Genomic DNA, 118,497 nt, shown 5'->3' on the forward strand with positions numbered 1-118,497 from the left:
TGGGGGCTCAGAGCAATAGATTACAGGGAGGGCTTCAGCCAGTGTTCATCACTCCTCTTAAAAAAAAAACAGCTGAAGGTTAAAGTGGAGGAATTAAATGCGTAAAGTTAAATGACACGAACACTCTTTGTTCTATGAAACATGAAGTTTGACTAAAGGAGGCTGGATGACTTCAGTTATTGGAATTTGGACATTTTACAGCGTTATTATTTGATGCTGGAGCAAAACCACATTTAAAGAGACAAAGAACAATAACACAAAACTAAGAGAATAATAATAATAATAGCCCCTTCTACTTTTTATGCCTCATGTTACGTACACACCCGCCACGACAACTGGCGTTCAAGCGCCCGCTTTCAATGAAAAGCCTAAACGTCCGTAAATCTGGGTTTTGGGCTTCCGCGTTCAAACCGATCGTTTAGAACGGTAAGCCCGTTATCTGTGTACAAATCGGGCATTCGTTGAAGTTTAACTAGTTGAACTTTTGACTGCTTGAACGCCATACAGACAACTTTGACCAATCAGGGAGTCAGATTTGGTAGTGACGTGTGGTTGCGTCCTTTTCAAAACACGGAAGTGCCAAACATTTTAAAATGTATCATAAAGGAGAAATAAATAATTGCAGTTTATTCCCAGCTGGAATTCTATGACTACAAGTCTTTCATAAATCAAAATAGAGCAGTGAAACAAAAAGCTTGGATTTGCACTGCTTGGACATTTGACACCAAGACTCTTCCAACTTTAGGTGGCGGTCATGCGCTAGTAGACAGGAGAAAAATGGTATAAAAAGCCCCTCCCTGCTGCTCCCTGCTTGTCCAGCATAAATAAGGTATGGTAAAAGCATGTTAATGAAACCGCCTACACGTGTTCTTAAGCACGCAACACATGCCTGGTGTGTATGTAGCGTCAGTCACAACTGCCTTTATGTGTGGATAAGGGCTGTCTATTGGCCAAAATGGGCAAACCTGTACGGGGCACGATAAATCGAAATATCAAAAGTTGTAAACCGCTTTGTGAGCCTGCAGAGCAAACAGTTTTCATGCACATTGTTTTTATGGGGCAGACAACAGGTTGTAGTGAACACTTAAGCAACACGTAAGAGTAAAGTAATTGTGAAGTAGGCGAGACGGTACTGATGTTTTTTTTATGTCTTGCAACTCCCCAAAACCTTGCGCATTGTGTAAGGGGACTGTTAGGCCTGATCATGTGACAAGTGCGTGGTTCTTGCACGCTCCGCTGACTGTTAGGAATGAGGGAATGAGACAATCAAAGTGTCATTTGTGTCGGCATTCTACGGGCGTCGTACGGGCACCTACATCTCACCTGCACACCCATGCATGTAGCAAAATAGGGCGCCAGTACGCACACCTTGCTAATGACTAGAGAGCAGCGTAAGGGCACATAAGACAGCATCACCCATATGTCATAAGTGCTTGTAATTCACATTAACTCTATAAATACTTCACAATACAATTATCACGTACACTGCTACGTTCCATTTTCATGATATCCCTTAAGCTGACCGTATGAACCTCAAGGGAACTGCAAGACACACCTGGGTTTGGTTTAGGATGCCATCACTTCGCTCAACAATTCTCCACAGACCTGGACAACCCAAAAACCCACAACACCTGCACGGGTGCATGTGTTTAGGACTTAAACTTTGGGCATTGTGCTTTTTAAATGATTTAAGATTGGTTCAGGCCATTGCTTTTGAAGGAGAACATGTTTTTTTTTAAGAGGTAAAACACTTTCCCTTTTGTGTTTCAAATCAGAAACTAACTTCAGCCTGTTTTTTTTAACAAACTCAAGAATGGCTTGAATTGTGAAAATCTCTCAGTTTTAACTTCATGCCTTTATTCCTCTGGTAATGAAAAAAATGTTTATTTAAAATAATATTCAACATTTTAATCTAAATAAAATCTTTAGTTCCGTAAACTTGAGTTTCAGTGGGAGACATATCTGGAAGTAAAACACAGACGAGTTTGTTTGCATCCCCTCCATCCCTCAACCCTTGCTGTAAGTTTTCCAAGGTGGTCTTTAAACGCCTCGTGGAGTTTGGCTTCATCGTGTGTTGCCATAGTTAAGAAAGAAAAGGCAAATGCCAGCCACTGTTTGTTATGAACACAGCCATGAATCTTGTGCTCAGCTGAGTAAATTTCCTTCCCCTCTGGGATTCAGCCTTTTGCTTACTGTTCTTTTCTCTGCAGCAGCTCACCTTTAACTTGATTGTTGAGCAAATTTCCTTTTTATCATGAAAAAGAAAAAGCATCATCAATTTCAGCTTTTGTTTTTATTGCATTTTTCTTTTTTTTTGTAGTTTTGACTTAAAAAGCGTATTTTTCCTGACCTGGAAACCATTTTTTTTACGATTGTAGTTTGGTTGGATTTGCCTGGATAAAAGTAATGCAGCTTTTATTAACACAGCGATGGAGGAAGAGTTCACACTCGTGGAACACTGCCACTTTTCCTCAGTGTGATGTGTGAATGGAGCAGTCATTCACATTGGCAGTGGGTCACAGCCAGTCACAAACCAAGCTGTGAATCTCTGCTCCTGCTGCCATTGAAGGCATTGTCCCTTTGTTCTTAATAAAGATAAAAACAAGACATCACACAAATCCACTTTATTTAAATTATCTCTGCAGCTTTAGTAGAATTCATTTAAATTTGATAAGAAAATACATTTTTTTACATCAAATAATTATGTTGACCCAGATTTACCATTACACACATTACACACGTTCTGCTTAATTTTGATCTAAAAAAATGAAAAATATGCAATTTATGTTTATTCATACCTATTATTTCAAACAAAGTTATATTGTTTTCAAAATTTTACCCTAAACAAATGCATCATACTAACTTAAATGTGTAACAATTTGAGAAAATTCATTAAAATCTTTTTCTTAACAGTTTTTAAAGTTCAAACTATTAAATCTTAATAATTTTTCTCCCACTTCTACAACAATATTAACATTTTTTACAATTTTCTAAATTTTTTGGGTTATCATTTTATTTTGCCAGTTATTTTTACTTTTTTAGTCACAGATTTGTTTTAAAAATATTTTACTTTATTAAAAAAAAAGTAAAATTACAAAAATGTCCTTTTCTAAGCTCTGAGGCTTAGAGAACAGATTACTGAGAACTTGCAGTTACAATGAACATTTTCCTTCTTTTTACTGTAAATTTTCAACATGTGTAACCCTTGTGCTATCCTGGGCACTTTTACATTGGGAGTTGGGTCATCTAGACCCACTAGACAGTGCACTGAACCTTTTTTCTTCAATGACTTGTGATCTACACTGGTGTCCATGGATTACATGAAATCTTTCCACCTTTATCCACCTTTGTCATGGTAGGGAGAACACGTCAATGTAAGGGTGGGGTCATCTAAGGTAACACAAGTGTTATAAGCTTAACTGAGGATTTCATTCATTCATGGAAGATAAATGGAAAAGAACCTCAGTGTATTGCACATATGCACTCTGCATGTTTGAGGCACAAACATGTTTGAACTTTTGTTTTAAAATCCTGACTTTTATTGAAGGATATATTGGCAGATAACCCAGCAATTGGTGCGTAGAGGGGATTGTCGACGAGGAACGTTCATTGTATTCAGTTTAGTTAGTTAACCAAAAACCTTTAATGTAAAACTGTTCAGTTTAAAGATAAATGAACAAACTTCTGGATCTCAAACATTTTTTTTAAGAAATATATTAAAAATATAAGGGTGTACAGTGTTCCCTCGCTATTTTGCAGTTCATTTTCGCCGTCTGGCAGATTTTTTCCATGCCATAACAATAAAATAATAGTTCATAAAATAGCAGTTCATATCAGGCAGATTTGTTAAACAGCAGTACAGAACCGAAATGTACCGAACCGAGGCATATGAAATTCTGAATTGAACCAAATTGAGATTTTAGCGTATCGTTGTACCCCTACAGCACAGTGTGAATATGCTTTAACTAGGCCTGCACAATATATCGCAAATTTATCGCAACATCAATCTGTGCAATATGCATACCGCAAAAGATGACAAAAATCGCAATAAATGGTTACCTTAAATGTGCTAAAACAAACTCATGGCAGCTTGAAATACTGAACTAATGAAAGAAATCCCTTTGTGCGTTTAACCAATCGGAAGGACCCGTTTACGTTGTTGATCAATCAGATAAGCCCTTTTATGTTTGATGTTTGCCTCCTACGTCGACAAGGGTCATTTGAAGTATAATTTTTAAACTGTTGCAGTGAAATGGAAATTATGTTTTTGGTTGTTTTGCTATTTGTTTATATACCGCAAATTATATCGTTATCGCAATATTAATCACCAATATCGCATATCGCGAGTTCTCCTCATATCGTGCAGCCCTAGCTTTAACCCTTAACCACTAGAGCCTTAGCTCCAATGTTGTCATTCTTTTGACTATTGCAACTTTTCAACTGTTTACACAAATAACATACTTCCCTGGGTTCTAAAGCGGCGGTGCAGCTTAGTAATGTGTTGCATGTTGGTGCAGAGCAACTGGATTGATGCAAAATCATGATCGCAATAACAGTTAAGGAGTTATGGTTTTTCAGAGAGCGCGTTATAATAGGTGTCCAGTGACATCTCTAGTGTCAAAGGGTTAAATGTTCTTTTTGACTGTGTAGCTGGTTTGCAGGCTGGTGACATGACTTTATTTGTGCATACAGTCTCTGCAGGAACTCTGAGCTCTTACAGGACACTTTAAAACCAAAGGATTGTGGTCAAAAATGTTGATATTTGTGTGATGAAAAATGGTGAAAACATAAAAATTTTATTAATTAATGTGATGGGACTTTTCTCAAGAAAGTATTGAAGAACCACTTTACGCAGCCTCAAAAAATGTCCAAAACTGAACATACTAATATCAGGCCTCATGACAAAAACCAAAAAATCTCAAACTATTCTCATTCCAGCAATGTCAAATCAGATTTCAGGGAACCGCTCTCCTCATTGTGGTCATCTCCTTCCATAAATGACAGCTGTAGCAGCTTCGACCAAATAGGGCAAACCTAAATCAGGCCAGATCCCATGTTGCTGGGAGATTAAACCCTCCCACTCCACCAACCCAGAACCATCGCTGTAGGGAATGGCTCCTTCTTATCCATGCGTTTATGAGATGAAACACGGGAGGACGGACCAAGCTGAGCAGCGAGGTCGGCCTTGTTTGGAATCTGGGGCCTGAAAGTCTTTGCTGCCACACACAACTGTGTGTTGCGTATAAAAAATTAAAAAAGCAGGGAGGAAGAGTAGCTCAAAGATCCGTGGTTCATGGTGAGACAAAACCGCCACTGAAGATCATTCTTGGCGTTTGTGTTTTGATACACAAAGTATGAAAACAAATTTTTATTTTATATATATTTATATGTCCATTTTTGGTTCATCCTGTTTCCATGAGATTACTTGTACATATACTTGTGAAATTGTGAGAAAAAAGTCATAATTTGAAAAGGAAAAAGCCACACTTTTTCGGGAAAAAAAAGTTGGTTGTGCAAGCCTTCATCCACATTATGTCCCAACTAAAACCATTAATGCACCCATTTGTGGTGATGCCATAAGGCTTTAGTTTATCATAGAAATTTACAATATGTGCTGTAATGCATTTGAATCTCTGCAACTCTACGGCTGACGGCATATACGGCGTGCCCGCCAGAAATCTACTCCTCAAGAATCTTCATCTGAAAAGGTCAGGTTTCCTGCAAATTCTTGTCTTAAAATGTACTTAAAATAAAACAATGATGACTCACTGAAAGACTTAGTATTTCCTTATTTATGCAACCAATCCATGTTTAGTTGAGCCAGGTAAATAATCATGCATTTTGTGGTACAGGTACAAAATTGGGCATGAATGTACCATAGGATCCACTCTTACAGAAAAGCACGATAGCCACGAGACAATCCAAGATTTTGAATTATATATAAAATTAAAATTATATACAAAATACGTAAATTATTATTCTGTGGGTACCCCTCATATTCAGAGCTCATATTTTTTAGATTGGGGCAAAAACACATTGAATATTTTTGTAACAATTAAATGTATGGCCGCCACCATTGTGGACCGGCTAGGGCTCTTATAGTGAATCGCAATATTGGTTCTTTTTTGTTGTCGTCTATATTTTAAGTAAATTTGCATCTTAAATTTATGATTTTAGTATTATGAAATTTCAATTTGTAATGTATGTAAAATATTGACTTTTTTTCTCAAAATTTTACGACTTTAATTTAGTAAATGTTGACCTTTTCTCGTAGTTTTACGACGTTAATCTCTTAAAAAACCTTTTTTCCTTATAATTTTATGACTTTATATTCGTAAAGTGTTTTTTTCTAATAATTTGATTACCCTAATCTCGTAAAATGCTGACTTTTAAAATGTTGATTCCTCACCCGAGGAAATCATAATAGACAAATAAAACAACAACACTGATCGTCTTTCACTCCTGTCAACAATCAATCCCTTTTTTTTTCAGAAAATCCTAGATCAGATTTAAATTTGTGAGGAATAATCCAAAAACCCTCACATTTTTTTCCATTTTTTCCCCGGCAGACGTGTTAAACTCACTAGTCCTGCCGCAGTCTCTTGCCGTCGTTCACAATCTGAAGGCAACACACAAGCGAAATGAGAGAAAGAAATATAGGACGCACGTTGACACGCCACAGAAGATATGTGCCCTCGCCGGGTCTAATGGGACGCCACGCTCTCTACTCCGCCAATCAGCTCTCAAAGGCCTCCAGCTAAAAATGCATTGAGAGAGAGAGATACGGGCTTTTATTTACATCTGGGAGCTCAAAACTTTCCAAATCTGATAATCAGAGAGAAAGGAGCTGCTGTCATCACGTAGGGGATTGTGCTCTTTTTTTTTTTTTGGAGAGCTGTGGCCCATTTGTGCAGATTTTGCTCGCTGGCGGAGAGTTTCAAACCTTCAGCAGAGAAAGACGAGAAGGGAAAGTCCATAGCGAATGTGCGGTGTAAGGCAGTGTTTTACCTCCCTCGGGCGAGACGTGTGACAGGAAATGAGTTAAGTGGTGAAGATAACTGGCAAATGTTTCTGCGGTAAGTCCAGCTTGAGTGGAAGTCCATTTAGAAAATGTTTGTACGGGAAACTCACTGCTGGCATTGGAGAGTTTTTAAAGTTAAATCGCCTCCGAGAAGAAAAATGGAGACTAGAATTGATATGGACGTCTTCACCTCTATAAAAAAAAAAGAACTCAGAGTCGATTTTAGCAGCAACCAATCAGAGAGTCACTGCACGGATTGTAATTGTCCTTTCGCAAGTTTGATAAAGAATGAACTTGAGCCGAGATGAATGTGATGGACCGCTTTCCTGGAGGTATGGGGGGAGGGGGGTCTGTGGTTTGCTCGAATGTGTGCTGAAGACAATTCTCAGAGAGCAGACAAGTGCTAACAACACGTTCAGTGACGGTGCAGATTAGGCCTGAAGGAGTGTGAAAAACAGTGTGACAAGCACAGAGACGAAATGCAACCGGCAACCTCACTGTGCCGGGGTAACTCTGTGCCTCCAGGGATTCACAGTTAATATTATACAAATGTTAAATAATATTCTGGAACCACATTTAAATATTGTGCAACAGTTTTATCATTTCAAGTCTGTTTTTTTTTTTTCATTAGAGAAATGCTCGCCATCACCTATGTCACACCGAAGTATAGGGAGCCGGTTTAGCTCGTGCTGGTTTGCGGCGGCTTCACTCCGTGAAACCAGGGTTCGAATCTGGGCTGCTCCCTATTCCCTTCTCTGCTTCTGTGCCGGTCCCAAGCCCGGTTTGTTTGAGAGTGTTGCGTCAGGAAGGGCATCTGGCGTAAAACATCGCCAAGTTAACCATGCCACAGATCCTCGAAAGAGAGGTTATTTCGCTGTGGCGACCCCTGATGGGAAAAGCCGAAAGAAAAAGAAGATTCACGCCGAAGTATAAGTCACAGACGCAAAGAAATGCATAATAACCAAGAAAAAATTCATATGTATGTCACAATGGAATTATCAGTCACACCTTTGGGAAAAATGTATCCAACAAAATCGAGAAGAATTTTATCTTAAAAGGCAAATAATAATAACGGAATAAATAACAATAATAAACTAAATATATGCACGTTTCTGTACCATAACACACTGATGCTTATTTGACTTCATGGAACATATGGAATCTAGTATATATGATCTATTATTAAGATAAACATGGCATAAAGAACATGCTAACAATAAAGAATAATCCTGCCAAGCCCGGCGTAAGACTGAAATTCTTCTACGTTGCTTTCAGCAGCGAATACTGATTCACCTACAGTGCCTTCTAGTTGTTGCTATTTATTTTGAAAAATCACTTGTTAGTATCACTTGTGTATAGATTGCAACTTACACTCCAAAAAATGCGATAATTCTTTTTTAGCTCTGATATTTCACAATATTAAAATGGGAGCTTTAACTTAACTACCTTCATGACATTTTTTCAATTACTCATAATCTGTCATAATTATTGTTGTTTTAAATAAAACTTCTTTATTTTTGTTGTAAGCATAAAACATCAAAATCACATTTTTACAATATATTTTACTTGACCATGTAAAGCCCACTACGTCAAATTATAAAAAGAAATCCAAATTTCTTGAAATTAAAATGTTTTTTAAACCCTTTCATTGAATCCACAACAAAAAAAACTGCAATATTTTTTATAAGATATACATAGTATCAATTATAATACGTTTAGATGTTTTGGTATATTTTTTGCTCTCAACAATGTTTGTTTAGGAGGCAAAAATATTGATGAGGGTTTCAATAAAAAACAATATTTTACCCAATAAATGAAACCCGATTGACAGGTTTCATTTATTTTCTATGGTATAGTCCCATGCTTTGAGTTTCTGGAAACATTGACTGAACAGATCGTTTAGTGGTGAAACTCGACGTCATTCTACTTTATTTGTTTAAAGTCTGCCCCTTCCTGACAAATGGTGCTATCTTAGCAGAAGTGAAGAGCTTTAACCCGTTCTAAAGAGGAGCTGGTTGCAGGGAGGAGAGCTCAGGGACGTTTAGGTGTTAAGAATGTTTACGCTCCACGAGTGAAACACCATCTGGCTTCTATCTGTGTCAACACAAGTGTCACAGCATCACATCCAGCCCGTGGCAGTTCTGGCAAACACCAGAGATGCTGCACACCAATCACTTGGTGAACTGATGAATCTTCTGGTGTTGGAACGGAGCGCACGGCTCACTGACGCCCGGTGCTGGCAACCACGCGGAGGTCGTTAAATGCACTCTGTAGACGTCTGGATCTCAACCTTCGGGAGTAAAAAAAAAGTTCCAGCGGCTGGTTCCTGTCCTATTTCACTTCTTTTAAATCGACACTCGGGCTTGGACACCTCGCTGCAGAACTCTGATGCTGGCAGCTTATCAGCGTGCAGCAGGATTTATTCATAGCAGCACAGTCACCACGACAGATGCTCATCTCACTCTGTTGTGTAGAAGTTTGTATACAAAGAGATTCACTAATAACGGACATTGATGCAGAAGACACATGTCAGTTACACATTTATATCAAGAGTCATGTATATTTTAGTTCAACTCAGTTGAATAAAACAAATGAAATAGATATTTAAAATGATCTAAACTGACCAGTTTTTAAACTAAATATAAAATTATGTATTGATTAGTAATTAACTAATGTGCTTTTATTGCATATAGCCCATGAAAAAATAGCAATTAAACTCAAAGTTGGGCGAGCTTAGTCCTAACCTGTATCTTAAGTAAGGGTGAATGGACACTTTGTCAGCCATTCACCCACTTATACCATGGTCACTTACAAAAAATATTCAACCAGTTTTTAGTACTTTATTCTTGTTATTTTTTCAATTTCAATCGCTTTTTTCATAAAAAGTGTGGTGCGCTGATCCAAGATACGATCTCGACTACAGCAACAAAGGAAAGCGATAGCTATGCTGATCGTCACGATGGGTTAAACAAAGCATCAGTTCAGAGAGAAAGTTCCTTTCTTACTGGTTGTTTTTGTCCAGATGATGAAGCTAAAGTTTGTTTTAAAGAAGCCAGCGCAGTGATGTATAACATTTAGGCTATGTGACCGGAACTTATTTTTTAGGCAAGCGTTATCACTGTGTATTCTCACTTTTTAATCCACACCCTGCAGCCAATCAGAATCCATCATTCTCCTAGACCAGGGGTCGGGAACCTATGGCTCGCGAGCCATATATGGCTCTTTTGATGGTCACATGTGGCTCGCAGACAAATCTTTAATTATACTTTTTTTTTCATTAGACCAGTCCTTCTAGTAGCAGTGCTTGGAGAAAAAAATCTGCGCCAGCATTATCACTTTACTATTATCTATTATTTCACAGAGTTTGTACCACCCGGAAACCTGTGAATTGTCGTGCCTAAAACTGCGCGTTCCCGTCTCTGAGAAAGAGCGCGCAGTTGCGGGGATGGGATGTGTGAGGAAGAAAGCAGATGGTGGGGGTGAGGGTGGGGGGTTGTGGGGACAGGCAGCAGGTGAATCGCGCAGGGATTGTAAAAACTGCGGCGTGTGAGTGTATGTTTGACTCCAGGTCTGCATGTGAGCAGTCTTTCTCACATCTACAGAACATTTTGACCAACCTACGATCCCGTTTAAAGTCTCAACGCCTGAAGTTGAGAAGTTGCCTGCATGAAGCAGAAACTCACCACGTATCAACCAGACTAGACCATCAGCAAAACTACCGTGAGAAATAGTCATTATTTATTAGCAACAGCATAACAGTGTTATTAAAAAGAATCCACAGACTTATTGTACTTTAAAAATGTTGAAACTACATCAAATGCACATATTCATTTGTAGATTTAGTTTTAAACATATTGTCGCGGACTGAGTTTAACTTGGCTGTTGGGCCGCGTTAAAAGTTCTGGAGTTCGTTGAACGCATCAAGCAGAGATCTGATTGGCTCTCAGTTCTGTCGCTCAGCCTGTTGTTAGGTAATTTGGACCAATGGGGTTCAGCTATGGGCCAAATAAGGGAAATGGGAGGGCTGATGCGGGAGCAGGTGAATATAAAGTTGGGAGAAGCGCTCTCGTCTCGGCGGAATAGACTTAGGAGTTGCTGAATTAATTGTACGGCGTTTGTTGTGGTCTGCAGTAACCAGAATAAAGAACCTTAAAAGAGGTTAAGTCTCCGTGCCTCAGTGTGGGAAAGGGACACTACATTAATGTATGGCTCTTTCGAAATTACATTTAAAAATATGTGGCGTTTATGGCTCTCTCGGCAAAAAAGGTTCCCGACCCCTGTCCTAGACCATGCGAGATATGTTTACGCCACCTTCAGCAATGAGCGTCAAAGCAGCTACTTCCAAAGAAAAGTCTACTTGAACGCGCGTTTCGGACTTCCAAATTCATGCGTAGGCTTTAAGTACAAACCGCCATTAAAAGTCAAGTCTTTCATGTATCGGAATAGAGCTGAGGACGAAAAAGCCTGGAGCAACATTCACAAGATTCACACTGCTTCGACATTTTGCACCACGCCTCTTCCAATGGTAGGTGGCAGGCATGCACTAGAAAGAAAAAAAAGAAGCCCCTCCCTGCTCATCCAGTGTGAACAAACCATGAGGTAAATGTGTGTTCAAGAACCTGCGTCTACTGCTTTACTCCTTTCTCCTAAACTTAAGAAAAATAAATGGAAGTGTTGAGATACCAATCCAACTTGGATTTTTAAGAAATGCTCTGTTTTTCTCTGCCAGTAATCAAAGCTACCTACTTTTTGTAAATTCTAGTTTAAATACCATGAGCTCAATAAAATATACTTTGCACCAACATTAATATGGCATTGGTTAAATAAGCTCATAAATGTTCTAAATAAAGTTTTTGTTTTTTCCATTTTATCAGGTCTGAGGGAAGCCCTGCCCACACCAATGCCAGATCTCTGTCATTGGGATTGGGTGACTTTTCTCCCATGTTTGCTGTCACCCACTGATACAAATTGTGTTTTGGTTGATTTATTTGGCGAAATGTAAAACAATAATAGGTCAAAAATGAATCTGGACAGGTGAAAATCTAAACCGACTTCAATAAACTTAAATTTTTAATCAAAAATATTAATAGAAAGGAAATAATTTGAACTTTCAAATTCAAATTTTAGTTTCGAACTGGTTTTAAGTAAAAAGGTTTTACTTTCACTTTGTTCAAATTTGTTTTTCTAAAAAACAAAAAATCTTGTGACACAACAGGTTATTAATTTTTTTCTATTGCAAATTATACTAACATGAGTTTGATAAATGTCTATATAGATAATGTTTGTATGAAAATGTGGTGTCATTGCCAACTGTGATGTCTTTTTTTACCACTATGGGGCGCTAATTCCGATGTCAATGATTTTGAGGTGGGTTTTTTTTATGAATTGTTGCCAAGAAAACACTTTTTATATGAAATTAAACTCTTTTATTTCTTTTACTTTTGAGATTCTTTTACTTGTGCAAAAGTTTTATTTCGTTGTCACGGAGTTCACAATAAAAATCTGACAGGAAAAGTCAGGTAAACCCTCCTCGTCATTGCCCTGGATGAGGCCGCGCCTTTTCTGGTCCCTGCGCTCTTGGCTCTCTGTGCGCTTTTACGCACAGTCGCAGCATGACTCTCCGCTGGCGCTGCTGCGCCCTCGGCGCCTTGCTCGGTCTCCTTCTCCGGTTAGACTCGTGGAGCGGAGCGTCCGGCTTCGAGCTGACTCTGCTCCACACCAACGACGTCCACGCTCGCATCGAGGAGACCAGCGAGGACTCGTCCAAATGCCACGAAGCGGGCTCGTGCTTCGCGGGGGTCGCCAGGATGTTCACCAAAGTGACGGAGATCCGGAGAAAGGAGACGCACGTGCTGTTTCTGGACGCTGGAGATCAATTTCAAGGCACGGTGTGGTTCAACTACTACAAAGGCAAAGAAGCTGCGCATTTCATGAACAAACTTGGTTATGACGTCATGGTAAGATTTAATAAACTAAAAAAAACAAAAACTTTTCTACAACAAAAGTTCTTCCATGTTACATTTCGACTAAAACTTTGATGAAATTCACATTTTGTTTTGGTCATAGACCTTTGGGAACCACGAGTTTGATAATGGAGTGGACAGTCTCACGCAAAACTTCCTCCAGCGCGTAAACTTCTCCGTAGTGTGTGCCACCATCAAACCGCTCCACAGTCTGGTTGCAAACATGAGCCGCTTCTACAGACCCTTTGCTGTTTTTAACGTGGGCTCAGAGAAGGTTGCTGTTGTTGGTTACACCACCAAAGAAACCCCTGTCTTATCTGCTCCAGGTAAACTCAGAAAACTTTATATTTTTGCTTGAATTCAGCATCTCCTGCAAAGTTTTTTAGTTATAATTAAACCCCGTTTGCTTCAACACTTAGGTAATCAAGACTTATCAAATCTGCAGGACGACTGCATGAAAATGCTAAATTTCATGCTGGCAACTTGGGAAAAAAAAGTTTTAACTCAGTGGTTTGAAATTAGCAGAAAAAAACGGCATCACAACAGCATAAGAATGTCACTTTATTCTATATGTCATGTGATTATAGTTGAAAGACCCACTCCCATCATCTTTTGATCTATTAACCCTTGTGCTATCTTAGATGACCTCACCCTTACATTGATGTGTTCTCCCTACTATGACAAAGGTGGATAAAGGTGGAAAGATTTCATGTAATCCACAGACACCAGTGAAGATCCCAAATCAGTGAAGAAAAAAGGTTCAGCGCACTGTCGAGTGGGTCTAGATGACCCAACTCCCAATGGTAAAGTGCCTAGGATAGCACAAGGGATCAAAAGTGATCTTTTGGTTATGATGATGTCTTTTATAGCCAAAATGTAAAAGCCTCTGTCGTTTCTGCAGAGCGGCAGTTGTTCATTGGAAATTCGTCTCGTGGAGTAATAAGCCTGCCACCCTTCCCATCATCCATCTGTTTCTAGACTGTCCTGCTGGCTTACAGCCCTCACACCCCCAACCTATTAGCGGTGAAACAAAAATGACGAGCGGCATCGAAGCTATCCCGTCGTACAGTTTTTAGCCGGATTCCAGCTCAGACGAGGAAAACGAAGACGTACACGGATCTATTCGTCTACAAGAGGATGCATCAAAATGGAGCAGAGCAGGAAGCTTGCGGTCCGCTGATAGTAGCTTCTGCGTCACAGCTACAACCTTTTCAAAATATCTTTTTTGTCTGCTCCTGATTTACAATGATTTTGAATAAATAAATACCCAGAAATACATTTTAAGCTATATTTTCTTTACACATCGTGAGAAAAATGCCATAAGAACATGTTAAAACACAATTTTCAATAGTCTTAAATAAAGCTTTATGCATTTGATAACATTTTGCTTCTATGTGGACCTTTTTTTTGAATCTGTGTGAGTCAGGTCCTTATCTGAAGTTTGAGGATGAGGTGGAAGCCCTCCAGGATCAGGTCAACCAGCTAGAGAAGCTGGGTGTGAACAAGATCATCGCATTGGGACACTCTGGCTTTGAAGTGGACAAAGACATCGCCAAGCGTGTGAGAGGAATCGATGTAGTGATCGGAGGACACACAAACACCTTCCTGTACACAGGTACTCTCCTAGAAGCAACTTGACATCTGAAAGGCGTGCAGGTTCTGCTGCAACAGGAAATGAGCAGTACAGCACAAAACCACAGAGCTGTCTGTAACAACAGGAAAGCCTCCTTCTACCGAAGTGCCGAGAGGACCCTATCCTTTCAATGTGAGCTCCAACGACGGGAGATGGGTGCCAGTGGTCCAAGCGTTCGCCTTCGGAAAATACCTGGGATACCTGAAGGTGACGTTCGACCAAGCTGGGAAGGTCGTAAAAGCCGTTGGAAACCCCATCCTGATGAACAGCAGCATCCCTCAAGGTAAAAGCTCGGCTCTCGTATTCGTCATGGCGAATACTAACCAGAGGAGATTCTCATCGCAGATTCTTCCCTCAGATCCAGGGATCTTGTCGGATGTTGAAAAGTGGAAGAAGGGCTTGGAGCAGTATTCTTCCCAGTACATTGGACAAACTTTAGTCTACCTGAATGGAACGTTTGAAGAGTGTCGATTTAGGGAATGTAACCTGGGGAACCTCATCTGTGATGCCATGGTAGATATTATCACCGCTGACTCACTCTGCACTTCAGAAAGCCATCTAGAACCTTAAACCTTAAAGGTTGCAGACCCCTCCTCAATGGGCTCTCATAGCGGTCTATGACATTAAAACTATGTGTGGGCCATCGTGCCCCGTACAGGTTTTTCAATTTTTTTGCCCGCAGACAGCTCATAAGGGCAGCTGTGACTAAGGCATACAGTCTTCAGTCTCAGAATTTACATACAATAGATCCAGTTTTTCAGACAAATCATCACAATGTCAGGAGGGATAAACTGCTGCAGTGACTTTCTGACTTCCTTTCCTTTTGGTATTAGATATACAACTATATTAGGTATTCCAACAAGCTGCAGTGGAATCACGTGGGTGTTTGTATGCTGAACAGTGGATCCATACGAGCAACAATCGATGAACGCAGTACAAACGGTAATTTATTTTAGGTTGTTTTTCAACGTCATAACAAAAGTATTCTGTACAAATAGTTATGTTTTTCATTTTACAGGCTCCATCACGATGGAGGAGATTCTCAGCGTCTTGCCGTTTGGAGGAACTTTTGACTTAGTGCAGCTGAAAGGATCTACGCTAAAAAAGGCTTTTGAGCACTCTGTTCACAGATATGGAGGGATGTCTGGAGAATTTCTTCAAGTGTCAGGTCCGAGGCTCTCCGGCTCGTCTTTAGACATTCGATAAATCGCTTGAGTTCGTTTTGTTTATTTTTGAGATCTCTTAGGCTTCCGTTATTCGCAATAAGGTCACAACAAGCAGACATGGGGCTGCAGGATATGAGCAAAACCTGCGATATGCAATATTAGGGATCAATATTGCGATGACGATATAACTTGGGATTTATGAACAAAAAGCAAAACAACCAAAAACCTAATTTCCATTTGACTGCAACAGTATAAAAATTATACTCCAAATGACCCTCGTCTATAGAAGCTGCCATAAGATTGTTTTAGCACATTTAAGGCAACTATTTATAGCAATTTCCACCGTCTTTTGCAAAATGCAGATTGCACAGCTTGATCTCACGATAACGATAAATGAGTGATTTATTGTGCAGGCCTAGCAACCAAAGAGGAGCTTCATCCGCTAGGCCAAGAAAAAAAACGCACAAAGCGCCCCTTCCCCTCCCCCAGCAACTTCTGCACACTTTTGTGGATTCTGTTTAGGTTAGGCAGGACGAGCAGTGGGACGTGTGGCGGTTTTTAAAAGGATTCCGAAAAAACGGGAGGATAAAACTGCTGGACTCACAGCAGCAACAGAGAGTTTAATAAAAAGTGTTGATTTGGAGACGGCGCTGTTGTTACATACTAATGCCGTCATGCTATGATGCTATGCTAATGAGCTGTTCCGCGCGTCGCCAGTTTGTGACCACCAACCGGTTTAAAGTCAGGCGGTATTTTCATGAAGCAAACTTTAAGACGTGTGATAATTGATATAATGAAACAGGAAGTCAAACTAATGACCTGTACTGGACGAAACCATCCAAACATAATGTATTCAGGAAAAGCCTCACAATGGCAGCCATGAACAATAACAGAGGATTCCTGTTTGCTCTAACCCTTGTGCTATCTTAGATGACCCCACCCTTACATTGACGTGTTCTTCCTACCATGACAAAGGTGGATAAAGGTGGAAAGATTTCATGTAATCCATGGACACCAGTGAAGATCACAAATCAGTGAAGAAAAAAGGTTCAGAGCACTGTCTAGTGGGTCTAGATGACCCAACTCCCAATGTTAAAGTGCCTAGGATAGCACAAGGGATAAGGGTGTTTAGCTAAAGTTGGTCTTCCTTTTTAACCCTTGTGCTATCCTAGAAACTTTAACATTGGGAGTTGGGTTATCTAGACCCACTAGACAGTGCTCTGAACCTTTTTTCTTCAATGATTTGTGATCTTCACTGGTGTCCATGGTTTACATGAAATCTTTCCACCTTTATCCACCTTTGTCATGGTAGAGAGAACATGTCAAAGTAAGGGTGGGGTCATCTAAGATAGCACAAGGGTTAAAAATTAAACCTCGAGTTTTGACTTGGTGAACTGAAATAGGGAGTCAATTCCACAGAATACGGAAGTTGCCCAGGAATGACTAGCAATCCTGCAAATTGAAATCTGTTCTGCTTTTAATGAACTGCTTCCATTTTTAATAAAAGTCCAGCTGTAGTATTTTGGAAGTTTTTTTTTCTTTTTGAAGATTTACAACTTTCTGATATTACACTACTGTGATGAATTACATTAGTGTAATCATAAACTACTCGTATTCACATCTGTTCATCTGACAGCCAGCACGTCAAAAAAAAAATCCTTATCATCTTTCAGGTATCCGTGTGGAGTACGACCTCTCCAAACCCGTCAACCAGCGCGTTGTATCGCTGTTAATGCGTTGCACAGAATGCCGCGTTCCCAAGTTTGAACCGCTGGACCCTCAGAAGACGTACACCGTGGTCATGACCTCATTCATGGTGGGCGGAGGCGATGGCTATAGCATGATCCAAGATGAATTATTGAAGCATAACACAGGTAAGAAACAGAAAATATGCTCTTTTCCTTCAAAAGAAATTTTCTTTTTTGTTCAACTTGATATTTGACACATTACAGCCAGAAGATGTCTTTTTTTTCACATTCAAATAACACGATATCACATCATGTATACATACGTAGATTTTTGGTTAAGATATTGATTTCCTTTATATATGTCTTCACTTTCAGATCCTAAATATTCCAATAGAAGAAATAAACTCTATAACTTAAGTTTGTGGTGTGATGAATTTCAGTTATATAGGTAGTAACGAGCACACAACTTATATAAATACTAAATTACACATAAAGTTATGGAATAGCAATGAAGGTTATACTTTTATCCCTTTGATGTTGGTGTGGGTGGGGCTTCAAACAGCACTGATTGGCATTGATTGCTGCCATTTTTATTATTTAAGGTTTTTCATTTCTAAACAAAATCACTCATCTGTAGCGTCAAAATGTTAAAAAAAATTAGTTTCATCTGAAAAATCTTTGTTTTGTCCACATAGTGTTTGTTTTTTAATCTCTTAGGGATTCAAAGAAGAGGTTTAGACAGAAAACAAGTTTAGAGCAATGTTTTGTTTTGTTTGTTTTTTCTCAAATAAAAATGGGTTTCTCTTATTTCTCCAGGAAATTTGGACACTTTGGTTTTTTCCGAATACATCAAGGACATGAGGCGCGTGTACCCTGCAGTGGAAGGCCGCATCACCTTCAGGAACTCTGCAGCTTTTGCAGCTCACAGCCTGAGCCTGATGCTGCTGAGTCTGTGTCTTTTCCTGAACCTCTGCATGTGATGCAGAACTTTTCTGATCAACGGAGAAGCTCTACAGGTTCAGCAAAACCTGAACTACAGGTTTGCCATCGGACTGCTTTTAAAATAAAATAAAAATATATCAAAGAATGTGAAAAAGGAAACCTTAGCATAACGACAGGGGCGTCTCTAGGTTTTAAGAATAGGGGGGCTTAGCCCCCAAAAGATGCACACAAAACGAAAAAGACTTTTCACAAACTCAAAACAAAGAGATTGAAATTGCTTTTTAACTGTTTTGGACAAATTAAACATACTAGGCCACCAATAATTTTGTTTTTTTTTATTTCACTTTGTTTCACATTCAGGAAATGCGTTTGTTACAAACTCATAATGGCTGCATCATCATTATACGTCTGTGCTACACACTTCCTTTGGATTCACACTGGTCCGTCTGCAGCGCATGTCTGCTGTGTTGGGGAGGCCGACTCACGACCGTTAGCTAGTTTTTACAGTGTCTTCATTGCTTCTCCCATCTGTCTTCCCTGACTTCCAGACCTGTAGTTTGTCCTGCCGCTCTCCGTGTCTCTTTGCTCATCCAAAACTGTCCTCTCCTTCCTCACTGAGTCCTTGTAAAATGCATGTTTGGTGTCATGAAACATGATTTTGTACTTTCAATATTAAACTTCTGTCATCCATGGTGTGTTGTTGCATGGGCACGTCACCGTAAATATAAAATAGAATTTGATATGGTTTATTTTGATAGGATAACCTGTTTCCGGTTTTCCGGCCTTTTGCCGTGACATTGACACGTCAACGGCCTGGAAGTAGAACTTCTGCGTAAAGTTTGCGTTGGGAAGAGATGGACGTGAGCCGCAGACGTGTCAGAGGCGATGTAAACATTCCGATTTATTAATGAAGGTTCTATTACTTTTATGTTAACACAACAGAGACGCACCGTAGACGGACCAGTGGAAATCAGCCTTGAGGCTCTGCTAGACCGTTGTTTTCATTCAAATTAAGTTCCATCCAAGGAAATCCTTCACTCACTCTCCCCTCAAACTCGCTGTGCTACAGTGACTCCTATAAGTTAAGGAGTGGTTATTATTTGTGCAATAGTATTATTATTTCCGCCAATGATAACCAGATCTCAGCTCGATTTTTCTGAGCTAAAACAAAAGAAATCAACATCACGCAAACAATTTCACTTCGTGAAACAGACAGCAAAGCTCTCATACAAATCATTTAAACCCAGACGTAAAATATTTACACTCAAGGATTTTAACCCTCAAACTAATACTATCAAGTGAAAGCTTAAGTCTGTAATTTTGTTAAATCTCAACACAAGTTTTCTTATAACAGAGTTCAAAAATGTGTCGGTGTGATTAACTGTCACATGTGAACTCCCAACGGTAAAGTGCCTAGGATAGGACAAGGGTTAATGTCTCCTGTAACCCTTGTGCTATCCTAGACACTTTACCATTGCGAGTTGGGTCATCTAGACCCACTAGACAGTGCTCTGAACCTTTTTTCTTCAATGATTTGTGATCTTCACTGGTGTCCATAGATTACATGAAATCTTTCCACCTTTATCCACCTTTGTCATGGTAGGGAGAACACGTCAATGTAAGGGTGGGGTCATATAGGATAGCACAAGGGCTAGTGGGTCTAGATGACCCAACTCCCAATGTTAAAGTGCCTAGGATAGCACAAGGGTTACAAACCTTTACTGCAGTTTACAATTTAAAGTTTTCCAACTCTAAAAATTCATAAAAACAGTGTTTTCTAATTTATTAACCAATTTATTTGGGAGTCTTACTAAATTGCTGCAATTTTTATTTTATGAGAATGGACAGATGTTTTAAATTCAGTGACTGCTGCAGGCCAGACACTGAAACACATTCCTGATGTTCTGTGTCAGTCAGGGGTCCGTGTGCTGTTCAGGCTTGTTTCGAATCTCTTTGTAGATCTATATGAGGTTACAGGCTGTGAAATTACAGCTTGTGCTTAATTTGCAAACAAAAGTTGCAAGTATGTTTTAAATATTTTAATATTTACAAAAAATATTCCTAAAAAAGTAAATTTCCCTTTGTTTCAAGTTTTGAAAGTCGTAAAATTGTATGAAACGTTATGTAGAAACATTGTCAAAAACTTAAAGACATTTTGTAAATTAAGTATTTTTTTATTTCATGCTTTGCAAATCTGGGGAAAAAAAGATAAAAATGCAGGAACTTTTATTTTAATGTGATGAAAAATAAAATTATTTTTGGTTAAATTTGTCCCTTTGGGGGTAAAAAAAAAAACACAACAGGAAAATGTAAATACAGACATGAGCCGTTGATGTATAATTGTGTTAAAGCAACAAAGGTGTTAAAGGCAAAGAGGTCAGAGAAAATACAAATATTAAATTAACTGGAAACATTGAATCCAGGGTCTCGCAGGGAGTAAATCTGTACATTTCTACATCCAGTGGGGCAACAGAGAGGCCTCCTTCTGCACCTGGGGACCCAAGAAGAACATTAATATTAAATTGTTCTTTTCCACACGACATAATTAGGAACAAAATGACACAATAACTATGTTTAGTCAACATTTTGCTGTAAAATTAAAGGTTTAATCCTTCAAAAGCCTTTATTCTACATAATTATTAAACATCATTGGGCTCAGAGGATGGAAAATCCCTTTTTCCACAAACTGCACACAAGTTAACTTGAATTTTCCTGCCGTTTCTTTTTCCCCTCCTGGAATACTTTTACCTTGTTCAGCTCTGGAAAAAGCTCCTGAATGGTGATATCCAGCAGCACATAAGTCAGCTGACAGCAGAGAGAAGCCGTGAGTTACGTGAACGGACCAAAACCTGCAGGCTTTTGGGGTTTTTCCCTCCCACCTGTTTGTTGAGAACCGGCTGCTGCAGACAGTCAAAAAGAAGACGCACTCCTTCATACTTGGCGTCCTCTCCGATACATTTCCCCAGGACGTCTGTGGAGGAATTCCCATATTTGACGTGGAGATGAGACGGAGCAAAACGGCAGGAAACAGCTGGATGAATACCTGGAATATAGTTCATCATCTCCTCAAAGGTCCTCTTGGCTCTGCTCTGCTTGTCCTGGGTCGAGCGAGGAGGACTTCTCTCACAGAAAACAGTGTCTACGAAATTTTTTTTTAAATTAATTATAAACTCAAATATTCTTTTTATGCAGGAAAACAAGTCGTCTTCCAGTCAAATACCTCGAAGCAGAGTGATGAGAGAGACGAGCCGGTGCTCCTGGACCACCTGATTGAGTTTGTACTGCAGGTAGTGGTCTGTGTAGGCCTCCAGAGTGTTCTTGAACAGGATCCTGCCGCCCATCAGCAGGTGGTGTAGCCAGTCAGGGATGTGAAAGACCACTCGGCCTGTCGCCGTGAACGAGGAGAAATGGAAAAGACTCCAGAACACGCGTTTAACCCCCCGGCCGCCACTAGCGCATGCCCGCCAAATCGTGCTGATCTCTGATCTCCAGGCTTTTTCTTTAGCAGCTCTATTCTGATTTATGAAAGACTTGGTGTCGCAGAATTTACAATTTACAAACGGTTGGCATCCCATGAATTAAATGGGACGCCATCCATATGCTACTACCTAATCTGAGTCCCTGATTGGTCAAAGTTCAAGGGATTTAACTTTCAATGCGTGTTCAATAGACGTGTGTTTTATGCGTAGAGCTGGAAAAATGAAGTCAGACCAACAGAAAATCTAAACTATTGCAGCTTTTAACCCCTAACCTTGTTATGACGATTAGCTAGAAAAGCTTTAGAAGAAACCATGTCAGCTGTAAATGTAATGGGCTTTTTTTATGTTTTCTTCTCTTCAAACCCACATGCACACCTCTAATGCAAAACAGGCTTTTTATTTAGGTTTGTAAAGGTGTCTCAACAGCAGAAAATCCACTTGATCTCTTGTTTGTCTGGATCTCATCTGTCTGATGATTTGGAAGCAGCTCGGTTTGTAAAGGAAGTAGAACAATGGAGGTCAGTGAAACGGCCACTTCTGCCCCTTTGTTCTGGAGATTTCAAATTAAGAGCTGCAATGTTTGGTCTTGCTGTCCTTCAGGCCTTTCTTTTTCTTTTTTCATTCCAGTCACACAAAAAAGTTGATTTACGCATCTTCCCAAAATGATGAAGAGGAGTAGCTTCGACAGACGGCTGGGACTCACCCACATACATCAGGTAGTCATACACTCCTTCAACAGTGATCATCTCCATGAAGTAATTCTGATTGTGTCGCTTGTCTGTCGTCTCAGAGCGGTTTGCGTTGTTTTTGAAGACGTCGTTAAAAAGCTAAGATGGATTAAAAATGAAAAAAGTTTCAGATACAAACAAAAAAAACGCAGACAGAAGGAGATGCAGTTTAGTGCTGATCCATATATTTTCTGTTGAACAGCATCAGGAAGCTAAAAAACTTCTAAAATAAACTTTATTTCAGCTAAAACTAAATGAATTAATAGAAAATAACATACGGGGCACAGACTTTCAAATTAAAACAAGCAAAAATGACACTAATTTGGTTTTATTCTGAAAGGACTTGAAGAAAAACACTGACAGCTGACCTTCTTGTCATTTTCTGAAGTCGGGCTCAGGATGGTGAGTTCTGGGCGGCTGGGTTTGGGTTTGGGAGACTCACAGGAGTTGAAGTACGACTGAATGAAAGGCTCCAAATGTTGTCCTTTCTACAAAAAGAACACAGGAAAGAAACTTTTTCCTCTGTTGTGTGAAAGACTGAAGGCTGCCGTTAGGAATATAAGTCGCACCTCTTTGATCAGTTTGCTGGGAACCGCTTTAATGATTTTCCCTGGAAAACAAACCTAATTAATCCTGTGTTGTGCAGGGAAACCAAACAGGTTTAACACAACAAACAACATTTATCTGGCTCGTCGCCGTCCCGTTCTCAAGCTCAGAAAGAACTGGAACTGTACCAAGGTTCACATCTGGTAACATCTTGTCCAGAAACTGAGACTCCATGCTGTAAGGAGACAGGAAGTCCGCCAGGAGCTGACTGTTGCTGAGCTCAGGATGCTGCAGGAGTTTCTGCAAATAAATAAAAATGAATCAGATTTACTCAGAAAGGAAAACAATCTGACATTGAGAAAAACAAAACTAAGGAATAAGAACTGGTTTTGATCGCTTGAATCCATTTTTAGGTTTAGAAAAATGAGTGAGACAAAACTCTAGACAGAAAACATTTTCCTTTACAAACTTTAACCTAAAAGTTCTGTCTATGCAGCAAAATCTCCTTATAAAATTGGGTTTGGTGAACAGTTTGTCTTTCAGAGCGTAAAACTGTAGACTGCAAATGATCTGTGCAAAAGCGGCAGTCTTCAGTACCTGAAGGTACTCCTGGAACTCTTCCCGCTTGGAGGTTAAAAACTCGTAATTCTTCGGGCCAATAATTCTCTTTGAGGGCAGCTGTGCGTCTGGAAAGGAACCTGCAGGGGGCGCAACATTTAAAAAAACAACAGCACTGAGATGGCGATCAGGAAGAAGCTTTTTTTTTTTTTAAGTACACTTGTCATACACAGAGGTCATTCAAGGTGCTAAAGGAGACACAGAAGCTTACCCTGCCAAACAAAATAAATATCTTTATTAATACAAAGACTTTTAACTTTAAAATGAGAAAAATAGAAAGCAAAAAACACAGAATTTTGTAAGGTAGGAAAAAGGCAAACTATAAGAAAAGCATTCTGTGAACTGAACGCTGTTTGGGTCAAATTGAGCCAAACATCCTCTGCTCAAACAGGTGGAGGTTTTCTGTAGCAGCTTCTTCACAGAATAAATAAAATTAACAAGATTCCCGTCAGTTCATATCTTTGGTGCTCATTTAATTTTCCTTGTTTCAAGGGAAATTGGCTCAATTTGACCCAAACGTACAAACATGGGTTGAATTTGATTCTCTAAAGCAGAACTTATGTAAAACTTTTAACCTTTATCTGGAGCTGCTGAACAGCAGTGGTCCAAGGACTAAGCCCTGAGGTCCATATGAATTGGAACTGATCATCTCACCCACTTTTTGACCTATTCTTTATTTTATGTAACCCTTGTGCTATCCTAGGCACTTTAACGTTGGGAGTTGGGTCATCCAGACCCACTAGACAGTGTTCTGAACCTTTTTTCTCCAATGATTTGTGATCTTCACTGGTGTCCATGGATTACATGAAATCTTTCCACCTTTATGCACCTTTGTCATGGTAGGAATAACACGTTAATGTAAGGGTGGGGTCATCTAAGATAGCACAAGGGATTAATAAAAAACTTTAAAAAGTCCTTGGAAAACTCTAGAACTTACCGTGAAACTCTGTGAGCTTTGACTCAAGGACGTAGAACTCCAAATATCTCCTGTACACCGACCAGTGCTCGGTCTCGTGTCCGACTGCAGTAAAAAACAACACAAAGAGCTTAAGTTATCAACCATTTAGTTCCCACATGTTGCCCCAGAGTTTTGACTCAATCATTCTAGCAAAGTGTGTACAAAAAGAAAGAACAAAAGCATTCATATTTTTGAAATGGTATCTGAAAATGTTCACACTTTTGTCTCCTGTTTAAAACTTTCAAAATTCAAATTTTCATAGAAAAATAAATCCAGTATCAGAAAATGAAAAAGATCTGATCCCGATTGAAGATTTATGTAGATTTGGCAAACTGAAGGCATTCTGCTCAGTAGACATGGGGCGGAGGCGATTGATCGACAAGCTCAACAGCCAATCAGGGCGCAGAACACAGTGGCAATGCGCCATAAAAGAAATAAAATCAAATCGGTGAAACATTGAGACCATCAAAGAAGAACTGCGATACAACATATGTTCGTTGTGTTTAGCATCACATTTGTGTAAATGAGTCAGATGTTGTTTAAAAGGAGAGCCGTGTGGTCAACACGCCTCTCCATGGAGGAGGTCTGGTCACGCACCGGCCTTCCGGTCGTTGCGTTCCACATCGATGCAGAACACGGGAATCCGTTCCCTCTTCACGTCGTCGTCATAGAAGTCAACATACGGGATGGAGATGCTCCAGGCCGACAGGTTCCGGGGGGTGCTGGGGGTGGAGGCTGCCTCCATGGGGGAGTCATCCTCCATCACCATCATGGCCTCCTCTACCTGTGAAAAACCAGAAATCTGGATGATGGTTTTCCCCATTTTCTTGCTCTTCCAGAGCTTCCATCTGATCTTGGAAGCCGTGCAGCTCTCTGATAAACATCCACCTCGTCTGTCCCGTGGGACTGCCCCATGCTATCCTTATCTTCTCACTCTAGAAAAATGGATATGAAGGTGCTCCCTGGAGATGTCCCATTTATAGACCGAACCTTAATTTGTGCCCACTCAGCATTTTCCCTCTGACCTTTATGGACAGTTTCTCGTGGTGACCATGCACGCTTTACAAATGCACCTGGACTAATCCAGCGGACACTGAAGCTAGAGGTAAAGGAATCCAGAACAGATGAGTAAACTCGAGCACATTTCTGGGAAAAGAAAAAAAATGTTCTTGCAAAAAAGAAGAAATTATCCAAAAGTGGGACACAAAAAAAACATGACCTTAAATGAAAGATATCTTTTTTTTAAAAGTCATAGACATGACATTTTAATAAAAACACGATATATATATTTATATATATATATATATAAAGTATATATTTGAAACCTATAATCTATTTAACTTTTTTTAAAGTATGATTGCTTTTATTTATAAAGACACACAAACAAATTTGTTTTGTTTTAGTGACAATGACAAAACTTCAGTCCCATCTCTTTTCTACAGGCTTCTTATGCCTCTACTCACCAACGCCCCCTTGTGGCAGAGACCTTACACTATAAAAATATAAATGGATGACATACCGGTACTTATACTTATAGTTAAGTGAGATTTCACTAAAGTACGGTGCAGCTGAAACATAAAAATGTCCTTTAACCCTTGTCCTATCCTAGGCAATTTAACATTGGGAGTTGGGTCATCTAGACCCACTAGACAGTGCGTTAAACCTTTTTTCTTCAATGATTTGTGATCTTCACTGGTGTCCATGGATTACATGAAATCTTTCCACCTTTATCCACCTTTGTCATGGTAGGAAGAACACGTCAATGTAAGGTGGGGTCATCTAAGATAGCACAAGGGTTAAGGAAAATATTAAGCTGAGACATCTGTCAAATCAAATTAAAATTGGTTTTACTTCTATAAATCTGCCAATGAAATGTACTTTTTCTTTTATAAGTAATTTCAAGAAAATTAAATGAATGAATAGAAATAGCATGTAATAATAGAAATAGTAATAGCATATGTAATGGAAAACTGACCGCCTTCCTTCTTAGATATCTTTAACAGAGATGGAGTAAAATAATATTTACATTTTGGATTTTGAATTTATTTAATGAATGACCTTGTGAATAACCAAAATAAGAAATATATGTATATGACTGTGGACATGCATTCAAATAGGACAATAAATAAATGAGCCAACAGATAAATAGAGATAAATAGAAGCTGATTCCTTTTTTTCTCCCGTCTGTCCTTTTCTATTGGCTTTTGTTATGGAAATGTACAGTATGTATACATGCCAGATTTGTTTATGGGATGTTGTAACACCCCCATTTAGAGGTTTTCTTTTAGATTTCTACCATTAAACTACAAAATACAAAGTAAAACAAAAACAGATTAAATATGTCAGTAAGGTTTGTAAAAATGTAAACATTTTACATACATGATTAATCTTACTAATAGTATATTGAGTCCCTTAGTTTGCAATTTTGTTTTTTCTTCTGTTTGAATATAAACCAAATCAACAAATTAAAAGCAAAAATGTTGCTTCATGATTTTTTACATATTTTTGTCTAAACGTGGGACTTAAATACTTCTCAAAAGCTGTCATCTTTAAAGATCCAATCCAATGAAAATGGAGTTTTTGGTGATTTTAACATGTTCTTGTGGCATTTTTCTCATTTATAAAGAAAATTCATTCTTATATTTCTTTATTCTGGTCGTTGTCAATCAGGAGCAGATGAAAGAAAAATGTCATTGTTTTATTACGTAGAAAATATTCATGGCGGGCTAACTTCCCGCCAACAAATTTCGAATGAACTCCTGCCGCTCTGCAGAAACGATGTCCTAGAAAACGACACATGCCATTTCTTAGCAAAAATTTACAAATTCTAAGAGAGTAAATCAAAAGACGATGTGAGATCAGACTAAAATGACAGCGGGTGAGGTCTCACCACATCATCCTCTCCTTCCACCAGCCCGTGGGACGGCAGCATGGCGCCCTCCATGGTGGTGCTCTTGAACACGCCTTTGATCTTACTGCTGATGCGGCTGATCCCGAACGTCTCGCCCCGCTTTGACGAGCTCCTGCCAGTTCAGATGAGGAGGACACAGAACAATGACTTTGGAGGGGAGGTGGAGCGAATAGCGAAGGGGGAGGGGGGGGGGGCGCAAGCCGAAGCAAAACTACCACACGGTCATCGCACGACGACGAAAGCTTGAGAGGCTGCCAAAGCGTTAAAAAATAAAAGAAGCTTAAAGCCGGTTTCAGGAGGATTCACGATTTACAGTCACTGTAAAAATGATGAGTCAGCTAGAAAACACAGCAGACGCAGGAAGTTGATGTTTGGTGGCGTTATAAAATATAGTTTAAAAAAAGCAAAACTGCAGGGAAGATGGCGAGGACCAAAACAGGGGTTCATGCCTACCATGCAGGTCTCAAACTGAGGGGGGGGGGGGGGGGGGGGTCCACACAAGGACACCAAGCCACACCGCGACACAAACGGACCCCCTGACTTACTTGGGCGATGAGTGGCGGTGGGATAGCGGGCCGTATGGGAAGTTTGTGAACGTGGACTGGGCATGATGGGAGTTAAAGGATGCAGGTGAAGAGCTGCCAGAGGCGGTGAAGGGTGAAGAAAGGGACTCGGGGCTCCAGTCCCAGGAACTGGAAACGGAACAGGGTCACATCCCCCGTGGGGCAAGAGGACGGAGAGGACCCGTGTGGGGGGGCAGGCAGTATGACGGTCACGGAATCGGAGTGGACATGACAAACAGCACGGTAAAAGCCAGATGGAAGAACGAGTGAATAAACAGGCAGTGGAGAGGAGTTTCTCAGTCACAAAATGCATGTTAGGAAGGGCGGACATATTTCTGCTAATATTCATCCCAAAACAAAAGCCTGAATTTAACACAAAATCTATAGCTTAATCTGTAATAATGTCAAAGCTGCTTCATATTTCATTTCTTCAGACGAAAACCTTTATTTAAAAGAGATGGTAGTTTGGAAATGATATGACAATAAACAAAACTGATGGCATGAAATCCAAAACGCATCAATTTCTTTTCTTTTTATATTTTTTCAAAAGGTATATAATTGGTCATTTTTGGCAAGATGAGGTGTCTTTTGGGTACAGCGTGCAGCCCTGCTGAAGCCAGCCACTGTTCTGATCAGCACACGGAGGCCTCATACTCACCGAATGTCATCCAAACTGACGCTATTTCTGGAATAATATGCACAAGGAGTTAATGGAAGAAAATACGTCTGCCACCAACCTCCATGACGGAAAAGCACAAAGTAATCCTTCAACTATTTCTGTTGTTGTTGTTTTTTGTTTTAATAGCTTTTATTTTGAAATTTTGAAAAATGTTCTAGTTATTAAGGCAAATCCTAAAGGAGTGCTAAAAAGAATCGGCTTTAAGTAAAATATTTCAGCTTAAAAGTGTAAGAATTTAATTTATGCTTTGTTGAAAGAAAATTATTTTGAGTGATGTGGCAGTTAACATTTTGCTTTTAAAGAAAACAAAAAAAAAACACAGGGGTAAAGCAAACTCTACCTGCTCATCCTGGAGTTCCTGGCGGGAGACTCAGCCCCTCTCAAAAGCTGCCGAAAATACTGCAGAAAAACAAAAAAAAGAAGTGTGTTCGGCTTTATATACAAGAAAAGGTTGCATTTTGTTTCTATTATTATTATAAACTGTAAATTCCAGTAAGTACTGGTGCTCAGTTCCATCCAGTTTTATTCAATGAAAGTCTTCAGAAGCATGAAATTCAGTTTGGCAGCTTGGCCTGACGCCAGCGTGCCGTCACCTCATTGGCCAGCGGTGAATCCAGAGCAGATGTCTGGGCGAATGCAAGATGGCCGCTGGAAGGTCAGACGGGGACGAGTGGACAAAATCTACACCTTTCAAATAAATGCTGACTGAAAATATGCGCTTTATTTCCAGTTAAGACAAGACAATAAAAGCTGCTAAAGCTTTGCCTATCAAATGTTGACATTTTTAAGTGGTTGCTCAGAAATCTTAGCAGCAAACAGAAAGAGTGGGTGGACGGTGTCTCTTATTTTGAAATATCTGCTTGATACCCACTGCGTTTAGCTAATGTGGAACCATGCTAATACAATAAATAAGTCCACAGCCTGGGGGGTATTCCAGAAAGCAGGTTATGCTAGCTCCCACGATAATTTTGAGGCTAAGAAAGTTGATAACCTCAGCTTTCGGTTCCAGAAATGGAGGTATGTTTCAGGGTAGGTCAAGTTACCATGGCAACTCATGCTCTGAACATAACCTGGTCCGGAGCAGGTTTAGTTGAAGCTTAGTTTGTTTACAGAGAGGTGAAGCAGCATGGCGTGTCCATTTGAAGATGATTTAGTGGATGAAAAAGCTCAGATAATACTTTTTCCACCATGAGAGGGTGATAAGACCACATATGGATGTTGGAAAGATAAACTTTTTTACTTTGTTCTAACGTAATTATTTGCTTCAGTTAAGATAAATCATTTTTTTTGTTAGAAATTTTTTTGTTAAAAATTACACAGTTTTCAGACAGTTATTTTCCTTTCGTTCAAATTAATTCAATTAAGTAGGTGTAACTTTGATGCTGCTGTTAGATAGGCACCGCAAGGGATTCTGGGATATCATTCCCTTTGCCTGTCTGGACGGATTTGGGTTTAAGTGTGTGTTTTTTACAAAATGTGTTTAGTTGTATAGCTGTTTTACTGTGTTTCACCGTGTTTGGCCGAGCTATTTTGTCCTACTATGCTTACGTCTCTGCACCATGAGTGAGAGTAAGGGAGAGGATGATGAGTTTATATAGCACCCCTACCGCTTAGTGCTGTTATGACAGTGACGGAAAATTCTTTAGTGAGTTTTTGCACTCGGTGCATTTTTTTTCCGTTCTTTTTATTGTTGTAAAAATGAGCATATCTGCCGGCTCAAACTTAGACCTATGAAAGTTCAAGAAATATAAGTAATTAAGATGGAAAAAAGATTAATGGAGTAATGTGACATTTAGTTAGATAAATACGTAAATTTGAGTTGTATAAACAATTATTGAGTTTGAATAAATTTAACTAAATTATTTAAATTATTTTTCAGTCGTGTTACTTTTTTGATGGACTTATAATTTTTAACCGCCGTCATTAAAATCTCAGACTCCGTCTCACTTCCGTCTCAAGTGTTGCGCTTTTTTTTTCTCCACACGTTTCCATGGTGACTCCAGAAATCGGCGATCTATTGAGAATGTCTTTATGTACCGTGCGTTAACCCAGGGTTACCAAGTCGAGCGTAATTACGCCAACTCATATCCGGTCTTTTGGAACCAACATACCCAGAGTAAGCAAGTTCAGGCGGATTTCAGCCAGAGTTCAGGCTCAAAGTCAGGCTAGTTTAAACATGCTTCCTGGAATACCCCCCAGGTCACTTCCCGTCTAGATTATTGTATTTCCCGCCCGCATCATCTCCAGAACCCCTTCCTTCACTCATTTCACCCTGGGTTCTCCACCAGCTGGACTGGCTTCCCATTACGTCCAGAATCAAATCCAATCTCCTCCTGTTGACCTTTAAGGCCCTCCATGACCTGGCTCCCCTTCATCTTTCCAACCTACTCCATATTAAAACCCCCTCTAATTCTCTCCAGTCCTCCTCCTCTGTTCAGCTCTCTGTCCCTCCGGCCCGACTCGTCACCATGGAAGCCGAGCCTTCAGCTGCTCGGCTTCCAAACTCTGGAATTCCCTCCCTCCTGACCTCCGTAACATAGACTCTTTACAAACTTTCAAATCAAAACTCCTATGTTTATTTCTGCCATCCCATCTTGATTCACTTTAGAATTTTCTGTCCATTTCTATTTATTGTGCTTTTAAAGTTTATTTTTAAAAGCACACGTCACTAGTGTGAAGTTTAGCACATTAGTAACTTTAAACTGCTAAAAAAGTGCTTTTATTTTGAAGGACACTGACCTCGTCGCTGTGACAAAACATGGGGGTGAACACGTCCTCCAGGAGAGAGAGAACGTGCTCGTAGGCTTCAAACAAGCACCTCATGGTTTGCAGTTTCACCACCTGAGTGTACGGCCCCGTGGCAACTGGAGAAAAAAAAAAAACACACACATTTAGGAACATAAATAAAGGATTATTTTCATTTCTGTGACTGCAAAGAGTTGAGAACAAAAGATCAAATCTCCAAAAAGAAGGAATTCAGAAATTAGGAATTTGTTTTTCACTTAACAAAAATAAAAATCATGTTTTACGTATATATTTTATTTAATAGGACACAGTTTCATCTGTAGTCACTTTTAAATACGTAAAAAGACAAAAAATATTTCACGATAATAGTTTTAAAAATTCTATTCTGAATTTAAAGTAAACAACAAACCTGAAAATTCACTAACTGAACATGCAAACATGTCACCTCCTATATCTGTCCTAAAACCTCATTTTAAAACAAATGATTTTTTTTCTCATTTGTATTGCTTAGATTTTATTTTTCATACTGAAAATATATTCCCCTAACCTATGACACTCAGTCAGGGAGTTCCACAGGGCTCTTGTCTTGGACCCATTCTGTTCTGTATTTACAAGTTTCATTTAGGAAATATTTTAAGGAATCACAATATAAATTTCTCTTTTTTACCCCAAAACTTTATGCAATGATATAAAATCCAAATCACTTAATAATTATTATTAATAATAATAAATAATATTATAAATAATAATAATTGCAATAATTGATTTAAAAAAAACTAACCATGAACTGAAGAAAGTCCACAAATGCCCTTTTTAATTTAAAAAAAATAGGAACAATAAAATTCTCATCTAGTTTATTAGAAATGTAATCATCTAATACATTTTCAAAATGTTGTCTTCAGTTAATCTCATGCTAGGTGAGGAAAATGTTCAGGTCTTTCTTACCGTTTCGGATCTCCTCCACAATGAAGGGGTCAAAGCGGATCTTATCGATGCTCTCCTCCAAGCAGTAGGTCTCGTAGATCTTCTTCACCTCCTCGTGAAGCATCATCTTCTCCGTGTCGGACAGCTCGGGACACAAAATCCTGTCGTTGAATTCCTCTGGGGAGGTCAAAGACAGGGAGATGCAGAAGTTGTAGCGAATGCGGTAAAACCATTTGATAGCTAAAGGGGGGCAGGACACTTGCCAACTGTGAGGCAGAACTGAAGCACGTGGACCGCGCCTTCTTGTTTTAGGAAATTCATAAAACGGAAGAGGAGGTCCTGCTGTTCTCGGATTTCTTTCAGCTCCAGCTTCAGAACCTTAAAAAAAAAAAAAAAACAGAAGATGCTAAACACCTGACACACCCATCTGTTACAGGCTCGTTTGCAACAAAAATGGCGAGCAATGTTGGAGCTATCCAGACGTACAGTTTAGAGCCAGACGGCAGCTCAGACGAGGAAAACCAAGACGTATACAGCATATTTTCTACATCACAAATACCATCTTTTTCAAACTGCATTTTTTCATCTGCTCTCGATTCACAGTGATTAAACCATCAGAAAAGCTTTACTCTCTATATAAATGTCCTCAAATCGTGACAAAATTGCCACAGGAACATGTTAAAAACATCATTTTCATCAGAGTGGTGAGTGGAGTGGTTTTAATCAGCTCCGAAAACACTTACAGAAGGCTTTTTGTTGCGAACGTCGGAATACTTTTGCAGAAACGGCACCAGCGTGGAGCTGGGCTCTGTTGCTTCCTCAGGCTTGCAAAAAAAATAAAAAAAATAGCCAAATGCAATCAAAATAACATTTCCACCTGCTTCATAAATCTAAATGATTAAAACCATCATCAGGATCTACTCACGGGAGAATTGTCAATGAATAGCAGGATTAAATGATTCACTGTGTCCTGAAAGGCAAAATTATGAAGACATTCAAATGAATATATGTGTGTGCGTGTGTGTATTTTTGGAAACCTGACAGGAATGACAAACTATCATTAGAAGATTTATTGCGGCAAAAGGCGTCTACACTCACAGGATCAGCCAAGTAGTCCATAGAAGGAAGGAAGACAGAACCAGCCAAGACTTCTCTTATCAGGAGTGTAAGAGATCTGAGAGCAGCAGAGATGTAAAGCAGCAGGAAGGAAAAAAGAATGTACAAAAAAAAAGAAGAGCACAGAAAAAGAAAAAAATTGCTTTCATCCTGAGCGATTTAAGCAGTGAACACATCTTATACAGCAGTGCTCCCCAACCTTTTTTGAGGCCGTGGACCAGTTTAATGTCAGAATATTTACATGGACCGGCCCGTACAAAGCAGTTTCCCTTCACTTCTGAAGGTAACGTTGATCTGCACCCACTTTAAACTTTATTTGTACAATAGATTTTGTGACAGAACCATTAAAATGGGATTTCGATTTTCCTGTAACCCATAGCTATCAAAGTGGAAGTTACGGTAAAAAAAATCGGGTGCAAACTTCAGCCTCGTCCAACATCGTCACTAAAACTGTTATTTTCTAAATATAATAATAAATGTGAATCCACTGTTTGAACAACTTTATTTGCAGCAACCTTGTAATAAGTTAGTTGATTAATTTTATGTATTATTATTCGCAATAAATCCACATTTGAAGTCATGACTCCCATTTTTTCTATCTTAGCTTTTATTTTGAAGTTGAAGGCTCTTCTTCTGCCAACAAAAGAACTTTAAAAAAAACTTTAAAAAGTGTATTTTTTGTTAACTTTGCTGGTCTGGTGGTTTTACTTTGAGAAAGTAACGGATGGATTTTTCACACATGACATGCGTCAAGAAAGAGATGCATGTGGTTGGGAGATCCCAGTGGTTTTTCAAAATAAAACTTCCTTCTGAATCATGTTGTAAATTAAACAGAAGAAATGTAGGTCATGTTTTTGTTTCCTTTTTCTGACTGTCCCCGCAGCTACCTGCAGTCTGTAGCTTTGGGCGGGAGGATGTGAGGAAAAAGCACTTCGGTCAGCTTCCGGAGGTAAAGAAGCTCGTCTCTGCGACTGCGGAGCGCCACGTGGAGATCAGGGCCGTACTCCTCTAGAGCAGCTTGTTGAAGATGCTCTGTGCTCTTTACTGTGTAGAAAACACAAAAAGATTTTGTTATCCAAGGACAGAAAAAAAAAAACAGACTAAAATGATTTCAGTGATACCTTTTAGTCTGGCTTTGCTAATTATTTCAATATGTTTCATTGAAACTTTAAGCAGCTTTTGGGTGATGAGGGACGCCACGTCCACCTTAAAATGAAAAAGAAATTACAACACTTGAGGACAAAAATAGGATTCTGTTGGAACTACGTGGGTTTTATTTCACCTTCTGGATTCGACGAATCAAAACAGCCGAGAAAAAACGCAAAGTGACCCGCAGCTCGTCAACGAAAGCTTCATCATCTGTGATCTCCCTAAAAAAACAAAAGGAAAACTCTCCCGTCACAACGATCTCTGCAAATCATACACTAAAGCTAAAATCGGAATAAAAATGCTCACCGATACCAAGGATATACAAAGTTTTCCAAAACAAGCTCCAGAATCTGTTAAAATAACATGTATTTACCTTTTTTTTGTTTAATTAAATGTTTTAATACAAAAATGAAATAAACAATGTTTACCTCAGACAGAGAAGCATCTACTTTGGAAGGAATCCTCAAGTCGAGCCAGGGCTGATAATTTTCCAGCAGCAAAGTGGGTCTGAATCAGGAAAGAACTCTCATAATTCTGACCACTAGAGGGCAGTAATGCTCCTATTTGATTAATTATAATAAATACTATAATTGGGCATTTGAGCAAATTTTCAACAACAATGAAAAGATAAAATAAAAATTAACTAAGTGGAAAGAATTAAACATTGTTTATCTAAATGTTCCATTTTCAAAGTTTCATTTTTTAACATTAAATTTAAAGTCCCGTTTTTGCACATTTGGCACCCACCAATCCAGAAATGCATATAAAGTTACACACCTGTGTCTTTTACATTTGGTTTTCCCGCAAACAGCACAGCTGTGGCCCAAAGGAAACAGCTCCTGCTGGAACGGCTGCAAGAGACACAAGACATCAGTGCCGCTCCTAAATGGGTCATTCGGGGAAAACACAGAGTTAGATTTGTGCCACATCTTTTCAACAAAACTTTTTGTATTTTACTCAAAAGTCAGAGAAATATCTTAAAGAAACAATGGTTCTGCAAAGTTGACAGACAAAATGTTTTGCTGAAAAGATTTGGCACAAATATAATTCCATATAAAAGGATTTTTTTTACCAATATTCAACCCTCCATATTTCTATGAGGACTGTTTTTTTGTGTTTATTTTTTTTCTTCGCATTTTTTTTAAACTAGAAAGTAAAAAAGATTTTGTCCCCAGAACCCTTATAAAAATCGGTTTTTTTTTATTCAAATTTGGACATGTTTTTTTTAAAGCAAGCCTTCTTGAACAATGTGCATACAATGTATACATTGATTTTAGAAATTAATTTATTTTAAAATGTTAAATGTTTTAAAATACAATTTTTTTAGAAGATATACTTACTTTCAAATCTAATATCACATTCATAATATTGTTTGAATATTGAAATGAATCTAAAAAAGACAACACCTTAATTTTTTCATTTTTTAATAAAGTAAATCACAATGTCTCCTGGTGGTAATCTGAGATGGGACAGCCAAGATGAGAAAGGGGTTTGAATTTATGACGTTACTGTTTAGGTTTTCTTCTAGTTGTCTTATTAGAAATAATTTTAAAAAAAATCATAAACTTAGAAGAAAATGTGCGTTTTGAAGTTATTTTCTGTGGTAGCAAAGGATCCGAGCAGTAAATCTATTTCTGTAGGTAAGCCTTCAGAAATAATCCTTATTTAAAAGGAGTCACTTCTGTTAAGTGAGGAAAACTAAGGAGTGAATGGATGAAAATAAAATAGAGTTTTAAAAAAAAAAAGATGTCCTTCTAATATTTTCTGCTGACAGCAAACATTTTAATAGTAGAAGCTTTCCGACTACAAACTCCAAAACCTCAAACTAAAATGTAAGTCAATAAGTAAATTACTTTTAAATTCCCACGGATCACACTCTGATTAACTAGCTGATTTTCTGCTTTTCAACTATAAATATTACTTTGCATTATTAGTGAAGATTAATGACTTTAAAAACACAGGAGAACCAAATCCAGAAAGTCTTAAATGAAGATCTGTTAGTTTCAAAGACTTTAAATATCTTGTTTTCTTTTTATTTTATAACATTTTAAATACAGTTTTTAGAGACAGAAAGAAGATGATTGACAGACAAACTGAGATGCAGACACTAATTCTAATATTTGAAAGCTTTTTTTTGTGTGTGAAATTATTATATTGTAGACCTGAATTAATTCATGAAAATAGCAAATATTCTAGAGAAATATAAATATATATTGGTTGAAATCTTGATGGCCCATAAAAGAAATATATTAAAAGTTAATTTCTTGTATAGATTTCAGTAACAAATCTTAATTTTTATCTTTTTGTCATATTTTCTTTTCTAGTGTTCCAGACTGAAATGACCCAAATACTTTGGTTTGTGATTGAATCACTAAACCCAAATCAATAGTGGGTCACTGGCTTCTGAGGCCTCTGCTGCTCTTTGACCAGCTTGTTGCCATGTTTGTTGCCATGTTTGTTTCCTTACTTTGCTTTTTGGTCTGATGGAGACCAACATGTTGGGCAGCAGAGATTCGGGCCCTAACGAGCAATAGAAGGTGACCACTCCAGCCAGAAAGGACCAGAACACCATTATGATGTGGAGATATCTGTGGAAAGCAGAAAATAAACACGGGATGCGGGGAAAAAAGCACACAAAAAGGGGGATTGTGGGTAAAACAGCCCACCTGTTTAGAAGAACAGTGGACAGCAGTAAGACCAGCAGCAGGAAGCAGAAGACGGGGTACTGGCGACCCAACTGTCTGACCCGGTCCAGCTTCATTCGGAGCCTAATATTCTGCAGGAACATCCTCAGAGAGCCCATCTTCTACTCTCACCTAAAACCTTTTAAGAAAAAAATTAAAAAAAAGATGCTCCATCGGCGTCATTTTGTGCAGAATTTCATAAATTTGAGGGACCTACAGGAGCCGAGGAGGGTCTTTAAGCGTTGGGCGCCATCGCGAATGAGCAGAAACAGACAGAGGGGTTTGGAGATGGCTGCGCGCAGCTGGAGGGGATTAAATGAGAGCTCGGCGTTTGGTTTCTGTGTCTGCAGCCGCGCAAGCTGCCATCTCTGCGCATGGACGTGGATGTCAACACCGGACCGTCGTGATGTCACCTCCGCCGCTGCGCTCGCAGCATCTCCTGGCTCCTGTAGTTCAGTTGGACTCTTCCAGCTCGAAGGCAGTTTTTTTTTTTTAAAGAGCTGTTGTGATGTAGAGACGAGCGGCTCAAGCGTCTGACAAGCAATGAAATCCATGCAGATTTAAAGATGTTCATCAAAACACACAAAAAGAAAGATTGATTTGAAGATGTGGTTAGAAAAAACGAATAGTCAATTCATCAAATCTGTGAATCAGTTTTTACTATTTACATCAGTTTTTCCTTTTATTAATTTGTTTGGTTTTGATCGTAAAAACTGTTATTTGTAAAACAAATGTGTCCGTTGAATGGAAATGCAACAAATAAATCAATCTTTGATTTGTTTAATTGAATCAGTAGTTTGTCCGTGATTTCCTACTCTTGGTACATTCCAGATTACCTAAATACTTTTGCTTTAAGGTAATGTTAATCAAGAAGTTAAAAAAAGAAATATTCTGGGAGGAAACTGATTAAAACTACCCCAAACTTGCAAATTGTTAAAAAATTAATTATGGGTGAAATGTTTTGGGGTTATTTTAAGTTATTTTTATTTTTTATTTAAAGTTTCAATTTTTTTTTTAGAAATGTGTTTATTTTCAGATTTTTAGATCGATCTACAACACAGAATTTGTTGAAGCTTAACATTGAGGTCAGAGCTGCTCTCCTATTGGTCACTTTTTTTTAAAAGAATATTCACTCTGACCAATGGCTGTAGAAATGCAGTTATCCGTCAATAGAATCACTGGATAAACAAAAAATAAAATACAATAAATAAACTTCCAGAAAAAAAAATATTTATATTTTTAACCTTGTAAACCTTTTCTACAGTCCAATCCTTTCATAGTTTAACTAAAACCTGTAAAATATGTATTTTATTTTTACTTAAACCCCAAAAGTAGGAAACCTCTAATAAGAAACGACTGAATCTAACTCAAAGAGTAAGACACGGATGGAAAATCAAAAACTTTATTACAAAAATAAGTTACACTCACCTCCATTTTACAGTATAAAACAATTTATTTGCAGGAATGCAAAAAACGTTGTTGGCCACCAACAATAGTTTAAAACTGCTAACATGTTTTTTTTTCCTTTTTTCAAAAGGTGGTTGTTATGTTCTTATTGAGGGAGTTAACTGTATAGAAAACTGGGATTGAAGAGCAGTTTCCTGTATGCGATACCTGGAAATACAAATCATTTCACTGCAGTATCCCCTTCTGCCACCGTGGGAGCCACACCCTCCACCCAACTGCAGCACATCTGCTTCACCCGCTGGGAAATATGGCAACTCCGTTGTCCTGTAAACCTTCAGGGAAACCTCTCATATGGCTACAATCATGGAAGCTGGTAAGGGATCGTTTCAGATGAGGATGGAAGATTGGTTCAAATCATTGTAACTGGTTGAAATAAGTTTTTTTTTTAAAACAACAACAAAACCCACTGAGATAACACAGTGGCATAAAAGGGACACTGCAGGGCTTCATTTTTGTTGTTTTTTCTGTTTTTTTTTAATCAAAGGCAGTTGAATGCCTGTGATGTTTAAGCCTTTACAAAGACGTAACATTTTCCAAAAAAAGAAAAACTATACAACCAGTAACTACATACTCTGAAGAAGCAGGGTGGCTAATTCAGTTGAATGGGATAAAAGCAGGGCTTGTTCAGACTCATCATATGAGAAGGTTTTGCATGCCCAGCTCGACTGTTTGCAGTCTCCAGAGCTGCAGCTAAAAGAAGTATATTACATTACGTACATAATTTTTGTTTGTTTTTGTATTTTTTTGCGCTGCAGCTCTTGTGCATATTTTGTATAAAAACAAGCCCTGCTTTTATCAATAAAGTTTCCCTATTTACAGTACAGGCCGGGTAGTTTAGTCCTCTGTACTGAGGTAGTCAACTTACCCTTTAAAAGACAAGTTCTGAAAAGAACCACTTTCCTGGAATGCCTGACTTATCCATGCCAGGTGGGTACACCCTAAAACCCCGCAAATGTTGTATTTCCAACATCCAGATCAAACGTTTCAGAATAACATGGATATTCCACAATAAAAATTGCGATTAGCACAAAAATATACAATAGCATCAAGCTCATTTGAGCCACTTCAAACCTAAGAACTTAAAAAGTGCAATTTCTTCAATAATTATTTTCTTTTTTTCTTTTTTTAAATGGCATGTTCAGGGGACAGGGGAGGGGGTGGATTGTAAGGGCATTTCATAAAGCCCTGCCACTCGGGGCACAGAGGCTGTAGTGAGGGTAAGTCGATTCATCCGGCCATCTTTATCTTTTTTTGTTCTATATTAAAGTGGCTCTTTCTAAACTGGACATAAAAGAGGGCTATTAAATGAAATAGAAAATAAACAAACAGTAATGGGGGAGGGGGAGGGGTCTTCTGTAAGGCTGGAATATCATTGGACCTTCTCATCTCGCTCGTCATTTCAACATCCATTGCAGCTTATGGTGTAACCCCACACATCAAGTCAGTATTCGCGGTAACAGGTCAGGATCGCCCTCGGCCCCGTTTACCTGCAGAAACAACCAACAGTTGGTAAACAAGAACAAAAAAAAAAAAAAAAAAACAACAAAAATTTAATTCTATTTTTTCAATGTAACCAAGAAAAATGAGCTTTTGCTTCTACTTTTAAGTGTTTTTTTTCTTATAATCATTGTACTGCATTAAAATAAACATTTGCACAGCAAGAAAAAAAAAGCTAAAAGTTTCAGTTTAAAAATAAACAAAGGACTGTTTCAGCTAAACTGAAGTCTCTTTTAACCTGTTTTAGGAGAACAGTGTTTTCCACACTACAAGTAGCACTAAAAGCCTTGATTTTTTTCAAAACCACAGTCCGCCCTATAATCCGGAGGCCCTGAAGTGTGGATTCATTCTAGCTGATGTCAAAGAGGTTTGAAGAGGCAACAGCAGTACGAAGCCCATTGAGACGACTGTTGTTGTGGATTTGGGCTATAAAAATAAAATTTAATTGAACAGCGCTCTGTCAAATTATCTGTGTTATTTTGTATGTGCTAACTTGGCTAACGTGCACCGGTTTGTTTTTTTTTGTTGCCAACAAGGTTGGGTGTTAGCATCGTCACACCGATGTTTATTGCGGCTGCATCAGTCGGTTTCTGTACACATTGCAAGTATTGTGAACATGCTACACTTCTAATGTGTTGCTGTGTCTGACTTTTTTTCTTCATGTCTTATTAACAAAGTTGGGAGTTAGCGTGGTCACAGTAACGTTTGTGTTAGCGCCATCAGTCTGTTTTTTTACCATGCAGCGTCTTCCAAACAAGTAATAGTTACTATCAATGCAGTTAAATTCTGACTGATTGACTTCTCTCTGACTTTAGTTCCGCTAAATGCGCCTAATAGTTCGGTGCGCCTTAAACATGACAAAAATTCAAAAACAGACCGTTGACGGTGTGCCTCATAATCCGGCGCACCCTATAATGCAGAAAATGAGGTAACTTGGTTATAAAAAATAAAAAAGTTCTTTACTTCTGATTGCTCCGAGAGTTCCTCTCTGGGAAAAGCCCACCCGCCCCCTCGGTGTGACAGCACCGCGGCCTCTGGTCTGATTAGCACCTCCGCGGACTCCTCTGGCTCCCCGTCCTCTCCCAGACCCCTGGAAGTCCTCGTAGCCATAGTATGGGTCATCATAACCCCCCCGGTAGTTGTGGTAATCATAACCGTAGAAATCGTAATAGTCTTCATAGCCGTAAAAGTCGTGAGGGTAAGAATAGCCGCCCCGCCCACCTCTACCTCGGCCTCTCGTGGGTGGTGGCATGTGAGGGGGCCCATAGTAATAGTATTCGTCATACCTGGGGGAGACACAAACGGACGTCAAAGAGCTGCTAAAGGTGATCGTTGAAGCTGGAGGAGTTCTGATTGTTGACATGAACTTTGATCGTTTCTGCTTACATTTGCGTTTTGGCAGCTTGTCTCTGGGCTTTGCGTTCTTTCCTCTTCTGGTCAGGAGGTTTGGCGAAGACGATCTCAATGTGCTCTCCCTCTAGGTCTTTACCGTTGAGGTCACCTAAAGCCTGCGTTAAATCGACACGCTCATGTTCAAAGATGTTTTTATCTGTACCACACATTTATCTCATCAATTACGCATCCATAGGCTTTTTAAGATTACCTTCACAGCACTGTCTCTTTCCTCAAAGTGGATGAAGGCATAGTCTTTCAGTTTTTTCACCCTTTCCAGTTTGCCAAACTGACTGAAGGTCTTTTCCAGCAGCTCCTCTGTAACGGCGCTGGCCAAGTTCCTCACAAACAGCACCTTGACCTGAGAAAAGAAACATTTTGAAGTTCTTCCTCTGTGAAACACAGGGGACCATCAGACACACGCGGTCACATTTTTGCAATAACGTTCAACGTCTGACCTTAGCCATGACCTCTGGATCCGGGTCCTCGATGGGATCGGCCCATTCCACGGTGACCACGTTCCCCCACACCTTCACCTTTCCACTCATCAGTCGGCGGCGAGCCTGAGCCGCCGTCTTGTGGTCTTCGTACTCTAAAAAGCAAAAGCCGCGGTTCTTCTTCTTGTCATCCGGCTGGTGATACAATATGACATCATTTAGACCCTCTGTGGGGGGAGAAACGATAAGGGGGAAGGGCAAAAACGTGTTATTTGGTCCGAATCACCAAGTGTGTTACAGTCAGACGAGTCAAAGTACAAAATGCTTCTTTGGACACGTCAAAGGAACGTAAAACAGATAAAGCCAATGTCAAATGATCTTCTCCTTCACGGATGCTGGAGTCCCCACCTACCCTAAACTCCATTTTGTCTTTTTTAATCTAAAGTATAGACTTTAGGACTCACATGTAGGGTAAATCTGTAATAATAACAATTCTACTTGTATTAAGCCACTTCTTGTTGTGCGTGCCACACCCACATCTAAAGCACGATCACATGGACTTGTCTTTGGGAGGTTTAACTGCACTCAGATGCATTTCAACCACTTTTTTCTAAATTATACAGTTCATAGAAACCACGAGAAAACCATTAAAGCTAGTGAAAAATAACGATGACACTGGTTTGTTAAGTATAATTAGAAGAAGTGAACAAAAGTTAAAAGAGCAGCAAAAGTGTATTTTCATTATCCTCATACCAGACTTTCACTAAAGATAATTCAAAGTGTTATAAACTCTGATCTGGTTAGTTTGGAAATTGTCTTATGAAAATTAATAAACCACACAGTTCAAAGTATCTTTTGCCCTTATTGTGAGGCTTCAGGATGGGAAATGTGTGTTAGCGGACAATAACACTATAACTACAGAATGTTGTTTTGTCATCCTCATGGAAAACCAATAAGTCAAATTCTTAAAACGATCCATGTCATATGTATGATGGTCTTACCTGTAACCTTTGAAAACTCTTCAATAATCTGCTCTTTTGTTTTGCTCTTGGGGATGGATCCAACAAACAGTCTGTTATTGGCCACAGAGATGCACACGCCGATGTGTTTACCCGGTCGAATTTCACTGTTGTTGCACTGCAGAAGTACAAAATAAGGTTAGGGTCCCAAATTCTAGTGCTTTCCAACAAACGTCTCCTGGATATTATGGTCTATCGAGAGCACGAACCAATTTGACGGCCTGCTGCGCCGCTTCTTTAGAGCAGAAAGTGACAAAGGCATAACCTCTGTTCAGGCCACTGAGGGGATCCATCATCAGGCGCAGGTCCCAGATGGGCCCGGCTCTCTCAAACAGCGGAACCAGCTCATCCTCAAAGAGGTCTCGAGGGATTTTCCCCACAAATATCTGTTGATGTGACAAAGCAAAACGAGGATTAGAGAAACTTTCTGAACAGTTATGCCACATTACTATTGAGAAGAGGCATCCATTCAGCTCTTAGCGGTAAACTATCACTGTAACCATAGTTACTACAGGACAACAAAAATACTTCATCATTTGGACACCGGAAGAGATGCACTAGGAAGAAAATGCTGAAAGCTTTTATACCTCTGTGCCGATGGTGGGCTGACCCCCTGAGTGGGCAGACTCTGGTGGAGGACCCCCATACTTCCTCTGTCCTGTTGTCACATCAAGCGTGTAACCAGTTCTTTCCAGCAAAGCCTACAGGAGTCACAGCAGAAACGGTTTTTTTTTCCTTGTTAATATTGATGTCAAGTTTCATAATCCCAGCTTTACGTTAATCCCAGTCAATTCCTACTTTGATTTTGGCCTCATCGGGTCCTTTACTGGTGTCTGACACTTTGGTCCCCTGTTTCTCTCTTTGTCTGTACGTCTTCATCACACCACAAAGAAAGGCACTTTTATTCTAAAAGAAAAAACAACACGTATGGAGTGAATTCAAAAACTTAAAACATCATCTGATGATGTTTCATAAATGAGGGAAAGCAGCAGATGTAGGAGAACACTTCTGCCATCGCGACGCAGAAGCTTTTACTTTAACTGAACCACTAGTTACCTGTGCTGGAAAGCAGAAGTGCAACAAACTCACCTGAACATGTGAGAGGTCGCTGTCCTTGAATTGTGAAAGGACTTGGAGAGCACCTTCCTCGTTGAATTCTTTTAGAGCCTCAATCGCTCGGTCGTCTAAGTCACTGTGTGAAACCAAACCTGGTGGTTGAACAACACGAGAAAATGTTAAAAATCAGCAACCAACAAACAGAAAAAGTACATCAAAAAAAAAGTTTTATTTCTAAACAGTTTAAGAATTAAAATGCATGTAACATCTAGCTAAATACACGTTTAAAGCTTAATTAATAAATGTTTACTAAACTTTGATCTCAGCTTTATCTAATGATGTAATTAAAAGTCAATTAGTATTTTCTGCTTTAACTGGCATATTATAGAGAAATATTTAAGAGGAACATGACAATTCAGCTTAAGCAGAACTTCCTCTGCTGTGCATGAACATTTCTTAAGACCCATTCCTCTCTATGTCTTTATGAAGTGTGGCTGAAAAGGCCAGAGCAGTCATAGTCTAGAAAAATGAGAACTGCTTAAGCTGATGGACTAGGGCTGGGAAGAAACATAAAAAATAGTTAAATGTAACTTCACTGGCAGAATGCTTTAATCAATTTATTGACTATACATACATTTGTAAAGGTCTTTTTAGACAATTTCACACAAAACAGGTTTTACTATTAGTTTAATACAGGAATTTTTTCCCTGTTCAGTTTTAATATCTAGTTTTCTGGATCCAAACAAACTGGTTTTGAAATAAAATAGGTTAAATAAATTGGCATTTAATCAAATTGTAAATACTTGTGAATCATTTAAAATACCCAGCCGAATAAAATACATAGTTTAAACATAGAAGTAAAATATTGCTTTGGTATGATCCAGATAAACTAAAAAAAAAAAAAAAGGAAATTAGTTTAGATTTCTTTCAAAGTTCATGTTTACCACAACCCAATAATGAGCTAATGTGTTGTGGGAAAATGTTGGTAGCTTTGAGCATAGTTTTTTTCTTTTTGCCAAGGCGATGTGGATTCAATTTTGTAGAACTGCAGTACCCATTTTGGTGGGAAACCACAAAAAGTTGCTTGAGGATTCAAATTCCCCTGTTCAAAAGGTGATTAAAATGACAACACATACAAAAACTGATACACACAATAAAAAAATTGCATATAGTTTATGCAAATATATTCACAATGTCTTACCTGCTATGTAAATTTCATCTAGTTTTTCAGCAACTTTCTGTGGTAAACCAGCTTCTAATAAAGTCTGGAAGTGCTCAGAATGGGTAACTGCAGCAGAGGTGTCCATTGGTTCTTCTGGACCATTTCCATTAATATGCTCTGTGGCCATGTCTCCAGAAATCTGTGTAAATGCAATGAGCCAAATTAATCTTGGGTCAAGTCTTTGGTTGTGTTTAAAAGAGTTCATTCAGACATGTCTGCAAAAGAATTTGGCAACAATTAAGTCAATCATTTGATTTTTTTGTTAATGATATGGAATATAATACCCTCAAACTATTATGTCCAAGTTATCATACAACAAGTCCTATAAGAGAAGTAATCTAGTGAATAAACAATGTTTTTCAGCCATTCCATTCAGATTGCTTTTATCTTAATTTAGGTTTGGCCCAAAACAAAGACACTGCGTAATGTTTAAAAAAACTGGTAGTTTTTCTAAAAGTACAGTCACAAGTAATTTCCTTTAAATTAATTCCTGGCTTGCCTTACCCACGTGGGTGTTTTTCAACAAGATTTGGAGAAATAAAACATTTCCTCACAACTTTATTATGTGATTTTAGTACATCCCAATCCTCTTGCCGTTACTGGTTTTTCCAGATTTTATCTACTATGTTATTTAAATTAGGTGTAGAGCTGATCCATCACTGCTGCCCTCAGCACATGCTAGGTTGGCATTTCCATAGTCCCGGTTTCCGGTGACTGACCAGTGATAAAAGTGTAAACGTCTCGGTTATGTGTATTTTTTGTACTAAAGTAGCACATACGCCATCAGCAAGTTAAAAATTCTCACTATTCTGTGATCCATTCCAACATAATTCCAGTCGGTTTTTACTTTATTCTGGAATACTTCTTCAGCAAAGGCGCAAATGCTTACTATTAGCGTATGACGCTATACTAAACATGAGGGGGGGGGGGGGGTCGTAGCTGGCGATCGAATATTTTTACTCAAATTTGGTCTTCGGTAACTATAGCTTAACTAAGTCGCGAATTCGGTGTACGGAATTGTCTGCAAGTCAAGATCCTTAGCACGTGCTTTCACTACTTGCATTTATCCGTCCAGATAATGTACAGCTAAAGTCCCAACATTAAAACGAAGGACACGAGTTTAACATCGTTTCTTCCCCTTTTTCTTTAAACCAACTGTTATAAAGTTATAGTTGGGGGGAAATTGCTAGTTGGCACAAACTGAAGTAAGCTAGCTTTTGGGGCTAGTTCGTGCAGCTAATAGTACAGCAATCAAGCTAACTATGGATGTCGGGACACACAATAACATTACTTTTGTGTCCAAATTCTTGGAACAGGCCTATCCCTGTTATTTTTGGAATTGGCCACTATTTGTGTTATCACCGGGCTTAGACATACTCGAAAACTTTTTGCACACATTGGCTTTTGTCATTTAGGTTGTATTAGCATAAAGATGACAATGAGCGTGTCAGTTACATGATCTGTCAAAATGGGCTAACTGGAACTAGCATGCTAACTCGAACGCTGCCTGAATCAGTCGGGCCATTGTTTGAGCGTCATTTGAAGGTACAAACGCAGCCAAATGACAAAAAAGCAGCTTTGAAATTTAATTAAATGCAACAAGGCCGTGAAAGCTTGGGGTACGGCCAGCTAGATGCGTGGTTACTCGACGTGCCGCCACATAGGAAGAGTCCATTTTCAAAAAGCCGGTCTGGACAACTCGTTCCCTACCACCAGTTTCCACATTGTTTGAAAGAACACTGTACGATCCAGAGTTTGGAGCACTTATTAGGCATAATTCATGTGACCAATTAGAAGTATTCATCCTACCTTCCGCTGGCACACCAAGGTGAATAGTGCTGATTATAGAGGAAGATGAATGTGATATTTAAAAGACAGAAAAAGTGTAAAACTCCCGGCACTTGTCCGGCTTCAGTCATTCACTGTTGATGATGTAAAATGGCTGCCACGTTCACGCCTCGAGTTTTGTCTCGTCGATGGGGTTTCTTGGACCGTCCTGCACGGGCTTGCCTTGTATGCGTACAGTAGAACAGCAGGCCAACCACAACATCCAACAGCAGTAACGGCGGCGGCGATGAGCAATTTGATCGCCAAGTACCGTTTATTCACGACAAATACAATGACGATGAAGGGAAAAATATACAAAATAGTTGTTCTTTCTAAACAATTAAGCGGAGAGGTGGTGAAAACAGAACATAAATTATACAGAAACCGGGTTCTAAGGACAAAAGAAAAATAAAATGCATACAAAATGAGGTACATTTTATTTAATATTTTAATGATAATTTACGACTATAAACATTATTTTATTATGGAAGCATTATCTTAAACGCAAGAAAAACAAAAAAAAACTAAAATTAACATGACCTCAATATTAGAAAAATGTTGATCAAGCAAAGTATTAAAAAAAATCACAAACTAGAAACATTTTCACAAAAACAACATGTTTCTTATATTAGGTCAAGTTTAACAGGTTAAAGTAATGACTTCCTTTACTAAAGCTAAAAAGAATTGTTTAAATCTGCTTAAACCTGTAAAAAACTTGTAACTGGAGTTAAAGTGGCTGGCCTAGCAACATGTAAACACACACACACACACATTAAACCCCACACAAAAAGATGCAAAAACAGGCTTCGTCTTTCTCAATTAAGTTTGATTTAACACAATTCAAGAATTTAAGTTCTATGGCAAATTTGCCTGAATGGATAAAAAAGGTTTTATAGTGACCTCTCTTTGACCTCTCTCTGAAATCTCTTTATTTAACTAAAACAAATATAAAAGCTGAAAAAATAGGCCAAGCAGAATGACAAATTCACTGTCAGTTGTACAAATGCTCGTTTCTTTTCCCTTTAAGTTCACGATAGGGGTCAATAGATCAGTAGAATTGACTATAAGTTGAATTTTTTCAATGCTTATTTGTGAAAAACAAAACAAAAAAAATCTTGATTTGTGTCAAAGATTTACAAGGTAACACAGTCATGGAGGGGATATATTTTTTCACAGCCCAAGAAATTTCAGGCTGAGACGTTTCTCTAATAGCTACAGTTAATAACAGCTCGAAATGATTTGCAGACTTCCAAAGCTGGTGTTTGAACATTAACACATATTAATAAGATATAACATTAAGATAGAAAGATAATAACACACTTGCATAAAAAGCTTGGAAACATTTCCACAACCCAGCTGTGCAGCAAAGAAGTTTATTTTTTAAATATGCAATAAAGAATCCATTTATGCATTTAGGAATATATTCGTGGATGTAAGGATGCCAACTAATTTTTTTTGTGTAGGTAAAAGAGGTGTAAACAGATAAGAAGATAGATAAACAACAGCAAAAATTGTGTTCGGAATTTTTATTTTTCAAACAAAAACAATTAAGCTAAATAAAATAATTTTTGTAAATAGTCCTATTTATGAAAAAACTCACCATCAAAAGATCAGCTGTTGAAAAAAAAAATACTTATATAGTACCGGTATATGTACACATTTGTTTCATACTTTGCAAAAATGTGTCATTCTGTCAAAACCATCAGATCAGAATCAAAAAGTTTTTCCATTTCATAGATTTTTGACTTTTTGACTTTTCAGCTATACATCCTGTTACCTCATTTCAAAGATTTGGGAGTTCCCTGTTGGTTTAACCCTTGTGCTATCTTAGATGACCCCACCCTTACATATACGTGTTCTCCCTACCATGACAAAGGTGGATAAAGGTGGAAAGATTTCATGTAATCCGTGAAGATCGCAAATTATTGAAGAAAAAAGGTTCAGCGCACAGTCTAGTGGGTCTAGATGACCCAACTACCAATGTTAATGTGCCTAGGATAGCACAAGGGTTAAGAACAATAACTAAGTAACTGTTGGGGATCTCTCATGCCACCATGTGGACAGTGTCATGATCTAATGTCTGTACACCGTAAAAATATTTTTTGGGATATTAACCAAAATAAAGCATTTTAGTCAAAAGTCTGCTCTAATATAAAAACATTCCTTATACGAAATTTATGATCATTTGTTGAAGTAGAAGTTTTTTTTCTTTTTTAAATGTCAAGAAATAAATCTGCTGACATCAATTGCAAATATTTGAATAAAATAAAACAAGAAAAAAACAACTTCTTAAAAATTAGGGAAACATGTTTCTGTGATGTATTTCTCCACTGACCCACTTTGCTATATGGAGTACTGACATTTCCCAGGACTACAACAACTGTCTAACAAACAGAGAAATTCAATAAAAGATTTTTGTGTGAGTCAATAAAATTGCTTTAAAACATTAACCATAGCACAAATATCCTTAAAATCAAACATAGGCAGGTGTTAGCTGTTTTGTTTTTTTAAATACATTAATTTTCCTTGTGTGGGTTTTGTGATCTTAACTGGGCAAATAAAAATGAAGATAATTTAAAAAGTACAATTTCAAACAAAAACTCAGACATTAATAAAAGAGAAAAATAAGAATTTAACTGAATGTAGTTTCAAAAATGTGTAATCTTTTCATTATGTGAATTTGATCTGTAGGTTAGAGTGACAAGAAACCTTGTTGCTTAGGACTCTAAATCCGTCTCTTACTTTTGGTTTTACAAACATCCCAATAAGACTGATCTTTGTTTTTTTCTCAGGCATCACTATATTGAGGTTTTTGTGGTAAGTGCATTGAAAAATATGTTCATCTACCTTGCAATGTGCAAGCGGATTCCCCCTCTGAAGGGGATTCAGAGGATTCTGGTTGATGATATGCAGCCAGTTAGTGATGATGATGTCAAGAATCATCATGACCTTAGAGCAGGGGTGTCAAACTCATTTTCACAGAGAGCCACATCAGCATAGTGGCTGTCCTCAAATGGCCAGATAAAACTTATACATGTAACTAAATGTAATGAAAAATAAATGTAACTACTCCTTAATGTTAAATAACTCATTATTTATTTATTTATTATAACGTTTTAAAGTGACAATTGCAGTTACATAGAAAACATAACTTTGCTTGTTACTCTAGCATAAGTCCTTTTAAATTTTGTCCGCTTATTAAAACCCACATAAATCCATTAATGACGGATCAGACTGTCCAAGTGAATGAAGAAAAATAACATAAAACTGAGCTAGAAAGAACATGTATTACTACACGTGTGACACATTTTACAAAAAAAGGCTGCACACAGCCTTGAACCCAACTGATGGTGTGATGACAATTTGTATGCATGCTCAAAAAAGACCTGCAAACATTGAATAATTACGACAGCAGCTAAACATAAATAAAATGTAATCAACAAAAAAAAAATTAAGAAATTAAACACTTCTATGCTCTCCCGGGCCACATAAAATGACATGGCGGGCCACATTTGGCTTTCAGTTTGACACATGTGCCTTAGAGGCTAGAAAACAAACTCATGTTCATTTCTTATTTAATTTTTATGGATAAACCAGGATGTCTGACTGGTGGGACAACATGCACCATGTGCTTTTCAACAAATATGAAAATATTTCTTGCAAATAACCAGTTGTTTTTTTTAGGTTATCCTGTTAAATTCTTTGTTTATTTTACGAAGTCTTATTAATGTTTAAAAACAATAAATTTATGACAAATCATTAAAGGTTTGTGCAATAACCTCTCTAATTTTATATCGGGTTTGTGATTTTAAAAGAAGTGTAAATAGTGCCAGTTTGAAATTTCATGTTATACCAAAAATGGTACAAAATAAGGAATCGTTGGCAATGTGGGAACAATAGTAGAGCATAAAGACTTTTTAGGCCAAAACAAGTGGAAGTACCGGTAGTGTTTGACTCTTGACCTCACCTAGTGGTTAAATGTTAAATTAAACTACTCGATTTTTTTCTGCTTTGCACACTATTGGCATTCTCTTGATGAGCTTCAAGAGGTAGTCACCTGAAATGTTTTTCACTTCACAGGTGTGCCCTGTCAGGTTTAATAAGTGGGATTTCTTGCCTTATAAATGGGGTTGAGACCATCAGTTGTGTTGTGCAGAAGTCAGGTGGATACACAGCTGATAGTCCTACTGAAAAGACTGTTAGAATTTGTTTTATGGCAAGAAAAAAGAAGCGAAGTACAGAAAAACAAGTGGCCATCATTACTTTAAGAAATAAAGGTCAGTCGGTCCGATATTTGGGAAAACTTTGAAAGTGTCCCCAAGTGCAGTCAGAAAAACCATCAAGCGCTACAAAGAAACTGGCTCACATGCGGACCGCCCCAGGAAAGGAAGACCAAGAGTCACCTCTGCTGCAGAGGATAAGTTAATCCGAGTCACCAGCCTCAGCAATGGCAGGTTAACAGCAGCTAAGATTAAACAGTAGGTCGATGGCACACAGAGTTCTAGCAGCAGACACATCTCTACAACAACTGTTAAAAGGAGACTGTGTGAATCAGGCCTTCATGGTAGAATATCTGCCAGGAAACCACTGCTAAAGAAAGGCAACAAGCAGAAGAGACTTGTTTGGGCTATAGAACACATGGAATGGACATTAGACCAGTGGAAATCTGTGCTTTGGTCTGATGAGTCCAAATTTGAGATTTTTGGTTCCAATCACCGTGTCTTTGTGCGACACAGAAAAAGTGAACGGATGGACTCTACATCCCTGTTTCCCACTGTGAAGCATGGAGGAGGAGGTGTGATGGTGTGGGGTGCTTTGCTGGTGATACTGTTGGGGATTTATTCAAAATTGAAGGCATACTGAACCAGCATGGCTAACACAGCATCTTGCAGCGGAATGCTATTTTTTGTTTCTGTACATTACCACAGTGAATTGTAAATAAAACAACTCAGATGCCACTGAAGTGCAGACTTTCAGCTTTTATTTTATGGGTTGAACAAAAAGATTGCATAAAATGTGAAAAACTAAAGCATTTTTAAACACAATCCCTTCATTTCATGGGCTCGTAAGTAAATGGACAATTGACTTCCATGCTATTGCATGGGCAGGTGTGGGCAATTCTCTTGTCATGTCATTATGAGTGAAGCAGATAAAATGCCTGGAGTTGATTAGAGGACTCGTGCTTGCATTTTGAAGATTTTGCTGTGAACAGACAACATACGGTCAAGGGAGCTCTCAATGCAGGTGAAAGGAGCCATCAGTAAGCTGAGAAAACAGGAAAAAAAACATGCGAGAAATTGCTACAGTATTAGGAGTGGCAAAATCATCAATGTGGTACATCCCGAGAAAGAAAAAAAGCACTGGTGAACTCAGCAACAGAGACGTCAGACCTGGACGTCCACGGAAGACAACAGTGGTGGATGATCGCAGAATCATTTCCATGGTGAAGAGGAACCCGTTCACAACAGCCAACCAAGTGAACAACACTCTCCAGGAGGTAGGCGTATCAATATCTAAGTCTACCATAAAAAGAAGATTGCATGAAAGTAGATAAAGAGGGTACACTGCAAGATGCAAGTCACTCAAAAACCTCAATAATAGGAAGGCTAGATTGGACTTTGCTAAAAAGCATCTAAAAAGCCAGCACAGTTCTGGAAAAACATTTTTTTGACAGATGAAACCAAAATCAACCTCTACCAGAATGATGGCAAGAGAAAAGTATGGAGGAGGCGTGGAGAAACTCATGATCCAAAGCACACTACATCATCAGTAAAACACTGTGGAGGCAGTGTGATGGTCTGGGCGTGCATGGCTGCTAGTGGCACTGGGACAGCAGTGTTTATTGATGACATGACACTGGACAGAAACAGCCCAATGAATTCGGAGGTGCTCAGAGTAGGGCTGAAACGATTCCTCGAGTTACTCGATTACAAAAATTCCTTGAGGCAAAAACTCTGCCTCGAAGCCTCGTTAAATTCCTATGACGCGCACTATACACGCGGCGCAGGGATTTGATTGTGTCACACGGACCTTTTGAATTTAGTTGGCGCGATGGCAGAGGATAGATCTATAAATAAACGGCAGAAATTGTCTAAAGTGTGGGATCGTTACACACTTAATAAAGAAGAGAACAAGGTGCATTGTCTCTACTGCAAAATAGAGCTGACATACCCGCGCGTGCCGCTGGCAGCGAGCGAGGGGCGGCGTCAGCCGCTCCGCGCCCCCTCCGCGGCGACCAGCGCGGGCTGCGGAGGGGGCGCCGAGAGGCAGGGGCTGGGGCTGGGACAGGCGGTAGCTCGCCTTTCGGCGGACCGCGAGGCTTCTTTAAGCATTGCAAAAATAACAAAAGCATTATTTTTACACGAAATATAAACAATAATAATGATCAAATATGTTTTTCTGATTATTTTATTTTTAATGGCCTTCCACTTTGGTGTTGTGCCACCCTTTCAAAGTCTTCTGCCCCCCCCCTTCAAAATGTTCTAGCTCCGCCACTTCTCAAGACCAACTTAAAAACACCAAAAGTAACATTTGCATCAGAGCGGATCTTTGAAATCAAATGCTTGTTCATTTTACAACCACATCATTTTTGTTATGCAAGATTTGTTTTGGTTGTTCAAAAATACACACAAATCGTTTTATCCGATTACTCGATTAATCGATCGATTAAGTGCTAGATTAATCGATTACAAAAACAATCGATAGCTGCAGCCCTAGTTCAGACACATACTGTCTGGGCAGATCCAGGTGAATGCAGCCAAACTGATTGGGTGGCGTTTCATAATACAGATGGACAACGACCCAAAACATACAGCCAAAACAACTCAGTAGTTTATTAAAGCAAAGAAGTGGAATATTCTTGAATGGCCAAGTCAGTCACCTGATCTTAACCCAACTGAGCATGCATTTCACTTTTTGAAGACTAAACTTCAGACAGAAAGGCCCACAAGCAAACAGCAACTGAAAGCTGCTGCAGTAAAGGCCTGGCAGAGCATTCAGAAGGAGAAAACCCAGCATCTGGTGATGTCCATGAGTTCAAGACTTCCGGCTGTCATTACCAACAAAGGGATTTCAACCAAATATTAGTAATAACCATTTTGTTTTCAGTTATATCATTTGTCCAATTGCTTACGAGCCCATGAAATGAAAGGATAGTGTTTAAAAAATGCTTTAGTTGTTCACATTTTTATGTAATCGTTTTGTTCAACCCATGGAATAAAAGCTGAAAGTCTGCACTTCAATGGCATCTGAGTTGTTTTATTTAAAATTTACTGTGGTAATGTACAGAAACTAAATTAGAAAAACTGTGTCTCTTTCCAAATATTTATGGTCCTGACTGTATAAACACACACACACACACACACATATATATATATATATATATATATATATATATATATATATATATATATATATATATATATATATATATATATATATATATATATATATATATATATATATATATATATATATATATATATATAGTCTTTGAGGGTGTTGAGGATGAATTTTATCCATTTTGGAATAAGGCTGTAAAAAAAATGTGAAAGAAGTGAAGCGCTTTGATACTTTTAGGATGCATTGTATGAATAAATGACCTTGATGAGCCGAGATGTGAACCAGGACCTCGTTGCTGAGGAGCGCCAACCACTATTTTTCTTTGTTTGGACATTAAAAAGAAAATCGTCCACTTTTATTCAACCCTTGTGCTATCCTTGGCACTTTACCATTGGCAGTTGGGTAATGTAGACCCACTAGACAGTGCAATGAACCTTTTTTCTTCAATGATTTGTGAACCTCACTGGTGTCCATGGATTACATAAAATCTTTCCACCTTTGTCATGGTAGGGAGAACACGTCAATGTAACGGTGGGGTCATCTAAGATAGCACAAGGGTTACACAAACTAAAAGCTTTTTTAAATCTAAATGTGGCCCATTTAACCTTTTACATGTGTGGACTTCACATTTCATTCATTCTGCTATCAAAGCCCAAATAACGAAGAGAAATAAAAAAAAGGCATGTCAAAGAAGAGCTAGGATCTTAAGAGGTTAAAAGTCTGTAAAAATAAAAAACTCTTTTCACTTTATGATCGCAAAACAAAACAAAATTAATAAAATCTATTTAGTTTTGTCTTTGAAAACTCTGTCAGTCATGTGGAAAATTCTTTAATAAAGAAATCTTAAACCGCCCCCTTTTTTAATTTTTTGCTCTCAAAAAATGATGCATGTGCAAATGGCCTTCTTAATCCACTTGACCATAATGGAGAAGAACCCCCACACGCACACTACCATCTGTACTTGACCTGACAAATGATAACAAATCTTCGTAACCAGGTTACCAGAATCCAGGGATTAAATGTTCACTCTGTATCAGGATGCTGGAGGTACATTACAAGTTTCCATTATGTATTTTCATTATTTAGAGCATTTAGCAGATTAAAGGAGAGGAGGCAAACTGAGTCATTGAGATTAACGATCACGTAGGCAGGAAGTCACTCCGATCGCTGGTATAAAAAGAAACGAAGCAAAAGGCCTCGATTATAAAGGAGTCCTGCAGAACGGAGGGATGAAGGAGAAACGTTCCCATAACATGGTAACACATTTTCATTGTTTTAAGATATGGTTTTCTGCTCACTTTTGTCTGATTAGGTCTTTTGACTTGTCTCCAAATGTTTAGAAATCTACTCCTCCTATGATGGGCTTTTTGAAATCAGCTGAAGTGTCTGTTCTGCTGATGTCTATTCTTCTTTGCACAGCCGACACCTACTCCAATCTGGCTTCCTCAAACTGTAAGAATTGTCTCAGGAATGAACATAAAGGCTTATGGACTGACAGCTTTACTGTGATGTCTTCTTCTTCTCTCTAAACATAGTGGACTGCATGGAATGCCGGCTGGAGAAAAACAGCATATTCTCAAGGGAAGGTAAACCGGTCTACCAGTGCATAGGATGTTGCTTCTCCAGAGCGTACCCAACACCACTGCGAGCTATGCAGACCATGACAGTTCCAAAGAACATCACTTCAGAGGCAACTTGCTGTGTTGCAAAGCACAGCCACGAGGTGTGGGGAGTGCTGGGGGTGGCCTTATGGATCTATGGTCCTTCATAGAAAGCCACATATGGTCTCCAACCTAGATTGGAACTTTGGAGGAGACTTAAGCATTTCAATGGGAGTCAAATCTATATTTTTAGCTGATTGTGACTTTAAACTCTTTCTAAAACTCTCCGATATGGTCCTAAAAATACTTAACTACTTTTATGTTGTTACAATAGTTTGTTGCTTTGAGGATTTTATTAAATTTTGCTATACTGTAGTAATAACTTCCTGTCAAATTTTAAATGCTCTTTTAAATCATTTTTATTGAATGAAATAACCGCAACTTTAACAAAATCCAAGAATTCTTAAAAGTTGGTGCACTGATTCGAGTTAAAATTTGTCAACAATCAAGGTAGATGTTGAGGATGAAGGAATCACAGAAACCTTTTCATAACAAAATACAAGTTTATTTTTGATTATTTCATTTTTAAAAAAGGCCCCTTAGAGATAAGTAAAATATTCTTATCCCATTGGTAGATTTTCTATGAATAAGCAACAACATGAACTGCCAATGGGGTAAGAAGAAAGGTCTCACCAAGAATTCGTATTTTAAGAAAAAGAATTACAGTCACTAAGATTATTCATTATTTTTATTCCAAAACAAGAAAATTTGGCATTTTTTTGTGGCTTACTTTCTTAGGATTTCGTTTATGCAGGGTTTTTGTAGTATTTTATTTTGTTGCGCTCAAATCAGAGGCAAATTTCTAATGAACTCCTGCCGCTCCACAGAAACTATGTCCTAGAAAACTACCGTTTTTTTCATTAACTTTGGCCCAAAGAAAAGTATAGTCATAATTTAAGAAAACACTGGGAAAACTTTAAAAATTAGATTAAAAGATGACTTAAAAGTTTTAAAAGTGCATGTAAACTTGTTTGTAATGCCCTTTCCTCCTTCAGTTCCTCTTTCAGACAATCGAACATACCATCCCAGTGAGAAACCATACGGAGTGTCACTGCAGCACCTGCTATTATCACAAGATGTGAGAAGAGGAGATCAGTCTGTGCTCAGCTTTGGAAAAGAGTTGGATTCTTAAAAAAAAAAAAAAAAAGCAAAAGCTCTTCTTCAATGCAAACTGCTCGTTTTTGGCAATACCTGATAGTATTTTTTGCAGTTTTCTTGGATCTGTAAATGTAACTAGCTGTCATTTTTACACTGGTAAATGTATTTGATCAATTGTATTTGTTAAAAGCAATAAAACTTTCCGCTCAAAAATGTGAGTCATGTGTTAATCCACTGACATTAAAAAAACAAAACCAAGCAAGCCTTAATACAAGACATCAAACGAAAAATTAAAGAAATTAATAAAATGTGTAAAATTATAGACAAAATCAAACTAGACCAGCAAATTAAACTGTAACATTAATCGTTTCAGAAACAAGTAAACTTCAAAAGTAAGAGGAAATTTGCTCTCCACATTTAACCTGCAGTGATAGATGAGCGGCAGAGCAATTTTGGTGGTTTAACCTCCCAATCTAATGCCTCAAGGCTGAGTGACAAGCAGGGAGGGGTTTGGCATGACCTGACCGAGGACTCAAACCTACGACCACCCAGGATCAGGCCAGACACTGCCCCACTCTGAGGCTCAGTTATATCCTATAGATCATAAAAATGAAGTTCAAAAGAAAAGAACTGACAGCCGTTTACTCTGTGTGACAATGTTTTAGAGAAAACAAGTGCTTCCTATTTTTTTCTTTTTCATTTTGTTACACATCTCACAGTTGAAAATAAAAGAGAACCACTTAAATTTATCATGTGTTGCCATGTTTTGATTTACTTTTCCTGACAAGTACTTTTTGTTGGGTATATTATATTGGGTCAAAATTACCCAGCAAAAGTGACTTCATAGCAAAAGTGTTTGTGTACAAGTGGATGTGTCAGAATCATTGGCTGTATAAGAGAACTGGGCTGAGCGAGTGCAAGAGTGTGACATCATCCACTAAAGTTGCCTTACTTGAGGCTTCAGCGAAATTAAGACAATTCAGTCGCCATTTTACAGACTTCTTCTTCAGCTTGGTGTGAAATGACTTAAGTAAACAGTGATTAGTCTGACTCAGTCTTAGTCAACATTTCTATGGCACCTGCTGTCGCCAATCACAAATAAGCTTGTTCTCAGTCCGCACTGAAAGTGGGTTTGGGAAAATCAGTCAATCAAACCTTTCTAAATGTTTGAGGTGGGAGCCAGCGGGCACCAACTGCTGTTATTAAGGCATCCGATTGGTCAGTTTATAACGTGAATGACCTGCAATCAAGAAAAAATATCATGAAAACAAAACGAGAATTTGCAAGAACAAAAGTATCAGAGGCATGCAGTCAAACTACTATTGGTTATTCGGACAATTATACTGACTGAGTATTAGCTGTTTATTTCTCAATAGAAGTCGAGGGGTTTTTGGCATCTTGGAGCCAGCAGGTACTTCCTGTTTGGAGGGGAGGGTTCACTCAGTCCAGTTCTCATTTACAGTCGATCACTGCGTTTCCAGTTATATTGCGCAGTTATATTGGATTTGCGATACTAAATTCTCCTAACAGAAACACAATTTCGAAAAACTTGTATTTATCAAAGAAAAGCTTTTGCGCTTGGAGGAAGTGATTTTTGAGGCGTATCGAAATGGATACATTTCGCAAAACTGCAATGGAAACACTTTTTTCGAGTACAATGAGTCATGTGACCAACAACTCTAAACAATTGACCCGTAGGCGCTCCCACGTGTGAGGAGCTTGCCGCTCCACGGCCTGAATAAGAGGCCAACGTCTCCTTTGATAGATGATGAGTGACGTGGCAGAAATCACATCTGTTGCCATGTCTTTTAATGACTCTGTGTTTATTTGCATACAGGTAATTTTGCTTGAATGGAAACAGTGTAATTACAACTTTTTTTTGACATTTCTAGAATTTTGATATGGTTTTGCGAATATGTGTAATAGAACTGCAGCTAATGATCAGTATGGAGCAAAAGAGATGGGGATGATTGATGTAATACCTTCTATATCACACATTCAAGCTTCGTCTGCTCCTGATTTAAAATCATTTGAATAAAAAATTACTCATAAAAGCCATTTTAAGCTTAATTTTCTTTATTTGTGTCTTCCATCCTCAGAAAAATGCCACCAAAACATGTCAAAAACAATAAAAACACCATTTTCATCAGCTTTTGGAACATTGTGGATTGAGGTTGTTACATTTTAAAGATATTTATTGCGATCCTATAGTCGCTACCTCTTAATACATGCTGTAATAAGAGGTTTTTTACCATAGGAACACGTTAGCTCTGTCCTAGTCGTTGGAAAGGCCTCCTTTTGGTTTTTTCTTAATCCCTAGCTGGGAAAAACCATTCGGGTTTCCTGATGGGCGAATCCACGGGCTGTGCTGGTTGGAAATCAGGGGTCTGAATGCGGAGCACGATGTGTGCTCTCCCTTCCCCCCCTGCGTGCGCGTGCGTGTGCCCGTCTGGCAGCGTAACATCTGTGCGTACGCGGTCGTGATTGTTGTGAAGATGGCGGAGGGGGAGACAGAGAAGGAATATGATACGCCGAAAGCTATCGAGGAGCTCCGCGAGCGCTTCCAGGGTCTGACCACGGCGTTGAAAGAGAGCACAAAGTCCCCCTTGGAAGCCTCCCTGCTTTTCTGCCAGGACTTTTGCCAGGTTAGTGCGGGGATCCTGCTGCTCATCCCGGGGTAGCCTGCAGCCCCTCTCCGGCTTCCTGGCCGAGGATGCGCGTCTACGTTGGCTACAACAATGTAGCTAAGGGGGCTAGCAGCCTAGCTAGCTAATTGGCATTTGGAGATGAGGGGGGAAAAAATCTCCCCGGGTGATTTCACCCCGTCTCTGCGGGATGTTTGTGCGTGACGTGCACGTATTTGTAAAGTCTGACCATTTGGGAGACGTGAAGACGCCGGTGAGGTCTCCCAAAGCGGTGCAAGAATTACACGTATTTTCCAGGCCAGAGAGCTAATAGCAGATGATTGTTGCTAGCTGGTATGCTGGGTCCCCCTGCCCTGTGCAGTGGTCATGCTGTGCAAAAAAAGAAAAAAAGATGGATAGCTGCGTTAGCGAAATTTTTGCAGGAGTGTGCTGATGTGCACCGAATTCCCCCCGCGCGATGATAGCAACAGAAACAGCACAAAGGGTGCAGCTGGATGGATGCTCGTTGAGTTTCCCCGCTAATATATAAACGAGATTACTTTAGGGACGTTTGAAAGACCAGAGGGGCACCCCCCCCCCTCCTTCTTTAGGATGCTAGCTCGGGCCTTTTGCACGAATTATTAAAGCGGATCACATGAGTTATTACGTGACGGGAACCATCGCCCGCGTGAGGCTTGATGAAAACCGGTGCAAAACCAGCAGCATCTGAATGAGACCCGGGCTTTGAGAGGAAAGTGTGTCAATGGACACTGACTCCATTACATCCAACATCAATTAGCTCGATAACGGGATCCATGCACGTGCAGCCCTATATTTGGGGGCCGTTTAGCTCCCGAGGCATCTCAATTTTTCATTATTTCATTTTTGCATTATAAAAAGTGTGGCTTGGTTGAAAAAAAAAAAGTTTATCACTGGTTGCAGCTGCAAGATTAGTGTCACTTATAACAACACAGTTAAAGGAAATAGATATATATAATAAGTATATTTTGGTTTAAGCCTTAAAAATTGCTTCTACTTGTTATTTTTGGTAGTCTTAAAGTACTAGATATTAACAAATGTTTACATTTTCTCAAAAACCTTAAAGATCAACTGATGAAAATAGTGTTTTTTTTCCTGTTCTTGTGGCATTTTTCTAAATATCAAGACTTAAAATTGCATTTCTGATTTTTTTTTAAATACATAAAAAGAAGATGGGAGTGGAACAAAATGAATCATTTTTGAATGATCTTAAAATATCCCTTTAAATGGGATTCCTACTATCCACCTATTATTCGATCATGTGCAGAATTGATATGATTTCAGCATGTTGCAGAACTTTTGATCTAATTACAAACATTTGCCTGTTGCTCCTGTAGGTCCTGGTGGAGCATGCCGGCCGGTGGAAAACAGATGAGGATCCGCTGCCTTTGCTGGAGGTTTACACCATTGCCATCCTCAGCTTCGCGAAGGCTTCTTCCTGTCTCTCCTCTGCGTGCGAAAATGTGCCACTCCTACTTGAAAAGTTAGCACTGTGAGTAAAAAAGGAAAAAACAAAAAAAACTACAACAGATGTAACTGCATATAAGATATTAAATTTTTATAGTCATTTAGTGTGCACTTTAGAGTCAATGAACAAGAGAAAAAGTTATATTCAGCATGATTAATGGCCTCCAAAATGTATAAATTCCAAAAAAACTAAAAATGAGAGTAAGTGATGTAATTATTTATATAAAGCCTTCCTAATATGGTCACATCTTTCAAACTAAAAGCACCTAAAGTGCTATTCACTTACTTTTCAGTGAATAGTCCTTTGCCAATCTGAACTCTTGGGCGAACCAAACAAATGACTGAGCTGCCTCTTCACTCTCAGTGTGAATGCAGACAATCAAGCTGAAGTAAAACTCTAGCCCCAGTGTATTATGGGTAAAAAAAAAAAACCCTCAGTGTGCCTGAATGCATGAAAGAAAAAGCTGCAAAATGGGCTGGGTAGTGATGGGATGCAGGTATCTTATGGTCATAAAATGACTGTATTAATGGTACAGGTTGCTCTTCCTTCTGGGCCCCAACTCCTTAACAATAGCACTTTCAACAGCTATGTGCCAAAAATGTCAATTATGAAATATTGTATTTGTTATAAACACTACTGTAGAAATAGAAACACAATGAAACCAAAATTGAAAGAAAATATAAAGTTTTAAAATTGTTTTTATCTCTAAACTATTTACACATCATTCTTATCTTTTAGACTATTATGCAAAATATGTTTAATAACAGAATAAAGATAATGATGAATCAGTATTTTGATTGCCGGGGCATCCTGCTGGAAAACATAAAATTCAAGTATTTTGGTCACATTTCTTGTTTAAAGGTCTTATTACACTTGATATAGGACCAGACAAACTTACTAGTAACTTTTCATTGAAAGGTAATTACATGTTTTAATCTGACTTGTTGAGTCATTTGATATTCAAAAACAACTTGTTTTAAGCAAAATCTCAAATTAAACAAGTTTTTTTTTTTTACAAAACATTTTTAGGCAGATTTTTTTTTATGATGGTAAATATGAAACTGAAAAGTTTTATTTGACTCCTCATTGTTCTTAACCTAAATCTGCTTAAACAAACGACTCTTGGGTTGACAGGAGCTGTGCGGAGCTGCTGTTTCTACTGCCCCAGCATGTCCCCGGTGCCTTATGGGAGGAGTTCCAGTCCTCCATGAAGGTCAGTGTCCCGCAAATGATACGCAGTTAAAGGGACTTTTTTCTAAAACTGGTTTATGTGAGTGTTTGGGCATGGAAACCATGTGGTTGTGATGTCATGACTGACTTCAGGCTTTAACCGCATCTGGCCAAAGCTTTCAAACTCGTTTTGCTGCAGGTGGCACACAGCCTTTTGCAAGAAAGTGGGAGCTCGCCGCTTCGCCTGCTCACATCTCTGGCACAGCAGGATGGTGTTTGGGCCAACGCCACGTTGAGTAGCATCCTGTCCAATCAAACTCCTCAAACTGAACATGGTTAGTGCTTCACCTTTTAAATCAGATTTAGTCTGAGAACACAAAAAGGTTTGAGTTCTTCTCTACTTTTTCCTTTTTGTCTCTTAGTCCATCAGTATCTTGAGTTGGAGGGTCCCACGCTTCTTAACATGCGGATAAAGCATCTCATCAAAGTGGACAGTGTGGACAAAGCTGCTGTCCTCGCGAAAGTGTGCTCAGAATTTCCAGGATTTGAAGGACAGGGAAACTTCAAACAGACCTATTTGCTCTGCGCCTGCATGACAAAAAGTCAGGAACAGCTGATGGAAGAGGTGAGAAGCAGTTTTTTTGGGTTAAATTTGTCCCTTTTTTGTCTCAAATTGTGATGTTTTCCAATAAGGAAGATTCCTTTTTTGACGTTGCACAGAGGAAAAAAAGCAAAACAGGCATTTGGACATACCAGTCACGCCCCATTCACAGAATTTCAGACTCGACCCCTCAGGCTCTAGAATGACGTCCCCTCTTGTTTAAAGCAACAGGAAGAATTCCTGCAGCCAATTTTTAAAAATCAATTTAGAGAAGAGAATTAAACCATCATTTGTTGTTATGGTTTCATCTATGTTTTTTCGTGGTTGTTTTTATTATAGTTGCGGCTGTAAATCTTTGTTTAGGTGTTTAGAATGTTCTTAACCATCAATATTATCCGTTTGGCTTTTTTATTTTTTTTATTAGTTTTTACTTTAAAACAAGTGTCTCTACGAGGACTTGAATGAGCGCTGAAACAGTACAAAAAAAATAACTAAGAAAGCTCAAACTAAGATAAAAATAATAAAAATACAATACAATAAAAATAATGTAATATGTGTGTTGTTTATCGTAGGGTGTATTCAGACTGGACACATTTGGTCCACTTTAAGTGAACCAGAGTTAATTTTACCCGATAATCTGGAACAAATATTCAGTCTGAACACATCCAAGTGGACCCTGGTCCGGGACAAGAAACCGCTCTTAGACCCATCCTTGGAGGTGGTCTTGACAACTGGATCACAATCGCCTCAGTAGCCGTCGTAAATAGAGTAGGAATGTAGCAACCAATGAGCCGCGGACAAATGTAAAGCAATGATTGTCGAGTTATCAGACAGAATAAAGGGCCCAACTGTTTAATTTTTTTAACACAGCTGAAAACACTTCTTACATGCTTTTCTGTGTCTTGTTTTGCACATGCGCCCGTGACGTCACCCTGAAAGCGACCTTTTAGTTTCCCTAAAGTAGTTCTTTTGAAAACAATGCCATAAAACCACAACAGTGAGACACAGCAATCTATTGAAATGTGGTCGAATAAATGTAGCCAACTAAAACAATTCTGAACGTGACACACGTTGCTTCTTCCCGACAATCTATTTGCCATAAGCACTTAGCAGCGTATCTTCATATCCGACATCTCCTTTTGAACAATTTGAACCAAATTCAAATTGTTTCTCCTATTTTGTTTCTTGCTTTCTCTCTAACAGATTGCTCTGATAGACTGTAAAGATGCTCTGGAAATGATCTGCAACTTAGAGTCAGAGGGGGACGAGAAGGGAGCGCTCTGTTTGTGTACAACCTTTCTCAAGCGGCAGCTCCTCCAAGGAGAAGTTTACTGTGCTTGGTGAGTAAACTGATCCTAGTTTTATTGCAAACAGTGCTAGATGATCATGTTTTCAACCTTTTTTATTTCTATCTCAACCAATTTGTTTCATCAACCTTTGCAGGGAACTCACTTTGTTTTGGAGTAAACTTCTCATGCGGCTGGAGTCGTCTGCCGATTCCTTCCTCAGTCACAGCAAAGAGATGGCTCTCCTCTGCACCAGTGTCTGTCATGTGCTGTTTCTCATTAAGGTCATCCAGAATGAAGTAAGAATATTTACCAAAAATAATTTTTGAAAACTAAAATAAGTGTTGGAAATGTATCTTAACTCTGCTACTCAGAAAAGAACAGAAACAGGTTCAAATGTGTTTAAAGACCCACTCCGATCATCTTTTGATCTCTTTTAAAAGCGTTGATTCTGCAGTTTTTAGCACAAATTGGAAAAAAAACAAACCCTGTGTCGTTTTCTTGGACATAGTTTCTGCAGAGCAGCAGAAGTTCATTAGAAATTTGTCTCTGTGGGCGGTATCGTTGGCGCGGAGCAACCCCTCCCTGTCGCAGAGCAGGGAGCTTGTGGCCTGTCCAGCTTATCTTCTATGTAGCAACGACCTTTTTCAAACTGCCTTTTTTTGTCTGCTCCTTATTAACAACATTTTGAATAAAGAAATACGCAGAAAGGAAATTTTAAGTTTAACTTTTTGTATACATGTCCTCCAGCATCCGAGAAATGCCACAAGAACATATTAAAACCACCAAAATTGCCATTTTCACAAGGGTAGTCTTTATTATTGACTATCATGGTGATTATATTTGAACAGAATCTGTTTCAAACCATTATGGCTCCAATAACTGTTTATATTTGTGTTTATCCTAGGTTGGAGAGGTGGGGCTCCCTGTTTGTGTGGAAATGTGCATTCAAGCTCTGAAAATGACCTCCAGCGATCACAAAGACAGCAAATCTACCATCTGTAAGACGATTTACTGCCTCCTGCCAACTGACCTAGAGGTGAAGCGGGCATGCCAGCTGACCGAGTTCCTCCTGCAGCCTACTGTTGAATCCTATTACGCTGTGGAGTCACTGTACAATGAGCCCGACCAGAAGTCAGAGGAAGAAGGGAGCCTTCCAGTGCCCAATTCTCTACGGTGCGAGTTACTGCTGGCCTTGAAGACACAGTGGCCTTTTGATCCGGAGTTCTGGGACTGGAAAACGCTGAAGCGCAACTGCTTAGCGTTGATGGGCGAGGAGGCCGCTATTGTCTCATCTATCGACACACTCAATGACACAGATGAACAGGAGATGGAGAGCGCACTCGGCAAACTCCCCGAGTACAAAGATTTGGAGGACTTCCTGTTGACCACTACAAACGAACTGAATGAAATTACAGATGAAAAGGAGAAAAATAGAGAGGCTAAAAAACTCAGAGAGCAGGGTTTTGTCTCTGCTCGCTTCAGAAACTGGCGGGCCTACATGCAGTATTGTGTTTTATGTGACAAAGAGTTCTTGGGCCACCGAATTGTTCGCCACGCACAGAAACATTTCAAGGATGGGATGTATCTTTGTCCGATTTGCGCCGATAGTTTTGAGAGTAGGGAGATTTTAGAGCCTCATGTAGCATCACACGTGAAGCAATCATGCAAAGAGAGACTAGCTGCAATGAAAGCTGCGAGAAAGGTGGCAAAACCGCCCCATTCCCCGAAAAGTCCCTCAAAGATTTCGAAGCTCGCAGTTAAGGCACACATGAGCCCAGGTAGAGGCGAATCCCAAATCGCCGGACAGTTGGGAGCTCCCATTAAGATGGAGCAACCTGTCTCCGACTCGCAGATCAGTCAGGACTGTTTCTGTCCGGTAAAAAACTGCTCGAAAGCGTTCAAGTTTTTCCGCAATCTCATGGCTCACGTCAGATCTCACAAAGACGACGAGGAGGCCATGAGATTTTTAGAAATACAGAAGCAGAAAGTGGTGTGTCAGTACTGCAGGAGGCAGTTTGTGAATGTCCGGCACCTTAATGACCATTTGCAGATGCACTGTGGCAGCAAACCGTATATTTGTATACAGCTGGATTGCAAGGCTAGTTTTAATTCCAATTCTGAACTTCTTATGCATAGGAAAATGCACTCTGAGTTTAAGGCCCAGTGCATGTTCCCAAACTGCGGCCAAGTGTTCAGTGAAGCGTATCTTTTGTACGATCATGAGGCCCAGCATTATCTTACTTACACTTGTCAAACCGATAACTGTGGCAAGATCTTCTATTCTCAATCAGAGTTTTTATCTCACCAAAATTATCATAATCTGAATTACGCAGTAGCTGGTCAGGCCTCTGCTGCGCCTCCAGAAGCACAACCACCACCGCCACCACCTCCTATGACTCTAAGCAAAGAAGACGCGCCATCTGTTGCTTTCAGCCATGAAAAAAATTATTCCGATGTTTATGTAAGTGAATCGTCAAAAGCAAATGCGTGGGGATCAATAGAGATGGCTAAAGAGGCTGTTTCCATGAAAGTCAAACACTCGATTGAAAACATGCTGAATTCAATGGCAGGTCCTGAAATAAAAGAACCTGAGAAATGCTACACTCCATTGACCAATCCCACTCCCACACCTGTTGATGTAAACCTGCAACCAGAGGCCCAACACGTCCATCATAACATACCCGGGCAGGGTGACATTCCCCAGGTGTATCCTGTTCCCACTGCAGAAAAACCTGCGGTAAGTTTGCGGAAAAACTTACCAAGCGACGGACTAAATGACGAATTTCCAAATGTGATCCCACAAATCATTTCTCCCAGTCAAATAAAGATGGAAGTTCCATGTTCATTGCAAGGATACCCCTGCAGCACATCTGCTCTGGTTCCTGCGGGCAGCGAAGAGAACCTGCACTGCTGCCCGTCTACTGACTGCTCCAGAGCGTACAGCACAAACAAAAGTTTGTCCCGGCATGTGAAGAAGCAACATCCTGAAATATTTGAAGATTGGAAATTGGCAAAGAAATACAACAAAGTGGCTAAAATTACAGCTAAAAAGGGGAACAGACCGTCAACTCAACCAGGAATACTATGCAACAAACCAGGGGTGCAACAAATGGATTATTCCGCGGAATGCTCGACCCCTCCATCTCAGTGTTATCCTGGATCCATGGAGCCGGTGCCTATTACTCCAATGGTCAATCCCACACTGTACCCGCCGTGGGGGTGCCCCAACAATCAAAACGTAATGATGCCGGCAGACATGCCTCAGTCGTGGTCCTCGCCTCCCATGAACAACTGCTATCCGGATGCCTTTCATATGAACGAGTACCCAACACGCAGCTATCCCCATTGGCAGCCGGACCCTTATCAAACCACAATGCCTCACCCATCAGACAGAGATCATCCGGTGGCAGCTGTACATGGATCTGCAATGTTGCAAGCTCCCTCAGATTCAAGTCTGATGTCTCAGTACGTGTCTAGTTCCTTAATGCTTGACAATGGTGGGCAAATGCACAATGGAGGGCATCAGTACGGACTTATGCAACCTGATGGTACTGGAGAAAATGTAGACGCGAGGAAAAGTGCTGCAAACATGACAGGGCACTTTGATAGTGGAAACAGCATCTCAACCATTGACAGCCTTCCTGAAGGGGGTTACCACACTCCGTACGCTCCGAGCGAAAGCTCCTGTCTCACTCAGTGCTCTTCGGTTGATATTCCGATAAAATGTCTGAGCCCAGAGGCTCCAGTTCCTCCAAAACCTCCAAATGAAATGATTAAAACAGAGAACGTGCCAATGCCTGTCTATGAACAGATGGAAAGCTCTGTGGATGGCGTGATGAGTCCACACAGTGTTGCTCACAGCGAGTTCCATGGGGATGATGATTGTCCCAATGTTGACTTTGAAGCTAACCCCTCAGATGAGAAGGGTGGTGACTCTGACGCGCAGAGAGGAAAACGCAACAGGTTGAGCAAGCGTACGAAGTGGCCAGCTATCATTAAGGATGGCAAAGTCATCTGCAGGAGGTGTTTCAGAGAGTTCACCAGCACCAAATCTCTTGGCGGTCATCTGTCTAAGCGCTCTCAGTGCAGACCTTTGGATGAAGTTGACTTGACAGCGGACCTACCAACATCATTTCTTGATTTCCTCAACGACCCTCATGTTCCTGATGCAAATGGAGCCATCTACAACATGCCAAATGGGGATTTCTCACAGGAATCTTGTGGCTTGACTACTTTGACTTCATCTGTGATGTTGAAACAAGAGCCCCACAGTACAAACATAATGGACCATTCCAGTTCCGTCTCAGTTTCTCAAGAAAACCAGCAGGAGAACGCAACAGAGATGGCTTATCCAACCATCGTTGGACCTTATCAGGAGGATAACCTCATGGAAATGTCTCATGCCTTCCAAAAGATGGACCTAATTGAAGCTGCTCAAGAGAAGATGCGAAAGGCCATGTTGTCACAGAAGAGTGTGAGGAAGAGAGAGCCAGCTTCTGAAACAGAAAAAAGCAAACCACCCAATAAAAAGGAGGAAAAACCCACTGAAAAGATGCCCAAACCCTTTAAATGTGACCAGGCTGACTGTGATTTCTCGTTCATGACAAAAGAGGCTTTATTCAAACACTTGAGCAAAATGCACGACTATTCTAGTGAAATGATAGAAGAGTTGAAGAGAACCCCATCAAAGCTGTCCCCATATCCCTGTCAGATATGTGCCAAAACGTTCACAAGAACAACTGGGCTGAGAATCCACTATGAAAAAGTCCATAGGTTGTCCAAAGCAGAAATGCTAAAGTTAAAGATAAACGCTCGCAATAGACGGGCTTTCCGACTGAATAAGGACGAAACCACCAATAACGGTCCAAACATTGAACCCAACAGCAGTGCTACAACTAACTCAAAACCCGCAATGCCCTTGATAAAGCAAGAGCCGCTTGATGTTGCAATTGCACCTCAACCTGAAGAAACAAAACCTCCAAATATTCCTGAAATCCCTTTGGGAGATGAAATTAAGCAGACCTCCACACCTGAGGTGGTAACTGTCACACGGTTACCATCCCCTGTGAGCAATGTGACTGAAAAGGCTCCTGTGGAGGGGCCACAGTTAGCCGTAAAAGCTCCAGAGAAACCTAAACTAGAGCTAAAGAAAAGACCAGACACTAAAGTGATTTCCAGTTTGAAAGAAAAATTGAGCCCTGTCGGTAAAACCAAGGCGCAGCAAGAAAAATCCAGTTTGCCACAGAGTAGAGCAAAAGAACCAAAGTCCTCAAATGAATCCACATTATCATCCCCAGAAAGACCCAGCAGCTCTAAAAGCACACCGACCAAGGAGAAGAAAGAGAAAGTTCAGAAGAGGGTGAGCCTCAAAATGAGCGACACAGACAATGCCTACAGTCCGTACAGACCATACCGCTGTGTACATGAAGGATGCACAGCAGCGTTCACAATTCAGCACAACTTAATACTTCATTACCGTGCCATGCATCAGGCGTCGCTGCCTCCTAATGAAATTGACTCAGATGCTGAAAACACAAGCGTGAACAATGTGCAAGAAAGCGTTGAATTACCAATGGGAAAGGACAATGAAGTCAGGTGTCAGGTGAAAAACTGCTCCAGAGTGTTCATGGGAATCACAAGGTTAGTGCAGCATTACCTCTTACTCCACAAGTTCAGTCGTGACAAAGCTACTTCCATGATGGCCAGCATGACCATAGGGACGTTTAACTGTGACCGCACAGAGTGCGCCCTTCCGTTCGACTCTGTGGACAAGTATATCGAACACATCAAGAACTACCACAAGGAAATCGCCATTTCCGAGAGTGGCTCAGTTGACCCGACCTTCCGGTGCGAGTATGATGGATGTGACCGTGTGTACACTACAAAATCAAATCTCCTCCGGCATCTGATCAAGAAGCACGACTATGTTTATGATCCCAAAGCGACCGACGGAAGGAGGACTAAATCCATTGGACTCTTTCCTGGGGTCAACAATGGGAAAGAGAATGTAGAAAACAAATTAAAAGCCAAAAAGAAAAACACTAAAAAGAAGGACGCAAAGCCTGCTGAACACTGGACCAGTTTTGGCAAGCCAACATTAAAATCGCACGAAGAGGCGTCAGCCATGTGCACTAAGAAGTCTTCTCTGCAATACCCGTGCATGATTGTTGGCTGCGACGCTGTAGAGCGAGCGGAGAGAAGTATTTTTAAGCATTACACCACTCATGGCCTCACTGAGAAATACATCGAAGACCAGAGGAGTCAGTTCATTTTCTGCAAAAAGTACTCTCGCTCCAGATTCAAAGAAGCGGAGAAAACAGAAGCCGTGTCAGCCTCGTCCTCTGAGGAGACGGAGCCAGACGACGGCGAAAAGCAATGCGAGCAGAAAACGGAGGAGCCGGTGGCAGACAAAGTAGGCCAAGAGGACGGCAAGTTGTCCAACGATGACGGCGCAGAATCGCACGCTTCCACTGTCACAGAGGGAGGCATTAAAAGAGGGCGTCCAAGGAAACCCGCACATCCCACACCAGCTTGTCCACAGAGAATACAGACCCTCAGAAACCGCTCGACTGTTAACAATTCAAGGGAGAACTCAAATCCTGGTACCCCTGCTGATCAAGAGCAACGTGATGACGGGGCCACGCCAGGGTCTTTTAAGCCTTTGGGGCTTGAGGATTCTTTCCTTAAGTTCTTGGAAACCTCAGAGTCGACAAACCCTTCTAAACGGAAGTTAAATGAGAAGCCCAGCTGTGAGGTGCCGTGTAAACGGCAGCAAACTCACAGAGCGAAAGCCTCAGCTAAAAGTAAAACTTCTGATGAGATCAGGGGCGGTGAGAATCCCGTCGATTTTAAAAACCCCCTGCATCTAAAATCCGGAAACAATGTCAAAATAGTCATAGATAAATCCCTTTCAGACGGTGCTGATCTTGTGCTCAAGCAACTACAACATATGAAGCCGATAGTTATGGTAAAAAGGTGGCTTTACAGCGGATCGTAGCCCCACGTTTAAGTTCCGACTCAACCTTACTCAGGATTTGAGAAGCTATGCTGCAGAATGGTTTGTTTCATGATGCATCCGAATTTCCAACTGTTAGCATTAACGGTCACAATAACAAACAAAATTGCCTATTTTGTACGTCATAAAAAATGATCTTGTATGATTTTAATTATGTATGTTAGCTATAATAACCAGGTAATCTATAGGGCATAGATTTTAGAAACTTGTTTGTATTTATGCTTAGTACTGAAAATGTTTTTTTTTCTTTTTGCTAAATGGAGACTTTTAAAAGAAAACTATGTTTTTATATATCCCTATGGGATTTCAAGTTCTGTTTGTATTTATTTCATCCTTTTTCAACACTAGTAGACTTATCTGTAATATTTACATGTCTTCCACAAAGTGTTCAATAAAATGTTACTGGTTCTTTTGTAAAATACTGAGAAAATGTCCGTGTTTCCTTTTGCCTTGTCTTTCCGTTCATTCTTTGTTTTGCAATTTTTAATAAAAACTTACTTAAAACGTCTTGATAAACCTTAAACATAATAAAATGTTTTTTTTAAAGAGGTGGTCTAAAGGGAGAAACTTATTTGATCTTTTTTGTAGTATATACATATCTTTTACAAGGAATCAGATATATAAAAAAAATAGAAATAACTAATAATAATTTTGCAGTGACAAAAAAAGATATTAGTTCTAATAATATTCCTTTAAAAATACCTACTAGTTTTGAGATTAAAGAAACAGTCAATTTCTAGAAAAAAAGAGCCGTCAAAGATGCACTGAAATGGGAGATTAGGATCATGTTTGGTGCAGCAATGGAATATTTTGATGTAAACATTTTCTGATTGCTGAGTTCAATAACACCAACTATTCTCAATGTAAATTAGAAAATAATAATTTGAAAAAAGTAAATTTTAGGCAGTGAAACAAAATATCCTAATAAAACAACCAAATAATGATTGATACAGGAAGAAAATGAGTATCCAAAAATAACTTTTAAATTCTTTAATGTTTCTGCGTGTGTGGTGCTTTATATGTTTATGAAATGTTAAGGTGTCAATAGGTACGGTTTTCATCAATATCAAAAGGCACTCAGAAAATGCAGGAAACTGATAGGAAGAGGTCAAACAGACCCAAACTCACAACAATTTAATTGTGGCCATTAAAGGGGGTTTCCACTTACACAGTGAAAAATAGACTTGGAGGTATGAGATTGACAAAACAAGTTGCAGCAAGAAAGGCATTACGGAAACATCACAACAAAGCAAAAAGTCCTCACTGATTCAGGAAACACTGGACTACTGAAGACTGGAAGAAGCCTTCATAAATCGATAATCAAAAGTAAAAAATCTTTATTTCAAATTGTTTTTATGTGTTGTCAAAATGTGAAAGAACAGCTCCACTGTGTGGGACATCAATTGTGAAACACGGAGGAGGAAGTGTGATGGTATGGAGCTGTTTTGGGGTCAGTGATATAAATAGGGCAAGAGGCACCTTAAACCAACTCAGCCACCACAAGACTGCAGCGCTTGGGTGCTGAGTTGGTTAAGAGTTTGTACTACAACAAATGAATGACCTAAAACACAAATCCAAGCTTTGCCAGAACTACCTGAAGACAAAACAAGACGGTAAACTTGAAAACACGCAGGGGTCAGTCAGCACAGTCTCCAGATTGCTAGGAAGCTGGTTTGGGAGCAAAGAAGCTTACGAGCCCCAAAGAACTTGTGAAAATATCTATGAAAGAGCGTTCCTGAGGTAAGAAAAATGGTGATTTTGATTAAACTAAAGTAAATTTTGGTCTATAAATTAGTTTTGGGATTCCTTTTTTGTAGATCCAGCTGCTATCAAGACATTACACAGAATACATTTAAATAAAAAATATAAATAAGGTGCTCTAAATTTTTAGACCAATAGTGCTGTTTATAGATCTCTACAACAATTTTAAAAATAAAGTTTTTTCAAATACATTTTAAAATTATTTTATGATAAAGTATTTATTTTACTTTGCACAAATATGTTCTAAATATATTTTCAGTTCATCTCATTATAGGTGGATTACAATATTTTTGTTTTCAAATAATTTAATCCATTATTACTTTAAAAAGAAACTTATTTGACACTTAATAAGATTTTCTTTTTCTTAAGTTAAGATAAAAAAAGAAGTTTATTTTACTAAATAAGGCACTTAGAAGTGAACGTATTCTGGTTGGGCGGGGCGTTCAATTTTACTGCCGTTTCATTGGCTAAACTGTGACGTCACTTTGGCGGGAAAACGACGATTTTAGGAAGACATGCAGCCGGCATTTCACTAAACACTAGTTTACTGAATGCCTGGATCTTTGGAGGATCGGCGGCCTCCTCGATATCTCAGAGATGTCTACGTCATCTGTGTCAAAGGTGATATTTTCTGCTGCGCGCAGATCTACTTGAAGTCGTAACGAAAATAAAACAAGATGGCTGCGATATTTTTTTCTTTACCTGCTTCTGATTGTGCTGTCCGCAGGGATGCTTTGTTTTTAAGCCCAGTCCGAAGAAGAGGAAGAAGCAGGATGTCAGTCAGGGTGAGGAGTCTCAGTCAGTGTTTTATAATGGTTCCTAAGACTCTATGCTAACTTGTCTTTTCTTTTTTTTGTCCACACAGAAAGTTATTTTATTCATGACTGCGCGGGTCCGGAAAGCGGCCAGAGGCGATTCAAGCTCTGCCAGGATCTGTGGAAGCAGATCGAAACTGAAACTGAGGTAAGAAACGCTGAAGAGAGAATATAATTACTTTAAGTTTTAGTCGAAACCAAATTAGGTATCGACTTAGGTGCCTGATCAAAATTCAGTAAAATAAACAGGATTCTAACTTCTGAAATATAGTCAAATTCAATAGGCACTTTCTTTGTGATTTTATATTAATACGTATGAATTTGACAAATGATCTGCAATTGGACTGGTAAAGTAAAAATGACTCTTATTAAGTTTTGAACTAGAATATAATAAATATTTTTTTAAAAAGTCATGTAAATCATACTAGGGGTGGGATTATATAACTTTGCTTAATCACTCTAATTTTAAAGCAAAGATTTAAACCTTTTTTTCAGACAAACTTCACACTTAATGAATTTCATGTGTCATGTATTTTATCTATAAATACCAATGTGTATATTTTTGATTTGAGTAACTATAATAACATAATTTAGAACTACTTGTATTTTTTACTTTTCCAATCAAGTCACGATTAACTATCCAAAGTTTGATATACCCACGTATAGATATGCATCTCTTTGATTTTAATAATAAATAATCAAACAAAATCCGAGGTCTAAATAATAAATAATAAACAAATAGTTAAAATAACACAGAGAGGTGTAAAAACAAGAAATGTTATAGAAAATGACCATAAATATTTTTCAGTGAGGCAAAATAGTCCATAGGACACAATATATATGGCACTTGTATACATTTACAACAGTGTAGTGATGGTAGATGAGGCGTCATGTTGTATTTTGGCACATTCCTAAACCGTATTGATAATCTGTCAATACTGTGTCATTCGATGCAGACTCATGCTGGACTGAAAACATCACTGCAGGCTACCAAGTTAAAAAAACTAAACAGATATATACATAAACTAGTGTAAAAACAATATTTGTCTTTGTAGTTCCTCATTCCCATGTCTCGCTCTATAATGTCCCAGCATGAAGGAGGTAGTTTGGCAGTTCTGCTTTAACCTCCAAAACATAAAATGATTAAATAATAATTAAAAAAAGAGTCTGTTTGAAATGGATTGGTATTCTGCTAGATTCAGCATAAACTGAGAGGAACAGGGGGACCAAAAGCTAAAAACACTAGTAAAACTATGAAGAAATTCCACCAACCAAATAAAAACACAGCATTCAACACCGTTAGGGAAGATTTGGTAAAATGAAACATAATAAACCGGGAAACTGGACACGGATCAGGTGCATGAACTTTTTTTTCTTCTTTTTTCTTTTTCCTCTGCAATTTCTAAGTCAAAACCACCCAATTGGGTGGGAAACCGCAGAATCTGGCAACACTGCTGGTAGACGCGCTTCCTTGTTTGACTCCTGTGTGACACACACACACACACACACATACACACACACACACAGTGGCTGTGTTGGTCACGTGACTTCTCCTGAAGTGATGCGCGCACCAACAGAGGGTTTCTCTTTATGAGCTCGACACGTGAGCCGGCGCGTCGGTGTTGCCGGAACCATCACTACGCTTAAAAATAAATTCAAGTGAACCTTCTGGTCTTATTCTTCCTGAGTCACTTTTCTACTCCCAGCTTCACCTGACCTAAATCCTAAAGTCAGTGGGGAGGGGCTCCAAGCCTCAGGGCAATTGGAATAATGCAACAAAATCAATGAACAACCAAATGAAAAGAAAAACACCAACAAATAAATGATTTGATAACAACAAACTAGTAAATATGAATATCTACCTGTGTAAACAGGGATCCTAAGGTGGAGCAGTGGGCTTCTCCGTCTCTTCTCCCTGGAAGGCTTGGTGGAGTGTGCATTACTCCACCTTCACATATAACCTTCAGATACGTTTTTTGATGCTTTTTTTTAAATGTCATTTTAAGGTTTTGCAGGATGAACTCCATAGGAAAATCTTGGACAGCTTACTGGAGTTCAGCAGGAAGTGTTCCTCCGCTCGTTGTCACGGCGACTGGGCATCGCAGATGAGGGCCAGTGAAATTCCCACAGCTGCCCTCATGCTGGGTATGCGGCGTACATTCTTCAGGAACCAGCTAACCCGATAAAACCCCACTATTTTTGGCGCGGTTTGACGTTTCTTTGACCTGCTCTCCAGGTGTCAACGTTCCCGATCACGACCTGACCTTCAGCAGCCTCTCGGACCTACTCAGACAGTCTGTCACTCCTTATGTGGTCTCTCTGCAGGCCAAGGAATGTGGAGGTAAGAGCTGAATACTTTCATATACTTTCTCAGTGTATACAGTGACTCACCAAACTTTCAGTTACTGGTATATGGTTTTCCTGCTTGATTTTTGTAGCACTGAAGCATTTGTTGAAGAGGGTCCTGGAGGGATTAATGGAGACGGTTGTGGCTGTGGATGATGAGGATGAAGCCGATCAGGCCGCCTGTCATGTCCAGAAAAGTGTGCACTGTTCCCTCACAACCCTGTGTGACTGGTATATTATTAAAACTAAAGTGAGGAAATTGCAACAAATGTGCACACACATTGTACATGCATAGAAAGGGAATATTGAAGATTTTTCTTTTTTCTTTTTGAAGAAATCCAGTAATGACACTCCAGGGAAAAAGCGTCCTTCCACTGTCACGGATGAGCCGGAGCAGCTCCCTCCTGTTGTCGTCGTATTCAAAGATCTGGAAGCTTTTAACCCCAAAGTTCTTCAGGACTTCATTCTGATCTGCAGGTGAGCTGCAGAGGAAAACCTGTGAGAACACCTGCCCTTTCCTGACGTCCTTTTACACCCACAGCCGGTACGTCCACCGCCTTCCCCTCATGTTCATCTTTGGGATCGCCACGTCGCCCAGCACCATCCAGCACATGCTGCCTCACTCTGTGTCCTCGCTGCTGTGCATCCAACTCTTCCAATCCCTCTCCTGCACCGAGCATCTCGCCACAGTCATCGACAAGGTCGAAATCTCAAGCTTGAAACCCCACTCCGATAAATGATGTTTTTTGTGTTTTTTAACGAGTTCTCGTGACATTTTTCTGATGATGCATGACAGATCTAGAACAAAATAAGCCTTAATTTGCATTTCTAAGTATTTTTTTATTTAAATAATTTTAAATCACGAGCAGACGAAAAAAATAACGTATTTTTTACAAGCACTAAGCTTTCTGCATTGGGAAGGGGTGGGGTTGCACTGTGCCAATGATGCCACACACAACTGAGGGATTGTGATTTCAGCTAAAAATGGCATAACTAAAATGAAAAGACCAATGGGTAGGCTTTAAAAAGAACTTACAAGATGACTGGAGTGGGGGACTTCAAAGACCTTACCTGCAATTTATGATGTGTTTAGAACATTCAGAGAAATTCTGATAAACTAAGAAAAGAAAATATTTGTTTAAATCTTCATCACAAAAGGTATAAAACTACTTTTTAAGCATTTCTTTTTATTTTGCAGAAAATACCTCCTTGTTTAAGTTTGCTGACTTTCTGTCAGGGTGGACAGAAAATCATTTTCTGGGTTTCCAAATCTAGGACTCAAAATGACAAATTAAAATGTCTTATTTGGTTTTTCTCAGCCACACTAATGACAATTAGGCCTACTATTGACTTGTGAGTTTTGTGATTGAGTAAATAATTTACAAAGTGAAAGGATAACTGTCTTTGCAAAATCAATTGAATATATTTTAAAATACATATTTTTTCCATCTGCAGTTCATCCTGACGCATCAATTCCCCTTCAAGCTGACAGAAAAAGTGTTGAGCGTGCTCGTCAGCATCTTCTTCTTCCACGATTTTTCTGTCAGAAATTTCATGAAGGGCCTACAGGTGAGTCCAGGTGAGAACGGGGGACCTGAAGGCTCCTCTCCTGTTGTGTTACTTCCTGCTTCTCTCACCTGCAGCTGGCTCTCCTGGAGCACTTTTACACGCAGCCTCTCAGCGTGCTGTGCTGCAGGAAGAAAGCGGCTCTGCATCACGCCACGCAGCTGGATCACGGTGACCTGGAGAGGATCAGACTGCTGCCGTCATTCAAGAGGTGCAGAGAAGATCCTCTGTGGTTCAACCATCGGCTGTAGAAGGGAACTGGAGGGAGTCAGCGTGAGGCCATTCAAAGAAAACGGCTTAATTTCGGTTTTAAACAAATGAAGTCTATTCAGACACCATTTTTTTTGCGGTGTTGGAGCCAGACGCCACCTGCCAATCAGGAGTGAGTTTGCTGGAAGGAAACACCCCCACTGCTGAAAGCAGACTGCTGCAATGTTTGACGTGAGACCACACCCCTTTTATTGAGGAATCTGATTGATCAGTTTATAACTTGAATAATCTTTACTACAGAAAAAATAAGAAAAAAGAATATTAGGATAAACAAGAACGTGTTTAAAAAAAGTCAGAGCAAGAATGTTTATTCTGACAAACAGAGTAATGGCTGTTTATTTCTCAATAGAACTCTGCAGGATTATGGCTTCTTCCTGGAACCAGCGGGTACTTCCTGTTTGGAACACATTGGGGAAGGGTCACTCAGTCCAGTTCTCGTATACAGTCATGGATTAAAAAAAACTGTGTAGTTTGGATATAATGTCAAACTTTTTCTTTTTTTTTTCCATTAATTTGTTGGTAAATGGGTGAGACAAACCAGCCCCACAGGTGTTGGGCTGCTGATTTGCTGATTGCTTGTCAGTCATAGGGCCACGCCTCCACCTAAGCAGTTTGGGAAAACAAGTGTTTTGAAGCAGCCTGAGAGTATCTCACTTTTATTTTTAATTTTTTGTGTGAATATTAATCCATTTGCTTACTGAAAAATTCCACCTAGTGGTGACCCAATGCCCTGACCTGAGTTCATGTTTCTAACACAGCATGTTCTCTTTCTAGGTATGTAGAGGGACAAGAAGCTGAGGAGCAAGTCAACCTGATGACAGATGACTCGCATTTAAAGGTGGAGTTTTTACTAATGCTATAGACACACCGGGCAACACGTGCATTCAATAGCATACGGTGAATCTAGCTGTGAATCTTGCTCCAGGCGTCTTCTTTTACAGCTCCATTCCAATATCTGAAAGACTTGATGTCCTATAATTTTCTGCTTGGCACAAACCCCAATTATTCATTTCTCCTTTGTGATCAATTTTCAAACAGTTGGCACTTCCACCAATTACAAATGATTCCATCCATACGTAGTTACCAAATCTAAGCCCCTGATTAGTCAAAATGTGTTTTATTTTTTCTAAACTTGTCCTGTCCAACAGCTGAGTGAGCAGATCAGAGCTGAGTGCCTCTTGTGTTGGACAGATTTTATTGTTACAATTGGGGTTTATGGATGAAAGTGGTTGGTTTTTAACTTTCAACGCAGGTTCAATGGTTTTGTACAAAAAAGCCTTAGAAAAAGCACGTTTACCCAAACTTTTAATTAATGTGGTCGCTTGAACGCAAGTATCGGAGGGCGGTGCGAACATAGCTTTAAATTTGATCAAGCAACACATTTTATTGATGCTTTTGTTTTCCCTTTAGGAAGTGTGTCAAAAACTGATCAAGACTCTTCACAAATATCACAAGAACTACTATCCCACCTTGAGGTGTCTCCACGCTCTGACGTCGACTCTGCCTCGGCATCTTCTGGGGAAACAGGCGAGGATCTGCTCCTCCTCCTCTGCGTTTGCCCTCCTCCGTGAGCACGCTCACGTCTGGAGTTTTTTTTTTTCTGCCGCAGATCAGGGAGCTCCACGAGGCGTGTCTGAGGAAGAACGTGTGGGAGCAAGAGAACTACCAATCTGCCATGAAGCTTTTAAAGTAAGCTCAGCTGCAGATGAGCCCTAAAAAGCATTTGGTGCTGTAGAAAGCCACGTCACCAGAAGAGGGCAGCAAACTCACATTTGCAGGTTAAAGAGCAGCTAAACATGATGTTTCTGTACCGTTTTGACAGCAGAAACCTCTTTTCTCCCATCAGGATGCAGGCTAAAGACGAGCTGGTTGTGTCGCTGCGGAGGTGTGCAGAGATCCTGCGCTCCGTCAAATCCAAGACGATGAAGAATGCGTGTGAACAGCTGGAGGAGCTGCTCTGCAGGTTCCAGCAGCTGGATGGTATGTAGATCCAAACATCCTCCTGACTTCCCAGAAATTACATTTCTAAACCTGAATAACTTCCATGCTACTTAATTACCTTCTTTTTGGTACCTACAGAGGACTTTGGGGCTTCTCAGTGATACCAAATGTGAAGGGGTGGGATTCTGGGAATTGTAGTCTTTAATGGATTTTGTTTCCTCTGGAAGTCGGGAGGACATGCATATATTCCAGTCCACTTAACTTTATTTTTTGGTTTGTTTCCACAGCTGCCGTGGATGTGGCCCCCAGTGAGGACGAGTGTGTCCTCTCTCCACCGAAAAATTTGCCAAAGAAAACAGATCTGTTCCAGCTACAGAAGGTTACTAGAATTATTAAGAAGTAAACCGGTAAATGAAATACAAAAGCAGAACTAACAAAGGGGTTTTCCTGCAGACTCTGCTGGAGATGAACGAGTCTCGTAGGTCCAAGAAACTCAGTCCGTTTGAGATCCTGAGGAATGAAACCGTGGAGTTTGTTGACGGATTGGTGAGGTAAGCAAAATCGCTCTTGCTCCTCTGGAAGACCCACTCCGACGGAAACGGGGTTTATAACATGTAAGATTTTTGGCTAAATAACGCCATAATCCTAATTGAAAGACCATTTTAGAACAGATCCAATGATGGTCGGAGTGGGATTTCAGTGAAATACAACAAAAACAGTTTATTATTCACGTTTCCCTTTCAGGAGCCACCTATGGCCTCCAGAGTCTCAGCCCCTGCATGAAGTTTGCTACTACAGTTCGGTCGCCACCGTGAAACACCACCTCAACGCCTCGCCTCGCACCTCCATCCAGGTCGCCCTCAGCAATCCAGACCACTATCTGGAGGTAAAGCCGCTCCGTGATGTGGAGTGTCTGCAAACAGCAGGAGGGAGTGGACGGTTTTCCTCCAAAAATGACTCTAAAGTCGTGTGATGTGTTGTTTTTTTTCGTTCTCTCAGAATGACTCGTTGAAGACGGAAGACGGGAGTCTCTCCAGCGCTGCCCCTGATATCTGCATCGCCTACAAGCTCCACCTCGAGTGTGGCCGACTGATTAACCTGTATGACTGGCTAGAAGTACGTTTGTGTGATACAAACGCGAATGACATCAGCGCATATCCATTTAGTTTGGCTTTAGGGAGAAAAACTAAAATTAAACCTTTTTTTTTCTCAGAAATTAAAAGAATCTATAGATTTTGGCCTTTGACCCTCAGACGGCTTTGTTTGCTTGTTTCCAGGCCTACGCCACGGTGGTTTCCGCTGCAAAGGTCGACCCAGACCAGGACGCTTTCGGTAAAGTGGATGAGGTCAAACAGTATCCTTGATCGAAATGTGAACTTTTTTTTCTTCAACTTTGCAAACATTTTAGACATCCATAAAACTCAAATGTTAATCAGAATAAACAAAACCATAAATCCATCACTGGTCTGACAACATTTTGGGGGAGGAGCTTGTGACGCATCAATTACAGTAATCAAAGATGGGATTAACAGTCCAAAAACATGTTTCTTATCCTTTAAATGTATTTCTCATATCTTTGTAGCATATTTCAGGCTCTTTAGTTACCGTTTGCTGACACTAAGACACTGTTTTGCCTTTAAAAATCGACTGATTTCTAGAATTGTTGTAGCTTAACATTTCATTGTCTTATGTTATATTATATATTTTTTTGTACAATCATTTTTATCCCGTTAGCCTTTAAAGTAAATCAGTTCAACAACTTGAATGTTCTAATTGATTTCCATTTCAGTTTCAGTGATCTTTCTGTAAAAATAGGTGCATTTATTTAATGTTTATCAAAAGTGATGAAAAAAGACATAGCTGATTTCTTGAAGGATGTTTGTAACCCTTGTGCTATCCTAGGCATTTTAACGCTGGGAGTTGGGTCATCTAGACCCACTAGACAGTGCGCTGAACCTTTTTTCTTCAATGATTTGTGATCTTCACTGGTGTCCATGGATTACATGAAATCTTTCCACCTTTATCCACCTTTGTCATGGTAGGAAGAACACGTCAATGTAATGGTGGGGTCATATAAGATAATACAAGGGTTAAAAAGCTAAAGCCAGTATCAGCATGACTATTTTATTTTCAAATCATGTTCAATTTTTTTAACAAGGAAACTTTAAAACATTAAAAAAAGAAAAGTAACCTCAGTTTTTGTGGAGTAAAATAGCATCGACAGTCACTTTGCAGCTGGTTTTATTTTGAAAGGTTGGGCAAATAGCAAAGCAGGCGGAGAAGCTCCCTACATTTGTCACTCCCTTTAGTTGAAAGCGGTAGTGCTGAATCGACTCCTCACAGTCTAGGTTCACTCCTTAACCTACACCCCCCCCGTAGCGCCCGTTTCATCCGCGCCGTGTCTGAACTCGAGTTCCTGGGCTTCGTGAAGTCGACGAAGCAGAAGACGGACCATGTGGCGCGCCTCACGTGGGGAGGCTGCTGATAGCAGAAACTCTCACAGCTGTTGTCACTTCTGTTCATGTCAGTATGGATTTGTTTTTCCACCAATAAAAGCTTTATCAGTCACAGACAGATTACAGTGTCTGATGGGAAACACTGCAATGTTATATCTGTAAAATGTAGGTCACTTTACAATTTGTCTCTCAAAAACATCACTTGAAGACCTGCTCCGATAAAAAACGTGTTCTTTAGGCAGCTTTATGATGAGAAAATTAAAATTGTATTACTGAGTGTTGAATTTTCTAAGCTATAAGTCGCAGATGCCAAAAAAAAAAAAAAGCATAAAAGGAAAAACTCGAGTACAAGTTGCACTTTTGGGAGAAACTTAAAATCTGGGACCAAGAACAGACATTTCATCTTGAAAGGCGTATAACGGAATAGACAGAATAAATTCACTACTGTAACAGATTGATGCTTATTTAGCATCACGTATAAACAATTATTCGGGTCACAACATCATAAAGAACAGGCCAACCAGTCACCTAAACTGAGCGTCACCTATAGCGCACAAGTCTCACGCCAACCAAACTATTCAAAATACTGCGACATATACTCATAAAAAAAAACATAAAAATACCGCATTTCTTTAAGTCTTTCTGAATCAGGAGCAGACGAAAAAAAATGCTGTTTGAAAATGATTGTAATTGTGAAAAATACACTGGGCGGGGCCACAAACTGCTGCTCCGCCCCATTCTGATGCATCCGCTCAGACACGTACGTCTTCCTTTTACTCGTCCGACCTGGTGTCTGGATCTAAACTGTACGACTGGATAGCTCTCCATTTTTGTTGCACCGCTAATGTTGGAGTGAGCTGCAAGCTAGCAGTAGAGCGTGTTGAACAGAGCTCAGCTATGGGTGATGGGAAGGAGGGCGGGGTTGCTCTGCACCCAACAGTCCCACCCACGACTTGGAGGTGAATTTCTAATGAACCATTTTCGTTTTAGATTTTTTTTAAAAATGGATTTTTGGATTTAGGCTAAAGCAACGTAATCATTAAAAGACCAGCAGCAATGCTTTAAAAACAGAAACTTAAAAAAAAATCAAAATGCTGGGATTTAGTGTCACATCAACCACACGTCAAACATCCTCAAAATCATTATTCCATTGTTGCACGTACGTTAAAATTAAACATTGGATTTTTATTGTTTTTTTTTTCTTCCACGTGAAGTACAATTAGTTGAAAGTGATACCAGCAGAACAAATCAAAATAAATAAACACTGGTGGGGAGGGGGAGTAATGTGACTTTATGCTCCGTTTAAAAAAAAATAAAGCAACAAACAGGGGGGAACCATCTGCAAACAACCTCTGTTCTAGCTTCCACTCCCTGCAAGACTCACCAACAATCCTCGTGTGTAAAAACTAGCGGTTTTGAAATCGTATTTACATGTAGCAAAAGAGGCAAGTGGGAAGGCCTGGAATGCTGGAAATCCTTACAAAAAGGGAGATAACTGGAGGTACGGGAACAGTTGGATGAACAGAGGCCAAACAGGGGCCACTAATTGACATTAGGAAGCACCTAGTTGCTTAAGAGTGGTACGAACTGAAAAAACAGCTTCATGTGAACCTTTGCCCGAAGACAGATATATGGCACGGTAAGAAAACTCATTGGAAATGAGCTGAACTGAATCTCTTCGAACAAGCTTTTTTTTTTTTTTGCCCCCTCTCGGAGATTACGCGTGGGAGCTCGCAGCAAGAGAAGGGCCGTCTCGCAAAGGTTCTGGGCCACACTCAGGAAACATCTGGAAAAGGATAAGGAGGAGGAGGAAATCAGATTTTGGAGACGGACGTGTTGGGGTAAAACCTTACAACAGATCGTGAAGAAGACTCACAGCTCGCCGGCTGCTCTCCGAATCGTCGCATCAACTGATCGTGTGTGAACTTCACAAAAGTGTCGTACTGTTCTGAAGCGTAGAAAGAAAAATACTGCGTTACTTTATGACATTTGAAAAATGAAGCATTGATCCATTCAAACTGTTGACTGTATATGAGAACTGGACTGAGTGACTCCTCCCTCATCACATTCCAAACAGGAAGTGGCCGCTGGCTCTAAGAAGCCAAAATGCCATTAGACTTCTATGGAGAAATAAACAGCTTTTGTCCTAATTGTTAGAATGACCATTCTTGCTCTGACTTTTTTTCCCCACAATATTTTTTCTGTAATAGAGGTTATTGAAGTTATAAACTGACCAATCAGACGCCTCGATAAACATCAAACGTTCAAAACATCTGACAGAGGCTGTGTCTGAATTCCCACCATAACCCCTATATAGTGCACTATACAGGGCGTTCGCCATTTTGTAGTTCTGTCCGAATCAACAATTCCCAAATCGAGTGCCCTATAAATTTCCCAGAAGTCTCTGCCAAAAACCAGTGTACATTGACGCTCACTAGATCGGCAAATATGGACCACAATGGATTGCGTTGGAACAATTTATGCCAAAAGAAATGTATTTAAATGTATTTTTTTTAATAAATCATCAAAGTTTATATCTTTAGAAGACAGCAGATTCATAAATAATCATTGCAAAATGCTCCTATTAATTAGATTTTAACTTTGTGAAATCGATGACGTCATATCCACTGTTTAAAAAAAAAAAAAAAGTAGTGAGCATGGTGTCTGAATTGCTTTTAAATTTCAGGGCACAATAAGGTGCCGCACTAAATAGTTTTTAGGGGTTAGAGTGGGAATTCTAACACTAACCCGTTTCTCCTGAGCCCGCTTTGTAGTGGTAGGTAGCGCAGCATTCCAACAAGCACACAACTAATTGGCCAGAGTGGTTACCATAGAAACGCTGACTCAGACCATTCACTCCATACTGAAAATTTCTGGTTCCAACATGGCGACTGAACTGACTTCATTTGGTCGGAGCTGCAAGTAAACCGTTTGCCATGAGTGACATCACACTCACTGGGTCCAGTTCTCATTTATAGTCAATGATTTTAGCCCTGATTGTGATCATACCCTCTTATAGCAACAGTTAGACAGCGTTTGCTCACAGGAGGCCAGCATAAACAATGATCTGACGTGTTTGTTTATCATAAAATCAAAGCTATGCTCTAAACCAGTGGGTCTGCAACCCTCAACAATGAAAGAGCGGGAGATTCTCACCAAACGCAACCCAGAAGAAGCCACAAAGTCTTACATCCCCCTTTAGAAAAATTAAACACTAATTCACATCTCTGTTAATGTTAGTAATAGGATTAAAATAATCCTTCCTTTTAACATAAATAAAACACAATCATAAAGATAATGTTTATATTAGAGGTTCACATGACTTCCTTTCAAAATAAAAGACACCCACATAGGATGAACTCATTGCAGCAAATGCACCAGTACTTTATCGATGTTTGTGCATCTCAACCAGAAATGAGTAAATCTAATGAACTCAAATCAAATCATAACTAAGTGACCTTTACTGTATTTTTGGACACTTGAATTTTGTTCAGTTATAGACAGCTGGTCTTATAATCCAGCATGCCTTAAGTATGACATCTGGTTGTGTTAAGTTTGATTATCTGTGGGACGTGGAGCTCAAAAAAGTAAACTACGAAACCGCACCGCTTGATGGATTTTCGGAGCACTCTGGGTATAGCAGTCAATTATGTTACTTTTTAATAAAAAAGCACAATTTTTTTCCAACCAGAGCCACATGTCGCTCAGGAGGCTCAGGGTTGCAGGCCGCTGCTCTAAGACAACTGTAAATACTATTATTTTTTTGGCTTTTTATTTTTATTTTTTTAAAGCTGGCATTTAAAAACCATTGGAAGAAATTCAACCCAACCTGCCAATTTTGAAGTCATGGTCTCTTCGTATTCCTCACGGACCTTCTCTTCCCTTTCTTTCAGCAGGCGTTCACAGATCATACTGACTTGTCTGAGGGTGAATAAGGGTTGCTCTTTTCTAGTAGGGGAGACGCCACCTGAGGATGTTCCTGTGTAAATCAGATAAACCCACACAGAAATCCATTTAGTTTATGTTTTTCCCCCCACAGGTTCCCCTTTGGTCCTCCACCCACCTGGCATGCTGGATGACTGTGATGGGGATTCAGGAGAATAGCAACACTCTGACTGATGGTAGCTTCCATCTAGATGCTTCCTCTTGTGGATGCGTTTGTATTCTTGTTTGATGCTGTGGAGAATTTGTTCTAGTGGATTTAAAATAAATAAAAGGACAACGATATTTGTTAGACTCTATATTTATGCTGCTATGGTAAATATGCAAAACATTCGTAGAAATACCTGCACTAAGTTTTGAAGAGGACTCTCCAAATGGCGAGGGCTCCATCCGGAGGTACTTCCTAGGGGCAGCAGACGATGGAGTAACCGGGATGCATCTCCGTCTTTTCGGAGAAGTGGGATTTGTCAGCGGATCAAAATCCATGCTCCTCTTCAGGGTGGCTCCACACGCCATGACTAGTTGGTTAAAGGTGGACGATGGATCAAAGGTATATAAAAAAAAAAAAACCACTCACACATACCAGAAAAAGCACAAAAAACAGACGCACACACAAGGCGATAACGTTTGCAAAGATAACGACTACTAGCCTTTGTTACTCTTTCAGCAAATCCTGGCCAAACACAAGTTTAATATTTGCGTGAAAGTTCAGCTTTCCATGCGGGCAAATACACGTTGAGCATTGTGCGCAGCTCAGGCTTTAAATGTCAGGTAGCGAGCTAATGTTAGCTTAAGGCGCTAGCCAAAATAATAAAAAAAGAAAACAAAGCTAACGTTAGCCGCGGCTAGAGTTGCTCCGAAAGTGCATTCTAAATGTTGTAATTGATTTTAAATACATCTTTTTTACCTTTTTGGAGAACAGTGGCTCAATTCAACTGCTTCAACCAACTTGCGTGGCTCTGGAAGTTGCTTTCTAAAAGTTAAAGTGACGATGGACGCAGCCCAGAGCCGACTGTATACCGTTACACAGGCAAGCTAGCTTATGCTACCGAGACCCGTCTTCTCCGGCCTGTGACGTCAAGCATGGCAAACGCAACGCATTGTGGGTCATACTGAAGCATCAGCATCACCGAATAAAAAAAAATGGAATGTAGACCAAACGTATTACTTTGAACTGGTCAGCATATAAATAGTCTCTATTGAGGTATAACAACCTTATGTACTCCTACAAATTCTAGACGTTTAGACTCAATACCTATAATTACCACAAGGGGGCAGTGTTGCACAACAACAAAGGAATAAACCAGTTGTTTTGACCAAGAAATTTCTTTATAGACACTGTTTGCCTTGCTTGTTTTATTTGTTTTGTTTAAATTATTTATGTTGCTTTTTAAAACCTTTTGCTCTAATTCTACTGAAGTTTTTTTTAATGGCTTTGTGCATGAAAGGTGGCTGTTTAACCTCACTCTGGGTAAAATCATGCACACTAATAATGTTTCATGTCATAGTTTTTTACATGAATGTTCAATCTTACATAGCTCTGTTACCAAACCAGCAATAGTACTGTCTCTCTTGCTGCTTTAAACAGGTCAACTCATTAATTCAATGAAACTTCATTCAGGAAAGAAAAAGACAGAAGGAAATGCTTCTGGAAACATGATGGAATGAATGAATGTAACCGAAGCACTTGTTTTTAGAAGGATAAAGACTAATCAGAAAATCTCAGCGACATCATAGACTTAGACACGAGTCTCAGCGCTCACAATAAAGCTAAAATTACATCAGTATTTATCTTCTCTGTCAAATGCTGAGGCTCTGAGAACTTCTATTTAGATAAAAGTTAGAGAAGCTGAATCATTTTACCTTTATCTTTTGCAGACTCGAATTCTGTAGTAGTATTTTAGTTTTTTTCTTTTTTTGTGCTAATTCTGTCCAAACTTACTTAATCAAGTGTTCTCAAAAAATCTGAAAACACGCAATGAACAAAACTAAAATCCATTTTTCTTACTGTCAGGCATGGTGGTGGGAGGTCTATGATCTGTTTGTTTTGGAACAGCAAACTGTATCAAACTAACAGACACAGAGTTGACTGAGATTTAAGGTTAGGGCAGATCTAGGCTGGTGGTCACACTTTTTACTCTGTTCATCATTAAAACACCTTTTAAGAATCATTTATATATTACAGTAAAGCTTGAGATCCCTTTTTGTTTGGTATGTTATTGTATAAAAGAGTAGTTAACGGTTAAAGACACATTATGACTACCTGCCATGATTTAATCAGTTGTTCCTATTGCTTTCAATTGAAGTTCACCACAAAAATAAAATCAAAAATTAAAAGAACATTGTGTGCATTTTTATTTTTTTTGTTTTGTTCAAAGCAGCAAAACATTCTAAAATCAAATACCCTATTTGTTTAGCACATCAAATGTAAACAAGATCAATGTTTAATTGAAATGTGTTGTAATGTACAGTGCAGTGGAAGTGAAAAATCAAAGAATTAGGCTTTACCGCTCCCACTCTATTATTTATTGAGTGTAATTACAAATCAATACAACCAGGTCCATCAATGCAGACCTAAAACTAGATCTCAATGTTCAGACCGGGAAAGGTTTCTATGGCTGCCTTGCTCAAGTATAATTTACTTTTAATGACAAAAGAATCACCTTTTTTCCATCTGAATGCTATTTTTTTTGCATCCAAAGATTTATTCAATGTTTTTTTCTTACGTAAAATAGAACCACTTATGTGTAGATCCCATTTTAAAATGTGTTTCTCGATGTGACAATCAGCCCTGGAGTTACTAAGCTATTTTTTACATTAGCAAAGCTTGAAAGAGCATTAAAAAAAAAGAACTATAATCATAAATTGTTTTGATCCATGTTTGAGTGTGAGCAAAATAATAACCTGTAGGCCTTTGATACAAAAATAACACTTCTTTAGGCGAATAAGTGACTTCCAAAAATGACAAAATACCTCCTCACCTCAGTTCTGTTTGTAGGTCAGAAACAGTTTTCCGTGAAAAATGAGGATCCGGACATCTTCTAGGGCGACTAGAATCTCCACTGCTCCCAATATTGAGCTTATTACTGGCTTTTGTGTTGATTTGTTTAAAATTTTGTTAAAAAAACATATTTGCAGTCAAAATAATGTGTTGTTTTATTCTTTTATGGGATAAACTGAATCCGTTTTATTTTTATACACATATACCACAAGCTAACTAGCTAGTTTTGTTGTTTTATTGTTAAAAAAAATTTCAGACATGTTAATACAATGAATTAAATAGGACAATATAAGTATTCTAGTAGCACAAAATACAATATGAAATACTGTTGTTACAGATTTATCAGGCAGACCTGATTCTTCACAATAAAATGCACATAGGATTGATCAAATTGCTTTAAGTTGTAGTTTAACCATAAATATTTAAGTATATTGAATTAAAAACAGTAACTATATTTTCCTTAAAAAAAAATACATTGAAATCAACTATATCTAGTAGTGGCTTGCTATAAAGCATGAAATGTTTCTTGTGTTACTGAAAAAGTAAATAAATTAACCTAATAACTAAATTTAAGATAAAATAAAAACTAGCATAACTTTAGAAAACACCTTAAAACGTTAAATTGAATACAGAGAAAATGACATTGCAGAAAGCATTTCAATTATTTGAAGTGTTTGTCATAATTCAACCAAGAGTTACACTTTACTTTGTTTAAAGTAAGTTAAGAAAAAAGCAGATTTTCTTTTAACTTTTTAACGTTCAGGTAAAAGAAAAAATAACAGCATGAAACTCCATCTTTCCATAGTATAGTTTTGCAATTCCTGCTAAAAAAGTCTTTTTTTGTTCTGTAGTTTTGGCACATTTCTTGTCACAAAGCCGTGTGCTAACAGGATGGAAGCTACTTGACACCTTCATCCAACTGTCGTGTCAGAGCGTCTTCTAGACTGGCTCTGCGGCAGAAGTCTCAGTCGCTCCAGAAACCGTGGCCCGTTCTACTTTAATGTTTGTCTCTCTGCCGCCTCTTCCAGCTTTCCCCACCCTGACGGCGGAGGCTCTCAAGCTCCTGGTGTTCCAGTCGCTCTCTGCGCTGCTGTCCAGGGACGACGACGTTCCCCGCCACAAATGGCAGATGTTGAGGAGAGCCCTGCGCAGGTCCTTGCTCCTCATGGCGTAGATGATGGGGTTGACCGTGGAGTTGAGCAGGCACAGCATGCTGCAAAAGGCGAACACCGTCTTGATGGAGTCGTTCACCTTCCCGAAAAGGTCGTAAACCATGATGACGAGGAGCGGGCCCCAACAAATGATGAGGGCGACCAGAATCAGGACCAGAGTCTTTGCCAGACGCAGGTCCATCCGGGCCTGGTCCGGCCTCACCATTTGCACTTTGCTCCCCTCCGGGGTCTGGACGATCACGCTCCTCTGGGAGCTGCGGCTTAGCATGCGCACCGCGTGGTGGTGGGATTTCCACAAGATGAACATGTAGGCGTAAATGATAAACAGCACCAGGATGCTGGTCACTCCGATCCAGAACATCAAGTATTTCTGGTCAATCAGAGGGAAAATGTCGGAGCAGACCGTTCCAAGGTTCTTGCAGTTCCAGCCCAGCAGTGGCAGAAGGGAGATGACGATGGAGATGGTCCACATCATGCTGAAGGCAGTGACCGCTTTGGTCTTTGTGACGATGCGTTTGTACGCCATAGGCCTGTGGATGGAGATGTAACGGTCAATTGCAGTGAGAAACAAACTCCCCACAGAGGCGGTGAAGGAGGCGATGACCCCCGCCAGCTTGAAGAGGAAGATGTTTGGGCTGTCCTTTCTGTGGAGGACGTGAAAGTCCAAGAAGCTGTAGACGAAAATGATGCTTCCGATCAGATCAGCCACAGCCAGGCTGCCTATGAAGTGGTAGGACGGGCGAGATCGAAGCGTTTGCGAGTGCAGGATCACACAGAGCACCACCAGGTTTTCCAGCACGGTGAACGTTCCAAGGGTGAGCGCCAAGATGGCGATCGCCAGCTGCTGGCCGGGCGTGAGGATCATGAAACACTCCAGATTGTCTGCAAAGTTCTCCGAACACTGATGAGCTCCCCCAATCTCCACGGACGTGACGTTTCCGACATCGGACACGTTCATGGGAAAGATGGGAGAGACTGCGGCATAAAAGACCTCTTTGCTTTCGGGGAAAATTTCTGGAAAGGAGCTGCTGAGGGAGGGATGTTTCCCAAAGCGGAGGCCGTTCTTGACCAGGCCGGAGTCGGCCGAGGGGTCGTCGTAGCTGGCATCGTTGGAGCCCAGATAGCGTACACCTGTTGCGAGGGTACTCATCGTGGCTTGGGTTACCCTGGGTACAGCCACCTTCACAGTTCTCCTGGCAGAAGAGACGCTCAGTGGCATCACTTAGCCATTAGACATCTACAACAACAGACAATGATACAACATCTTCATTTTTGTTAAAATGTTCATATTAACATCATTTAGTCCTGATTAATGAGGTGAACAACAAGCATTCAGAGAATCTGCTGATTTCCAAAACAGATGCATCCCAGACAATAGTGGGAACAGTTGATGAACCTGTGCAGCCTCTGGGAAAATCACTACATTAAGCATGTTGGACAGGCGTCCTATTAATTAAAGGAGATCATGCAGCCCCCCCCCCCCCAACTCATTACAGAATTAATAAGGCATCAAGGGAGACAGGAACAAAGCTGATCGATGAACTATGAACATTTGGTGTCAACAATTGTGACATTTACCTCTCATGTTTATATCATACTTTTGATTTAAGACATATGCAGACATCAGAAACAGCAATAAAAAAACAGATAATGAATTAAAATAGTTATTATTTGACTGTATGGTGCCTACCTTAATTCGGTTTTTCCTTTATTTCCGGTGTAAATTGTCCCGAGTTGTTTGTAAAAAGTACCAGGAGAATAAAAAAAAACTGGACTGAAAAGAAAAGTATAATAAATGTTTTTCTTTTTTCTTTTGTGGTGGATGTTGTGAAGAATCCCGGGAGAACTCATCAGACACGCAGAGTGGGAGGCAGCAGAGCCAGGCGCGCGGCAGACGGGCGTGTGCGGGTTTGGAGGAGAGCGTCTCTATAAGGATGCGCTTTGTGCGCCCGCTGGTCACGTGGTTGGAGGTGCATCATTCACACCTCTTTATGAACAACACAACCCCCCCCCCCCCCCCCCCCCCCCCGCGTGGACGGAAACGCACAGATTCACAACACGCACAGATTCACACACCAGAACTGTACATATAAGAAAAACATCGCTTAAAAAATGATTGTGCTTTCATCTCTTTAATGGAAAAGATGACATTTCTGATTAAATATAACAAAAACAAACGGATTAATCTAGCAAAGAAGTAAAAATATGTTTACCTTTTAAAAAAGTATTTCAGCAAAATGATTTAAAGAAAATTAATGACATCCTTAGTCAGTGAATAAATGCAACAATTATTATTTTTCTGAAGAAATGTTTAAAATAAAATCATACATTTGATCTAATTGAAAATGAAAAAGAAAGAGTTTTAACGGTGCTTCAAAAATACAACTTCTGTATAAATTTTAATAGAAAATTATTTTAATAATGCACTCTAATTATTCTTATTCAAATAGAGGAGAAAGCCATTCCAGTTCCTTAAATGAATGCTTTGTTTGAATGTAAAGGATACAGATGTGTATTAAAAAATCAATCTTGTGCTGAGAGTAACAGCAGTATCAGCTGAAAACCACACATACAAACTAGATCTGTTGGTAAAAAGGTGTTAAATCGATCAGGAAGTAAATATTCGGTTTCTGTCAAACTCTTACTCTTTATGTATGTGTAACGTAAACAAAGACGTCCAATCACAAGCTCGCTTCCACCAAGTCAGGTCAATTACAACTGGCGAACCACAGAGAGAGATGTGTGTTGTGTTCACTAAAAATATGGTAACCCTTTTTCCACAGCACTACAAACAATACCTAAATAAATTAACATGACTCACTTTTTTAACTACAAAGATTCAAACAGTCTAAGAGTCCCAAAATACCAGTTTATTTTTATGTTTGAAGCTGTTTTGTAAAAATTTGGTGAGTTAAAAAAAAGTGTCAGAAAGGAATACACAAAAAAAGAGTCTCTCTGTTAAAAGGAATTTTAATGTATAAATTTGAGTCCCAAATGAATAACATGTATCTAGATTGTGTCCATTTAGGTAAAAGAATTGGACCGTATTTATATCACCCCTAAGTTTGTTAAATCGTGTATCGAATCATGTGAGAGGAAAAGATACACAACTCTAATGTATTTTGTACGTTAGGGGACACGATAGAAATTGCAGAAAACTATAAAAAAGAACCCCCCCCCCCCCAAAAAAAAAAACCCAACACATTCCACATTTATAGCAATAGCATTTTTTACAGTCTTGATAAGGATATTTTCTACATCACCAATTAACTTTTTTTAAAAGGTCCTGCCTTTTGCTAGGCCAATCTGTCTTGTCTGGACAAATAAATGTTAAATAGATAAAACTAAAATTGTCAAATTTTCAAATTGTCATTTTTTCATCCGCTCATGATTCATGATTTTAATAAAGAAATACCGGTACTCAGAAATACGATTTTAACCTTCATTTTCTTAATACATGCATTCCGTCATGAGAAAAAAATGCCACAAGAACATGTTTAAAAAACACCATAAATGTTGTTTTAGTTTGGAGTGCGTCTTTAAATACTTTTCTCTTTTGCTCAATTGGATCAGAGTCACCAAAATAAAAGCACAGGTCTTTATTTTAAACGAATTTGTGTTTTTATCTTTCCTCATGTAAAGTAGCTTCAAAGTGCAGTAAGTTTTGATGCAGATTCTGTGTGAGCATTTCCTAAACCCCTCCACTTGTGAAATGCATCTCGTACTCTTAGGCTGCTCCTGAAATGGGCATCATCATCACACAGTGTAATTTTGTGGTCTACAATTGAACACTGGCAGTGCTGCCCAGACCGACTCAGAATATCCTTCACTGTCTATTTGTAGCAGTTGGGGGTCCCATGCACACACTATTAAGAGTTATTTTCCTTCCTTGTGCAGCTGGGCAATTATTTCCACAGCGAACCGCACTGCTATCTCCTAGATTACATTTATCTCGCTGATGACATGACATGTGGCAATGCAGCATCATAGGGAAACAATGAAACCTCTCCGCGTGATGCCAGCTTTCAGTTTTTGGCAGAATAAATGGGTCTGGGGAGCCGTCCAGCTCTCACATGAAGCTCTGGGCTTGATGCAGCTTCAAGCAGCTACTTGTTGTAGAACGTAAGACGCACATGCTTGTGTCACGAGAGACACGAGGGTGGCGTCTATAGAATATAATAATTAGGGTGCAGCAGTTACAAACACAAGTGCATACATATACTTGGCGTGAGTTTGTGGTGGAGTGCTGCTTTTGTTTCACTTGCATCATTGTTTGGGAATTGCAAATGACTTATAGCCATTGATTTTTGCAGATTCCCACATGAAAGCACCATTACGCTGCCTGTTCTGCATTGATCTCTCTCCATTTACAAGCAGTGGTGATGTGAGTGGCTCTCTGCATTATGGGATCGTTACTTTGCAAGTCCTCAAAAGTGTACGCGCATCATCTTGCACATTAATGGAAGTTACTAGAAATGTGGTTTTCTTTTTTCGAATCATTTTCTCTTTGGGTCGAATGAAAAATTCAAGCAGCAGTCGGAGAATGAGAAACGACGTGTTCACACGCACAATGTGCAAACTGATGAGATGCTAAAGAAAGCTTTTTATCTGTGATGAGCCTGTTTCTAGGGGATTGGAGGAAGAGGAGGACGTGTAAGGAGGAAGAGAGGCACAAATAGAGAAGGGGAGGAGGCTGGGGGGGGGGCAGTGACAACTATGAACTGCTCCCTAATCCAACACGTCGAGATTCTGTCGCCTACAAACTTCATATAACTACGGTGAGGGAGCGTGTTGTGTCAGAATCAAATTAGTTTGACTGAGAGGAAATTGTTAAAGAGGAATTTTCCCCATCAGTCACTTTCATTTTTCACTGAATCAGAAGCTCCCTCCCTCCCTCCAGCATGATGGGAAGAGCGGAGAAAGTATGGGAATCCACCATAACCGTGATTCTAGCCACATATAGTCACAGAGATTGCAAACCAGTATGAGTATTAATGTACCCCCCCCAAATAGAAGAAAGTTTCCACATAAACCCACCGTGTTCCTCTTTCTGTCACCACCCTTTGAGTCAAACTAATGATAAATACAAAACTACAAAGTTACATTAAAACACAGACTGATTATTGTTAGGTATTTTGCTAGCAATAACTCCAAAAATAAAGGTCTCTATTGCAGGGCGCTCCAACCTGTTGCAAAGGAAAATGTGTGAGGGTCAACCGATCGGTTTAGATTCTTTGAACCATCCGACAAGGGGGAGTAGTTACCCCCTTAAAAGCATTGCGCCCCCAATTTTTGAGTCATTTTTGGTATCATTCTTGACAATAATTAAGAAATCATCATTAAAGGTTTCTTTAAAGACCCACTCCAATTAAAAATGTCTTTTTTGTGTTTTTAATATGTTCTTTAAGCGTTTCTCTTTTCACAGTGGAGGACCTATATAAAAGAACTTATGATTAAAACTGCATTTCTGAGAAATTCTTAATTCAATCAGAAAACTGGATTCTTTAAAAAGCTGAGACTAATGACGCAGTAGGTGAAATGGACGTGCCAAAGTCTCTATTCTCCACCCCTCTCCTCCACCCCTTCGCACGCTCACACTTAGGCCTGAGCTGGCCTCTGGCTCAAAACTATACGGCTGGATTGATCTAATATCCATTAGTGAGCGCGCAAACAGAGCTCATAGCGACGAGGCGGCGGCGAGGTTGCTCCGAGCCAACACTCCTGCTCACAAACCAGAATTTTTTTGCCAAAAACTGCATAGTTATAATCAAATGACTACTGGGAACGATTTTGAAAAAGAAAAAAATATGGATGGAGTGAGACCATAATCACTGCAAAGACAACAAACGTAATATTTTTGATTAAAATCTTGAGCCCCCCCCAAATTCTTTGCCACGCCCCTGTATTGTGTATGACGGCCCCTCTGGGCTTTTAAGTGTTTCTACACATTTTTTTTTCTTATTTTTTGCTACTGCCTAACGTTAGTAATCGCAGAGAACTGCAGTTGTTATATTAATAACGATAGCAATAATAAAACAGTTTTAAATACGTATTTTAATCCTTTTTCGCAAAATAAAATGTTGAAAATTTTACTGCAATACTTTTTTTTATAGAACGGAATATGTCTACAAACAATTTCTCCGAATTACTGAAGATTTTGTGTTTGAAGAGAAAAGTGTCTGGGGAAAAAATTGTCAATTTTTAAACTGGGTTACACAAAACTGTCACAGTTTTAGGTTATTTGCCTTTATGTTCTAGTTGTTTTATGTTCGTGCCTGTTTGAGTTACTTCCTGTTTTATTTTGTAGCATTTCCTGTTTTTTTTTGTAGGGTTTCGTTGTTATTTTGAGTTTTACCTTGCCCCATCAGTCCTGAGTGTCTCCACCTGTGTCTCGTTTGTCTGCATGTATTTAAGTCTTGTCATTCCCTTCCTCCTGTGCTGCTCCATAGGTTAATGTTTCCCTGTCCCAGTGTATTTCGAGTTTCGAGTGTTTCTGGCCTGCTATGCAGTGGTTTTTGGTTGGTTTAGTTTTGTTAATAAAGTTCCTGTTCCCCTGCAACCTCCTGCCTCCTCTCCTCTCTGCGCCTGGGTACGTCCCTCCTATTCCCCCCGTAACAAAAACGTTACTTATGTTACACCTAAACCGAGAGTGATGTCACTCAGAGAAAATGGCTCCAACTAAATGAAGTCAGTTCAGATGCCTTTTTTTGTTGCAATTTGGATGCTGCCAATTTGGAGCCAGACAATGTCAATAAGCAGCGTTCGAACGTTTGAATGGCAACCACTGGCCAATCAGGGTTGAACTTGTTGGAAGACCACACCCCTATCACTGAAAAGCAGTCTGTCAATCAAGCGTTTTGAACATTTGATGTGAGACCACATACTTTTTGAGGTATCTGATTGTTAAGTTTCTAACTTGAATAACTTGCACTACAGTTAACATATATAAATAAAAAACACAGGAATAACAAGAACATGTTAGAAAAGGCAGCAGAGAGAGAATGATTTTTCTGACAATAGAATGACTGAGTAATAGCTGTTTATTTTCCAATAGAATTATATCGGATTTTGTCCTCTTGGAGCCAGCGGGTACTTCCTGTTTGGAATGCCAGAGGGGAGGGATCACTCAGTCCAGTTCTCATATACAGCCAACAGTTATAAATCCTAATTGTACAAATTCCTGCATAGATTCAAAACAGTGAAGCTTTTTCATGCACCATTTAGTCCTGCAGAGACATTTTTATCTCAACAACTGTGATCACAAAGACTTAGCGTATGGTTGAGTGAATGTTCATTTGAACCAACACTGAGATGGATGCTACAGGCCACCTGAGGCAGAAATGCTCGGCTAACTGTTTTTTGTCCTCAGTTTGTCATGCTTCGTGTTTTTCTGTCATAGCAGTGACAAAAAGTCTGAGTATGTGGCATCAAACTCCTGTGACATTTGTGACACTTCATCACTGCAAAAGAGCAAAGAATCATCTGGAATAGCCATGCTGTGCCTCTGGTGTATTCATAACCGGTGAATCATTCATTTGCCCTTTTCGCAGCTGTAGAGTTTCACAGACTGACAAAAAAAACCTCCTCAAATGAACCTGACTGCCATGACACCAGCAGTCACTTTACCTGCAATCACCCTGCACTTTTCTGTCAGGTAGAGGGGGAGTTGTGAAATTGAATTTTTATTTTTATCTCTTTGCCATCCGCCTGTGAAAATTTCCTTCCCTTCCTTTTTTTTTAAATGTATCCGTTTCCTCTAAAAATTTACTTTTCATTGCAAAATACTGTCTAAAATATGACCAGAGCTGAAAAAAAAAGCTCATGTTTCCTCCATTCATATTGTTTTGTTTTGTCTTTTTAAAGCTAATCACTATTTCATCCTCTAGGTTTTTTCTCATATAAATTTTCACCTTCAGTGTAATCCTGACATTTTATTTTTTTAAATTAAAGTGCTGGAATACCTGCAACTATAGTGAAAAAGCTGAGACAATGTACAAAAGATTGGCAAACACAACAAAAAATTAACTGTCTGAGAGAGTTACAGCATAAATATTTCAATGCAAAACAAATGCAAAAGAGAAAATACCATTTCACTATATTATAAAGCCAAACATGCTACATAGGTTGATTGGCAACTCTAAATTGTCCCTAGGTGTGAGTGTGAGAGTGAATGGATGTGTGATTGAGGATATCTACCCTGCGACAGACTGGCGACCAGTCCAGGGTATCCCTTGCCTACGCTCAAGTGGCCGGGATAGGCTCCGGCAACCCCGTGACCCCGAAAGGGAATAAACGGTTAAGAAGATGAATGAATAAAGCCATTTTCTACTGCATGTTTGACAATTTTAATAGTTAATACAGACAAAGAAAACATTACGCTAAGGACAAACTCCCCTTTTCCCATAGTTTTCCTTGAGTGAACCTTGAAATAAACTTCATGAAATTAAAAAAGATGCATTAATGAAAAGCTTATGCACAGATATCTTCATTGAAATGTACGCCTCATGTTTAATTTACAGTGTTTTTTTGTATAAATTATAATATTAAATGTGGTCTGTGTTTGATATTTAAAAGTAAATTTTGAGGACAAAGTGCAAATGTTGAAATCATCTCAAGGGTTTCTCTATATTACAGGGGTGGCGAACAAGTTTGACACAAAGAGCTGAAATTTTGAACTGTGATAGTTGCAGAACCACACCAAGCACTGACCAGCCAAGACATACACACACAAACACACAATTAAAGCCATATTATTTTCAGTAAAACACTCCTCTCCCTACAATACAACAGCACTGGATTAAATGGCGCAGTTTCCGTTATGGGTGTTTTTTTCTGTATTTAACAGTAAAACATACCGGTAAAACATGCTAGTGTGTGTTTTAAAAGGCAGCGGGAGCCAAACTGAGTTGGTTGGGATTTATTTTTTATTTTTTCAGTCATCCATCAGCATCCAAAAATGCATCAAAGTTCTCATCTTCTGTATCTGAAATGAACAGCTCGGCTAAATTTCTATCAAAAACGCCAGGTTCCCTTTCGCCATTGCCGTCTCGTTGCCGTGCGTCTTCTTGTCTTGTCGGAGTTCGTTTTCCAGCTTCCTCCACTTGCGGACCATGGCTTCATGAATCTTGAATTCTTTCGCAGTAGCTCGATTCCCATGTTCCTCCGTGTAGCTGATAGCTTGCAGTTTAACCCTTGTGCTATCGGCTCTATGGTAAATGGTAAATGGCGTATACTTATATAGCGCTTTCTACCCTCTTTCGAAGGCCCAAAGCGCTTTACAGTCACAGTCCCATTCACCCATGCACACACACACACACACATTCACACGCTGATGGCGGCTCCGCTGCTGAACACTGGCGCCAACCTCCCACCAGAGGCAAGGTGGGGTTCAGTGTCTTGCCCAAGGACACTTCGACACATGGGCGTGCAAGGCGGGAATCAAACCTGCAACCTTACGATCACGGGTCGACTGCCCTACCGCTGCACCACGGCCGCCCCTATATAACTATTACATAACTTTACACTGCGCTTCATAAGCGTGGCTCTTTGCAGCATTTTCAGTGTTTCCAAAACGATGTTGTTCTGCATCATGCACATTCCCTGCACCTTTGTATCGGGGAGGGGGTGTCTTCTTTCACGTCCTCACTTCCCTCCTTACCGATCTAATGCTCTCCTCTCCTAGGTCCTCTGCAAAAGTCCCACAACAACACATTAGGGCCGTACCATAGGGCTCTCCGCACATTTTGGAGAAAATTGAAGACTTTTAAGTGTGCCTCATGGTTGTGAAAGTACGGTATATAGAAAATATGACAAGAGGCAGAGAGCCGCATGCTTATTGGCCGAGAGTCGCATGTCAGCCACCCCTGCTATATCACAATGTAAACAGTTTAATTATCCGTCACAGCTTCTCTTTTTTGCAAAAGCGCACTGGAGAAAGACTAACCTGCAACTGACTATTTGTATCATGCAGTTTTGTAACCTTATGCAGTGAAAGATGATCTGTTTTAAACTAAAAAGGCTAGAACATAACATTTTGCACAAGTTGTATTTATTCTATCTCACTACTAGTTCACTCAGAGTTTCCACAAAAACACACATCAGGAGGTGGCTTGAAACCAATTCAAATTAAAAAAATCATTGTTTCTTTTAAAAACCATAAATATGTAAACATGAGTTTTCTTTTCTGGGACCCTCTTTGTTTTTTATATTGATTTGTAGAGCATTTTCATGAAACGCATACAGTACACCCTTTATCTAGACAGTTTTTAAGATGCTGACTTTTATTTGAACTAAAGTTGACTAACTTTTTGTAATGGAGTCTTTTACTTTCACTCCTGCATTTCCCTCTAACTCGTCATACAGTGTCTACCCACTCATATTCTGCTCACTTCTGCATGTTTGCTCATCCGATATTGGCAAATAGAGTCGGAACACTCTCACCTTTTGGAGAGGGTCTTTTATCACAGACCTATCTCTAATCTGCCATTTTTAGGAAAAGTCCTTGAAAAAGTTGTCTACCAACAGCTCACTGACTTTCTCTTATTAAACAATTCGTTTGATGTTTTCCAGTCAGGTTTTAGACCCCATCATAGCACAGAAACTGCTCTTATCAAGGTAACCAACGACATCCGCCTGAACACTGATGATGGCAAAGTCTCTGTCTTAATCCTGCTAGACCTGAGCGCTGCCTTTGATACTGTTGATCATGGGATCCTTTTGCACAGACTCCAAGACTGGGTTGGCATCTCTGGATCTGCCCTAAGTTGGCTCAAGTCTTATCTAGAAGACAGGAAATATTTTGTTGAAATTGGGAGTTGTGTCTCAGACTACATGGGCTTGAATTGTGGTGTGCCCCAGGGATCGATCCTGGGACCCCTTCTGTTCAACCTCTACATGCTGCCACTAGGGCAGTTAATACGCAGTAATAACATATCTTATCACAACTATGCAGATGATACTCAGATCTATGTGTCACTGACAACAGGTGAATATGGGCCGGTGGATTCACTCAGCCACTGCCTCCAACAGATCAGTGCGTGGATGCAGAACAACTTTCTCCAGCTAAACTCAGACAAGACCGAAGTTATTGTTTTTGGCCCACAGAAACAAAGAGAAATTGTCAGCAGCTACCTTCATTCTCTGTCTCTTAAACCCTCAAATCAAGTCAGAAATCTAGGGGTAATCATGGACTCTGACCTGAACTTTAACAGCCATATCAAGTCAGTAACATCAGCGGCATTTTACCACCTGAAAAACATTGCCAAAATCAAAAACATAATCTCAAAGCGAGACCTGGAGATACTTATTCATGCATTTGTCTCCAGTAGGTTAGACTACTGTAACGGCCTGCTCACCGGCCTGTCCAAACGAGCTGTAAAACAGCTTCAGTACATCCAGAATGCTGCTGCTCGAGTCCTGACCAAAACCAGGAAGTATGATCACATTAGTCCTGTGCTCAGGTCTTTGCACTGGCTCCCTGTACCTCAAAGAATAGACTTCACAGCAGCTCTGCTTGTGTACAAGTTTCTCCATGGCCACGCACCAAAGTACATCTCTGACATGTTAGTGCCATATGAACCATCTCGTACTCTGAGGACCTCAGGGACCGGCCTCCTGTTGATTCCCAGAGTCAGAACTAAACAAGGGGAATCAGCGTTTCAATATTCTGCAGCTAAAATCTGGAACAGCCTCCCTGAAGGCGTAAGACAGGCCTCTTCTGTGTTCATGTTCAAATCTAGACTTAAAACATTTCTGTTTAGCCGTGTATATGACTGAAAGGTCCTATCTGCACCTTTCTTTCCTTCCTTTCTTTTTAAATCTTTTTTTTTTTTCCTTTTCTTTTAAAGTAAATTTTATGTTGATTATTTCTATGATTTATTGTGATTTTAATGCATTTTTCTGTTTTGTGAAGCACCTTGAATTACTTTGTGTACGAATTGTGCTATACAAATAAACTTGCCTTGCCTTGCCTTATCACCAACTCACTTTATGCACGATGACCTTCAGTCTGAGCTCATGGTAGGCGCTCTGCTAAAATGGACTGACCCTAGAAAAATATATATTTTTAAGATAAAGATGCTGGTTGTCTTGCATTTTTTTAGTCATCCCAAAATAACTTCTAACGCAAACAGGATAAATTAAATGTAAATTTGTCCTGTTTTATTGCAAAATAGTAATGTTCTTTAGCAAGCTTTGCTAGTATATGGCAGGAAAAGAAAACCCCTCAAGATATTTTTAACCAGTAATACAGGACTGTTGACATTTTTAATGTTTAAAGAGCAACATTTAAAAGTCTAAATGACTTTTTTTTTATACTTGTTTTCCACATTTATCATCCTTTTATAGCTTAGCTTGACACGTTTGTTCAGAAATCGTTAAAAGAAAATACACCTTTATCCAGTAAACTTATTTACTTTGTCAAATCCTTGTTTTGTAGCATAATGCTTGAGGGTCCGGGTCATAATGTCAGGTGTGTGTGGACTGTTTTCCTGAAAGGTTAGCAATAAGATAAGCAAATTCTTGCAGGTGACATTTCCAGTGGCTTCTCCTGTGACATTTTCAGTGCTTCAAGTGAATCTCTCTGCTGTTGAGGGCAGTTAAAATTCAAGCCGGTGTGAAACATCTTCTAATTTCTCCTTCCACTTCAAACATTATCAGTTTCATATTGATGATTGATCATTAACTTTCTTTTATTGTTGCACATTGCTAAAAATGCTAAATTGTTGTGTGAGCTCCTATAGTACATTTAATAAGAAAATCCTACAAAAACAGTAACTTTTCATGCAGTTAATTCACTTTAGCCACAGCTAATGAGAAAAAAAAACATGCATAAATTATACAAATTAGCAATCAATTTCCTAAATTGGAAGAAATTGGTAGTTCCTACAGAAGTGACAGCATCAGAGGTTTTAAGTAATCCTTGTCAGGTAGAGATCAAACCTCCTCTTTCAAAGTCAGTCACCACCATCTGTGCTGGAAAGTAAATTGAAGGCTGCAGAGTCTGAACAAGCCTGCTGGCAACCAACCACCAGCCGTGCTGGACACAGATGATCCTTCACTTTATGCTCATCAAACCGCCCACTTCCTATCACTTCACAGCTTGCATGTGCTCTAAACTTTCAATCATCTGTGAAGGATGACCAAGCACCACGGTGCAGAATCAGCACCGGTCTGGTAAGAAACAAACTGCCAACTTTAAATAATTCAAACGCATGTGGACCTGCTGGATTCTCCCTCTGCCAGGAAGGACTTTCTTTAATCAAAACACCATACAAAAGATTTGCTAAAGAGAAATTGTCAAACTATTTCAACATTTTTAATTTTTCAGTCTCAACTAAGAGTTGATGATCACACTTTTGGTTTAAAACTTTTTCTTTTCTGGAATAACAATAAAAAGAGTTACAGGTTTGCAATGCTGCATAAATTCTGTTTTGTGCAGCAACAACACAAACATTTGATCATTTTCAGTCAAGCAGAAGAAAGATTTTGCACAGATCTTTGGACAAACAATGTTAATTATGTTTTCTTGTTAGCTTCTTTTGAATTGAAAGTGCAACTCTCAGATTTTCAACAACAATAAAATAGCGAAGAATCACAAAAAAATGACTTGGACTCAAGTTAAGTTCACAATAACAGCTATTTAAGGCAACTTTTAGTGGTTTTTGTGTAGGATTTTTATTTCAGAGCACATATGTTGTGCAACAATTACATCTTTAATCGATTTTCCATTTATAATTCCAACATTTCTCTTTAAACTGTACATCTCGTGTTTGTGTCTCTCTTTCATTCCTACAGCTTTGCTTTTTAGACATCTGCCTTCTAAAATCTGCCATTGTGATTTGTGTGGGAGCTGATTCTGGACATTTATGGAGGTTTGGACGGAAACTCTGTATGTGTGAAGGATTTAATTGTGCTCATTTACAGATTTACGCAATTTATTTTAGTTTCACTGACTTTGCTGTAATTTTCTATTAAATATGCTCTCCAGACAAGAACCTTTTTGGTTTTAAGCCACTTGAGGTCTTTTATTGTGGCGTTTTGACATGACTGGTTAAGCACAGTTTTGAAAGTCAGGTTAAGCCCTCATCAATCTCTCAGATACACGTTTGCGGATGAGGTTAAAGGCCTTGACCACCAGAGCTGAGAGTTCATTGTTGAGTTTTGATTGATTAATGATGTGCCACGCTGCGGCACCTGTTCCCATAATGAAATCAGCAGATGATCTGTTTTTCCCCTCTCTTGTTATCATAACATCCAGCGTCACCAGGACAATTTTTGGCTTTTCCATTCCAAGCGTTGTGTTTGTTAGTTTGTTAAAGGGCTTCAGAGGTTCTTCAATTTCCTCAAAAGCTTTAAAAAACGAATATTATTATTGATTTCTACTGTGTAGTATAAGGATGTTTGCACCTATAAGTGTAAAATCTCAGCTTTTGAGGTGTCGATAGTATCCCAGCAGCCATCTGGATTGTATTTACTTATATTAAAAAAAGGAGTCTGTTCAACCACAGAAACCCACAGGAATGTTAAATAACCATATGGAAGAGAAAGCACGAGTTTTGAAAAATAAAAAGTATTTTTTTCCACTGTTTCTACCCACACAAAAACAGAAAATAGTTTTAAAAAATGGACCTAAAGATGTGGGTAACTGTCAAAGTTTGACATGATTTGGATATTATGATTCTGTTGCATTATTCAACAGAAAGGCATTCTAGATGAGCAAAAAATGAAAATCTAGCAGTTAATGTTAGAAATTTTTCATTTTTTTAAGTTAATGCTTTTTAACTATAAGTTAAAAAATGTCATTTTTGCTACAAATTTACAGAGATGTGCTAATTAATTTCATTTTGATCTTTTAGTGTGAAGGGTTGTCAGAAACACCAGAAGTAAAAAAAAAAACTTCCAAACCACTTTTTTTTTTTTTAGCTATTAGCTGCAGAGAGCATTGTACCAGCTGCCGAGTGGCAAATTGTTGCTGAAGCAAACGGGTAAACAAAACACATTTCAACCTTTGTTTGCTCATTTTTTAAGAAATCGCCCACAGCCTTTGAACATAGCAGTCCTACATGTTTCCAAACACTTTCTTTGGGGGTTTAAATTTTTTTTACCATAAATAAAAGAAAAAAACTTTTTTTTTGCTTGAATTGACTTCACTCTATCAATGAAAAGGATTATTTGAGCTAGAATCAAATTAGAAATTGTGTTGAAAGTGGATTATGAACATTAAAAGATGCAACATGACACCACAGATATTTGTTCATTGGCCATCAGTAAGTATATATTTTAGTAGATTATATTTGTTTGATAAAAGTAGTTTTGTTATTGTAATGTTGCATCTGTTGATGTTTTTTTCCCACACCAGTACAGTCCTATAAAGATTTCACAATAAAAGCCAAAAATGAAAAAGTCCTTATTACTTTGGAATGTAAATAACATTTTTTCCCCCCATCCTCTGTGTTTTTAGAATACTTATAATTGCTCCTTGGAATTATCTATTTACCGTCTCCACCTTTAAAAAAATAAGAATCTGGAAACAAAACTAATTTGATAAAGCATTTTAGAAAAATGAGAGTTGAATACCAGAATTCAAGAATTTCTATGTTTTATGTTTATTTTATTTTTATTCTGCACTTGGAGAGATTGATGGACAGCTCATCCAAGGTAAAATTAATTTAAAAACAATACAGTTTGTTGTTAAGACTTTAATTCCTTTTTTTAACAAGTCATGGAATAGTCAAATGACTAAAGAAAGGCTAAAAACAAAAGGATGTGCAGTGGAGGAACATGTATAGTAATAAAGCTGCCGTCCTTCCATACAGATGAATAAAAACTACAAACACCTTGTGTCTTTGTCCTTATTCATGCAGGTCAATTCAAGTGCGTCCATTATCCAGAATTGTAACACTGTTGCAATCACATTATTGGAAACATTAAAAAGACACCCACAGGTCCCCAAGCAGCTTCCAATTAACACCTCCCTTTCCCAGATGTGTTGGCTGCGGACGTGACAGACGCTCTCACTAATACTCCTGTTAAGCCCAGTCTTATTTGGGTGATTTATTATCAAATATGATGCCATATTTGAATGCGCTGAAGCTGTTCGAGGAAGCTCCTGAAATTCTGATTTCATTCAGACTGGAGCTTCTGAGTGTCCTCAGACACCCAACTAAAAATTGTTCCTTCTTTTAATTTAGGTATCTCTAATACAGATCCGTTATTGAACGTTCATTCAGCAAAAAAGGTTTTTTTGAATTAGATTTTCCAAAATGTAGTCATTTTTTTTAGCACCTGAACATGTGAACAAAATAATTAACTTTAAAAAACTTCAACTCAACTTTTCTGTCATTGGAAATCATGAAAAATGTAATAGTGCACTAAAAGAGAGAAAACCTGCAGGATAATTCAAATTTGATTTACGATAATTAAATCGTACTGATTTTGTTAATTTGATTTTTTTTGTGTCCAATTTATTCCAATTACTTTTAAAGGCAATATGAAGTTTACAGGCATGTTTCCTGCTGTGAAAATGGGAAAGAATCAAGGAAGATCCTCCAAAGTGTAGCTCTGTTTGTGAAAAACTGCCCCCTTACCACAGCTTTCATGCAGCGTTGTAACATTTCCTCTGTGTTGCCAAAGGGTGTTTTATTTTTTTGAAAGCACTAATCCTCTGTATGATCTCCTTACTGAACTCAGTGATATTTATGCAAATCATCGTGTCCTTTGTTTAGTTTTGAGCATTTTCCACTCAAAGCTCCTCAGACACTTTTGGCTTCATCTGAAGAGGAGGGCTGTTTCTCACCTCATGTGATCAGAAAAAGGGGTAAAAAATATTAAAAATTTGAATTGATTCCTGCTCTTTAGTGAAATGATTTATATTTAAACAGTTGGGTTTGCATAAAGTTTGACCAAACTGTAGTATTTTGATGCCACCAACGAATGCATAGTGTTTGCTTTTTTGTTACTTTGTAGGAGCACATGTGAATCCTTGCAGCCCTGCTGGTTGAAGTTCTTCACGGTTGGCGGGTGGAGGCTATTGGCTGTGTTCCTACTGTTCGCCAAATGGCAAACAAAGGCTGATGTTAGTGGAGCAAGCTGTCAAACAAAGGAAAGGCAGGGATGTCTCAGGATTTTGGAGGAGGAGCCTGAGGACAAACCAAATCAACGCACTGCAAAATGAGAAAGTAAAAACACCCTTGTTTCAAGAAGTCTTTTTTATATAAAAAAAAAAAGTTGAAAAAAAAATTGACTAGCAAAATAATCTTTGTTTGAGGAAACACGTCTTAGTGATAAGAATTCTTATATGCTTTTTTAAGCCAAAAAAAAAAAATCATGAAAATGGTTTTTTGGATTTTTTTATCACGTTCTTGAGGCATTTTTCTCGTGATGCAGGACATTTAGAAAGAAAATGAAACTTAAAAATCATTTCTGAGTATTTTTTATTCAAACTGATCAAAAAATCAACAAAAATGCAGTTGGAAAAGTCTTGTAGGTGTGATGTAGAAAACCGCCACAAGCTCCGTGCTCTGCTCCATTCTGATGTCTCCATATGTAAACAAATAGATCCATGTAAGTCTTTGTTTTCCTCGTCTGAGCTGGCATCTGACTCCAAACTGTATTGCGCCATTTTTTCGCACCAACAATTGTAAATTGGGGTTGTGAGGGGCTGTAGGCTAGAACATGTAAACACAAGGATGATGGGAAGTGGGGAAAGGCTCCACTCCACGCCAACAGTCCCGCCCACAACTCAAAGGTACATTTTGAATGAGCTACTGTTGCTCTGCAGAAACTGTGTCCTAAAAAAATGACACAGGTTTTTAGATTTTGGCTAAAAATGGCTTAATCATGAATAAAAGACAACTGAGAACACTTTGAAATTAAATCAAAAGATGATGAGAGTGGGACTTTAATGCAAAGCTACCAATGGGGGTAAGAATTGTTGACTTTTTTCCATAAAGCCTGTTTTTGCTGTGTACCTCAAGATAGCAAAAACAATTAAAACAGCTCTTGTGAGCCTATATAACCCATTTTTAAATCTGACTGTTTGCAGCTAGAATGCATTATTTTAATTAATAACATAAAAACTGTTAGAAAAAAGCAAATAAACAACTTGTGTATTTTGTTTTTTCTCCCAAATTGGCCTTGAAAACAAGCATCACTGATGATATTATTGGGTGAATTTAATTAAAAGAAAAATTCCAATTACAAATAGAATAAAAATAATTTACACAGAAATGTGGATTACACAGCGTCTAAGAAACAACTGGTAATTGAATCCAAACATGGAGGGCTTCCTGTTGTCAGGAATAGTAAAAACCAATTGTTTTCTGCTGTGCGTTATGCTCAGGAGATCAGGCTTGGAGCTGGAGCCACTCAAGAACGGAGGCAAATGTGGTGGAGTGTAAATCCCACCCCCACTACACCCGCTGAAGATGCGAGACAACGTGATAAATGGAGGTGTTAATGTTCTCCAGCTTGGCGAACGCAGAAGCACAGTGTGTGCACTGATGTGACATTAATGACGGGAGCGCAGACTGTCAACTTTACACACACTTGCACACAAACACACATCGCTCAGCCCCTCGGGGAAGAGTTACTGACTACCAAGCGGCTTTCTGCGCCAATGTGAGCCTTTCTGGGACGGGTTTTTCAGGGTTCATCTTGTTGGAAGGCAAAGCTGACAGGATGGAACAAGTTGAACTGACTTCCTTCGGTCAGCTGGAAGCTTAAAGACCCCCTCGGATCATTTTAAAAACGTTCCCCGTGGTCTTTTATTCACAAGTATGCCATTTATAACCTTCTTTTTAATAGGTATCGTTTTCAAGGACATAGTTTCTGCAGAGTGGTAGAAGTTCATTGGAAATTCCTTTGAGTTTCGTGCAGGGCCATCAGTGGGGAGCAAGCCCGCCCCCTCTTTCTTTCCCCATTATGGAAACAGAGCAGGGAGCCTGTGGCCAGCTCAGCGTATTTTCACCAATAAGCTCTTTTTCAATTGTCATTGTTCTCATCTGTGCCTGATTCACAATGGTTTGAGTACAGCACTACTCAGAAATGCATTTTATAGTTTAATTCTCTTAATGTAGTGGGGCAAAAAAAGTATTCAGCCACCAATTGTGCAAGTTTTCCCACTTAAAAAGATGCGAGAGGTCTGTAGTTTTCATCTTACTGTAGGTATACTTCAACTATAAGAGGGAAAAAAAAGAAAAAAAAATCCACAATATCGCTGTCTGATTTTTAAAGAATTTATTTGCAAATCATGGTGGATTTCTAAAATAAAAAAGTTAGATGTGTTCCTGTAAATTAATGCAGCCATCTCACAATTTTGAGTTTTTAAAGTATATTTTTGTTTTTGTTTCTCTACCAATGTGCAGTTGGGACACGCCAAAGACCCCGAGAAGCAAGAATGGCTTTTTATTTTAGCGATCCATTTATTTACTTCACCGCTTATTCCTGGTTGGAAAAACAGGGATTCTGGGACCTGTCCAGCTACTGAAGGGTGAAGGCGGGGTATATCCTGGACAGATTGACTGGTCAAAGATTGCATTTTTGTCAGCCATATCTGGTTGCCATGGTGATGGGGAGGCTACTTCTTCTACTATATTGTAGACTTAAAATCTGTGTCAAGGGGGTCTTATTTCTGACCCAAAATGTGACATGCTATGTAGGATTGAGTTAAACTCATTTCAAATACTGTACTTTAACACTTAAATTCTGACAAAAATCCATCTTTGAAAAAAAAAAAGTGCTTATTTTTTGGTACAGAGTGACGAAAAACAAGGAGGAAGAGCGTCATTCTATAAGAAAAGTGAATCCAAATTAATTTATAATAGTAAAAAACATTATTTTAAAAGGAAAATACCCAATTTAATTTATAAAACAAATCATTGTTGCGGGTTAATTCTCAGGAGAACAGAATAAATATTATTTATACAACCAAAATATCCTTTTTTGCATCAATAATAATTATTTCATTAAAGTCCACAGTTCCTTATCTGGTATTTAATTTGTTTTCTATTTAACCTTCTACAGATAAAATCACAAAGTGCTTTACTTTACAGAGGGCTACCGAGGGAATAAAGCTCAACTCTTCAATGATGTTAAGCACTAGAAAGCGTGTTCCTTTCACTGCAGCCTCCTAACCGCGATGTTTTCATCCTCAGACATGCAGAACACGTTGTGAAATTCAACACAAAGTTTGAACCCTTACAATTGGACTTCAAAAGAAGGCTGCTGACGCGCCGGTAAGCAAGTAAAACGATGGATTTATGGCTGGTTTGTGTTGAGAGATTTGGTCGAGGTTGACTAAAGAGGGGGAAAAAAATCTGAATTACATCCAAATGAACTGAGGCTGAGCTTTACAAAACGAGCAAGACGCACAAATAAGCCTGCTTAGAGGATAGACATCAGCCGATTAAGCTGATTGGAGATGATTGAGGCTCTGTGCTAACACACACAAAGAGGAAAAGGGGCGGGGGTTACAGGGGGCAAGAATGAACAAAGAACGGGGGAACATGGAGGCAGGAGGAAAAAGAGAGAGACCTTCGCTGCATGAAAGATTTGATTTAACATGTCACACTTACTTGCTTTGTTTATTAGCTAAATTGGGAGCCAAGAGAAGCTGAGGATGAAAATGGAATGGGATGATGGAAATTTAAGTGATGTGTAGGATTAAACCCACCTTTACCGAAGATTTTAGCTGTGAGGAGGAAAACTAATAAGCAAAAACTAAATTCTATAATGATATCCAACTGCTGTGAGTGATTGGGGTAACTAATGAGGAGAAACGATGGAGACAAACCATTGAACGTAAAGTGTTCCCTCGTTTATCGCCGGGGTTATGTACTAAAAATAACCCGGAAACTGTGAAATCTGCGAAGTAGGATTATAGATGTTTTAAGGCTGTAAAACTCCCCACATTGTACACGTTTTTCTCAGACAGACATGAACATTTTCAAACTTTACTCTCTTGTTTTAAACTAAAGTTCAAACATTCAAAGAAAAATTAGTCCAGGATTATAGAACAAAAACAAAGATCGAAGATGTAATTGAATGTGGCAAACTGAATGTTTTGAAGACATGGCACAGAGGAGAGACGGTTGGACAGAAGAACTGCCAGTCAAGACACCAAACACAGTGCACAGCACACAAAAAAAATCAGCAAAACAGCGAGACCGTGAACTGCAATATAGCTAGGGATCAATGTATGTGAGAAATCGCCAAAAAATCGCCAGTAAGCAGGTGTTAGTCCAAATCAGTCTGAGCTTTAGTCTCAATGGCAACCACTCTCACTAATTAGGAGTGAGCTTGTTGGAAGGCCACACCCCTATACCTAGAAATCTGTCAATCAAACATTTCCAACGTTCAACGTGAGACCACATTCTATGTTTCCTGCAGGGTGCTCCGGATTATGAGACACACCGTCACACTGTCTATGTTGACGGCCCCCCGTCAACAGACCATCCACTGACGGTGCGCCTCATAATCTGGCAAACTGTCAATGGGTGGTTTATTGGCGGTGCACCGTCAATGGATTATGAAGCGCACTGTCAATGGATGGTCTATTTTCAAATTTATGTCATATATAAGGCGCATTGAGTGAGACAGAAGAGTCAGAGATAGGTCAGATATTTTGAACCGAGCGCCATGTATAATAATAATAATAAACTTTATTTGTATATCACCTTTCAAGATAAAAGTGCTTCACAGTAAACCACGATAAAACACAGTAAAACACAACACAGAATATAAAAAAGAATTAAGAAATTAAAAATCACTTCGAAATCAGTAAACACCACTAGAATTAATCCATAGAATAGCTGCACAGTTTCTTTTTGAAAGAAATTAAGGCTTTTAAGTACAATTTACAGTGTGGAAAAGTACTTTTATTGAGGCATCCGATCGGCCAATTAATAACTTAAGTAACTTGCACTGAATTTGGATTAGCAAGATGTTAAAAGATATTTTAAAAAAGATAGAGCAAGAATGGAATGAGTGAGTAATAGCCGCCTATTTCGCCATAGAAGTCTATGGGATTTTGGATTCTCTGAGCCAACGTGTGCTTCCTGCTTGGAATATAAGGGGGAGGGGTTACTCATTCCAGTTGTCATATACAGTCAATGGTACAAACAGGAAAAAACAAGCATTCCGACATTTATTTTTAAATGTCAGATCGTTGGATCTTTGGAATACTTTTACTGGTACCTTTATTTACCTCTATTCGCCTATACGACTCCCACATAAGTACTGGTAAATAATGCTTGCCCATTCTCCCATTTCGAACATGCTGTCATCAGGGGGGGCATTCATTCACCGGAGCTGTCAAGCCTGCCCTCCTTAAGGGCATCCTGCCGTTGCAGCTCGTGTTCTCGTCATGTCAGAACTCATACATCAGTCCAGCTCACTAGGATAACCTCTATGTTTCAGTGAGTTTTAGTTTGACACACATAGCAGAGTTCTGATATAAATTTGTCTTGAGTTATCAAGATAAAGATCCTCCCGGTATGTTGTGATTTTTTGCTTTACATGTTTTGACTCATGGTGCATGGAAAAAGGTTTCACTGAAGGGAATTTTCCTGTGAACGTAAACACATGTTCAGATCCCGGATTAAGACGGTGGGATGACACATGGGTCCGTTCCTAATTGAAACACAATGACTTGTCTTAGCATCGCGGACGGGGGGGTATGGAGTACGCTGACAGCTATGCCAGGAGGCGGCTGCAGTGTCAGTTTACTTGAGTTCCGTCTAACACGTCTGCTTCTGCGAATGACAACCACTCCCAATTAACTTCCGGCTGGAATCGCATCAGAAAACACACGCAAGCACACCTGCTCTCTCTGCACCTTTGCTGAGGCTGTGGAGCTTTAATAAAACACCACCTAATTGACCTCGATATCCAGGTCAAATTGAGTAAAAGGGAAGCATTGTTTCCTTGATGAACCTTTGCAACTGCAGCCGGCAAATCAATGAATAAATTAAAAATAATGACAAAGCGTCCTCTTTCATACAACCAAACCATTAAAAACTGCATTAGAGAAATGAATTCTGAGTGCATTTAAGACATGCACAATTTGCACGTGCATTTCCACAATGCTACTCTGAGTCCCTCTAGTGTATTAATGGGGAGAAGCAATAAATAAACACATTTCACAGTGTGCATACATTTGTGCATCCTGGTTATTTATAAAATAATTACGGTAAAGTACAGTGCTTCTTTTGTAGAGAAATTACTTTGTTTATGAGAGTTTTGCATTGATTTGAAGCATTATAAACATTAACTTTGACAAAAATTTGGCTTCTACAATACTTAACTCTTATATTGACATTTCATGGCTATATTTTGATTTTGCACTTTGACCACTGGGGGGTATGGAGTCCTATACTGTTCATAATTAAATAAATAAATATTTAATTCAATAAATAAATATGAAGTCATGCAAATACACAATCAACCAATAAATCTCTCATAAATATATAAAAAGATCATGAAATTGTGAAAAACCTGCACACTGATTTTAAATTAGCCATTGTATTATTCAATATATTTCATTTTGCTTTAAAAACATGTTCATTATTTTAAAACAGCATTTTAAAAATATTCATTTTAATCATGTGGAATATATTATCATTTTACGTCTTTTTTCAGAACCTCGGATTTCAAAATCAATATTTTCCAAAGTAGCTTTGTTTTTATTTAATGTTGCTGTTTTTCACAATGGCTGATTTATTTCATGAAGAGCTTTTTCAGGAGAATGGGTCTGTCTGTCAATCAAACTAGACAAGGCGGAGACACTTTTGTGATTGGCTATTCCTTTACCCAGACATGAGCAGCAGCACCCTAACTCCCCTGTCTACATCGATCGAAGATGCCTCAGCAAACGTGACGGCGCAATGCACACTCCTCAACACTAGGGGGAGTATGCACCTCAACACATCCACAGTGTTACAAGAAATTGGGCAGTTTTGGTTCTAAATTTGCGGATAAAAGTGGCTTTGGGCGAGTGTGCATAATTCAGTTGGTTTTGTGGTCGGTTTGGCAATTTTCATCTTCTCATGAACGTATAGTAGTGGTCTAAGTTAGGCTGAGTGGTTGTTGGAGTTCCACTAAGCTTCTATGAACTGGAGTTTCAATGAACGCAACGTGCCGCGTGTGGGAGGGGCAACAAGCTAATGTTTTGAGCCTTATAGCCACATGGAGCGGTTGCTTGTGCTTATCTCAGTAACAATGCATGGATGCACAATGTACATGGAGAGTGTTAAGATGTCAGAAACGTCATCGCAGGAAAGGTTCAACATTTTTCTTGAGAGGGAAAAATAAAACCAGAGGACCTGATTATAATCATTGTCTCATTGAAAATAGAAAAATATCACAAGGTTCAGGAGGCACGAGCAGGCTTGTCCCGCTTTGCACAGCTGCCTGGTCTCACTCTGTCGATCCTCCTGCGAGCCGACATATGTCACGATGTGAGCTGTGAGTGAATGGCGTAAGAATGAGGAGTGTAAAAGATGTTGACGACCGGAGTTCCTTTGTGGTTTGGTCCACACAAACCCCTCAAACTACAAAAACAGAATCGTTCATGTTTGCATCTTCTGCAGCAGACAGATAGTTTGTCTCTATTTGATCCTCTAATGTCAGCAAAGCCTCGCGGATATCGCTGAAATATGTCATCTCTGACTGCCACACCGCTGAGCGGGTATCGAGGAATATGAGTCGATTTCCATGGATGAGCCAATGAGCGTTTAGATCCCGCCCACTTTCACTGATTGACAGAAAGACCCATTCTGCTGAAAAAGCTCTTCATGAAATAAATAAGCCATTGTGAAAAACAGCAACATGAAATAAAAACAAAGCTACTTTGGAAAATATTCGATTTTGAAATATGAGCTTCTGAAAAAAGACAGAATTATAGTAAAATTCAACATGGTTAAAAATGAATGTTTTAAAATGCTGTTTTAAAATAATGAGCATGTTTTTAAAGCAAAATGAAATATATTGAATAATACAATGGCTAATTTAAAATCAGTGTGCTGGTTTTTCACAATTTCATGATCTTTTTATATATTTATGAGAGATTTATTGGTTGATTGTGTATTTGCATGGGATCTTATTTATTTATTGAATTTAATATTTATTTATTCAATTATGAACAGCATAGGACTCCATAGTGGGGCAACCCGTCCATTTCTAGTTTTGCTTTTGTACGAGATAATCTTAAATGTATTGTTTTTAAACAATCCAACGTTTTTTTAAATAATTTTTTTTAAACCATTATACCCATGGCCGGCCCTCCCTATACGCGAATTACGCAGCCGCGTAGGGCCCCCGTCACCACCAGGGCCCCGAAGTGGCGAAAATATAAAATAAAAAAAAGACCCAAATCTGGCAACCTATTTCATAGCTGTGAATGTTGTGCAAAAGAAAGTTGCCTGCACTTTAATGATCCCCCTTGTCAACACACCTGAACCAATCTGGCAACCCAAATAATGACGTTACACCACTATCAGCAACGATTGGCCAACATCACTGCATCTAAGCCTGGCACAGTGTGTATTTACGAGCGCATGTTGTTTCAATAAAGTTGAGAAAAGAAAAAAAACGAGTGCATTTTGTCACGCTGATCAAAGCGACAACAAGAGCACTTCATGCCGAAGAGACTTTATCCATCAGGAGCTGAAAAAAGATGAACAACTTCAGCATCAATCACCAGGTAAGTTTGGAGGATGATGGGGCCATATTTTTTACATTATCCAGTATTTCTGTGCATTCGCGATTTAAAATACTAATTGATCCGAAGTTCGGTAAAGTTAGAAAGACAGGTGAAGTTTGCACATAAACGACCCCGTTTGTCGTAATTTCCAATGGAAAACTCTAAAATAATTCTGATACCCAAGTTTCCTGGATGAGGTCAGACAGGACCTTCCAAAACGGCGAAGAGAAGATTAAATAACGACAATGGCGATGGCTGATAAATGTTTAACTCACGTTATTGTATTGTTTAATTGTTTTGCTAACACATATTTAGTGCGTTCTGCATTTTCCGGTTTATGTCAGTATAGAAACTGCTGTTTATCTGTTATAGACAGTCTGGTAGTCTGACTTTTTCAACAAAGTGTCTTAAAATCTTGCATTGGCATGAAATATGGAGAATCAAAACTGCCAAATACATAGGAAATAAAGGTTCTAATTTATTAATGACAAATAAAATAAATGTACTCATTTTAAAATTATGAACATACAAAATAAAAGAATAAGAAGTGTATAAATGCTTATATTTCCATTTATACTCAAATTATTATTCACATTTATTATTTATAAATAGGTACATTTCTTTCTCATTTGTATTTCACAGTTTTGGTTTTACATAATGAGGATGTTTTGCACAGTTCCGTGTCAGCCAACATTTTCTTCTGCTCTCAAAAAGTATCAAAAAAGTATTGGAGGAGGTGCAGCATCCACATCCCTTCATGTGGCATGTAAAGTAATTTAAAAAAATAGTGTCTGCATAACCCCTTTTTTTCCATAAACAGCGGCTGAAGAGTATGGAGCCCCAAACTGTTCCTAATAAATAATTAAATATGATCTTGTGCAAATATATAATCAAACAATCTATTTCTCATAAATATATAAAAAGATCATGACATTGTGAAAAACCTGCACTAGGGTTGTGCCGATGGACGATATCATCGTCCATCGTGATGGGTGACTGACATCCCGATGGAGAGACCACCATCGTGATGCCACGCCCCCGCCACGTTGCGCGTCGACACCATAAGCCGCGGTTACATGTACAAAATATCTTGATGGGATCAATGGTCGGATTAGAATCCAACCGTGTACATGGGCCCCGAAAAATGTTTTCAGAATATAAAAACGTTCACTAAGGTCACAATTTCGGTCAGAATAAATCATTCGCACACGCGCAGTATTCGCACATGCGCAGTTTGAAAACCGGAAGAGGATACAACTTCCGCCGAGCGGCTTTTTTTCCAAACTTTATTGAAGGTAACAATTCAATACAAAACGATAACAGCGCCGAGCGGCTATATACATTGACATGTCAGCTCGGTAAAATACGAGACGATTTTCTAAACGTGCTTTTAATAATGTTACGGTTATTATCAAACACCTGTTCGCTCATCATTTGAATTTTAATCCGTGTGGTCAGTGCTTTTTCTGAACGTAGCCAGGATTAGCAGTATGCTAACACGGGCTAACAACATTAGCTTTGGGTGGTGCTGCATCCTGTGAATAACATCAGCCTTTATTTAGTCGGGACACGACTGGAAACACAAATCCGCGTCATTGTTTGAATGTTTTCTAAGGACTGAGCGACATTTCTGCTTTGATGCTCAAACCGCTGTGTGTGCTGACGATCCGAGCTGTGCTCAGACACACACTTTTAGACCCGGTTCTGAGTTCGGTTGCTTGTACCCCTAGAGCTGCGGGACGGATCGCAGTCTTAAATCTCCCACACATACCGCTCATGTACCCCCCCCCTT

At 39.2% G+C, this 118,497-nt stretch overlaps 8 protein-coding genes across 14 annotated transcripts; 4 read left to right on the plus strand and 4 right to left on the minus strand.

The window, feature by feature from the left end:
- The first annotated feature begins 12,547 nt into the window (after nucleotides 1-12,547).
- On the plus strand, nucleotides 12,548-19,103 carry LOC101174549 (snake venom 5'-nucleotidase). Its single transcript, XM_004082525.5, has 9 exons — nucleotides 12,548-12,978; nucleotides 13,088-13,310; nucleotides 14,411-14,599; nucleotides 14,703-14,900; nucleotides 14,976-15,130; nucleotides 15,451-15,559; nucleotides 15,636-15,785; nucleotides 17,457-17,657; nucleotides 18,288-19,103. The coding sequence occupies exons 1-9, from the start codon at nucleotides 12,634-12,636 to the stop codon at nucleotides 18,449-18,451; spliced, it is 1,734 nt and encodes a 577-aa protein (XP_004082573.1). The 5' UTR covers nucleotides 12,548-12,633; the 3' UTR covers nucleotides 18,452-19,103.
- Nucleotides 19,104-20,566: 1,463 nt separating this feature from the next.
- Nucleotides 20,567-37,987, minus strand: snx14 (sorting nexin 14). Of its 4 annotated transcripts, XM_023951729.2 has the most exons (31): nucleotides 37,731-37,987; nucleotides 37,496-37,652; nucleotides 37,297-37,417; nucleotides 35,607-35,680; nucleotides 35,258-35,336; nucleotides 35,136-35,179; nucleotides 34,963-35,050; nucleotides 34,802-34,886; nucleotides 34,568-34,724; nucleotides 33,663-33,738; nucleotides 33,490-33,534; nucleotides 33,308-33,388; nucleotides 32,828-32,942; nucleotides 32,586-32,741; nucleotides 31,635-31,759; nucleotides 29,236-29,294; nucleotides 28,875-28,901; nucleotides 28,199-28,345; nucleotides 27,633-27,765; nucleotides 25,340-25,526; nucleotides 24,722-24,805; nucleotides 23,764-23,864; nucleotides 23,355-23,466; nucleotides 23,190-23,230; nucleotides 22,989-23,108; nucleotides 22,596-22,719; nucleotides 21,634-21,798; nucleotides 21,457-21,552; nucleotides 21,293-21,384; nucleotides 21,162-21,218; nucleotides 20,567-20,904 (listed from the first exon to the last, which is right to left on the minus strand). In XM_023951729.2, the coding sequence occupies exons 2-31, from the start codon at nucleotides 37,630-37,632 to the stop codon at nucleotides 20,866-20,868; spliced, it is 2,967 nt and encodes a 988-aa protein (XP_023807497.1). In that variant the 5' UTR covers nucleotides 37,633-37,652; nucleotides 37,731-37,987; the 3' UTR covers nucleotides 20,567-20,865. The 4 variants fall into 4 exon arrangements, with proteins under 4 accessions (XP_023807497.1, XP_023807498.1, XP_023807499.1 ...); XM_023951730.2 differs by lacking the exon at nucleotides 28,875-28,901; XM_023951731.2 differs by lacking the exon at nucleotides 28,199-28,345.
- A 914-nt stretch (nucleotides 37,988-38,901) lies between these two features.
- On the minus strand, nucleotides 38,902-47,661 carry LOC101168828 (heterogeneous nuclear ribonucleoprotein Q). Of its 2 annotated transcripts, XM_004082255.5 has the most exons (12): nucleotides 47,413-47,661; nucleotides 45,583-45,742; nucleotides 44,415-44,533; nucleotides 44,124-44,231; nucleotides 43,913-44,026; nucleotides 43,535-43,711; nucleotides 43,308-43,443; nucleotides 42,328-42,533; nucleotides 42,081-42,230; nucleotides 41,864-41,985; nucleotides 41,441-41,763; nucleotides 38,902-40,467 (listed from the first exon to the last, which is right to left on the minus strand). In XM_004082255.5, the coding sequence occupies exons 2-12, from the start codon at nucleotides 45,728-45,730 to the stop codon at nucleotides 40,442-40,444; spliced, it is 1,629 nt and encodes a 542-aa protein (XP_004082303.1). In that variant the 5' UTR covers nucleotides 45,731-45,742; nucleotides 47,413-47,661; the 3' UTR covers nucleotides 38,902-40,441. The 2 variants fall into 2 exon arrangements, with proteins under 2 accessions (XP_004082303.1, XP_011488618.1); XM_011490316.4 differs by lacking the exon at nucleotides 45,583-45,742 and having other exon boundaries at nucleotides 47,413-47,550.
- An 8,313-nt stretch (nucleotides 47,662-55,974) lies between these two features.
- cga (glycoprotein hormones, alpha polypeptide) lies at nucleotides 55,975-57,579 on the plus strand (the record flags this gene model as incomplete). Its single annotated transcript, NM_001122906.1, is given in 4 exon segments — nucleotides 55,975-56,027; nucleotides 56,112-56,223; nucleotides 56,307-56,494; nucleotides 57,428-57,579. Coding segments are annotated over 4 exon segments (414 nt in total). The 3' UTR covers nucleotides 57,515-57,579.
- Nucleotides 57,580-59,885: 2,306 nt separating this feature from the next.
- znf292a (zinc finger protein 292a) lies at nucleotides 59,886-72,166 on the plus strand. Its single transcript, XM_011490314.3, has 8 exons — nucleotides 59,886-60,175; nucleotides 61,531-61,685; nucleotides 62,796-62,874; nucleotides 63,031-63,166; nucleotides 63,254-63,456; nucleotides 64,636-64,772; nucleotides 64,876-65,017; nucleotides 65,626-72,166. Exons 1-8 carry the CDS (start codon nucleotides 60,026-60,028, stop codon nucleotides 71,716-71,718), a joined length of 7,095 nt encoding a protein of 2,364 aa, XP_011488616.1. The 5' UTR covers nucleotides 59,886-60,025; the 3' UTR covers nucleotides 71,719-72,166.
- A 1,795-nt stretch (nucleotides 72,167-73,961) lies between these two features.
- On the plus strand, nucleotides 73,962-87,110 carry orc3 (origin recognition complex, subunit 3). 2 transcript variants are annotated; one of them, XM_011490313.4, is made up of 21 exons: nucleotides 73,962-74,118; nucleotides 74,225-74,282; nucleotides 74,363-74,460; nucleotides 76,319-76,457; nucleotides 76,549-76,653; nucleotides 76,751-76,908; nucleotides 76,993-77,135; nucleotides 77,200-77,359; nucleotides 78,114-78,227; nucleotides 78,302-78,435; nucleotides 79,269-79,332; nucleotides 79,905-80,021; nucleotides 80,104-80,183; nucleotides 80,341-80,474; nucleotides 80,723-80,814; nucleotides 80,889-80,986; nucleotides 81,180-81,321; nucleotides 81,435-81,551; nucleotides 81,713-81,789; nucleotides 82,815-82,958; nucleotides 86,931-87,110. In XM_011490313.4, exons 1-20 carry the CDS (start codon nucleotides 74,095-74,097, stop codon nucleotides 82,918-82,920), a joined length of 2,160 nt encoding a protein of 719 aa, XP_011488615.1. In that variant the 5' UTR covers nucleotides 73,962-74,094; the 3' UTR covers nucleotides 82,921-82,958; nucleotides 86,931-87,110. The 2 variants fall into 2 exon arrangements, with proteins under 2 accessions (XP_011488615.1, XP_004082301.1); XM_004082253.5 differs by lacking the exon at nucleotides 86,931-87,110 and having other exon boundaries at nucleotides 82,815-83,005.
- LOC101168162 (akirin-2) lies at nucleotides 84,056-87,349 on the minus strand. Its single transcript, XM_004082252.4, has 5 exons — nucleotides 87,178-87,349; nucleotides 86,955-87,083; nucleotides 86,721-86,870; nucleotides 84,768-84,839; nucleotides 84,056-84,677 (listed from the first exon to the last, which is right to left on the minus strand). The coding sequence occupies exons 1-5, from the start codon at nucleotides 87,347-87,349 to the stop codon at nucleotides 84,667-84,669; spliced, it is 534 nt and encodes a 177-aa protein (XP_004082300.1). The 3' UTR covers nucleotides 84,056-84,666.
- Nucleotides 87,350-90,054: 2,705 nt separating this feature from the next.
- LOC101174061 (cannabinoid receptor type 1B) lies at nucleotides 90,055-92,946 on the minus strand. 2 transcript variants are annotated; one of them, XM_078940573.1, is made up of 2 exons: nucleotides 92,697-92,946; nucleotides 90,055-92,199 (listed from the first exon to the last, which is right to left on the minus strand). In XM_078940573.1, the coding sequence occupies exons 1-2, from the start codon at nucleotides 92,855-92,857 to the stop codon at nucleotides 90,774-90,776; spliced, it is 1,587 nt and encodes a 528-aa protein (XP_078796699.1). In that variant the 5' UTR covers nucleotides 92,858-92,946; the 3' UTR covers nucleotides 90,055-90,773. The 2 variants fall into 2 exon arrangements, with proteins under 2 accessions (XP_078796699.1, XP_004082571.1); XM_004082523.5 differs by having other exon boundaries at nucleotides 90,055-92,243; nucleotides 92,697-92,911.
- Nucleotides 92,947-118,497: the final 25,551 nt, after the last annotated feature.

Source organism: Oryzias latipes, chromosome 22 (assembly GCF_053564925.1).
Source record: "Oryzias latipes strain Hd-rR chromosome 22, Olatipes_Hd-rR_3.1".
In the NCBI taxonomy this organism is placed as follows: Eukaryota; Metazoa; Chordata; class Actinopteri; order Beloniformes; family Adrianichthyidae; genus Oryzias; species Oryzias latipes.

Excerpts from the sequence above, each read along its gene's own strand:
- LOC101174549 (XM_004082525.5), top strand. The coding sequence starts at position 12,634 with ATGACTCTCCGCTGGCGCTGCTGCGCCCTCGGCGCCTTGCTCGGTCTC. Across the intron at positions 12,979-13,087 it reads AACTTGGTTATGACGTCATG|ACCTTTGGGAACCACGAGTT; the intron begins GTAAGATTTAAT and ends TTTTGGTCATAG. Across the intron at positions 14,600-14,702 it reads AAACACCTTCCTGTACACAG|GAAAGCCTCCTTCTACCGAA; the intron begins GTACTCTCCTAG and ends CTGTAACAACAG.
- snx14 (XM_023951729.2), bottom strand. The coding sequence starts at position 37,632 with ATGGGCTCTCTGAGGATGTTCCTGCAGAATATTAGGCTCCGAATGAAG. Across the intron at positions 37,418-37,495 it reads TCCACTGTTCTTCTAAACAG|ATATCTCCACATCATAATGG; the intron begins GTGGGCTGTTTT and ends TGCTTTCCACAG. Across the intron at positions 23,467-23,763 it reads AGTTCCAGGAGTACCTTCAG|AAACTCCTGCAGCATCCTGA; the intron begins GTACTGAAGACT and ends ATTTATTTGCAG.
- LOC101168828 (XM_004082255.5), bottom strand. The coding sequence starts at position 45,730 with ATGGCCACAGAGCATATTAATGGAAATGGTCCAGAAGAACCAATGGAC. Across the intron at positions 43,712-43,912 it reads AGCCCACCATCGGCACAGAG|ATATTTGTGGGGAAAATCCC; the intron begins GTATAAAAGCTT and ends TCACATCAACAG. Across the intron at positions 41,986-42,080 it reads AAAGAGACAGTGCTGTGAAG|GCTTTAGGTGACCTCAACGG; the intron begins GTAATCTTAAAA and ends GATTTAACGCAG.
- znf292a (XM_011490314.3), top strand. The coding sequence starts at position 60,026 with ATGGCGGAGGGGGAGACAGAGAAGGAATATGATACGCCGAAAGCTATC. Across the intron at positions 63,167-63,253 it reads AACTCCTCAAACTGAACATG|TCCATCAGTATCTTGAGTTG; the intron begins GTTAGTGCTTCA and ends TTTGTCTCTTAG. Across the intron at positions 65,018-65,625 it reads TTAAGGTCATCCAGAATGAA|GTTGGAGAGGTGGGGCTCCC; the intron begins GTAAGAATATTT and ends TGTTTATCCTAG.
- orc3 (XM_011490313.4), top strand. The coding sequence starts at position 74,095 with ATGTCTACGTCATCTGTGTCAAAG. Across the intron at positions 76,909-76,992 it reads GGTATATTATTAAAACTAAA|AAATCCAGTAATGACACTCC; the intron begins GTGAGGAAATTG and ends TTCTTTTTGAAG. Across the intron at positions 78,436-79,268 it reads CTGCTGCCGTCATTCAAGAG|GTATGTAGAGGGACAAGAAG; the intron begins GTGCAGAGAAGA and ends TTCTCTTTCTAG.
- LOC101168162 (XM_004082252.4), bottom strand. The coding sequence starts at position 87,349 with ATGGCGTGTGGAGCCACCCTGAAGAGGAGCATGGATTTTGATCCGCTG. Across the intron at positions 87,084-87,177 it reads CTCTTCAAAACTTAGTGCAG|AACAAATTCTCCACAGCATC; the intron begins GTATTTCTACGA and ends TAAATCCACTAG. Across the intron at positions 86,871-86,954 it reads ACAGTCATCCAGCATGCCAG|GAACATCCTCAGGTGGCGTC; the intron begins GTGGGTGGAGGA and ends TGATTTACACAG.
- LOC101174061 (XM_078940573.1), bottom strand. The coding sequence starts at position 92,857 with ATGAGTTCTCCCGGGATTCTTCACAACATCCACCACAAAAGAAAAAAG. Across the intron at positions 92,200-92,696 it reads AAAGGAAAAACCGAATTAAG|GAGAACTGTGAAGGTGGCTG; the intron begins GTAGGCACCATA and ends CTCTTCTGCCAG.